The sequence below is a fragment of the Pseudorca crassidens genome, chromosome 11 (genome assembly GCF_039906515.1).
Source record: "Pseudorca crassidens isolate mPseCra1 chromosome 11, mPseCra1.hap1, whole genome shotgun sequence".
NCBI classification, from domain to species: domain Eukaryota; kingdom Metazoa; phylum Chordata; class Mammalia; order Artiodactyla; family Delphinidae; genus Pseudorca; species Pseudorca crassidens.
Genome location: NC_090306.1, coordinates 85328967 through 85457676, shown reverse-complemented (window position 1 = coordinate 85457676; position 128710 = coordinate 85328967). Strand labels below are relative to the sequence as shown.

Here is a 128710-nt window from a genome sequence, read left to right as displayed (position 1 = left end):
GGAAAGACTTGATGTGGTTTATTATGCTAAATCACATATAAAACAAGACAATGAAAAATATTTAGAAGACTGAAAAACCATCAAAAGAAGAGAAGAGCATGGGGTAAGCTAAATCATCCAAGTTTAGCTTTGGATTTCTTGGGGAACAAAAAGGAAACAAGATGGGCGGTTGCTTCTGGCTCTGCACCAGGGTCTAGTCTGGCTGGAAGGACTCCCAGGTGAGAAGGACAAATGGAGACAAGGAGTCGCTCAGTGGTAGCAGCTGGTGACGCCAAAACTAGAGGAGTAGCATTGTGAGGGCATGGTGAGAGGTCACACTCTAAAAGCCACCAGAGCGCTGTGAATGGGCTGCGCAAGCCAAGAGGCCCAGAGCAAGGACTGGAACACCAACGAGACTAGGAAAGAGCATTCCTGAAGAACAGCTGGGATTGTTCCCACGGTTTGGGAGGGAAAGCAGTGTTTTTAAGACCAGGGATGCAGAGGGCATAGATATATCTCTTCACCCCATAAAAGAAACCTATGTTCATCTTTCATATAAAGGGCGTTTGAGTCACATGGCGACTCTGGATTTTCTATAAATGGCACAGAAATGTTCTTCCATGAATGCTTCCCCTAATACTCCTCTACAAAAGATAGGACCCATGGTTTTGAAAAGGCTGGATAAGAGCTAAATACATTTTGTGAAAATTAATAGCATTTCTGCAAACCACTGAGAAGTTATTAAGAAATATAATGAGAAAGAGATTCCAGTTGCAGTCGCAAGAAAAAAACATACTTGGGAGTAACTTCTATGAGAAATGTGTATGACCTCTTTAAAGAAAATACAAAATTTTGCTTAAAGAGTTAAAATACTTGATTAATGGAAAGGTATACCATATTGGAAAACTAAATAGCACGTCAGTTCTTTGCAGATTCATTCATAGATAAATCCCAACAGAATCATTTTCGTGGGAAAAAAAGGAAAATATTTTAAAGTTCACGTGAAGCAGTAAACAAAGGTAAATATAGAATAACGTTCAAAAAGCAGTAGTAATGTCATTGGTGGTAAAAAGTCTTACATGGTAGAAGATTCTAAAGCAAAATTTGAAATAGTGTGGTGATCTTTCAACAACAGATCATTGGACTAGAATAAACAGAAGATGGAGATCCTATTACATATAAGAATTTAAATGATTTTTCACAAAGCCATCACCAAATAACGTAGAGGAGAGAATAATTCAACAAATGGTACTAGGATACGTGACTATCAATTTGGCAGAAAAATAATTATTCAGATTTTTATCTTACACATGTACCCCAGTAAGTTCCAAAAGGATTAAGCCTTTATATATAAAACTCAGACCATTTTTTTAAAAAGTAAAATTAAATTAAATTAAAGTTTATCAAACTTCTGGGGGCAGTGCAACTTTCCAAGCTTGGGCGTGACTGAAGATATCATGAGTGGGAGAGGTTTTACTGCACACAATTTTGAAACTTCTTCACATAAAAAATATAACCAAGGAAAAGACAGGTCAACTGGAAAAACTACCTATACAACAAGGACATAGGCAGCAGTTAATATTTTTTACCTTTATGTAATAACATTTATGCACATTAGCAAGAAGACCACCATGATTGCTGGGGATAAAAATGAGCAAAGGACATTAATAGGAGAAATTGTTCAGCCTCAGTAGTGTAGTCAAAGAAATAAGAAGGAAAAGAACCGCAAATTAGCATTTTTCATTAAGTGAAACTTTAGGGAAAAAAAGTTACTACCCAGAGTTGGGGAAGGGAGAGAAGTGATGTGGAAGGTGTGCTCTGATCCCTCTGGTGGCGTAGGAAACCGAGAAAAGTTGTTTGAAAAGCAGTTGGTGATATTTATCAATAAATATAAAAATCAATAAATATATAAAAAATAAATAAATATAAAAATTTATTTATCAATAAATATAAAAATCAGTTAACACTGATTAGTAATCCTAATAAAATTAATTTTATTTCTGACAAATAAAAATATTTTTAGATTAGTTGCACTAAAGTGTTTTTCTTTTGTTTGAAGCTACTAGCACATAATTAAAGTTGATGCACAAACTTTTTAGATATCAAGAAAAAATTCCCGCTGCCAGAACCACTCTTCCCTACAGCCCGACATCTTGGTTCTCCATTATGAATGCATCTGCGGAGTATCCTGAGCCTGATGTTAAGTTAGAGTAACTAGTAAATCTCAAGGTGGCTTAGGATTCTTTCTTCCCTCAGTAATGTGACCAGTCTTTCATCTAACAAGTACTTATCGAGCACAATCTGTATGCACACACTGGGGAGAGGTTACATAGATTAGTAAGACTCGATTCGTGCCCGCAGGAAGTTTGGAGGCTGGCAGAGGAGCGTATACGTCATTTCAGGAGCATCCAGGCAAAAATCCAAAGTAGAAAAGAAAAAAATCACTATGAAAAGTACCAAATGCTTTCCAACACTTCCGTTTTGAGCTATCTACCGTATGCACATCACACCATCTTCAATGCAGGTTTCAAGAATGGTACACAGTGCTGATCTCATATTACTTCATTAGTAAGTGAAAAAGCAACAGAAACTCAGTAGAGATAAGCATCCTGAGGTGACCATCCTCGTCAGAGGCTCAGAGGCGGTGAGCAAAGGGTGACCACACACACATGGACCACACACACTGACAGTTCCAGGAGAGAAGCAGGAGAGATGGGAGGATGTAGAGAAATACTGAACCTCTCCTTTCCCTCTGGGATTAGCTGTGTGATATCTATTCTGACCTGAGCAGGGATGTGTTTGGTGTTTTTAACACATGAATCCACTATCCACAAGAACCAGGACCTGCAAATACACTTTCACAGGCTTGCCAGCCCTTCCAAAGTGGAAGGGATTCTCATGGTAAATTCATCTTCATTCCCCACTCAGAAGTTTGCTACACTTCTTTCTTCAGTAAGGAGCCACATTCTGCTTTTACCCATGTATTTGTGTACGTTTTATGTATAAAAAGGTGTCTAGTATATAGTAAGCACTTAACAAAAAGGTTGTTTGGGTAAGGTTAATCCGGGCAGGCTGCACTGAAGAAGTGACTATCAAGGTGCTTTTTAAGGAAAGAAGCTCATATATAAGGCTATTTTATAAAACAGATTTTTGCCATAAGCTTAATGCTTCACCTTAGTGTTCATTTCTGATGCTATTTCTTTGAACCACTGCATACCTCGTATGCATTGACTTTATTTCTGCTCCTAGAGACTTTAAGCAGTGAATAGCGGTTAATTTGTTACCTGGTCCACTGATTTCTCTCCTAAGAGAATGGGTTTCATTTTCAGCATTTCCATCTATCAATTGCTACTCATACTTAAATGGATTCTCCTAGCTAAGTTCTGTTGATGTCTAATATATTTTATTTTTTTATATAATTTTTTTTGGGGCCGCGCCGCATGGCATGCGGGGTGATCTTAGCTCCCCGACCAGGGATCAAACCCATGGCCCCTGCAGTGGAAGCGCGGAGTCTTAACCAGTGGACTGCCAAGGAAGTCCCTAATATATTTTCTGAGTTGTGCAATATTCCTGTGGTTATTGTAGTATTTGGTCATGACTGTTTGCTCCCATACCTCATTCTTATTTCCAAACTCCCTAGGGTGTTGCAGATTATATGGGAGGTCTCCAATAAATAGTAACCCTATTTTTTGTCCAGGCTCTGAGCAAGATGAGAACTAAAATAATGAGTAAGGATAGAAGCCAAGATACCACTGTGATTCAAAATAGAAGCTAGATGGGAGGGTAGAGTTTAGGGTATTAACCAAATGGGCCTGTTGACTGGATTAGGCAAATTTAAGTACCAAATTCTGGGCAGAAATGAACTAGAAAATCTTCCCAACTCCCACCCACCGACCCATCTCCCCCATACCTCTTAGAATTGCAGAGTAGAGTAGATATTCTCTCTGGGCAGGCAAACTCCTTCACAAAAGGAATAAGGGGAGAATTCTTCCTAAATTTACCTATCAGGTAAATTACTACCTCCCCGGGCTGGAGTGAGGAAAGGGAGAGAGGTCAGGAGTTAAACTGATGGAGTGTCCTTCCTGGGAAGGATACATCAGGAGATGAGAAAAAGGGTTCCCCACTAACAAGATGCATGTTGAGAGGCAATAACAAGAAATGGGAAGAGCAAGGAAATAAAAAGCAAAATATTTGGCATTAATCCTGATTTTCATATTTTCTAGCCATGAAAACTTAAATAAGACCATCTCCCTGAGCCTCAGCTTTCTCATCTGTAAAATGGAGATAATATCTGTTCTTCTTACCCTCCACAGTTTTTACAAGATGACATAAAATAATGCAACATTAAAAACTGTTAAGCATGATGATACGGTATTAGCAGATAAAAACTTACACAAAATCCTAACCGAAAATCATAGGTCAAGAGTTTGACCTCTTTGTGGATGGTTTCTTTCTCTCAGCTCTCAAGCAGCGTATGGCTACTGTTATGTTTCTTAAAAGGCTTCTAAGTTCCTTCACCTTCCTTCTGTGCAGTTCTTACTGTCACTCTAAGGTGACAAGAAATCCCCTAGGGACCTCCTGGACACTTCTGCCTCAGGCCCCCATCCCACTCCCCATACTGTGTGGGCCCTCTGCTTTCCCCCAGAGCCCCTGCAGATGACAGCTCGGAACTGGTTCGTCTAAGGAAGCACACAACTAGTTCCTAAGAGGCTTGTTATACCTGGTCCCTCACAATAGCTTGATTCTCCCTAATATATGGGCAGGAAATCTGAGGCAAACTTGTTCCTCCTCCAAGGCCCTTACCTTCATGAGTAGCAGCAGCAACTTCTTGGTTGCTAAGCTGAAAATCTGATCTGGGCTTCATTGCTGGTTCCTCCAGTGTCCTATTTAACTCTATAAACATGTTTGATATATTTTTCTGCTTTATCTTTTCTTTCAATATTTGATTTTTAAGTCAAATAAATTGGTTTCCTGTCACAATAGAGAAGAGTACATGGAATTTTTTAATTCCAGCCCAGATACATTAAAATGATAGCTTATATAGTCTCAAATTTAAAAATCTATAGTCACAATTTTTTAAAAAGTTATTGTGGGGCTTCCCTGGTGGCGCAATGGTTGGGAGTCCGCCTGCCGATGCAGGGGACACGGGTTCGTGCCCCGGTCCGGGAAGATCCCACATGCCGCGTAGCGGCTGGGCCCGTGAGCCATGGCCGCTGATCCTGCGAGTCCAGAGCCTGTGCTCCGCAACGGGAGAGGCCACAACAGTGCGAGGCCCGCGTACTGCCAAAAAAAAAAAAAAAAGTCATCGTAGAACAGGAAGAGTCATCCAGAGTAATGAGCGAGGGATGAGGCCGCAAGTTTACAAACTCATGCAGTAATCCAAACCCAGGAAAGATACTAACAAACCAAACAAATAGGGAAGTTTATTAGCCAAAGAAATAGAAATATAGCAATCCCCAAAGGAGCTTGACTTACGTTAAAATCTTAAAAGAGATAAAGGATGGACGCTGTAATCAAGAGCAAAGAATTATGGAAAACTACTAATAAAATAGCAGAGTAAAAGAGCAGAGAGCGTCCAAATTACATCAGTAATCACAATAAATGTAGCTAGATTAAATTCACATCATAGACTTCTAGATTGAATGAAACGAGCAGAATATTTGCATGTGACACACCAAAGTGGAATCATTCCATTTCTTTGGAGCTGAGTGTGTATATATGCGTGTGTATATTATATGTGTGTTTTGCAAGGGAGAGGGGGTAGGTTAATTCAGTCTATACGCTCTTTGCAGAAGATTCTGATAGCACATAAAAGTTTTTGTTGGTCCCAGTAGCACAATTTTAACTTTTGCCTACATTCTTTTACAAGGCATAATTCAATTAATTGAAATTTGTTTCATTGAAAGTTCATCTGAAATGTGCAAAATACTAATATAAAGCAGACCCTAGTGGATATTCAGAAGGGTGGTGTCTATAAGAATGATTAATAGACACTCCAAAATATCAGCTGGTTTATTCACTGCATGAGAAATAGGTCAACATTACCATTTTATTCTAAATACAGCCATTAAAATCTTAAGAGAGAAAATTTCACATATCACTGATTATTCATTTGACAATTTTAGCTAGAAGCTCTTCATTCTTTCCTGGGGCCTCTATAAATCAATTGTAACAAACTGCGCAATTATCATTCTTGCAACTGACTGCTTGGGGCAGATTTAAATTCCATTTTGCAAGCAAGCCAAAAACTCTCCTTTGCTTCCTAAGCTCAAAAGCCAGAAAGCAGCTGAAAGATGGTCACTGCTTTGTTCTTGAAGGGGGCTAATTACAGAGTTGTCTGTCTGCCTAGAATGGGCTCTTGCAGCCAGTGTGTAAATAGGGACAATTAGAGCTCTTTTTTCAAGCAGACATTATTTCTAAATAAAGAAACAGAACTTCAGATTTTAATTACTCTCATAGGAATTGTAACATTGAACAGAACCTGACCATTTTTTTCCCCTGACAATTCAGTTCAATGAACATGACAATTCTGTCACAAGAATGTTCTAATTTTAACATTTCTACAGATGGTTTGGTAGGAACGTGAAGTTTAGTCCTCCCTTCTTTCCTCACTAGATTTATTTTAATCCTACATCACAGTCAGTTTAAAATAATTTGCATAGTATTGAAATATGTATGTGTTTTGTTCCTACACCTTCTTAGAATCATTATTTTTACATTTAAAAATATTCAAGTAATCCATCATTTATTAAACTCTACACAGATCTTCCAAGCATTGCCCTTAATGCTTAGCAAGCATTTTCTTGCTTAGTCCTCCTACCTACGTTAGGAGGGTTATTCTCAATTCATAGTTGAGGAAATTGAGGTGTGGTTACTTGACCCAGGTCACATAGCTAGTGAGTGGTAGAGCTGTGATTTACATCTAGCTGACTTCCAGAGCCCTTTCCTGCCAGCAGAATTTAGAAAGCAGTACCAAACCGTACCTCCTCCCATTAGGGAACTTGGCGAGGGAGACACGAGACATTATCAGGGGGCTTAGGAACCATGGTAGGAATTTTGGCTGTGTGTGTGTGTGTGTGTGTGTGTGTGTGTGTGTGTGTGTGTGTGTGTTTCTAGGGGAGGGAGCCCTGCAGTCTTGGAGTTTGGAAGGTTATCGAGACTGGGAAAGGATAGTGGTGAGAGTGGTCTTGGCAGATTTTAGGTTATGGTCCAAGATCAAATGACTGAACTTGCTCCTAGATCTGCTAGGCTTGTGGAAAGATGACTGCTTTGAGACGCTCCTTCTTTTTCTCATTTGTTTTTATTCTGTAACCGTGTTCTGAACCTCATCCCATTGCTTTACCTCACTGACTTGCCCCTCCTCTCTGTTCTGAGAGGATTTATTTATCCACACGACACAAGTCAGTGGCTCATTATGTATTGTTTTAGACTCTGTTTATTTTTTTTTCAGAGTCATACACCTCTGCTCAGATGGAATCACCCAATCCCTCTCAATGACTCATTTGGTGGGAACAGCAAAAACAGGTGCTAGAATGTTCTCTAACCCACAAAACCCCTCTGTGGGAAATAAAAATTATATCATTTTGTTATTGTCCATTAAAAAATAATCAGTGTTTCTCTGCTTCTTTTCTACATCCAGACCTAGAATTCTGTGTAGTATATAAGCTTGAGATTTAAAAATTAACTGGGATACAAGGTGGAGTAGGCAAGTGCTAAAGAAAAAAAGAGGCAAGGGAGTCATTTCACAATTTGTGATCTCAGTGTCTCTCCCTCTCTCTTTCGCTTTTTCTTGGAAGGACAGTGTCACAGGTCAAGTTCTCCTGGAGAAAAGACTCTGAGATGGAGATCTGCATGCATCCTGTCTACCGGGGAGTACTCTCAGGTCAACATCTGGAAGGGAAGGGAAGGAGGCGAGACTGGGCAGAAGAAGGTGGGCTGTGATGCCATCACAACAGACACTTCAGCTGACCCTGCAGGGAGCTCTGAAGCCTGGGTGGCCCTTCAGAAGGGTCCCGAATTGAGGAACGAGGAATGAGCCTTTACACCCATGTATCAAGCAGTCATTGACTGCAGGCTGCCCCCAGAAATGAAGTGTATCCATTCAAACAAAGCCAGTTAGGAATGGGGGAAGTTCAAAACTCAGGTGAGAGTAAGAGGATGAACCTGCCAGCACTCCAGGCAGCTGAAGGAGTGAGTGCTTCAGTCCTGAAAGCTGGGGGTGCGTCCATTATAGGAGGTTTGCGGGGGGGGGGGGGGTTGTTTCTTAATTACGAAATATTTAAGATGTACAAATGGAGAATAATATAACAAATACCCGCATACCCATGATCCAGTTTATGAAACAGAACATTACAAATTCAACTGAATTATACTCAGCGTAGCTTTACGCAATCCCATTTCCTTCCCTTCCTGAAGAAGTCACCCCCACTCTAAGCCGGATGTTTCTCTTCTTCAGGTAAGGCAACCAATGGTCTTGGTGCGCCTGAAAAATGGAGGGTTTCCAGGATATGGAACTTTCAGCAGTAAAACAAATTTCTAGGCAAACTGTGATGGTTGGTCACCTTAACAGGCATATTTTATACTTTTACTACGTTTATATCAATTCACACATAATATATTGTATTATATTCTATGTTTAAACTTTATGTAAAGAGGATCCTTATGCATTATTATTCTACACCTTGATTTTTTAAAAAATTCAATATAACATTTGTGAGATTGAGTCATGTGGACAGTTATAGCTCAAGCTCATTCATGTCACAGCTCCAGAAGATTCCACCACCGGGATGCAACCACAATTTATTTACCCATTCTGCTGCTGGTGAGACATTTTGGTTGTTTCTAGCTGTTTGTTTCAAACTGTGCTACCATTTAGCACTATCGTTTCTGTCTCCAAGCACATGTCTGAGAACTTTCCTGTGTAGGAGTAGAATTACTGGACTGTCTTGTACACCCATCTTCACTTTTACTAGATAACTGGAAAACTGCCCACCAACATGATTGGACTAATTTTCCTCCCCATTAGCTGTGTTTGAGGGTGGCTATTTCTCCACATCTTTACCAAAGTTTGGTATTATCAGACTTTGAAAATAAGTCTTTGAAAACAAAACTTTGAAATCTAAGGGACATGAAATTCTGTGGGGTTTTTTAACAAAAATTGTTTGTGCTGTTCCCTACTGATGTTTATGTGTGCTAAAATGTAAATATTCATCAGATTCTGATCTGTAGGATAATGACTTTGTTCTCACTGTGGACTCCAGGTGTAATTTTTTTTTTTTTTTTTTTTTTTTTTTTGCGCTACGCGGGCCTCTCACTGTTGTGGCCTCTCCCGTTGTAGAGCACAGGCTCCGGACGCGCAGGCTCAGCGGCCATGGCTCACGGGCCCAGCCGCTCTGCGGCATGTGGGATCTTCCCGGACTGGGGCACGAACCCGTGTCCCCTGCATCGGCAGGCAGACTCGCAACCACTGCGCCACCAGGGAAGCCCGTAATTACTTTCTGAATACACAGAAACCATCACAATGCTTGTCACAGAGCAATCACTCAGTATATGCTGGTTGACTTAGTGATCAGATCCATCAAATGTTCTATTTCTTGAGAATGTTTTCTTTCTTAAATATTTATGGAGGACCGAATAATCATTCATTCATTCAGCAAATGTTTATCAAATACCTACCATGTTCCAGGCACTGTTCCCAAGCGTGGGAATGTAGCAGTGAAATAAACAAAATCCCTGCCCTTGTGAGGCTCATATTCTAGTCTTACGTACTTAGCTCCAAACTGCAGTAGATGAAGATACAGCGGATCAGTGAGGCATGAAGTGGTCAGAGAAGGCCATATGAGGGCGATGAAGCTAGGCTAGACTTGGAGGATGGTGTGCTTAAGGTATCCAGAAGGAAGATACAGGGACAGCGAGACGGAAGAGAAAGGAATGTCTTTGCAGCAATGGAAAGAGGAGCGTTCTGGTGAGCAGAAGGATTTAAAGTTGGAACCAGAGAGTAGACCCAACAAAGGGCCTTGGAAGGAAGCTCAGAAATTCGTATTTGTGGAGTGAGAAATCCTGACTGAATGTTTTGTAACAAGGAAGCAACATGACAAAAGATCCATTCCAGGAAGATAGGTCTGGTTGTCACCTGCAGAATGCGTTTAGTGTGAAAAGTCTGGAGTCTGGGGGTCAAACAGAGGCTGCTGCAAAAAGCCAGAAGCCTGGGAGTCTCCTAGACGCCCCCCCGCATACCCTGTCACCTCCACACACACACCTGCATCCAGGGAGTGGCCAAGTTGCACTGATCCAGTCTCTCTAGTAGCTCCTGGAGTCACAATGTTGGTAGATGGTTTTCCTAAAAGGCAAACCTGATCATGTCACTTCTCTGTTTCACAACCATCAACCGCCTCCATACGCCTCACAATAAAATCCGAGTTCCAAGACATGGTTCACAAGGCCTCACATGGCCTAGCTTTGCCCCCGTCCCCACGCCCTCAGAGCTCTGCATTCCAAACCGTGCATGTTTCACATTCCCATGCCTCAGCATCCTGCCACTCGCTCTACTCAAAACATGTTTCCCGGGCTTCCCTGGTGGCGCAGTGGTTGAGAGTCCGCCTGCCGATGCAGGGGACACGTGTTCGTGCCCCGGTCCGGGAAGATCCCACATGCCGCGGAGCGGCTGGGCCCGTGAGCCATGGCCGCTGAGCCTGCGCGTCCGGAGCCTGCGCTCCGCAATGGGAGAGGCCACGACAGTGAGAGGCCCGCGTGCCACAAATCAATTAATTAATTTAAAAAAACATGTTTCCCCAAATGTCTGAAATCTCTCGTTTTTCTTTCAAGGTCCAGCTACTGCATTAGCTTCTTAGAGAAGCCTTCCCATGACACAGGGAGAGCTTACCGCTATTCCCAGTGAACACCTCCATACACTCATGACATTGTGTCTGCGGGTTGGCTTACCAGTTTGTCTTCCTGCTAAAGAGTGAGTTTTTGGACAGCACGATCTCTGTCAAACCGTGGGCGTAAACAGTACTTCTATTAGGGTCGACTCATATCTATTTTATTCACCATTACCCAAAGCCGAGCACATATGTGCCAGTAATAGATCTTTGTTGAAATCATGGAAGAGAGAAAGTACTTAATAAATGTTGAATGAATGCATGAGTGAACGGGTTGCAAGTGTAAGGTCATGGCAGGGAAGCTGAACTAAACTTTACAACCACCTAGGGATTCATATTTTTTGACTCACTGCCTATTGATTAAAATTTGTAAAGCTAGCCACCTTCAGGAACCCAGTTTATATAATATTTAGTGTCCCCTTTGTGACATGCCTAATGTTGTATGGCTCACAGCCAGACCTTTAGTTGGCGTATCTGTGCCGTTGAAGATGATGATGATATACATATTATTAAATAACAAGTATCCTCAGTTTGTGATTAAACAAATGGCAGTATCAAGGGGCTTAATCACTAACTCAGTCTCATCCCATAACTAAAGATTCCACACGCCACAATGAAGATCTCGCACGCGGCAATGAAGATCCCATGTGCCGCAACTAAGACCCAGCGCAGCCAAATAAATAAATTAAAAAAAAAAAAGATGTAAAATCTCCCAGTTTACTGCCCTCACCCAGAGGCATTTTCCTTCTCAGCTGACATTTCTTTTTTTGTGCACATTCCATTCATTTGCAAGTGAGGTCAAGCCATTTAACTTCAAATAAAGCCAGCCAGAGCATATGACCTTGAGATTTAAAACCACAAAATGAGAACAAAGTGAACAATCATTTTGTGTATTTTCTGGATACCACAGATCTCTTTTCAGATCAAACGTCATTACATGGGGTGTTCTCCTGCAACTTCAAAAGGAAAGGAAAACATAAGAAGAGCCCAACAAATTATTCATGTTGACATGCTCTAAAGCCTCGACTCAGAGCCCAGCTCATAGTAGGTCCTCACTTGACTGAATGAATGTTCATTCCTATTTGTTGTTATTAAGCTCTCGTATATGGCTACTTTTGACAATCATTTTATCTGTAAGATTCGTTATGTTGTTGTGTGTAGCAGCAGTTATTGCTGTTGTACTACTCAATTTTAAGAATATACCACAATTAATCCACTTGTTAAAAAGCTATCTCCCCTCCATTGGATTTCTTTTGCACTTTTGTCAAAAATTAATTGGGTGTATTTGCGTGGATCTATTTCTAAATTCTCTGCATTTGATCTACCATTACCACACTTTTTTTAAATTCATATTTTCCACAAATATTTATTGAGCATCTGTTAGGTGCTAAGTAGTTTGTTAGGTACTGCAAAGAGAGTGGAGACTCGTTTCCTTGTTCTTTTTTGTTTTTCATTTTTTTTTTAGCTTCCATATATGAGAGATCAGATGGTACTTGTCTGTCTGATTAATTTCACTTATCATAATGCCCTCAAGGTCCATCCATGTTGTTGCAAATGGCAACGTTTCCATCTATTTTATGGCTGAGTAATATCCCATAATTATAAATCATACGTTTATATGGCACTTCTTTATCCATTCGTCCACTGGGGGGCACCTAGGTTGCTTCCATATATGGGCTATTATAAATAATGCTGCTATGAAAGTTGGGGTGCATATATCTTTTCAAGTTAGCACTTTCATTTTTTTCAGTTATATAGCCAGAAATAGAATTGTTGGATCATATGGTAACTCTATTTTTAGTTTTTTGAGGAACCTCCATACTGTTTTCCATAGTGGCTACACCAATTTACATTCCTACCAACCATGTACAAGGGTTCCCTTTTCTCCACATCATGGCCAACACTTATTTCTTGTCTTTTGGATAATAGCCATTCTAACAGGTGTGTGGTGATATCTCATCTTGATCTTGATTTGCATTTCCCTGATGATTAGTGACGTTGAGCATCTTTTCATGTGTCTGTTGGCCATCCACATGTCTGCTTTCGAGAAACATCTATTCAGGTCTTCTGCCCATTTTTTAATTGGATTGTTCTTTTGCTATTGAGTTGTATGAGCGCTTCATATATTTTGCCTGTTAACCCCTTATCAAATACATGATTTGCAAATATTTTCTCCCATTCGATAGGTTGCCTTTTCATTTCGTTAATGGTTTCCTTTGCTGTGCAGTTTTTCCTTTGATGTAGTCCCACTTGTTTATTTTTGTTTTTGTTGCTTCTGATTTCCTAATTTCTATTACCAGTATCAAAGATGGCAACTATACAAAAATTAGGAAAAAAGCAACTCTTTATTATGTTTGTAATTTTTTTTTTTTTTTTTTTGGAGTACGCAGGCCTCTCACCATTGTGGCCTCTCACCGTTGTGGCCTCTCCCGTTGCGGAACACAGGCTCCGGACACGCAGGCTCAACGGTCATGGCTCACGGGCCCAGCTGCTCCGCGGCATGTGGGATCTTCCCAGACCGGGGCACGAACCCATGTCCCCTGCATCGGCAGGCGGACTCTCAACCACTGCGCCACCAGGGAAGCCCTATGCTTGTAATTTTTACTCTTGAGAATTATTTCACTTTGTATCTTGATTGTTTGAAGAGAGTCCAAGCATTTCCTTCCTCTCTCTGACATCGTTATAGCTATAAATAAATTACCTTGACTCTTGCCTCTGATAACTTTCCTTTCGCTTCCTGAACCAAGGCCGAATTCTTGAGCCAGGCCTTTAGATTTTACCTAGTATGGATCCTAGTCCCTGCTGTTCCTCTGCAAGCGCCTTACACTGTAGCTCAAAGGAACCCTCTGCTATTTCCATACGTGTTCCAGACTTTGCTACCTTTGCTCACACAGATGCCTCTGGCTGGAATACTCTTTTGTGCTGGCTGCAGCAGGAGTGGCAGGATTCAGAACTTCAGCTATGGCTCAAGACAGGCTCCACCACTTACCGTTGTGTGACTTTGAGCGAGGTACTTGTGCTGGTGACTCACCTGTTTGCTCTCAGACCCACCTCTTCCCTTTCCCCTTCAGGCTGTGTTTCCTAGACTCCAGCATCAGCCAATGGAAGGCAGCAGTGGGCCACTAGAGGACAGGAGAAGGGGGACGCCAGAGTGTCCCTCCTCTTCTAGTGCAGTGGGCAGCATCTCTGGCAGCAGCTCTCCTCTCCTCCTTGGCTGTGGCTCCCGCCAGACTGGCCTGCTGTGGTTTCAGCTTCCTGAGGTGGAAAGAGAGGGAAGGAGTCCCGAGGATCTATGCTGAGCCCCGCATCCTGCTATTCCTGAAGCAGTAAGACACACCCGCTGTAATTCTCATGTACGCGAGCCAAGATATTCTCTTTTAAAACTTAAGCCATTTTGGCTTGAGTTTTTCTACCATTAGCAACAAATAATATTTACTAATTTAATCCCTCAATTAATTTACCTTCTCACTCATAGAGTAAGTGAAGAAAACTATTCTTAAATCACTATAAAGCAGGGTAGAAAATGCCATTTGCTGTAGGAGACAGAAGAGAGAGGGTGACTCCCATTGGGGCCTGTGGGGGGAATAGAGCCAAGGCATTTGGCCTTTATTCAGGTTGGAATGGAAGCCCAGGAAGGTTTTTGAGCAGTGGTGTGTCAGGATTCAAGTTGAGTTGTAGGTAGATTACTGTGGGCTCAGTGTGGACCTGCAGGGCAACTGCACAACTCCAGAGGGAGCCATTGACCTAGAATACACCGTGAATGATGCTCCTAGAGCTGTACAATGTGCAGCCTTGAGCCATGCAGAGAGGCTGAAAGCGTGGTCAAGAGCTATTGGGAGGCTATTGTCTTCCCGGAGAGAGGTGAGAAGGCCGTGAACTTGGGAAGTACCACAGGGAGGGGGATGGATTTGAGACACATTCTAAAATTATTTGCAAGTTTCAATATGAGGAGAGAAGGGGATGTCAACAGAAATAGGGGAGTTGGGAGGAAGAGTAGATTTGGTGGAGATGGAAATTTTCTTTTTAGGTAAGAGATTTTGAGTTAGTAATGGGAGAAGGCTGATGGCTACTGACAGTGGAAGTGGGACTCAGGGAAACTGGGCTGAAAATAAAGATCTGGAAATCATTCACACAGAACTGGAAGGAAGGGTGGGAGGGAGGGAGGGGGGAGGGAGGAAGGGAAGAAGAAAGGAAGAAAGGAGGAAAGAGAAAGAAAGAAAGAAAGAAAGAAAGGGAGGGAGGGAGGGAGGGAGGGGAAAGAGAGAAAGAGAAAGAAAGAGAAAGAAAGAAAGAAAGAAAGAAAGAAAGGAAAGAAAGAAAGAAAGAAAGAAAGAAAGAAAGAAAGAAAGAAAGAAAGAAAGAAAGAAAAAGAAAGAGAAGGGAAGGGAGGGAGGGAGGAAGGAAGGAAGAAAAGAAAAAGGAAGGAAGGAAAGAAGGAAGGAAGAGAAGGAGGGAAATATTTTTTTGTTAGAAGAGGGCCAAGGAATAAATGGTCCTTAGGGAGTAGCTACATGAAAAGGGCAGAGACGGAACACAAGTCAGAACACAGGAGTGAGGGATCAGAGAATCATGAGAAAAATCAGAATCGCGTCACGAGGACCAAGGGAGGAATTTCAGAAAGGAGGGGCTGGCCATTCCCATGCCCCTCCTCCCTGCCACAGTAATCCCTTTAGTGTTTGTCAAGATGGAGCTTCCATCAACCTGGGTCCCCAAGCAACTAAGATGAGCAGAGCCCTAGATGTCCCTGATGGACATCTAGCATGTCTGAGGAGTAAAACCTTTGTTGCTATAAGCCATGAAAAGTGTTTTCTTTTTTGCAGCAAAGCCTAGCCCATCCTGACCAACATGTGGTGGCCACTTGGGGATGTGGGAGAAAAAGAAGAGAGAAAGTATGATTAGAGACTTGAGCATGTTTGTAGGATTAAGGGGGAAAGGCTGGGGAAAAGAGAAATTGGATGTAAGAGAAGGTATAGCTGGTTAGCCTCGGCTCTGGAGGAGGCCAAGGGCTGTGTTACTGCTGTGTACACCAGCATACCACAGATCAGACACACTGGATACACTGCCAACACACCTAACTAGGAGACACTTGTGACACGCAATTTGTGGCCAGCACACTTCTCTGCCCAGTGAATCACTTCTGGAGAAAGCTAAAGAGCTGATGATCAAGTATTTGCTGAGATGATTAAGTGTCAGGCCTTCTAATTTAACACACAGAAGAATGGAAGAAACATCTCCTCAGTGCCTCAGTTTTCTCATCTATAAAATGGGGATAGTAATAGAGTCTACCTCACAGAGTTGTAAAAATTAAATAAGTTACTACACATAAAGCATTTAGAACAGCATCTGGCACAAAGTGAGTTCTATTTAAGTATGATTTCAGAACCCCTTCAGGTTTTAGGATAAGCTCTAAATATGGTGGTGAAATCTACTAATAGTTTTTTTTTTTTTTTCCTGCAATCACTTAAACAGCAAAGAAGAATTGTAAGGAACAGCAAAGCTCTGGTTTCCAAGGAGGCAAACAGGCATTGATGAATACATTTAACATCTCTACCAGCTTCAAAACTAGTGTTAGTAAATAAAAATCAATCCTAATTTATCTTATGCAGCTGTGCCATTTCATCTAATAGGAATTTCTTAGGGAAAAAACAATCAGACTCAGCACAGGTAAAAGCCCTTGAATACTTTCAAGGAGTCATTGAAAATCATACTGGGACAGAATTTCAGGGTTAGAAATAATTCTGGCTGATAAAATACATTCTGGGCATCTCAGACGGTGTCTATAAAATACCAAAACCATCAACAGAAAAAGTCAAAAGATCCATTGTTTTATAACATGATTCCCAAGCACTGGTTTCACTGATGGTTTTAAAAAATTGATAAATCAATTGATTGTTTTGACACTGTAGTGTAAGGGTTGGAGAGGCTTCTTTAGAAATTGGGAAGCGAGGGTCTAGAACATTCTCTCTCCCACTCAGAAAAAGGCTTTGAAATATCCCAGAGTGGGCCAATTCAGGGAAAGCTGGTGAGTCTCCAAGATCCAGGGATAAAACAAACATTGCTGAACATTATTTATACTTGTCCTCAGTAACATCCATGTACTTGAGCATTTCCAGCCATCAAAAGTGCAGATTTGGATTTTGGAGGTCATATTGGCCTCAATAACCTTGAAAGAAAAGGTCAGTGCTGGAAATTGATGGCTCCTTGATGCAAAGAGACCTCCCTAGGTAGCTCAGGCCAAATTCAACCCAACTCTGGGCTTCTTTACCAAGAGAACTGGACAAATCAGTCATGCCTAGCCTTTTAAGGAAAACTGGCTGCAGCTTCTGCTAAGACAAGTGAACCAAGCTATTCCTTACATCAAGGTAGCCATGCTCTAGACCACGTGACCTATCTGTTCACCATGCTGGTTCATCAAAGGGGATGGGTATATGGAGGGCAGCCAACTCATTGGTTGACTAGTGACCTGTGCAGTGGCCTGGAGCAAAAAACTGCCCAAAATAGAACAATGGTAATTAACTAAACCAATCAAATTCTCTCTTGAGACTTTGAACGGGTAAATGGTATCAGGTAGGTTTTGTTTGGTTGGTTGGTTGGTTGGTTGGTTGGTTGGTTGGCTGGGTTTTTTCAAAGATGCAAGAAAACCCACAAAGAGGATCAGAAGGTTGGAGGCTGGCTAGAGTATGTTCCTGGCAGAGAACCACAGTGAAGGGGGGGAACTCGGGCTGCAGAAGGGAGATGAGATTACCTGTCTCTAGAGCTCCCCATTCTCAACGACTCCAGTTCCAATTTCTGTGAGGTTCACTGAACAGATATTTCTGGGTTGCTGCCGGATTCCTCTCGTCCTTTAGGTTCTGTGTATCCATAAAACAACACAGTACTAAAGAGAACTGAAATAAATCTATTTCTTGCAACCAAAAGAGCTGACCTAACACACCAGGTCTTCCCAGGACACCTATGGGTCCCTTGGGGCTACAGGCCAGCCAGGAAGATTCTGCAAAGGCCCAGAAGGTGCTGTTCTGTGAGTCACAGCAATGCATTTTACAGGACAATTTTCCTATCACCTGCTGAGGCAGTAGGAGGAGGCACTGAGATGTCAAATCACAGGGAGCATCTGCTCGAAGCTGTGTTCCTCCAGCATAACTGAGGCGGCTGGAGGGAGACCAGCCTTCCCACAGGCAGCTGGTTTGAGATCCCACCTCGGTCTGTGGCACACTTGTTAAGGCCAAGGTGGAGTTTGTGGATGGGTCAGGGTGGGAATCAATCCCCACTGTCACAGGAAACATTCTAGAGTTAGAAGAGCATCCTTGTATTAGAGATGTGTGCTTCTTGACGGCTTATCCAGAGAAAGCCCAGATTTCTTTGTTTCCCATCCCTTGTTTAGGACGTGATTCTTTCTGCTCTATTTTCTGAGAAACAGTTGGTGGTGAATGACTCTTGTTCTCAAGGCTCAGATACAAATACAAGTTTTTCACTTTTTTCTATGGGCTCCTGATCGGAAGCAATATGAGAAAAGACAGACGGTTTTCACCAAGGTATCTTATCCCAGAAAGAACTGAGTGGGCTACAGTCAAAAAGAACATCATACTTTTTTTTTTCTTTTTTTTTAACCACTTGAATGAAGACTGTCCTCTCCTGGAGAGCACTGACCGCTCTTACTACTGCATCCCTAGCATCTAGCTTAGTGTCTGCCACAGACACTCAGAAAAAATGTTTGCTAAATGAGCAAATGAGTGAGTTGGTGTTTCGGTGCCTTGTGGTTGAGTAGATTGCTTTGGAATAATCATCAATACAGGTAATACAAGGAATCTGCTGGGCTAGACCCCATGCATTTAGGACCCACTGAAGGGGCCAGCGCTCGGGGTAACTCACACAGCTCCCTGGGACCACTGCCTTGACTTCCGTCTGCTGCTCACAGGTTGGTGTGACTTCAGTAGTTAACACGCTCTGCTCTATCAACAGACTCCCTGGGCTGAGTTTGAATAAGGCAGTAGCAGGACCCTTGCTAATCTAAGTCTATACATGATGCGCTGAGTATCTTCTCAAACCCCAAAAATAAATATTTCAAAACAAAAACCTGGATAGTAAGATAGTAACATTTTTCTTCTGTAAAAGTGCAGCATTTTCTGTTATTTAATGTAATGGAAGAAATCCATAACTTCAAGGCCTCTCTTATTAGTGCCCTCTTCCCCTCTCCTGTCCATTCCCCTCCAGAAATAAGCAGGTCATATCTGCAGGCTTCTTCAAACTCTACCACAACATTTCCTCAGGAAAAAATCCTTTCACACACCATGCAATAAGTATTGTGCCTGGCAGAACACAGACAATTCAGAAATATTATATATTGTTTTATCATTGCCATCTCTCAAAACAAATCACTTCATCACCATACATACATCTTTTAAGATAAATCCCAAGTGTTTGCCGAGCATTTTTTTTTTTTTTTTTTTTTTGCATTTTTTAAATTAGTCAATTATCCTCACCAGTGGCTGTGACTAATCAAAAGTACTGTCATCATATTCAGATATGCAAACTGGCTATAGCCACAGCCAACTTCAAGAATATATCACTATACCTCATGAACTGATACAAACGTCTTGCTCAACCCAGAAAGGATTCCTGTGATATTTCTACACAATGTGAGAATTCAGGAATTTAGTTTTAAGTGACTACTGAAATAAACTTTGTTACGTAATCTACATGAAGATAAATAAACCAAAAGGTTTAAAAAAAAAAGGGAAAGGAAAAAAGAATCAACACCTACATCATTTTTTAATGTCTGTATCGTGTTCTATTTTATGGTCGTAACAATATTAATGATGTGTTATGACTAACATCCTTATAGCTAAATCTTTGCATGTATTATTTTTTCAAGATCGAGTCATATTGTGTTTTTCTACAGGAACAAAACAGTATATTTATAGGAAAATAGCTAATTGAATAAAATATGTGTCTTTATATTTTCAGATTTACTGGCAAGTGTTTCATTAATAGTTTCCTAATATTCCCCAAAATTTCATAAAATGAACTTGTTTAAAATTTTTACATTCACAAATGATTAGGAAAATATAATAAGAATTTTGATTTTGTCTAAGTGGTGTTTTTGTTTTCATTTGGAAACATCACAGAAAATACATATTTAATTAACTGCTTTTTATAATTGCTCTGATCATGAATATAGGATAAAATGAATATTTCAGGAATATTCTCACTGTATCAAAGTGTGAAATTAAAACAGAATTGCAGGAATTGGAAATTCCTACTGTCAGTAGCCTTCTGTGAACACAATACTTATGTGATCTATAGAATTCTGCTTTCATAACTTATAAATTATTTCTGTCATCAGAGATTATTAAATATGAGTCTAGCCTTACTGAGACAAACTTCTAGCAGATACAACAACTTGCGGAACAAATACCGTTATTAATGGCAAAACCTTGATAATCTCCTAGGAGCAGTGAAATAAATTCCACAGGTATCAGAAGGGCATTTTAAATAGCAATAAAATTAAAACGATCCTCAAATTATGAATGCTTCATATATGTAACTTCTGACATGAACCAAGTGATCAGAATGTATTCACAACACACAAAAATGTAAACTGAGGACTTGGTATATATGTTTAAACTTTAATACTTGAGAAAATATAAGTTAAAATCTGATACAAACACTGCTGGCACAAGAAAATATACACAAATTTGGATTCAAATGGAGTCAGTATGTAAACCTGGATATGACTGTATCATGACAACTTGTAACAAAGCCTTTTAAAGAAGTAACAGATTTTTGTATCAGATATATATTGCAGAAGGAACAGTAATTTCTTTTCTCAAAAAATTTCCCTTATCCATTAAGAATTGTTAACTCAGTGTGGAGAGGAAAGTTAGAGATCATCTAATTTATCAAAGCATTTTAAAGATATAAGCCTTAAACACCTAGTGTAAGCTCAAACAATGCAAAAATAATCAGCATTTCATTTTCCTCTGAAGATTTATTTGATATGTTAGTCACGTTAAATTATAGAAACGAAAAATTTAAATATTTCATTCTTTTTTAAAGTACACATTATTTCTTCTTCCAGGTACATCAGTAATTTAAGCTTAATATTCATTTTACTAAATATTAAACAAAAAGAAACTTTTAAAATCTTGCACTATTATTAAGAAGAAATAATTTCTTTCTAACTTCAACAATGTACTTTTAAAATTGTGAAAACAATTAGAAACACTAGGTCTTTAAGGGCATTTCAAAATATATTTGAAGAAAGTATCTTTCAGCCACTGCTTACTTTAAAAAAGAAATTTATTTTGGAAGAGTAAGCTATATATAAATAAAAATTCATCCAATGTGAATATAATTGGAGAAATTCCCTGATCATGAATCCTGGATAAAATGTGTATTTCAAGAATATTCTCACTGTACCAAGTGTGAAATTATAACAGAACTATAGGAGTTGGAACTTCCTACCATCAGTAGCCTGATGAAGATAGGGCTATTTATGAATTAACTTACAATTTTTCAAAAAAATAAAACCAGTTCTTGGAACTGCCAGATGATACTTTTATTCCAGAAGTTACTGATACAGAATTGTTTGGTCTTACAAAGGAATAAACTCCTTCTTAAAGGTAAAATTCTTCCTCTTTGAAGGATGCATTAAATATTTCTCATCACTAAAAATGTAAAGCTTCTGGTACTTCTTGGTTTTTGTTTTTTTTTAATGAATTTTACTTGGTTTTGCTTTCTTTTTTTAAAAATTAATTAATTAATTAAATTTTGGCTGTGTTGGGTCTTCGTTTCTGTGCGTGGGCTTTCTCTAGTTGTGGCAAGCAGGGGCCACTCCTCATTGTGGTGCGCGGGCCTCTCACTGTCGCGGCTTCTCCTGTTGCGGAGCACAAGCTCCAGACACACAGGCTCAGTAGTTGTGGCTCATGGGCCTAGTTGCTCCGCGGCATGTGGGATCTTCCCAGACCAGGGCCCGAACCCGTGTCCCCTGCATTGGCAGGAGGACTCTCAACCACTGCGCCACCAGGGAAGCCCCTTCTGGTACTTCTTGAACACTGACTTCACTTTCCAAAGATGTAAATATTATCTCCCTCAATGCCCAGATCAACAGTGGAACTCAACTAAATATTTGGTGACTGTCTCTTTTAAGAAGAGAAGCATCAATTATTTCAAAAACTAGCCTGCACGCAGCTTTGATTTTAACTGTATTTCTCAGACAAAAGATAGCTCACTTTTATACAAAAGTTTCTTGCTTTAAAATCTACAAACATCAGTAGTCAGCTTAAGATGCTTATTCTACGATTGCACATTTGTGTGAACCGTTATTTTTCTTTAGAAGACACATTTTAGTTTAAAATAGGGAAACACAGACCTCAATACTGAAAATAACCTGTGATAGCTGATAATACTGTAAAGTTATTAAACACACCCCTAAAACTTCTGAAAGTACATTAACAATTTTTTAAATAGTCACAATCTATTAAAAAACATATTATTTACAAATATCATCCCAGATCGACAGTCTATATAGCCACTACATGATCTGGGTAAGTTCCTTGGAGAATCTGCCTACAGAATAGAAAACGCTGCATACATACTGTCCATTTGCCATTGGAAAACTGAAGGCAGCATGACTTTATTGAAGAAAATTAACATAATTGGAAACCTCTAATTAAAACTTGTATTATTGTGCTAAAGAAAAATAGTAATCACATGACAGAATTTTTATGTAGCACCACTTTAATATTCTTTAATATCACCTTAATTTTAAGATTGTTAAAACATAATTCTGATGTTAAACATTATTTTAATGTAAAAATTGATATCTGTACTCACAGAAAATTACACTATTAAAAAATATTTCTAATATGCTAAAAGCTACTAAATCATTTCCCCTTTCACATTGCACAATGTCCATCTAAAATATAAGGTATAAGTTCTTATAAATAATATGTGAAAAAAATTTTTTCCAAGTTTCAAGTTATATTTCAATACCTTAATTTTATTTTTTTTACCAAAAATACTGGTAACAAAATATTACCAAGGTTAATAGAAGTCAGTTAAAAAAATCAGTTCCTTCTGATTTGGAAAGCTTAAAAAAATTTTAAATAATAGCAATTCTACCAAACCCAGAGTAACAGTAAGCTAATCAGCAGCAGCTACTGGTACTTAGTATTGTTCCATCAGGCAATCCTGAACAGGAAACAAAATAAGATGTCTTTTGTAAGACAAGTGCCAAACCGTTGCTTTTAAACTAAAATGCAGTAACTTATATTAAGAGCACCTCTGTTTCTATTAGCAGGTAATAACCTCCACATTTAACACATATTCAAAATACAGCAACTACAGTTATAAACCTAGTAGTGTTATTTGACTTTACATTTCCATTAATGGGCAGACATTAACGAAGATGTCATGGACTGAAAATCATATAAATGTCTATAACTAATAAGAATCTCCCGGTGATTTTACCACTGTTCACCTTAAAAGGGTACCTTCTGGTGAATTCAGGTGTGTGAATTCTGATGAGCCCCTCCTCGCCCCAACCTCTACCCCCATCTTATTGTACTTAATGTCTGAACCTATTTGGATAAACACAAATAGAAGAAACTTTTAAGGTGTGCAGCTAACACACTCACTTTCTTTCCTCTCTTCTCTTAGAATGACACATTATGTTTATTTTCTAGGTTTCTTACTTCCAGTCATAACAAAATAATGATCATTGTCTTCCTTCTTCTTTGCAGGTTTTTTATCTCCACTAACTGCCTCCTTGCCAGATGAGGGTGGCTTCCTGGTTGCAGCCGGGGCTTTGCCACTTTTGGGAAGCCCTTTGGCTAAGCACTGGCTCTTGGTGGCAGTCTGTGCTGACTTTGGTTCAGGTTGTGCTTTGGCAGAAGACTGGGGAAGACTCACAATGGACAGCGGGGTACGGCCCGGGGACCTGGAGGAGCTGGGTCCTGTCTTCTGGGATGTGATTTTACTCTGAGGCTGCTTTTTGGCAACTGAAACCATATTATCTTTCGACTTCTCTGCAGCTTTTGCAGGAGCAACTGAGGATACAGAAAGTGGCTGGTTTAAATTCAAGGCTGACTTAAGTTTCTGTGCTGGCATTGCCCCCGCTTGCGGAGCTCCAACACGTGGCTGAGACTGTGTTCTCAGACCCGTGGTTATCGTTTTGGAACTGGATGTTGTCACTTTTGCAGGAGACTGGAAAGAAGGAGAAGGGTTAGGCCTTACGTGCAGATTTGCCTTAGGTGGCTTTGGACACTTTGATGATGAATTTAAACGTGCAGCTGAGTGAGAGACTGCATAATCCCTGGAAGACACATGGTGGTGTTTCAAATGCTTTGGTTCAATTTTTCCAGAACACTTATTTGGCAAAAGTGTGGATTCAGGCACATCTCTTGACTTCTGGGCTGGAATAAGCTTGGCCTTAGGAGTACTGGGTGATGAGATACATTTTCTCAGCGACTCAGATACACAAGGTGCAGTTCTTAATAAAGCTGGTGAAAAAGTGCTTTTACCTACTGGATTTAAAGAAGCAGATGCAGATGATGCATCGTTTGAAGGAGGCTGCGGTTTCTTTGTTACGTCCTTTGAAGATCTGAGTTTGAGATGAGAGGACACTGCTGGAGAATTTGGAAATTTAGAACGGACTGACCCACAGGCCAGATTGCCTCCTTTCAGGGAAGATGCTGGTGGCGACACACCTGGCAGACGTACCTGCTTCTCTTTGCTCCTTGGAATACCAACTGGTGTGCCAGGTTTTGAATTTTGTTTCTGAAACATGCTAACTGCTGACAAAGGATTCATTTCAGGAGGCTGAGGTGCTCTGGCGGACGAATCAGGCACACTTTCATTAGAAACTCCTTTTTGAAATGCTAGAATTTTCTGTTCTAGTGTAGCAAACTGTAATATTCGACAGGGGTCATATTTAAGCAAAAATCCTTGAAGAGTATCCCAGCCTCCACCGACACGGACCATGACATGTTTTCCGTGAAGCATCTTTCCCCCAAAAGAAAGTAAAAAGTAAAGCTGTAAAACTGTAAGGTGCAGTTACGGTTCATTAGCAGTCACAGTCTGTGATGTCTGTGACTATGAAATTCAGTGTATTTGCCAACAGCTTCACTATAAATTGCTAGTCTCTTTCTTGTGTTACTAAAGTAACAAATTTAATTCATATTGAATCATGCAACTAACAATAGAGAATCCTCCAGTTTGTCAGGAAGATATTTACACATCCTAAAAATCCAAATTACTAATACGCAAAACTGCAAGGACTGAATATTGATGGAAGAAAGGAAAAGGGAGAGTAAAGGAGGGGAGGAGAGAAAAAAAGACTCATACTAAAGAAAAACATAATTACAGAAGAAAGATAAAAACTACCAAAACTTGTATGTTAGAATTTAACAAATTACTTTCATATGTATCATATCAATTTAATCTTTCAAAAACTTTGATATAATTTATTACTAGTTCTTCTTTGCAGATGAGAAAATTATGGCTCTGAGACATTAAGGAAACTGTCTCAAACCACACAGCTTGGCCTGGCCTCAAACGCACCAGGCTGCCCAACCCAAAAGGTGCTTTTGTGTTGATAAGATATATCCTGGGTCTGCCAGCACAGCCCGAGCTGGACGGACTCAGGCCCCTATTCATTCAGCAGGCAAATCTGCAAAGTTGTATGAGACTGCTCTGCAAATTTTCACTCTAAATCCCATGCTCTGTGCACTATCACTATATCATACTGCTTAAGAAAAGAAATCTAATTAAAAGACAAAATGCATATGCCTGTTTCTGTATGAGTTGAACAGGGTATGGGGAACTAATGATAATATATGAAATAAAAGAAAATATAGGTGGTAAAATTATATTTTTTACATACTTTTATATTACATTCCTAAATTGGGAATAAAACAGCTCTTGTATCAATAAGTGGACAGAATGATGAACAGGTAAACTTCAATCTCCTTATCAGCAAAGGGGACAATTAATCAATTGCAGATTGCAAATGGGACAAAGGAAGAAAATAAGCATGTATATTAGCATATTAGTATAGATGCTGATGCTGTGTCAGTGAAAAAAAGGCTTCATACTTAAGACCCAAAGTCTATATTATTATCAACTGCAATGTTTCTACTTCTTTTTCTTCTTACTGACATTTAATCTTATTAGATGTTCTGGTTTTGCTTTTTTCTTCTTCTTATGATAGAAAATTATTCCTCTTTAGGAAATCTAAAAAATGGAATAAGTTACCTGAGGTATTCAAAAATTTTTCCCCCAATTATATTCAATGTCCAAATAGTCTTAGCTTAATTAGTTGTTTGCTGTGTTAAGCGTATTTACCTAAACACATTATATACTCTTGAAAATATTCCATATATTTCCTCCTATACAGTGAAATTCTTCCATTAATAACATCCTCTATTGCAATTTTTTAAAAAGTAAAAGGGGAACAAAAGAAGGTTGGTAAAGCAATAAATTCAATTTCAAAACAAGATCTAAACAGGATGTAAACGGTGGACTTACTCTTATAAAAAGTATTTTATCTCCTAGTCGATACCGTCCTTCAGATAAGTACTCAATAGAAAATCGATGAGAACAACTACAAGGAGGGTCTTCAGCAATGTGTTTAACCTAAGATTAAAAATAAACAACAAGATTTAGTGCTTGTGACAAAAACTATTTTGTTTAATGTTAAAATGCAAGGTTATTTGATAGTTGGGAAAATCAAACTCAAAGAAAAAAATTTAAAGACAGTTCAACTATTTATTATCTCTTCCCTTTTACTTGTTGTCAAATATTGAGATTAGACATTAGCTAATCTAATAAAACCTAACAGTGAGGAAGTCTGGAGTCTCTCTCTCTCTCTCTGGCCAAGTGCAATCAGGCTCGTCGTGTACTCACTGATCACCGGAGAAGGTCTGTGAATGTGTACACAGTGAAGTCAATTCAAAACACATTCATTCAGTCATAGGAAACAGTTCGTTACTAAGTTTGAATTGTTTTAAGACTTGGATTAATATATCTGTCAAATCAAAGATGGACCCGTTAGATAAAGTTTAACCAGGAATTTTCACTTGTCCCTTACCACCATGTGAAAGTAATACTGTATGTATGGGGGAATATCCAGATTTGTTCCAAAGTTACTGTTAAAATAGGCAGAGATGCATTTATAGCTATTGGGCTGGGCAAAAAGTACATTCGGGTTTTTCCCTAACATCTTACGAAAAACCCAAGCAAACTTTTTGGCCAATCCAATATTCACCCAAGACTAGGTAAATTCTAAAAATTTCAACTCAAGAGGCATTTTTCTAAAAGCACTCACTTTCTTTCAATAGTCTGCTAAAGAGACGAGAACTGAGGAGAAAATCCTACCTCTACTCCTCGAGGGGCTTACAGAATTTTTAACTGCAGTAAATATCTTAAAAATGGTAAAAACTGGGCCTCCCTGGTGGCGCAGTGGTTGAGAGTCCGCCTGCCGATGCAGGGGACACGGCTTCGTGCCCCGGTCCGGGAAGATCCCACATGACACAGGGCGGCTGGGCCCGTGAGCCATGGCCGCTGAGCCTGCACGTCCGGAGCCTGTGCTCCGCAATGGGAGAGGCCACAACAGTGAGAGGCCCGCATACCGCAAAAAAAAAAAGAAAAAAAAAAAAAGGTAAAAACTGGAATAAAAATTAAAATTCAGGAATTCTTTATTTAAAACATGGCAATTAATATAAATTGATTAAATGAAAATATTTGCTGAGATATGTTTGATTTGAAAAAAAAAGTCACGTATCAGCCACTATGGAAACCATTTTGTTTTCCTAAAATTATATTTCTGAAAAAGTATATTCTTCTCAACTACTTGTCACACAGAGTATATCTAAACAAATACACTTAATTGCACTTAGGCATGATGTTAAAGAAAGTCTCTTCAGATATACCCAACTTACCTGAGCACTAACAGAAATTTATGAGTGTCTTAATTATCTACACAAAATGGACACATGTGGATTCACCCGGGCCTGATCAGAAGGATCCGGATTTATCTCCCTACATCATTCATTTAACAGAATAACATGATCATAAATAGAACTGATTTTCATAAGCGATTCAATGAAGTTTATCTTGTTTAGTTTGGTTATATGAGCACATAGGTACACACATGCATACACACACATACATACCACATGCATAAGATGGCTAAAAAATATTCTGAACTTGGGTAAAGAATTTACAATTATTTGAACCATTTACAAGTTAGATAACAAAGTAATTTGAAAGGAGGTAATTATTTCAGTCATTATTTTCTATCCATTAAGGTTTCTTAGGTACACAGAATTGCAGTTGTGTATTTCTTAACAGCACTCAAAATAATGAATCAGATAATTGTTCCTTAATTTTAAACATGACCATAAGATCTCAGCAGGTCACATATGTGTAGGTGGACTCTGAATATATTCATATAGCACATATATATTTAAAGAAATGTGTTCCTTTTAGTTTTCATAACAAGCTTGCAGGCATGAAAGGTCACTTATTTTCTTTGTTTAAAATATCCAAATACCACTTATATTCAGCAGTACAAATCAGCACTAACCCACAATCTAAGTAAGTTGGTGAGCCTAAAAGGAGTAAGTGCTGTGAATAAAAAATGTTCTCTTCTGGTTTTAGCTATTGTGTAATTAACATTTTAACATTAAAGGAAAAAGCTAAAGAAATTAAAATCATCTGTAAAGGTACTACCCTAATATCAATTATTTTCATTCTCCTTGTTCTGATACATACTTTTCACAAAGTAAACATTTTTCTTGTTGCTATATAGTCTTCATAATGATTACAAAAAATGATTATTCTGCTAAAATAGTAAATCCTAATTTACCTAGCCATTGCCCAATTTGAGAGTATTTACATTGCTTCCAATTTTTCACCCTTATAAGTAATACTGCAATAAATACTTTCATTCATGCTACTTTTTTTTCCCTCTTCAAGTATAATAAAAATGAAAGAGGAACACTTTTGGCGAACTATGAGATTCTGACGCATCATATTTGAAAGAAAGTGTGCAATTACTTACAGCTTCGTGCAGCTCTTCATGCTGACAGCATGATTTTGGAATGCTGATGGAATCTTCAGCCCCAGAAGTATTAAGTAAGGTCTCTTCTAGCTCAATTTCTTTCTCAAATTTTACTAATACTGGTGGCTCAACCCCATAGCTGAAAACCAATCATGAGATCTCATCAAACAAGTGAAGTCTGAGGCAAGTACTTCCATGTATATCACAATAGGTTTTCTTTTATTTTTAAATGAAGTCTGTATGAGTCTCTTCTACCAGTTGTTTCACTGGGACATCTGGAAATGCTTTATAATGTCCCACAGATTGCCAAAAATTCAGATTATCATCTTTACATCATAGTATATATATATTTGGGTTACTGGATGCTCCCAATATTCAATCAGGGATCCTAAACGTACCTTTAAAAATCAGCTTGTTAAAAAAAACAAAAAACAAGTCATCTCGTGAGTGAAGATGGGGTCGAGCTAGGTATGGAGGATACCAGGCCTCAGCCTTCTTATCAGACCCTCTTTGTGTCCAAAGGACTTGCTTCACCTTGAACTGCTTAAAGATTGCATGCTCTTACTCTACTTCTTTTTTTTTTTTTTCGGTACGCGGGCCTCTCACTGTTGTGGCCTCTCCCATTGCGGAGCACAGGCTCCGGACGCGCAGGCTCAGCGGCCATGGCTCACGGGTCCAGCCGCTCCGCGGCATGTGGGATCCTCCTGGACCGGGGCACGAACCCATGTCCGCTGCATCGGCAGGCGGACTCTCAACCACTGCGCCACCAGGGAAGCCCTCTTACTCTACTTTTGATCTGAAAAATGTAAGTATCCACTTTTACAGTTTAATACTAAATGAAGGCAAGCTACATGAGCAAGCAGATGTTGACACATGACATGGCTCATGTGAACAGAACAAAGTTAATAAAGAAACAAAAAGAAAGAGAAAACAGTAAATTAAGTTACCTTTATTCCAATCAAAAATTATTTTCATTTATAGAAAATAGTGTTCTCGATAAAATAAAGCAGCTTAAAAAATGTTTGTGACATTGAAATTCTGAAATATTGTGGAATACATACCTTGACACAATTCGACCAATTTCAAGAAGACAAAGATACACCTGTCTCGGATCTTTGTGCAAAACTGTGAAAAATAAGACCACATATTTTAGGGGGCAAATTAAATAGGCAAATATATTTACGGCATGAAAGAAGTAAAAGAAAAGACAGTAGCATTACTTATTTGGAGACTCAGAAAAGACTTTTATTTCTTCTACATATTATCATCTTCCTGAAATTAAAAAGAAAATGGTCAACCAGAAGATTAAAATTTACCATGGATGCTTACCTGTGTAGTATTTTAAGTCTAAAAAACTGAGCTTAGTAACATTAAATTATTAATATTTCAGATCTCTTAATAGGAGATATTATTGAAGAAACGTTATCACTTCAATTTTATTCTAAACTATCTTTAGCACAGGACTATGTGTTAACAGCCTTCTTCAACTCTTCCAAAAATAGAAGAGGAGAGAGCACTTCTCTACTCATTCTATGAGGCCTATATTACCCTGATATCAAAGTCAGAAAAAGACATCACAAGAAAACTAAAGACAAATATCCTTTATGAACACAGATGTAAAAAATTCTCAATGAAATACTGGCAAACTGAATCCAGCAGCAAGCAAGATTTATCCCAGAAATGCAAGGTTGGTTCAACGTATGAAAATCAATCAATATAATTCACCATATTGATAAAATAAAGGAAAAGAAACATACAGCTATCTCAGTAGAGACAGAAAATGCTTTTGACAAAATCAAACACCCTTTCATGACAAAAAAAGACTCAACAAAGTAGAAACAGAAGAGAACTTTATAAATATGAAAACAGACATCTCTGGAAAACCCATAGCTAACATCATTATTAATGGTGAAAGACTGAATGTCTTCCTCGAGGCTAAGACCAGGGAAAAGAAGGATGTCCACTCGTACCAATTCTATTCAACATTGTACTTGAGGTTCTAGTCAGGGCATTTGGGCAAGAAAAATAAATAAACGCCATCTAGATTGGAAAGGAAGACGGAAAACTATATTTACAGGTGATATGGTCCTTTGTTTAGAAAACCCTAAAGAATCTACAAAAAAACTAATAGAGCTAATAAGCAAGTTCAGCAAAGTTGCAGGATATGAGATCAATATATAAAAGTCATTGCATTTTATACATTAGCAATAAACAATCTGAAATGTAATTAAGGAAATGATTACATTCACAGTAGCTTCAAGAAGAATAAAGTACTTAGGAATAAATTTAACCAAAGAATTGTAAGACTTGTACACTGAAAACTATAAAATATTGTTGAAAGAAATTAAATAAGATATAAATAAATTGAAAGACATCCTATGTTCATGGATTGGAAGACATATATTGTTATTGTAATACTCTCCAAACTGACCTACAGATTCAGTGCAATCCCTATCAAAATTCCAAGAGCCTTTTTTTTTCCCAGAAATGGACAAGCTGATGATAAAATTCATAAAGAACTGTAAGAAATATAGAATAGCCAAAACAACTTTTAAAAAGCACAAAGTTGGAAGACTCATACTACCCAATTTCAAAACTACAGTAATCAGGACAGTGTTTACTGGCTTAAGGATAGACATACAGACCAGTGGAATGAAACAGTGTCCAGAAATAAACTCATATGTTTATGTTCAATTGATTTTCAACAAGGGTGCCAAGACAACTCAAAGGGGAAAAAACAGTCTTTTCAACAAATGGTGCTAAGACAACTCGATATCTACATGCAAAAGAATGAATTTAGACTCCTTCACACAGTATACAAAAAATAACTCAAAATGCATTACAGACCAAAATGTAAAAGCTAAACCTATAAAAATCCTAGGAGGAAGTATAGGTGAAAATCTGTGTGACCTTGGATTAGGCAATGGTTTTTTAAATATGACACCAAAAGCACAAGCAATCAAAGAAAAGATAAACTGAACTTCATCAAAATTAAAAACTTCTGTGCATCAAAGGACACTATCAAGAAAGTGAAAAGGCAACCCAAAGGCCAGAAGAACATATTGGCAAATCATATATCTAATAAGGGCCTAATATCCAGAATAAAGAAAGAACTCTTACAAGTCTACAAAAAAAAGACAATTGACTCCCCCAAAAATGAGGAGAAGATTTGAATGGACATTTCTGTAAAGAAGATATACAAATGGCCAATAAGCCCATGTAAAGATGCTCAACATCATTAGTCTTTAGGGAAATGCAAATCAAAACCACAATGAGTTACCACTTCACACCCACTAGGATGGTTATACAGTTGACCCTTGAACAACATGGTTTGAACTGTGTGGGTCCACTTACACATGGATTTTTTTCAATAAATACATACTACAGTACTATAAGATCTGTGGTTGGTTGAATCTGTGGATTCAGAACCGTGGATACAAAGGGCTGACTGTAAAGTTATATCCAGATTTTTGACTGCAGGGTTAGGGGACCACTGCCCCTAACTCCTGGATTGTTCAAGGGTCAGCTGTAATTTTAAAAAATAATAACAAGTGTTGACAACTATGTGAAGAAATTGGAACCTTTGTGCATTGCTAGTGGGAATGTAAAATGGTGTGGCCACTGTCAAAACAGTTTGGTAGTTCCCCAAACAGATAAACACAGAATTACCATATGACCCAATAATTCCACTCCCAGGTACATCCCTGAATTTAAAACATATGTTCACTCAAAAACTTACATACAAATGTTCATAGCAGGATTATTAATAATAACCCCAAAATAGAAACAATCAAAATGTCCATCAGCTGATAGTAGATTAAAAAATGTATATCCATACAACGAAATATCATTCAGCCATAAAAAGGAATGAAGTACTGTTAGATGCTACAACATAAATGACCCATAATGCTAATTGAAAATAGCCAGACACAAAAGCTACATATTGCATGATTTTATTTATATGAAAAGTCCAGAGTAGCAAATCTATAGAGAAAGAAAGTAGACTGATGGTTGCCAGAGGATGGAGATATGGAGTAACTGGGTCCAACTGCTAATAGGTATGGGTTTTCTTTTTGGAGTGATGGAAATGTTCTGGAATTAATAATGGTGATATCTGCACAAATCGTGAGTATACTAAAAACCACTGAAGTCTACATTTTGAAATGATACATTTTATGTTAGGTGAACATACCTCAATGTTTTTAAATGCTATGAATAAAAAGAAACCTAATACGCTTAATGATCAGCACACCTGGATTAAAGCAGGGTGCAAACTGGGGGGTAAAATAGCAATCCATTAGTTTTAATTCTACACTGGATAAGAATATCCAGAGGCATACTAAACAGGTAACAGTGGGGAACAGCTACCTGTCTGCAGGCAACAGGGTGTGCATGGTCAATAGAAATATTTACAACATTAATAACCTAAAACAATAATGAAACCAACTAAAAAGTTGGTTTGTTTTTTATTATCACCATGAACCGGCAAGTCTAAGCAATGTCAGTGACAAAATACTTCTCTCTACCAGGACCGAATACTATTCCCATGACCCCCGCCCTTGGTATGCTACTGCTCTTATCAAAACATTATCAATTCTGTGTGTGTGCGTGTGTGTGTGTCTGCGTGTGCACGCACACACACTCACACACATAAATACTTTGAGGAAATATATAGTCTAAAACTTAGATAGCTTTCACTTTGGTCACTGCACAGATGTTTCTGTTGACTTAAATGAAATGAAAAAATACATCAATAATTCTTCAATACAGCATGACTTTTTAAAAGCATTAGCCCATTTAGATAACCAAATTGGCACCTGCTGTTTACACCATGAACATACATCATTTGGCCTTCTGTTATTTCTGTAATTATCTAGTTAAAAATAAATTACTAGTAATTTAGACTTGATAGAGTAATTCTTGACGAAAACATTAATTAGTTCAGCCTTAATCCAGAACCTTCCCATAGCCAACTCATTTAGGAAGTAAAGTATGTCCAGGCCATTCTAGATATATAGGATCTAAAACATAAATGAAAAGCTTTTATCATACATTTGATCTGGAATCTGATTCTCCAATTGTTTACATATATCTAGAGTATAAATGTTTCTAGTAAAATGAAATGTGGCATTTGAGTCCTTACTTGGAAAGAAAAATTAGAAGTGAGGCATACAAAAATATCCTAATAAACATTAAACACAACAACAACACCTACCTAAACCTTCAGATTCAAAGAGGTAAGTCTCATCAACCCCGATGTGCCTGCACCAGTGAAGGAAGTTCGCAGTATTGTCTCTAGCAAAGAACGAACCTGATGCAGCATCTTTCTTACAGGGCACTTTTCTCATTGGAAAATTCTGAAAAAGACAAAAGGATAATTTCAAACATGCATCAAGGATATTTTCATTAAATATCCATTTTAATATTACTAAATAAGTGTTCAGTGCATTGAATGTAACTAAAAAGTGCATAGCACTAGAGGAAAAAGGCATCTTCAAATATCATTTTATTTTGCTTTTCATTAAGCATATTCTAGAAAATGATTCCTAGGAAAACAGGTCAAAATTAGCAGCAGGATCACGCATATCTAACCTCTCTTTTTAAAATGACATGAGAGTCTTAGTTAAGATAAAAAATGACAGTCTAATAATTCCAAAGCACATCTTTATAGTTTATCTCTCCAAACACAGTTCAATACAAACACAAAATTATTGCTATGTTAAAGGTTTACACAGTCTCAATTTTGCTAACTTCCTTATTTGCAGATTCATAAATATGGTTCTGAGTTTCTTGAGGAGACTTTCAAACAAGGAAGTAGTAGCCCATTCTTAATTAAAGTTCTTTAAAAACTGACAAGCTAAGTTTTACAGAATCCTAATTCATTTTAATTTCCTGGACCAAGAGTATTCAGATAATCCTGCTGAGGCTGAGGGTTTGGGTTTTTTTTAGAAATTATTCATCTCTTTTTTTTTTGGCTGCATTGGGTCTTCATTTCTGTGCACGGGCTTTCTCTAGTTGTGGCCAGCGGGGGCTACTCTTCGTTGTGGTGCGCGGGCTTCTCATTGCAGTGGCTTCTCTTGTTGCAGAGCACGGGCTCTAGGCGTGCAGGCTTCAGTACTTGTGGCACATGGGCTCAGTAGTTGTGGCTGCGGGCTCTAGAGCGCAGGCTCAGTAGTTGTGGCACACAGGCTTAGTTGCTCTGCGGCATGTGGGATCTTCCCGGACCAGGGCTCAAACCTGCGTCCCCTGCACTGGGGCAGGCACATTCTTAACAACTGCACCACCAGGGAAGCCCGGCTGAGGGGTTTTTAGTTTTGTTTCAAATTTTTACTTGAATAAGAAATTCACACATATGATTTTTTTTAAATGCAATGGGCACAGTAGAGTATAAGTCTTTCTCCTACCACTACCCCTCAGTTCCTTTCTCTCCTTGGAGAGAACCACACTATTACCAGTTCCTTATGTTTCCTTCCTGTTGCTATTATTTTCTAGGATTACAATAACCTTGTGAGTTTTTCTAGTTGTATATAGGAAAAAAAAATCAACACAGCCAAATACAAAGATGGTTAGTATCAATTGAAATCTTCTTATCCACATTTCAGTAAGACATCTCCATACACAAGTATATCTGTACCTACAGAATGCTACGTAAACAGGCTATTCTGCAATCTGATTTGTGTATGTGTGCATGCACACTTAATGATAGGTTGCAGGCATCTTTTGAGGTAAAAAAAAAAACACAAAAATTAAAATAGTCATTTCTAATGAATAGATAATATTCTACTCTGTTCAGGTACCATAATTAATTTTAAACAACTTCTCTACTGATGAGCATTTAGGTTGTTCTTAATTTTTTTTGCACAGTCGTTTTTGTGAATTTGTGGTTATTTTCTTAGAATAAATTCCTGGAATTAGAATTATGTTACGTATCAAAGGATGTGCTTTATTTTCAATGTGATATATGTTACCCATTGTCTCCCAAGAAAGATGGTACTACTTTATATTTCCACCAGCACTATGTTAATATCTAGAATACACACTCACAGACACCAGATCCCATGAGTGAAAATAACCATATTTGATGAAAAGAGAGGAAACCTTATCTACCTCAAATCCCAACTTCAGGGTCAACGGTAGAAAAGTATCTAAAAAAAGTATTATTCATTCAGCCAATATTTATGAATTTACCATGAAGACAATATATAAAGAATAAAAAGATGATGATAATACTCTTAACTGTGTGCCAGGAACCATCACAACCTCTTTTTTCACTTAACTCTCACAGGAATCCTATAAGGAAGGTGCTATTATTGTTCTCAAGAAGAACTAGCTATTTAGATATTTACTATGCACCAGGCATTATCTATATAAGCTAACCACTATCTATATATTATCTCATTTAATGTTGCTGAATCCTCGAAAATATATCCTACAAGGTAAAGGTTAATATCTCCATTTTACAAGTGAGAATATTTTTTCAGATGCTCAAAAAGATTAAGTAAATTATCCAAGATTTTACATATAGTTGCGTTGGAAGTTTACAACCTTGTAGAGATGATAAGAAATGTACATAAGCAAATCAATATGTACCAAGGTATTAAATCACTACTGTCAAACATTTTCTTACCACTGGTTCTTCAGAGTTGCATGTTTTCACCGTGTTTTGAAGAACATCAATCAGTTGGCATAACAGTACTCCATTATCAAGTTCTTCCAATAACCTTTCTGCCTTAACTTCAATACCTAAAAACATATTTCAAAGCTAAGAGCCTTCTAGAAACAGTAAATTCAAACAATATGGTTAAAGTTTAATTAAATGTAATCGGATTATAGCTGAAACACTAGGCAAATATTAGATCAGACTCCGAGCATTCACTCTTAGAAGGTACAGTTAAAACGGCAGATAATATCAAATTAAGAGAAAGTCAACTGAAACAAAAATATCTGTGGTGTAGAAGCACAGGAAAAATAAATGACATCTACTTTATTTCACTGAAAAACACCAAAGTGTCTTATATTTCAAGATCCACTATTAAGGTTAAGTTTTGATTCACTGCACATTACAACTGCTTGCACAAGAAAGATTCTCTATAAGTAAGATGGTCTTTGTTGCAATTTAAAAATTAAAGATAACAATGTAACAAGCACTCAGAAAATACCAACTTTTCACCTCTAAAATCCCTTATTTGGAAGCATTATTACATAATAAACTTTTAAGAAATTATCCAAATCTTCAAACTGATATAAGAGTGAGTGTTTAGTGCGTTTTTAATTCTCTTCAAAGACCATAGATGAGCTTTATACGTATATATTCCTCCTCATGAAAACCTTACAATGCTACATGAAATTCTGTTATTTAAAAGAGAATTTTTTTCTAGGGAGAAAGTTCAGAGCACTCATGTCCCTCTAACTGAGTAAAGAAATATGATGCCATGCATTCTCTAAGCTGACATTTCCTCCTAGGTTTCATATACCTCTGCCCCTAGAAGCCTCAGAAACAGGAATCATTTTAACGACAGCATATATTCCACCCAGAATCTCATGCCTTACACAAGTTTAAGGAGAAAAAAGAAATCAATAAAATACAGACTCCCAAATTAGACCTATTCACTTAAAATTTTTTTTAACATTAACAATTAAAATGTTGATTATTCACAGCTCTTACTACTGACCTCTTCCATGAAGCCTCAAACTTGCTTACTATTCAAGCCCCGAGAGTCAGGGTGAATCAGAATATCTTCCCAACCAGAATGTAAGCTTGGTGAGAAAAAGGACATCAAATATTTCCTTCACTAGAGGATCCCCAGCCTCTGGAACTATCATTCCTTGACAAAGAGTAAGATTCTCAATAAACATTTACTGAATAAGAGATTACAGTTTTGAGCATCTTTGCAAGCCTTACCTAATAAACCAGAGAGCCAGATCGACAGATCTTCCTGCATGGGCAACAGGGTAGCTTTGTGCCTCACAGCTATCCACTCATCATACTGACAAACGTCAGCCAAACCTGGCCCATGTCTGGGGGTCAGAGGACTCCGTGGACTTAGAGGCAGGTCTTCTCCAAACCACACCTAGAGAAAACACCAACCAACTGAATGGACGCAACCCTGTTAAAAGTCAGCATGCCTAACATTTATATTTAAATAATGAATTACAGACCATATTTAATATACAGAGCTGCAGCAGCTCACAGAAAGTTAATAAACTAGAAGCAAACTATTAGCCTGGATACTTGAGACACTTTCCGTATTCAATTCTGTGATAAATGTAAGTGAATCCCTAATTAATGAATGGGTTCTACCATCAAACTGAGGGGATGAAAGTCAACAAATATTTTTTTTCTTTCACTTCTTAGCTGCATAAGTTTAACAAGTTACTTGACCAGAGTATCAGCATCTTGGCTGTAAAATGAATTAATAATACCTGCCTTATAAGCTACATCTTTGTAGAATCTAGCATTGGGCCTAACAATATTTGTTGAATAATGGATAAATGAATGAATGCACAGTTGGCATTTTATAAACTTTAAATCATAATAACAGTGTTATCTAAAAAAAAATTCTAAATAATGTGGTCTGTCACTTGATTTTGCATGGCCCACAAGCTAAGAATGGTTTTTACATTTTAAAATGGTAGTTATGTAAGTACCTACATAATAGCTTTGATTCTGCCTACTTACTCACTAAGCTAAAAATGTTTACTACCTGGTCAATCCCTGGTTTAGAATAAAAACTGACAGAAATATGCTATCAAACCAACACTTGCAAAATTTTGAAATACAACTAGATATACTTTTAATATAAGATTAGTTAGAGAAAAGACTGTGTCAAATCTCAACTCAGGAAGGGGTATCAGAGCCCAAGTGAAGTGATAAAGGGGTCCTCACAGGAGGGCAGCTTGAAATGGAGAGTCAGAGCTTGAGTGAGGCGACAGGGCATCCACGCATGGCAACGGCCCTGTGCAGCATCAGACCCTGAGCAGGATAAAGAGGGTGTCCACTGGGGACAACGGGGGAACATCCCAGTGCAGAGTGTCAGAGCCCAACTGAGCTGAGAAGGGCATCAGCTCAGGGAGGGGTGGCAGCAACAAAGAGAGACGGGTTACATACACGGGGATTTATCAAATGGGAGCCAGGTTTCTCACTGCCAAAGAAAAGAGGTACAACTGTGGACTGAGAAAACTAGAATGAACCCCATGGTGTTGGAATCGAGTAAGTTTTACCAGAAAGCAAAGAAGCGCTCAAAGAATGATAGGGACATGCAAAAGGACACAGAAGTCAGCTTGAAGGGACTTCTGCTGGCTAAATCGAGAAGAATTTGAGCATCAAAATAATGATATAAGTGGATTATAACACACTGAATAAAATGGACAACTCTGAGTCCACATAGATATAAATAAATGAATAAACTGGAATTTTGATGAGGAATGAGATTTCCATATACTTTCAAAGTACTTCCCCAGAAATACCTACTACAAAGAGAAAAAAAGTAATTTCACAGTAGAGAAACTCATCAGGCAGCAACTTAACCCAGGCAGCAACTTAACCGAGTGACACAGGTGAACATGATCAACAACGGGCTAAATCAAAATCATATGCACCTGACAGGATAGGAGACAACACATCCCTCTGTAATAGTCCTGCCAAGATGCATAACCTGAATCTAATCATGAGAAAACATCAGGCAAATCTAAATTGAGGGACATTCTACAAAATAATTGGTCTGTAATACTCAAAAGTGTCAAGGTCATTAAAGAAAGCAAATACTAATAAAGACTGAGGGGCACGACAAGTAAACGCAACAGGTGATTCTGAACTGGACATTATTGGGACAACTGACAAATAGTTGAATGTGGTCTGAGTATTACATAGTAGTTCTGTACCAACGCTAATATCCTGATTCTGATGATTTCATTGTGGCTGTATAGGAGGGAGTCCTTGCACGCGATAAATGCACTGAAGTAACAGAGGTAACGGGACATTAGATTTGCAACCTACTCTCAAATGGTTCAGCAAACAAATATCTCTGCTCTACACTTAACAACCACTTTGCAAGTTTGTGATTGCTTTAAAATAAAATTTTAAAAAGTTTTTTAAAAAGAGGCATAAGTATAGGTAATACCAAGTGAATCTAGTTCTGTCTTGATTTTTCAATGTAGATAATTTCCCCCCCTTCAATATATTAAACTTACTGAGGTTTATTTGAGGCAAGTGTTACTATACCAAATCAAAAGCCATAACAACACCATTGTTAACCCAGACAAACATAGAGGGAAAAAAAAAGAGCTGCTTCCAATCTCCTATGATGAGAAATAAACACGTTCTTTAAAAATCTCACAGGCAAAGGAAGACAATGAATATATACCACACGAGGCAAGCAGGAGTAGCAAAACTTAATAAAAATACCCAAATACTAAGAGAAACATTGTTATTCGAGGGGCATTATTTCAGAAACTGAGGGTAGAGATTTGGGGAATGAACTCCTAAATACAGGAGGATCCCATAAAGTTTTTGGAAAAAAACAAGATGTTATTTCCCCAAATTCTCTTAGAATTACTTCAAAGGGAGTATAGCAAAGATATAATATCTACATCTTCCCTTCATAAGAATGTCTTGCTTCTGTAATCCCAGGACTCAGTATAAGACCTACCTCATGATAGGCAGTCAAAAATATTAGTTGAATACTTGAGGAACAGATACTAGCAAATGACTCTTTGTACCATCAAAATCAAGATGCATCTTACAATAAATTGTATTTTACAGTCAACAGAATGTTATTTGTCCTTTAACCATTTGGCTGAGCTGACAAAAGGCAGAGAAGATGCAAATGTTTGTCAAGGAAACATGTACATTATCTAGGAAGGTGGTTTTGAAAATATCATGTATGAAAATGGAGAAGCTAAAATTAACAAAAGTCATTCTAAGTTCTTGCCACATTAGGGAGAAGAGTACTTGGATTTTCCTATTATTACAAGCAGAAAACCTGGGCTAGTCAGTAGCATATTAATGTTGTTAAAAGCTAGATGTTAAGAACAAAACCTGCATGTATAAAGATTGTTCTCCATCATGCTGAAAGCTGTCACATTGCAGAGATTCCTAACCATAGGCAGTCTACAGAAGAACTTGAATCAGTATATAAACTTAACTTACATTTAGACAAAAATTTAGGTCTACGTACAAATGGGCCTTTTCTCAGAGAGAGAGAGTTCATAGTTTCTGTTAGATTCTGGAAAGGGTCTGTGACCCAAAAGAGATTAGGAACTATCTAGTTCATTGATTTTTAGACTGTAAGTTTATTTACTAATCAGAATCAGGGACATAAAAAAGGGGCAAGGAAGACCTTCATGGATTAAATGAATAAGAAACCAGCTATCTACTGGGTGTCTCCTCTCTGCAAGGCACTTATGAAAAACGAAGCCTAATTAGCAAAGAGATGAAAATCCGAGGAAGTTCTCACATTCACCAGGGAGAGAAGCAAAAACTTCTGTGAGGGATGTCAAGGGTACTCCTGGAGAAGAATCAATAGGGACAGGTCTGTGGAATCTAGGTCAGAGACGGGTTCGTGGAACTATAAGACAACACTATGAAAAAAAATCACCAATTTAAGAAAGTATTAATGGCCATTAGGAGAGAAATGAGAAAAACATGGTCAATGTGGCAATGATAAAAAGCACTTTATAAGGAATAGAGAAAATATAATCAACATGAAACTGATGACATTTCTGAGACTTGGATAAAAAGAGATGAATAGAAGTAATCAGATAAAAAGTGGTTTTGAGAAATAAGGAGTTCTGAGCATACTCAATGTGGATTAGAGAAGACCCCAAAGGGGAAGAGTAAGACCTTTTGGGAGACTGCCATGGACTCCCAAGTCCCCAAAGGAAAACAGTACAAAAGAACTCTTTATTAGTAGAGTAGGAGGATATAGCTGCACAGCGTAGGAGGGAAAAAGCAGCATCCCATTCAGAATTGTTCTTAACCATTTTATAAGTAAGTTATCTTCTCTAGGCTATCACACACTGCTATCTTGATAAGCCTTCTTTCTTAATTAAAAAAAAAAAATTTCACGACACAGTTATAATCTCCAGCTTTACATCCGGATAATTTCGTTGTACCAATGATACAACCAAAGTTCTGAAGTGCCTACTAGGTAACAACACATTCCAGGAGGCACTTGGCTCATGTTATCTCATTGATTCCTCACAACTACCCTGAAAAATACACGCTGTTATCCTCACCTCAGAGGCAAGGGAGCGGGGACTCAGAGAGGTAAAATAACTTGCCAGGATCTCACAAGCAGAGTGGCAGAACAAAAATCAGACACAAAATCGGACTGACTCTAAAATTCTCACTTTTAAAGGCAAATTTTATTATCAGCTGCTTACATCTTCCTAGGTAGACCTTCAAGGTGATTTTTATCTTTAAGTTAAAATTCAGTCATGTTCTATTTATGCCAAAAGAAAGAAAACTTTTAAAGGATCTAAGAATAAATACCAACTCTGGAAATCATTCAAATGTAAGATCATTCTGGTTTGTCTTATTACCTCCATCTTGCTTCCCCTCACCAAAAAACTAACCAAAAAAACCACTCTAAATTTTAAGTTTTAATGACACATTATTTACAGGCATTACAGGGCACATGTATAATTATCTAAAATTAAGAATTTATATTTGTTTTCACTGAAAGCTCTTTTAACTACAAACATATACTAAATTGTAATGAGAAGAAAATCACAAACTATTCCAATTCTTTTCCCAGAGTAGTACAAATACGATGAACCCACCAATCCTAAGATATTTTTGATTCTTACAAATATGCAGTATAAATGAAAGCTTAATATTAAAGTCTTTTCAGAACTGGAAAGTGAAAATATAGTATTCCTGTTATTAAATTTGATGCTTAAAAAAACAGTAAAATAGAAAATTTTTGTGATAATTTTAGTTTTTTTCTAACTATTGTAATCTTATTATATTAGTCTCATTAACTTAAATATATATTTTCCCAAGAAAACCACTTACTTGAATTGCAGGCAGCATGGTCATCTATGCTGAAATGATACTGCTGCTATGAAAATAAAACAAAACATTAATATGCAGACAATGGTTGCTTTCCTACTCCCCCAAACCCTCAAATTACAAGGAATCTGCTTTATTCTCCTATCTGACTGAAAACCTAATACTTTTCTATTTGGAATAATTTGACCACAGGAGAAGGCAATCATACTCCTCGTTTCTTACTTCATAAAAGTACTCCTCATTTGAAAGAGGAAAATCTGAAACACACTTTAATATGTAGTTTCTGGCACTAATATCAAAGTAATTCTTGAAGCATCTGACTAGTAAAATAAAACTAACAATAAAACTTAGCTTACCTTAAAACTGCCCCAGAATTTTCCCCTGTAAACACACTGTAAATGTAATGTAAATACAAATATCACAACAACTGATACTGAAAGTCAAGTATCTCCCATCTGATCTTTACAAAGAGATAAGTTCATCCAAACTTTGTATAAATTCTCAAGTTTAACCATAAGCTTCTTCCACCAGGTGACAAGGTAATAAAGAAAAATATCAATTTTAACTATGAAACAATACTCAATGCCTTTCCTTAATAATTTTCCATAAGGTATTTTCTCCATGAGGTGCTAAAGACCAAAAAAAAAAGCAATTTGAACTCTAAAGGACCATTCTTGAAACATACAAGAAAAAAAACCACAACTTTAAGTTAGATTAATACAATTCTTTAATGTATTTTCAGAAAGAAAGTGAAGAGTTTGAAAACACTCAGAATAACAGACTATATAAAACCTAGGATTTTATACTGCTTATAGCAGCATAACATACTAGTCTATTTTTTATTGTAAACCACCATTAAAATATTCTAAGAAAAAATACAAAATGGCTTATAAGGCTATCAATTTCCAAGGAAAAGTTACTTTCTCCCCTAAGTTATACCAAACATACCTCAGATGTGTAGATGTGCCAACTACACATCCCACTTTCCTCTCAGGAACACTTCTTCCAGTACCAAAGCTGAACTGGAGCTAAACCTAACTGAAAAGTCTGATGTTACACATCACATTGTCTTTGCAAGAAGGCAAAGGACAGCAGAATGTCCTTGATGTCATTTTTCCTTCTCTCTACCCTAGCAAAAGGCCAAAGTACAATTGGGCATTACTAATGAGTTTGTTATGCTTCCCACGAGCTAACTCAGTGGGGAATACGTTTTCCTTTAGCATAAATAATCCTTTGTCCCCAACAAAGATCCACAGTAAGAAGCTTCCGAGACCATTTTTAAAAAATACAGCAAAGAAGCTGCTCCCATTAAAATAAGGAGTCCCACATAATCAGACAAGAGCTTGAACAGCTGGAACTGCCAACCCCAAACAAAAGAAGGCCTGAATTATAAGGCGTGTGCAAATCAAGAACAGTGACACAGTCACAAAGAAGCTATCACAAGAATGTTTAGTAGTTGCAGTTTTTATGGAAAATTCAAAATTAGTTTTATGAAAGAAATGAAGAATTTGTGCACAACCTTCAATCACTGAACTTTAGCAGAGTCTAATATATATATATATATATATATATATATATATATATCTTCCCCCACATCATTCTTATGAAATAGAAAGAACTACTTTAAAGATAACAAAATTAACCATCTGGATTACCTTTAAAAAGAAGTTATTTAATAAATGGTACTCAGATAAGTTATAATATATCTTCATATGTGAAAAACTATCAGGTACACAAAGATATGCTTTTATTGGAAAACTTTTATAAACTGATGAGATTGTATCAGTGAATCATCATTAACTCCTGAGTATTTACTGTGTTCCAGATCCTAAGAGCCAGTTATTCATACCTTCTAGTCATTCACTATTCTCTTTCCAAATCATTTTTGTCTCATTCTTGTCTACCATTAGCCCAGTCCCCAATCTGCATCACAATCCCAATTCTTGCTTCTTACTCAGTTTATTACCTGCTTTCCTCTTATCTATCTTTCCCTAAAAGTCTCAGTCTCTACATTTTTTTTCCCCACATAAACCAATTATACCGAATCAGCAACTCTTCATTTCTGGATCTGCACCTTGATTAGCAATTTATTGGCTTTTTTTGGTTTCTGTTTTCATCTGTCTTTTTGGAGAAGACTACTTTAATTCTGTGCCATCGTGAGGAAGTCTTTTCCCTCGGATTTGGGCAAAAAAAAAAGAGCTCTCAAATGACCAAGTGCAAACTATTCGCTAACCCTGCCTTAACAAGACAAACAGCTTATGCAGAGATCACGAGTGAATACTATACTTAATTTTTTAAATCTGGAGAAAATGTTAGAAGCACAGAGTGCACTTATCCACCTGAAACTTAAACAGAATTTGGGCCTGGCCCACTTAGAAACAGTTTCAGCCATGAGGTCCTCAAGATTATTTATGGTAAGGCTCTTCATACCAGTTTGACTTCAGATCATGATAGGAAAAAAATGCCAGCCCGTGGAGCGGCTCCTTTGTTCCACAGCTGTAGGCTCTGAAACTGAGTATGTTTTAATTCCTCACTCACATTATAAAATGTGGTGGGGAGAGCACAAGGTGGTATGTCTCAATCCTGGTACAAATTGGGGGCCGACTTGGAAAAGAATGGCAAAAAAGCAAAGAAATAAAGTAAGTTTCCTCAGAAAAATAGTAACATTAACTGCCACTGCAACACATATACATTCGGCACCAGCCAACAGATTACTGCCAAGACACATAAGCTGCAGGGATGCGGTAAATGCCCAAGCTGGCGCAGTGGTTACTGCTGAGGAGGAGACGGAGATGAGATTAGGACGGAATGCACAGAGGCCTTTCAACTGTACCAGTAAGATTTCAGTTCAAGACAAGCAGTGAGAACACAGGTATTATTATACTGGTCTGTACGCCCTTCTGTGTGTCAAAAAAAACATTTCATCATTTTTAATGTTTCATTTAGAAAAACAGTTAAAGAAGATATCCTGATTTGTTCAGGGGAATAAAAAACAACTTTCTCAGCTTTAAAATTCTGAGTTAAATATTTCCTAAGTGCCTAGAAGAAAAAATAGAAATGCTGTATCCATACCAAACATATTTCATATTTTTTAATGTATACTAAAATAAATCACCATAAAGGCACCACCGGGGTAGTAGAAAGTAGCAGACCCATCTGCTAAATGGGGTACCACCACCTCTCGTGTATGCTTGCTGTAAAGATTAAATAAGGTGATACAAATAAAGTACCTGATATATAGCTAGCACTTAACAAATGAGTTGTTATGATGATACTATGATAGGGCATAATTATAGTTCATTTAACATAATTCATCAAATTAAAAAGAGGTAAGAAAACAAAGCTAATATGAGAAATCATTAAGTGTAATTTGGAAAGCTAATATGAGAAATCATTAAGTGTAATTTGGAAAGCTTCTTTTACTAACATAAAAATAAATACAGTTGTAAGTGAACATAAAAACTTTAATACCAACATCCATACTCAAATACGAATGTGTAACATAGAAGTCTCTTGCTAGAATAAGGCTTAAGGATTGTGTCACACATAGGCCCTTTGCTCCATTCAGGCTGTCTCCTCACCGTCCACTCTATTGGTTTCACTCATTTCTGTGGCTCTATCACTGTTCAAGCTATATGTTTGTCCAAGCAGTGTCCACTCCTTCATTTATTAAACAATCATTTATTCACACCCTTTATTAAACTGGGCACCGCAGGCAACAGACGCAGTGATGAACATAACAGACGTGATGCTCTCATGGAGCTACTACATTCATTTGTGTATGTAGTGAATACACAAGGTTAAATCATGGTAATTGTTTTGAAAGAAAAAACAGAGAGAGAGACAGCAGGGGCCTACTTTAAGACTTTGAATGAGTGATTTAGAAATGGTTTTGCTGGAGGAAAAACATGAACTTGAAGAATGGTGGCAATTAGCCAGGGAGAGAGACAGGGAAGAGTTCTGTGCATAGAGAATAATTTTTGCAAAGACTGTACAGAAGGAGAGAGAGTTTGGCGCATTCCGAGAACTGAAAGAAGCCAGTATGGCTGAAGCGTGGAGCACGTGCGGCTTAGGATAGGGTTGGAAAGTCAGGCAGTAGCCCCACCACGTGACGCCATACTGAGGAAAGTAGATTTTATTCTAATTGCAGTGGGAAGCCATGGAAGAGTTTTAACCAAGGGAGAGACATAATGTATTTCATAGTTTAACAGAGCTCCCTGTGGGGGAGAGAGAAACATGGGAGTGAAATACTGATGGGTTTAACAGAGAAAGGGGGAAGAAAACAGAAGGAGAGGTGGATAGAGATGTGGGGGAAAGAATTAGTGGAAACACTGAGAGAAGGAGAAGCATAGAGGGGTAGAAACAGTGAGAGCAAAGGAAACTGAGCACACAGGAAGTGAGTTGGAGAGCAGCCTGGAAGGGGAAGAGGAGGGGATCCACTGCAGCAGTTCAGTGACCAGTGATGGTGCCTGGGCAGGGATGCTGACAAAGTATCCACCGGAGAAAAGTGGATGGGTCTGACATCTATTTTGGAGTTAGAATCACGACTTGATAATGGTTAGAGATGGAGGGTGAAGGCGAGAGAGGTAAGGGCAGAGTGAAGCGTCAGGAACAACTCTTGGGTTTCTGGCTTAAGCAGTTGAGCAAATGGATAGTTGCAGCGTTTGCTGCGATGAAGATGATGGGAGTCTGAACAGACTGAAGCGGGGAACCCAGCAGAGACAGGGCAAAAGTGCTATGTTTTGGTCATGTCTAATTTGAGAAGGCTTCAAAGACATTCAAGCGGAAATGTCAGGTTGGCAGTTGGAAATACTAATCTAGAGCTAAGAAGAAAGTTCAGGAGGAGATAGAAATTGCCAGCAATCCTTGGGGGATAAAACCACTGGAAAGAATGAGATCATGCGAGAAAGAAATGGAGAAAGCAGTGACAAGGATCTAGGAACAAGTCCTGAAAAAAACCAACATTTAGACACGAGAGAAAGAGTCAGCAAAGGAGATAGAGTCCTTACCTCGACTAATCCAGGTTTACAACTCTTCTGATTTACCTCCTCCCAGGAGCCCTTCCTGATTGGCCTGAATTAATTCTGCCTATATCTGTAGCTCTTGAATTCACATAGCATTTCTCCCAACTACCTGTCCTTACAGTGCTTTATACTATTTTTTCGTTGTTTCTGTACATTGCTTGACCAAGTATATTTTAAGTTCCTGGATTGCTGTCGGAAGTAGTGTTGAGAGAAGTATTCAAGCTGAAAGTTTAGGAAACACTTCTGGTGGGAGATATGTGAACATCTCTAGGAAAAACCAGGTAGGTGAAATGTGACAGCAAAGCTTGGAAATAGCCATACAGTAGACACATGTCTGACAGGAGACTTTTTTTGGGTATTATTTATTATTTTTCACTTTTATTTATTACATGACCCAATAAATAATTTTACCTCTCACCAAACATGTCCAAGGTGAAATATGTGAAGTGGTTACTAGTCAAGGTACCAGCAGGTTAAGTGAGCTGCCTGATATACCAGAGGAATCACTATGAAAAAAATGACTAAAACTGGTGTATTTGGCAGAGGGTCCAAATGAACGGGACAGAACAGCTGTGCCAGTGCACAAGGACTCCGGGAGCAATGTGCTACTCAGGAATTCATGGGGTTGCCCTACTGGACGGGCACATTTTTATTACGGCTTTAAATAAATTCCATTGTGGTAGACCACATAATGGTCCCCAAAGATGTCTATGTACTAAACCCCAAAACCTGTGAATATACTGCCTTCGTGGGCAAAATGGATCTTGGCGATTGAGTAAATTAAGGGCCTAAGGAGATGGGAGATTATCCTGGTGAGCCCAATGTAATCACCAGAGACCTTATAAGAGGGATGCAGAAAGGTCACAGCCAGAGAAGGGGATGTGCCAAGAGAAGCAGAGAGAGAGAAAGAGATGTCATGACACAAGAGGCAGAGAAAGAGAGAGGCTGGAGCTGTTACACTGCCGGCTTGGAGAGGAAGCAGCCAGGAAACGCAGGTGCCTGCTAGAGGCTGGAAAAGGGGAAGAAAAGAGCTACCCCCCCACCCACAACCCTTAAAATGGATGCAGCCCTACTAACGTCTTTTTCTTTTTTTTAGCTCATTTCAGAATTTTGACCTCCCAACTGTAAAATACATTTATGTTGTTTTAAACGACCAAGTTTGTGGTTATTTGTTCTAGCAGTAATAGGAAACTAATACACATCTTAAGCGAAGAAAGGAAGATATTCCCAAAGGGTCAAGACATTTGACCTAGAGAAAGCGATACGTATCCAAACATGGTTAGAAGATGTAGCAAGGCCAATGCATTGAAGCAACGAGTAAAGGGCACCAGCTGTATATAGCACACTTAAAAAAAAAAAAAAAAGATGCAAAATTTACAGGTAAAAGCCATTGTGAGTGCTGTGTGTGTGCTATCGTCATCAACAATGGCCCTGCCTTTGTACATCGGAGATCATTCATTCACTCATTCATTTAAATATTTACAAAGGCTCCTAGCGTTTACTGTCTCAGGGAACAGCACCCACACTCACCAAGTTCCAGGTCATGCGGACTCCTTCCTCTCTCACAGCTCTGCCCCAGCTCCAAACCTACCTCAGCCAGAACAATCAGTGGCCGTATCTCGTTGTTTCTACCTTTACATTTTCTCTTCAATACCCAAGGCCACTCCTTTAGTTCAAGCCACCACCATCCTTTTCCAGGTTTACTGAAACAGCCTCCAACCAGTCGCTCTCTCTCTACTCTTTCATGCCTCCAACCTGTTCCTATACTGCAGCCAGAGTGAGCCTTCACAAACTCCCATATAAGGATGTTACTACTTCCCTGCTTAAAACCCTTAATGGGGGCTTCCCTGGTGGTGCAGTGGTTAAGAATCCGCCTGCCAATGCAGGGAACACAGGTTCAAGCCCTGGTCGGGCAAGATCCCACATGCCACGGAGCAACTAAGCCCGTGTGCCACAACTGCTGAGCCTGCACTCTAGAGCCTGTGAGCCACAACTACTGAAGCCCGCGTGCCTAGAGCCCGTGCTCCACAACAAGAGAAACCACCACAATGAGAAGCCCACGCACCCCAAAGAAGAGTAGCCCTGCTCATCGCAACTAGAGAAAGCCTGCGTACAGCAACGAAGACCCAACGCAGCCAGAAATAATAAACAAATAAAAACCCTTAATGGCTCTCCACTGCCTTCAGGAAAAAGCCTAAAGTCCTTAAGGAAGCCATCAAAGCCTTATAGGATCCCCTCGGCCACCTCTGACCCTTACACTCCAGCCATGTTGAACTTCTTTTGGCCCGTGGAGCACGCTGCTCTCTCATCTCTGCGATCCATCTACATGGAACGCTCCCCTTCCTCCCCTCTTTCAGACTCACTCCTACCTACCCTTCAGATTCAACTGCTCTAAAAAGCCTCCGTGAACCTCCTCCCCTGTTTAAGTTGTATAGCAATATAGGCTTCTATTTTGCTGTACTCTATACTTAAAAAAAATAAGATTCGTAAGGGGGTAACCTTCTCCATCTCTTCCACTTGTATGTAGAACTCAGTGCTAAATTTAGCCCTGGAATTACTCCTAAACAATAAGTGTTGTATTTATTACTAAAGGAAATATGAAACAATAATGAAATAAATCTGTGGTATATTCCTTTAAGGTAAAGGTAGCTTCCAAAGCAGATGAAGATTTTTAAGAGGAAGAAATAAGATTCTTACTCCGTAATAAAACATCACATGTTATCTGCAAAATATAAAGGCTCTTCATTTGTTGGGAGTCTTTACTTTTTTATTTGAAAATTTCCTTTTGCAATGTTTGGCAGAGATCCAACCTGAAGAATTTAATTTTGTATTAGATAGAATTATTAGTTTGTCATAAAATTTTGTGGGATACAAAAAATTTTTTAAAAACTTAAAATCCATTTGCCTTTATATATGATAGACTAAAAGACTCTGGAAAACATACATATACAGTAACAAAGAAATGTAAAAACAACATTAAAAAAAAGAAAAAGAGCTGCATGTACTGATATGAAAAGATGTCTATTATATGTCATGCAACCAAAAGCAATCTGCAGTACAGTATTTAAGTATTACCGGGATCACAGTGTTTTCTAAACTGTGTGTGTGTGTGTGTGTGTGTGTGTGAAAAAGAAAAACTCTTGAACAAAGTTAAATAATTTTTTTCAAGAGCCAATTTGTGTGTGTGTGTGTGTGTGGTACGCGGGCCTCTCACTGTTGTGGCCTCTCCTGTTGCGGAGCACAGGCTCCGGACGCGCAGGCTCAGCAGCCATGGCTCACGGGCCTAGCCGCTTCGCGGCATTTGGGATCTTCCCGGACTGGGGCACAAACCCGTGTCCCCTGCATCAGCAGGCGGACTCTCAACCACTGCGCCACCAGGGAAGCCCCAAGAGCCAATTTTATTTTGGGGATCAAAAATATTAACAAGTCATCCATCAAGGGAAAACACAAGTCATAATGTTTAAAATTCCATATAAAGTGAGTCCTTCACCATAGCTTATACTTTCTTACAAAAAAGTTTATGTTTTGTGAGAGTAGGCAGAAGTCTCTATCAGCACTTCAGCAATATCTAATATATGACTGATGGTTTTAATACTGTAAATCCCCATGACACTTTCAGCAGCAAAAACAAAACTGCATTTAATGTCTCTGCTACATTTCATACATTCTAGGTCTTTGTACATTAGTAATTCACTTATGAAATACATGGCAACATTCTGTTAAAACCACCTACTCTGTAACAACGTAATAACATGATAAAACTTTATGAGTTTTTAGAAGGAGAAACACTAAAGAGATACAATTATAATTATTGCCTGCATCGTATAAACATTACTTCTTAGGCATTTCTCTATGGCAGTTACATTTCAACTAAAATAGGGAAATTCAAAATGAGACAACAGACTGACAGACTCAAGTTTCCTAGTCTCTCAAATTCTATGTACACTGCATGGTTCATTAAGGATGTAAAGGTATATCTGATATCAAAGTATAGGAAGCAAAGAATAATAGGAAGAAAGTAAAACACACATACATAGACATACATACACAGCCATGTTACTGTAAGAAAGCAAAACATAACAATACACATTAATCTTAATCCCTTACTTTCCTCATCAACAGCCAGATTGAAAAAACTTATTGAAATAACTGCACTTTCATTCTTATCTCCAAACTTAAATTGAGATTGACAGGAAAGAAAAAAAAGAGTGCTGCTTAGTAAAAAGTACAGTAAATGAGCAAAAACTAAATGGGAAAATATAAATTAGGAAACATTACTTCTGAACTGACCAATCATCCAAACATCACTGGACTCATTTAGTTTTTTAGTATATTAGCAGGTATACTGTTGACATTATTCCCTTATCACACACTTTGATTTACCATCACAAGTTACTTCTATTTTTTAATGAAGTATTCAAAATAAACTGATACCCACAGCAGAAATGAACCTGGGCCATACAAACAACTCCGCAGAGAAGTTGCTTATAGCTGGGAATATAAATGCAAGAGTAGTGTGATTAAAAAAAAAAAGAGGCTGGACACTGGAGACAGTCTAGACTGAATTCTGGGTGGACCTTAGTAGCTTAATTCCTTTCTCTGAGCTTCAGTTTAATCTATGACATGGAGAAAACACCAAGGAGACTGCAGGATTATTAAGAGGTTTAACAATAATATAAGTAAAGCACCTAGAACAGTACCTGACACATTCTAGGTAATAATGCATTATAAGCAGTAGTGAGTGTTTAGTATGTGCCAGAAATAATTTTAAGTGCTTTACATGGACTAACTTAATCAACGAATGACAGCTACCATGACCTCTGGCACTGCCTTCACCTTCTGCTCCTCTCTGCCTGCCCTTTGGGGATAGCTTGAAACTTTTAATCCAAATTAAACAGCATAGAAATAATACAAGCTATGTGTCAGGCACTGTACTATGGATTATTTCACTTGATCTTCACAACAACCTTCACATCAATAAGGTAGGAACTATTTATTATCAACCTTCGTTTGCACAGTATGAAACTTAGACTTAGAAAGATTAAGTAACTTGCCTAAGGTCACACACACAGTAAAGTGTGATTTCAGAGCCCCCATGTTTAGAAACTCTGCTACATTAAAAGAAATATTACTTATAATTCATTAATATAAAAATAGCAGAGACACCCACTATTCAAAATCTGTGGGGTTTTTAATGAGTTTTTGAAAGAGATGAGTCAGACAGGTAACATGTATCAGGATTCTACACCAGATGACTATCACCAGTTTCCACTTTTTCATTCAAATCCATTCCAATCTCCTCCCAAAGGGAATCTGAGGTGGTGAGAATTCCAATTCCTAATTATTTAAGTCCCAAGTGAGGTAATCAGACAGCAGTTCACAAACTGCTTATCTTCTGAGAGAGTAGGTATGAGCACTCTCCACACAAACGAAGCAAAACCCAAACTCTGACCTAGACAGGGCCTGCAAAAAAAAAAAAAAAATCTCTTCACTTGATAGCGACTCAACTTCACCAGACGTACCACAAAGCACTCTAAATCCATAAGACTCAATCCCGTGGTTCGAAAAGTTAGGAACCAGGAATGACTGCATGGTCAAGCACTCCCTCCAAAACTTTCCTCCTACTTCCAAGGCAATCTACAAACCTGCCCGTAACGCAGCCTTTCAAACCGAGACGTGTGGGTGGGGAAAGCATCGAACAGAGCCTCCAGTTATTCGGCGACATGGGCCTTGCAACGACTGGAGGGAACAAATAGGGAAGAAACTGTAAACTCTGCCAGAGTGCAAAATGACTGTGTGTCATTCTCCTTCCAACGTCAGTGACTTCATCACTTCTTGCTGAGGGAGGCACTAAGGAATCAAGCGACCCTATATGTGCTAGGTGCTTGGAAATGAAGGTGCCCCTGGAGAGCCTAAACTAGCTTCAGGCTCTCATCCCTCCTTGGAGTCTAAAGCAGAGCGACAGCGGGTCGCTACCTCTCCCCTAAACTAGCACACCCACACCTGCCGTCCCCCGCCCCAGCACACCTGTGGCCCCTCGCACCGCACCCGGGTGGGCATGGGAAGGCAGGCATAACTTCACCTTGACGGCCCCGGGGACCAATCAGAGCACAGGACTCCCGCAGCGGGCCAATCGGACAGCGTCTTGGATCCCGCAGCTCGGGGCCCCAACCGAACCACCGCTTCCCCTGCGCGGAGCGCAGGGGGCTCCTCGAGCGCAAGCTGAGACGCGGCAGCCGAGAAGGCAAGTAAGAGTTCGCGAGGAAAGAGAAGGCAAACAGGGAAGTACTCACCCGCCCAGACGCAGGAGGGTCACTGCTCCCTGTGGGGCGACATTTCGCTCAATCTGTGCCTGGCCGGCACGCCCCTGCCCAACCGCCGCCGCAGCCGCCGCCTCTGCCTCGAGCTTCGCAGCGGTTCGCCGCCGCCTGTTTCGAAGGAACCAATCAGAAGGCGGAGAGGGGGCTCGGCTGGAGGCCCCGCCCCCAAGCCGCCGGGAAGCCGCAGACCCGCGGGCCTCTGAGTCGAGGGGCGCCTCGCCTTCCTCCGCCTGGCGTCTCACAACTCTGGGGGGCTAAGCTCCTCTTCTCACAGAAAATGGCTTGGTCACAGAGTACCTCCTCTCATCTGGCCCCTCAGCGACAGCAACAAACCCTTTTTGTCCCGATTAGCAGGAGAGGTGAATCAACTTCTCCAAGCATCCCGGAATAGTGCGCGGTAGAGTTGCTCTGAGTTTTATCCTGTTCTGTTAAGAGCCCCTCCCAATTCTAAATCCACCCGCGATCTGGCTGTACTGAGGGCGCTAGGTTTCCGGATACAAACTGTCACCCTGCAGGAGTGGGAGTCCTGTGAGGGGTGTGGGGAGAGGGATGGAGAGAAATCCTGTAGCTGCAGGCCACAACTGAAAGCGGAAAGAGGATGTTGGCTTTTCCTTGAGGAAACACCGGAGCAGGGTCTGGGGGAGGGGAGGAGAAGGAGTAACCTCAACGCAATGAGAGCTGCGTACTAGCTCCCAGAGTTGAAGTATGGAGACTGGTCTTGAATGTAACAAGAGGTAGGTCCGTGATCACTAATTGTGGCTTATTATGGGGGCAAAATCGGTGCCGAAAGCCTGGAAGGCCAGGCCTTTCCCCTCTTCTTAGTTTTATTTTGTCACATCATGTTGCCTTTCTGGGCCTCAGTTTCCCATCTGTAAAGAGTGGAATTGCCTGGAATGATGTTCCCCAGCATTTATTCCTTCATTCACCTATCAAAAACAATGAGGAGGTACTGTTGCTTGCTGAAGAGACAAAAGTGAAAACGACAGCCCCTGCCTTCAAGTGCCCAGCAGCGTGGTAATGACTCAGTGGAAACCAGTGGAAGTCTGCGAAAAGATGGAACACCTAACAATCTTGTAGGGTGATGGTCAGAGGTTTGAAAGGGCTTGCATTTTGAAGGACGAATAAGAATTGCCAAGAGAGAGGATAATTTGGAGTAAGGAGTGCTTTCTAGGCAGAGAGAAAAACAAGCCTCCAGGGATGTGAGAGCAGTTGTTCTGGGAATAGTAGTTCTGAATGATTAAAGTTTGGGATTCGGAGGTAGATCAGGCTGGAGGAGTAGGCACAGATGAAAACCCTCATAGGTACTAAGGAATTTAGATCCTTTCTTGCAGGCAATTGTGATTGATTTGTGTTTCAGGAAAAGAAAAAAAAATCATTTTTGAGGATTTTTGAAGAAAGGAGTAAGACTGGCAGCAATTCTAAAAATTAAAAGATGATAATTACATAAACTAGCTCAGAAGGGAGGGTGAGAAAGAGGTGTCTGGAGATATTCAAGAGGCTGATTTATCTGGACTTGGTATCATGTGACAGCGATGCTGCTCTAAGGAGCACAGGGAAAACAACTGTGGGGGAAGAATAATGCATTTTGGTGTGGGGTTGTGTTCACTTTGAAATGTGAGAGGAACGTGCAGGTTGAGGTGTTCAGAAGATGGTTGGAAAGTTAGGTCTGAAGCTGGTTAAATTAGTTTGTGAAAGAGATACAGATTTGAGAAGTCAATTCAACAAATACTGTTAAACACTTTCTCTGCACCAGACTCCATCCTAAGCACTGGGGTCCTGCTCTCACAGAGCTTACCTTCTGGGTTAAGCAGGTGAAGATGGTCATCCAAAAGTTGACATTTAAGTGGTCATTGAACCTGATACCCAAGAGTGGTTGCTCCATTTTTTACTGATGTCTATCCCAGAACCCTTTGCTGCCCATGACTGCTATAGATTCATTTTCACAGGACCTGTTGTTCAAATCAACCTATGTTTTATAGTGTTTCTATTTAAAACTAAAGGGCAGGACTTCCCTGGTGGTGCCGTGGTTAAGAATCCGCCTGCCAATGCAGGGGACATGGGTTCAAGCCCTGGTCCAGGAAGATCCCACATGCCGCGGAGCAACTAAGCCCGTGTGCCACAAGTACTGAGCCTGTGCTCTAGAGCCGGCGAGCCACAACTACTGAGCCCGCACACCTAGAGCCTGTGCTCTGCAACAAGAGAAGCCACCACAATGAGAAGCTCATGCACCGCAATGAAGAGTAGCCCCCACTCGCCACAACTAGAGAAAGCCCGCATAGCAACAAAGACCCAATGCAGCCAAAAATTATTAAAAAAAAAAAAAAGAAACAAAAACTAAAGGGCAATTTTCCATACCATTTCACTTAGCCAAATTTCAAGTGGAGTTCTGGTTTTAAATTGGATTTGTTGAGCCCTAATATCAAAATATGTACACTTTTCTACAGAACCTTAAGAATAAGTAAATTGTGTCACGGATCTTGTTTGATGAGCCAGTAGTTAACATGTCTTTTATTTTTTCTTACATACATACTATGTAACTAAACATTTGAATACCACTTATACGACTATTTGAAGTATGTACACATTCTCATTCAAATACACACACACACCACTTAATATTTCTCTAAGACATTTGCTGAAAGTTTGGCAGCAGGGTATCTTTATGGTTGCTTTCTTTTTATTTTCATTGTCTGTTCGGTTTGTCTTGGTAACTCCTCTAAAAGATACAGGACACTGTGATGGAAAGTGAATCCGAAGTCAGGAAATCTGTGCAAATCACTTCTCTAAGCCCATCTTCCTCACATTCAACTTCCACATTTAACTTCCTGGTTAAATGTGGGGATTGGGTAAAGAGTTCCCTTCTAGATTCTTTTGATTCTTGTTGCTTTTCCCTTATGTGTGAAAAAGAGAAAAGTTCCCCTTGTTGCTCCCTCAACCTCACTTTTACATGAATTCCCAGTTAGTACCCTGCCCCCTAAGCACACTCACCATCTTACCTACCTTGATTTTAACACTGCAATTAGTAATTGAGAGTTTCACCTAATGAGCTGCAATCTACTTTCATGTGTACATTTTCTAATTGGTGGTTAGGTTAATAGCAATGTTTTAGATGTCCTCACTTGAAATTGACATGGTTGTAACATGCAAGGCAAGACTCACCAGTTTGCTTCCATCGGATAATAAAGTATTTTCGTTCTGACTTTCCCGAGATTGTAATTATGTGCCCGCTTTAAGAAAGCACCATGCGTGGAGATCTAAAATTTTCAAGTGTTTACATTAGGGATATTTGTTCATCTGACTAAACATCTCTATCAAATACAGAAGAGTCTCTTATATAACCTTTGAATATTGAAATATGATTTTTTTTCCCCACAGCTCTTCAAGAATTCTCTATTGCTTGAAGTTTACTGTAGTTGTTGGAGAATTTTTTTTCTTTTTATTGGTTTATTAGTTGTTTCGTTCTGCATTTTGTAGTTTCTGCTGTTGTTTTTAACGCTTTGACATTATTGACTATCAATATAGAGATTGTGCCTTGTATGAACTGCTGTATGAAATTTTGGGACAATAGAGGTCTTGATTCATTCACAAACTACTCATTCAGCAGATGAGCTGAGAGCCAACTACATTAAAAACAAGACTAAGTTCTATTATAAAGGAATGTTATTGATTTACATTAACAAATATCTGTATTAATTCAATGATATAAAATTGTATGATAACAACAGTTGTGATCAATACTAAAATATTATATCTATATAGTGAGTTGAATAGAGTTCCCTCCAAATTTCATGTCCACCTGGAACCTCAGAATGTGCCCTTATTTGGAAATAAGATATTTGCAGATGATTCCCTCTTCAGGTTTGTTAATTTGCTAGTATGGCTCACAGAACTCAGGAAAGCAGTTCACTCACCATTACCAGTTTATTATAAAGGTTACATCTCAGGAACAATCAAATGGAAGAGACATAGGGCATAGAGAGGGGGGCATGGAGCTTCCATGCTCTGGCACACCACCCTCCTAGTACCTCGATGTGTTCACGAACCCAGAAGCTCTCCAAATCTCGTCATTTAGGGTTTTTTTTTTTTAAATTGGAAGTTCCATTACATAGACATGAATGATTAAATCATCCGCCGTTGCTAACTGACCTCCATCTCTGGGGTCCTCTCCCCTCTCTGGAGGTTGAGGAATGGGACTGAGAGTTCTAACCCTCTAATCACGTGGTTGGTTCCTCTGGCAGCCATACCCCATCCTGAAGCATCTAGGGGCCCACCAGGAGTCACTTTTTTTTTCTGGCCACGCTAAGTGGCATGTGGTATCTTAGTTCCCCAACCAGGGATCAAACCCATGCCCCCTGCAGTGGAAACGCAGAGCCCTAACCACTGGACCACCAGGGAATTCCCAAGAGTCACCTTATTAGCATAAACTCAGGTGGGGTTGAAAGGGTCTTGTTATGAATAATGAAAGATGCTCCTATTGCTCAGGAAATGCCAAGTGTTTTAGAAGCTCTCTGTCAGAAACTGGGGACAAAGACCAAATATATATTTCTCATTATATCACAATTCATTTTCCACATAAGAAGCATTATTACTTGCTATTACAAGGTCTTAACCACTTGCATAAATCCAGACCTAGAGGATTAACTCCTAGCTCTGTCTACAGTGCCCCCTTAGTTCCCACTCATTTCCCACCACCTTCCCCACAGATGCCTTATGATCTGGAAACCCCAAAATACACTCAATTCCCCAAACTGGACCTACTCCCTCAGGCATTCAGAAATTTACTTCTCTGTCTTAAATGTCCTTTCCTTACCCCCCTCTTCCCTGGTGGGTCTGCAATTTCCCATTTGCTCTTCATTCATCAGCTAAATCCCTTTAGTTGGTGGGTACTGAGATCTTCATTTTGCAGTGGTGAAACTGTGGCTTACAACGGTACTGTGCACCCTCCCTCTCTGGCCCAGGTTACTTGTGGTCTTTTAACATCTGCACAACTCCCTTTTCTCCCTTCTTTTGCTCCTGCCACCCCTTTCACCTTGAATCCCCTCCCTTCCTACCCTGACCCATGGAGTCCTGACTATCCTTCCAAGCCCAGGGGAAATGCCACCTCCTCCTTGAGGTTTTCCCAGGTGAGCCCACAGCACTTTGCTCTGTGTAAGCCCCTCCAGGCAGTTACTGCGTCTTAATCATCTTTGTATCTCCTATGGAGATTAGCAACAATATCTTACCTAGTGGGGACTCAAGTCTTTTTTTGTTGTAGCAAATGGAATCCAACTAATGTTAGCCCCAACTCACTCCATTTTCTACTGACTAGCCATTTTTAGGACTTCAGGGTTGCCCTAATATTTTAATACGAAAACCTCTTTGCTTGCTAAGCAAGCTCCGTTTTGGCTGATTTCAGGAGAAAGGGACATATAAGCCCATTACTTATAGGTGTTTTATTGTATTCACCAAAGGAAAATGGGGAGAAGAATGCAACAGTATAACAATGAAGGAAGGCAATGAACTAATTCCTGCCTTGGGGGAAGTATACAACAGCTGTGCACCCTGCTGAAGGAGTGTTTTCCAAAAACAAAACAAACAAACAAAAAATGATTAATTATATGCACTAAAGCCAATAGTGAGCACTTTTAAGAGACTAAATGGAATGTCCCATCACTGGAGTTATCTGCATACTCTGAATTTGTAAATGCTGCCTCAAGACCCTAAGTAAGGAAAGAGATTGCTTGAGGGAATGTTTCATGTGACAATAATTAACTTTTCTGTATGCTATTCTCTTTGAACTTCAAAGAATATGAAATGATCAGGGGGCTATGGAAAATGAATGAATATTCACCAGGGCTTCCAGGGATGAGAAAAGCACAATTTATGTCCTAAGAGTTTGCCTTTTTGGAAATTACCCCCTCAGATTCGATAGGATGCTATTCATCATTTAAAGAAATAAGTTGTATATTTTTCAAATTTTGTTCCCAAAGAAAAGCCTGTTGCCATTATGTTCAGTTTATTGCCCAAATTGAACACAGCCTTTTAATAAAATATATGCAGTAAGGTAAGATGAAGAGCAAAATGAGATTTTCCCTATTTCAACAGATAGACTTGAAGTAATGATTAATTTAATTAGGCAAACAGGGCATACCAATTTGAGTGAAAGATTCCCTGAAGCCTTGTAGAATACAAGTAGAGAAAGTATTTCAACCTAGCCCCACATTTACAATTGTGGAGCTTATATAACTACCACATAAATATTGATGAGAATTCTTGCATAAAACCAGGTACAAATGAAATAAAGGAAAGTTATATATAGGATTTATATTATGAGGAAAATGAAGAGCTAGACCCTGCCCCTGCAATGCCCATCACTGCACATCCCAGATTTCACAGAGAAGCGGGGTAAACTTGTGGTCATTCACTCTCCATGACATAAGCATCTCTGCGTGGTGATGGTTGAATGTCCGCAACTCAGTCAGGCGACCCAGAAGACAGGCAAAATGTTGAGGATTTTCAGGCTGATGAATCTTACACAACTTTTGTAGCACATCAAGCAGTGGTTCCTGAAGCTTCTCTACTGCCTCTCTGTCCTTTATGTATTGTCTGTCTGTTTAGAAGTTTAAAATAAAATGACAAAAAAAGTGGAAAAGTCATAATTTGGCATAATTACAGTAATGTTAACGTTTTTGAAGTGTAAGTTATAAATGTACACTTTAAATGTACAAATTAAGTATTCAAATTGATGAATTTTTACACACACGTATTTAGACTCATGTAATCACAACTAGATCAAGCTATAAGACCTTTACTGCCCCCCAGAGGCCTCCCTAAATTCTCCTTCCAATCAACGTGTACCAGAAAGACTCCATACTGAATCTATTCCTTTAGCTCTAACCCTTGTGCTCTGTTGCTTGTACTTAGTCATGCTGGCTCTGTGCCTTTTGTGAAAGTATGTTGCCTAGAGCCTGAAATATACGCGATATCCCATTCTCAAGGTTCTGACCTTTAAAGGTATAACACTTTTCCATTCATATAGAGATAAAAAGTTGCAGAACAGAGAATAACATTTATCTTGTTGGAGGGTTATAGGAACATTGTGACCGCACATACGTGGACAGCTGCAAGAACAAAGGATTCCAGCATCAAGAAGTTTGCAGCAACCAGCCATACCCTCTCCCCTTTTAGTAGAAAAGAAGCCTGAATTCTAACTCGGGTAAGGTGTTCTTTGGGACACTAGTCCACCATCTTCTTAGTCTGCTGGCTTTCCAAATAAAGTTGCTATTCCTTGTCCCAACACCTCGTCTCTTGATTTATTGGCCCATCATGCAGGGAGCAGTACGAGGTTGGACTAGGTAATAAACGCACTCAAGGCAAACTCTATGATGGGCATAAGTATCATTTCTGGTGGGTATATTCTGGAATTGCTGGGTTATAGGGTATAAATGTGTGTAACTTTAGTATGTACCGCTGAAAAGTTTTTCTTTTTCAAATTAAAATTTCTTATGGTAAAACTAACAACTAGCTTCTGCCTCAGTATCATGTATAAAAGTGGCTTAAGGGCTTCCCTGGTGGCGCAGTGGTTGAGAGTCCGCCTGCCGATGCAGGGGACGCGGGTTCGTGCCCCGGTCCGGGAAGATCCCACATGCCGCAGAGCGGCTGGGCCCGTGAGCCATGGCCGCTGAGCCTGCGCGTCCGGAGCCTGTGCTCCGCAACGGGAGAGGCCACAACAGTGAGAGGTCCGCGAACCGCAAAAAAAAAAAAAAAAGTGGTTTAAGGCTATCATTGTAATTAAGCTTTACAAATCATGAACATGGCATCACTTATTCCCAAATAATTAATCAAAAATATAGACAAATTTTATGTACAAAGGTATTCATTTCAACGTTGTTTAAAACAACAGCAACAACAAATCTGGAAACATCCTGAATATCAAAACACGGTAAAACTGAGTAAATGACTGTACATCATACAATAGAATATGATGTACATATTATAACAAATTTTTACCAATATAATTATTTAATGACATGGGAAAAGTACACTTACAGACAGTATGTTCTTTATTATGTTAAAAGTATATAATTTATGTCCTTGCTCAAACTTCAACCCCTTAAAAAAGCCTTCCCTGACCACTGATTAAAACAGCATTTTGCTGCCACTTTCTTTCCTTATACCCACATCTTTATATTTTTTGTAGTATTACCACCTCCTGAAAATTATTTGTATTCATTTCTTTATTTACTGTCTTTCTCACCCTACTAGAATGTAAGCTCCATGTAGCTGTATCCTGCCTGTTTCTTTGCTGCTATATCCCACAATGTCTAGAAACATGTTTAGTGCATATAAGGTGTTCAGAATGAAATTACTGAATGAGTATGATGTTTAGAAAAAGGCTGAGAACAACTACACTGAAATGTTAACAATGGTTCCATTTGACTGGTGGAATTATATGCCATTTTACTTTCTCTTTATGTTTTTTATCCAAGATTTTCTTTAATATCACTACTATACTTGAGGGGAAAACCAACAAATGGCATAAAAATAAAAATGTAACATTGAAATTACCTGGAGAGAGAATAACAATTGCTGTAAGCAGAGCATACTCTTCTTGAGTCATTTTCAATTCTGCAACACTTTTATAAAAGCTAAACATAGGTGTTATATATTCATCAGAGATACCTATGGGGGAAAGGTGAAAAATTGCAGAGGCATAGTAAAATTTTTGAATGACTGAAAAGTGTAAAATTACAAACATTATATATATATATATATATATACATACATGTTAATATACCCATATGCAGATATTTGATAAACGTCCCAGCCACATTTAAATAATGACTATATATTAAATGTCCCAGCCAAAGGTGAAGCATTGCAAAGAAGATCAGTTAAAATCCTCAAAATATAACCTAATCAGCGATTTGTATGTCTTTGATTTTGGCAGTGCCTTTGTTTTAGTCACTACTGTGTAACAATAAATGATAATGTTCTCGAATTGCCAAAAGAATCTCTGAACTTCACCATGCTCTCGATGGGCTTTAGTTAATCTTTTTAACATTACTATCTATAATCAAGACATAGACAGCATCTTAACCAACAAAAAATTATTGTTCTTCAGTGCAGAAATATAAACTCTACTTAATACATTGGCTAGAATTCTTATCAGAGTTCTGATCTCTCTCTGAAGTACCAAAGCTGTTTATCCATTGCCTAGTAGGCAATGGTACTTGGCCCTTCTCTTCAAACTCAGTGTGTCCAAAATCAAAGACACCATGTATAGAACTAAATTCCCCATCTTCCTCCAAATCCACTCCTTTCCTGATGTTCCCATTTTCAGTGATTGGTATCCTCACCCATCCAATTGTCGCCACCTGACAACCAAGATTCAGCCTTCCTCTAACTCAGTCCAGTGCCTGGATTGAGTCAAGTCCTGCGTATTTGACCAGCTAACTCTCACTTGGTGCTCTCTCCCCTCTTCACTGCATCTGGTTGACCTAGTTTAAGTCTTTCTTTCTTTTCATCTGGATCACTCCAATTGCCTCCTTACTGGTCTTCCTGTCTTCAGTGTGGTCCTCTTTAAACCATTCTAGAATCACCTTTCTAAAATTCAAACCACACTCTGTCTCCCCAGTTCTTACAAACCTTCAAAAACTCTCCATGGCTTTTGGCATAAATGTTCTTCCTTTTTACATAGGAAACTCCTGGACCCGTCCCCTGCCTCTCCCACCACCCAATACTCACCCACATGATAGCAATAGGAGTTCGCATTTACTGAGTACTCATTATGTACTAGGCACTGTTCTAAGCACTTCTTATGCTAGAACTCATTTAATCTTTCTAACACCCCATGAGATAGGTACAGAGAGGTTATGTAACTTGACCAAAGACACACAGCTGGTGAGAAGTGGAACCAGGATTCAAACCAAAGCTAGTAGGCTTCAGAGTCCTGGCTCTTAGTTGTGACTAAAGGGTACTATCTTTCTATCACACAGCCTATACTCCAGCCATGTTCAGGCACTCGGAGTTCCCTAAACAATTCTTATTGCCCAGTTTTGTACATGTTCTCTCTACTTGGAATATCTTCCTTCTCCTTTATAACTTACTCCTCTTCATAATTTAAGATTCCTTTGTGCCACTTCCTCCAATCATTCAACAGCTATTAGTTTGGTGCCTGTTCTGTGCATGGCTCCACTCCAGAAAAGCTCTGACTGGGGAATTGTGCAGACAGGAAAAAAAAAAAAAAAAAAAGGTGTGTTGTGACTTATGGATGAATTAAGATGAGTTTCCCAGAATTGGTCCACACTAGAATAGACTATTCTATTCCATCCCAAACCCGACCTAAAAGCCTTAGAGCTTCAGTTGAAACACACCAGAATAAAGTTGGATTCCAGATGCTAAAGAGTATAATTATCATCTAATATTATACTTCACAGGATCAGAAAGCCTGAATCCTCACCTTTAGATGAATCTAAAGAATCTTCACAAACAGAATCCTTGGCCTTTCTGTCTTTAGTCAAAGTAGCACACTTTCTTCTCCTTTGACGTTTAATCAACCCCAGTTGGCTCTCTTAACGACAGTGTCTTTGTTGAGCAACTTGGGGATGACACCATGTGGAAGATTGCCCTCTATCCAGCTGTTACAGACTGAACTGAATACCCATGACCAAACTAGATACAACTTAAAATGCAGAGGGTTGGAGTATGCGAGGCTGGGACTACTAGTCCCGGTTTCCAACAAACATAGTGGTTAAGAGGTAGTAAGCCTGAGTTTAAAAGCTGACCTATGACTTGATCTCGGGCACATTACTTAAACTCTTTAAGCCTCAGTTTCCTCATCTGTGAAATGTGAGTTATATCAATAGTATTATATGAGATAATATATGTAGAGTTCTTAGCACCAAGCCTGGCTCATAGTAAACCCTCAATAAATGTTAGAGCAAATAATCATAAAAAGAACTATTAATGTTGTTATTCAGGAGAATTGGGTCAACACATTAGTTCCATCTTAACCTTCGATTAAGCTCATGTACTTTTGTGTTTACAAAGCTACATTTTTGTTTTTGTTTTGTTTTTGCATTCTGCAGTTTGCTAGGGATGAATACAAATTGGCTGATCAGTGATTTGCCCTAGTATTTTTCTAAGTATTAAAGCTAAGCTAAGATCTGTATTTGTTAATACAGCTATTCTTTTTCATCTTCAAAAGATGTCAGTCTTCAATAGTTGGGTATTACACCCGTTAATTGTGGTTACCTAAAATAATAATTCACGACTGTGTCATTATTTTAAATAGTATATAAGGGTTTGGAGATAAGATTAAAGGCAACAGATTTGAAAATATTTATGAAATCATCTTTGACTACCTAATTTTCTATCTTATTTGTTTTTCTAAATCCTCTCTCACCCTCCAAAGATGATACCTCCATTAGCTATCTAATTGCAACTGATAATTTTTGGAAAAAAAACCAAAAACAGGTTAAAATGTTTATTACAACTGTTTGTTTTGTGCACCTTGTAAAGAACAACAGTGAATATAGAGAAAATGTAGAAAATAAATAATAGAAGAGTTTAAAAAATTTTTTCCTACAGGATAGATAAAATATAAACCTGCTTTTGGAATTAGAGTCAATAATCAGAATTAATCACACCAACATAAACAAAGGGTGTTTTAAGTGTTTATGAGCCAGCAATTTCTAACATAAGAAATGTAACAATAGCATCGTCCTGAAGGGGCAGTCTTTTCCTGTTTTCCTGTTGACTCCTCCTTTCTGAAACTTACTCAAGTCCAATTAGTTGATTTTTGGTCACAAGAGGGGGCTATTTTCTAACTTAATCACAAAGACTACCATGGAAATGTTCAGTTGTAAAAAAACATTGTTTTTGCTCCTGTTTCTTGTTTGCCTTAAAAAAAAAAAAGAGGTCTGTGATTGATAAATTAATTGTCCAGTGATAAGAAATATTCCCTGAGAGAATAACCATGTGATAGAATTAACACTATGCTCTTTTAAGTTATTTTCATTGGGGACAAAAATAAAGCCAAGGTGTGTATGTGTGTGTATTATACACAAGTGCACATATACAAGGCATCCTTGTTCGGCTAGGATACCCTACCCATGTTTCAGGGCCAAGTTCAAATTTTGCTATCTCTGTGGAGCTTTACCTGTCACGGTGAAGCAGAATTAGTTGCTCCCTTCTCTATGTTCAATTCTATTGCACCTCTCACAATTCATATCTCTCCCTCCCATTAGAGTGTGAAATACCATATACAGTTTATGAGAGCAGGAGTCAACTGCGGTATTCCCAATGCCTGGCAGACTGCCTAACCAATAAAGATGTTTCTTATTCCTCTCTGTATCCTTAGTAACTAGGGTCCTGCTGGAGACAGAGTAGGAGATTAATAAATGCTTGTTAAATTAGGCAATGTTATGTTTTGTTTGTGCCTAGCAATGAAGGTTACATAGCTGTGAGATGTGCTAGGGGAAAGGATGCCACTCAGACAATGGAAACATTCTCTTGGTGCTAAGAGATTGGACCTTGGCCTCTGTTTCAATTGCTAACCTCCACTCAGTGAGTCATTTGTACCATACAGTTGGCCTTGAGTAAAAAGCTGCCGTCACATTAGCAATTCAAAAAATAACTGCTTTCAATGTAAAATATTTAAGATATTTAATAAATAACATACTTTCCAGTAGTACTACTGGCTAAAATTTATCTTAGGATGACGATGCTTAAGAGTTGCCAGGATTTGGACTGTCAAGTTTCAGATTCATCTCAACCAAATTCACCAATTTTTGTGTGCCTCATCTGTGCCAGGCACTGTGATGGTGCTGGGAATAGTCGTCAAACAGTTTACAGATTAATGGAGAAGGCAGATACATAAATAAATACATAATGTCCTAAACTGTGCAAGTACAGAAGGCTTGGGGAATACTGCTGAGGGGCAATGGAAATACTGACGCTTTTATTAATTTAATAATCTCTTTTACTTTGAAGAGGTTTCTTCCTATAATTTGACTCCCAAATTTGTCCATGCCAAAATTACTGTGTGACAACTTTAAAAAGCAACATGAGAGTTGGTAAGAATTCTAATTCTTAAATTAAACTTTCTCATAAATATTGTCATTTGTTTCTGTACATTTCCAACCTTTCTTTCCAAGACTGTCTGTGAACTGATAATCAGCTTATATGGGCTTCATCAGAGAATTTAGTTCTTATTGTTTTCATCTTGCACAAGTTGCCAAGGTTAAAGCAGCAAAATCATATATATTTAAAGAGCAGAAAAAATAAGCACAATATACTATGTACAGTATATTTTACTATCTACTACAACTTCATCACTCTTATAAGCATCTCTCCTTCCTCTGACCTCATTGTCTTTATTCATTTTATCATTTGCTTAAAAGCAATTTCAAATTACTAGCTGCTGCTTATGCTTTCTCACTCAACCAAAAGGCAGGAACCATGTCTTACTGGGTCTTAATATTCCCTACCAGCTGACAGTTGGGCAAATATTGTATCTTAGCGAGTGACAGGTGCAATGTGCAGAAATGGTACTGGGCTTTGAGTAGAACACCTGTGTTCACCTCCTGGTAGTCTACTGATTAGCTGTATGACCTTGGGCAGGTCACCTAGCCTATCTAAGCCTGTTTCCCCATCTATAAAATAGGAACACAGCACTCACATTTAGGGGCCATTGGAAATACTAAGGAGATGATGCATGTAAAAGCAAACCATTGTAAGATCACAAGGTATACTTTCATCCTGATAAACACTTACTGAATTGAATATTTCACTCATGTCTGTTGCGGGGAATCAAAAAAGGCCGAAAAATCCTATAAATTTCAGAGGTTATTTGTATTTGAAGTGAACATAGAACAAGTTGTTCTGTTAAGTCTGTGAGAAGTTATTGCTAACTTCCTTAATGCTAAAATGTAAACTCATTCAGTGTTAGAAAGCCCTTTCCAGTTCTATCATATTTTATGTTTTCATATGATTATTCCTATATTTATTAAAACTTCCAGCTTATAAATGAATTTTGCATAATACCACATTAGGAATAAAGGAATTGATGCACTAGAATTATGTAGAGACAACTCAGCCACCGGTTGTATCAGATATGTGTTCTGAAGCCTCAATTAATATAAATAAACCCTGTAACCCTCACTAAGTAAATGTGCCTCAGGAGACAGTATCTTTGTATATATGATGGGATTTGAAAAAAGCAAACAAAAGAGTATGAATTTGAAGAACAAGAAAAGAAATTTCACATGATGTTCTTTAAAGAGTTCTATAGGCTTAAACAGGGTAACTTTGAAATGTTATGTTATTCTGGAATTAAATGTACAGTAGAAATAAGAATGTGTTATATAAAAATAAAAAGTTATTCTGAAAGGTCATCTTGCAAGATCAGGTTTTTCTGTGGTGTGGGGAAGAGGCAATGTTCTGAAAGTCCACTGGGAGAAGCAAATTCATAAATATTAATAAATGGAAGCATCATTATAGATAATAAAATACGAAGCAGCATGTAACTTTGGATGGTTTTTATTGTCACAATATGTGGTTGATGTTTGGGTAAAGTATCTTATTATGAGCTGGAGGCATGCATTTTATTCATACAGATTGTGTTCTGGAAAACTTCATTCTTGAACTCATCTGAAACTTGCAGTATCACAAGTTCTGAAACTTATGTTCTCAAGCAAGGTTTTTTCTTTTTGATCACTACATATTTTTAACCTGCAAGACCCTCATGTGTTCTCACCTAGTTATTGCATTGGTCTCTTTATAGAGACGTGCCTCTTGTCTCAATTCCTCCAAACCTTCCTTCAAATTACTACTAGAAAGGTCTTCCACAGTACTGCTATGGTCGTATCATAGTTGCTCAGAATATTACCAAGAATCCTCATTATATAAGAACTAAAGCTCCTTTTGTGGTATTTGCCATCTTTAATAATCTAGTACTCACTACATTTTCAGCTCCACAAATATTATTTTCCAGCAATATCAAGGTATTTGTGAGTCCTATACACAGATGCTCTCTCATTTCTCCACATCTTTGTAACTGCAATTTCTATATTATTATGTTATAATGGCTATATCTCTTGGAATGCCTTTCTCAGACTTTTGTGGCTTGACAAGTTCTTAACTTGTTCTTGACAAGTTCCATGGTTCAATCGTCAACTTTGTATGCCTTTTGTGACTCACCAAGTAGATTCACAGGAAGGCAGGCACATCTTTACGCTTCATTTTATATACACATTCCTTATAATCCCTATTACACTGCACATTGATTTAGAATCACTTGCTTGTACACCTTCCCCACTAGTCTGTGAGTTCCTGGAGGACAAAGACCATACATTGTCATCTCCATACCCTCCCTGTCACAGTATTCCTCCATAATAAGTTAAATTGTGTTATTCATTCATTATTTCATTTTTATCTCTTGAGAGGCAGTAGAGTATAGTGGTTAATATACATGGCTTCTGAAGTCAGGCTTCATGTCTGCCTCTGGAAAAGTTATTTAACCACGCTCTGTCTCAGTCTTCTCATCTATAAAATGGGAATAATACCAGAACTTATAGGATTTTTATGGGGATTTGATGAACTAATACATATAAAGTATTCAGAACAGTGTCTGAAACCTAATAAATTATGTGTAAGTATTGCTATTAGTATTATTTCTTATTTTGCTTTGCATCGAGATGGATAATAGTTTGATACATAGTCATTCATACCTGAAGATTTTGAATAAATGAACCTTTTTCTAGACTGAATAATCCCAGCTCCTTTAGGCTATTTTAAAAATCAGACTAATATTCCAATCTTTAAAAAATTTCTCCTTTGGTCCTTCAAAATAGCAAAATATTTTTGGTATTTTGCTATTACAACAAGAATTTTTGAACCAAGTCACTAAATTCTCATCTATTCTTTTTAGTATCGTTCTCTATGCTAGTCACAATGGTCATATAACTGCATAAGACAGTGTCATTTTTAGTGCCATTGCTAGTCACAGTGGGCATATAACTGCATAAGATAGGCAAGAGGCCTGCCTTCATGGGATGTACAAATTCTTACTTGCAGGAATAGACTTTTTACCATTAGCCAAATTACTTACCGCTCTTTCGAATTCTCTCTTCCAATAGGTCAGCATGTCCAGCTGGAAGTTTCTTACTGAAAATCTCAGCTGAACGGAGAAACATAGCTTCAACTGCAGACCCTTTCAGCAAAGCAATCTGATCTTCATGGTCCAATGTCTGAAACCCTGAGTGAAGATGATAATCAAATCAGTATCAAAAATTGTGAATGTTGTATAACAATATTTCATCATCACCATCATCCCCATTGATAAAACCTTTCCATAAAGTGATTTTGTAATTGTTTTAAGATTGAACAGCTAAACTGAGTCAATAAGTATCTATTGTACTCCCCCAAATAGAAGCTGACTTTTATCTTCATCGAGCAGGATTTATTTAACAAGTCCAGACTAAAGAGGATATCAAGTCCATACCAAATATGTACACTTATATACTATGGAAGAGACAGGCTGATTCAGATGAAATATTGGAGATAAAGTAGATTCTCTTTGAGCCATTATTTTAGTCATATCTTGTCACATCAGAGAGGGTCAGAGAGGGTCAACTCTGCAGAATGGAAGCATCCACAGGCCAGAAAACATTTTACATGTATTCAGAGTTTAAATGAATATTTGGCCAACTCGTTGAGTCTTTAATCAATGTGAAGAATGGGTAGCATTCCACCCCGCCTGCCAAAAAACCAATCAGGGCCATGCTGAGGTATCTGCTCTGAGCTCAGCACTGCACATGTGGGGTAGGGAAAATCAGAGACATATAGGAAAAAACTGATGACCTGAAGAAATGTAACACTGCCCAGAAAATCCAAAGTCCTTATGCAGGCTTATATGCTATAGTCCCCAGTGGCCTCTCTGACCTCACTTTCTCCTTCATCACCTCCTCCTCAGTTATTGTGCTCCAGCCACACAGACCTCTGGCTCTGTGGTGAACACACAAGTCTGATTTTGCCTCAGGGTGTATGCTCTTCCCCAGCTATCCCCATGCCCCACTCCCTCATTGTATGCAGGCTCTGCTTCAAGGTGACCCTACCTAAAATAGCACTCCCCAGCACTCACTAGTCCCTACCTGCTTTATTTTCATTCATAAAACTTACTACTGCCTGACATGATATTATAAGTTTATTTGCTTATTTGTTAATTATCTGCCACCTCTCCTGGAGTATAAACTTCTTGGGGACAGAGACTTTGCCTGTTTTATTCACTTCTGTATCCCAAGTGCCTGGCATATAATAGGTATCCAAGAATTAAATAACAATGGAGTTTAGAGAAGAGAGTAATGCTAAGGATTAAAAGTCACTACCTTGATGGTAGGCATTCAAAAATACTTGCTCAATGAATAAATGAATGAATTGAAGAACTGAAAACATAGCAGGAGTCCATTCATGGTGATTACTTAAATAAATTATGGTAGATCCATAGGAGGGCAGTATAAAATAAGGTCTCTAAAATCAGATTGCCTAGAAGAAAATTCTGTCTCTGACACTTACTATCTTTGTGGTCTTGGGAAACGTACTCAATCTCTTAGTGTCTCAGTTTCCTCACCTCCAAAATAGGGATTATAAAAGCACCCACCCCTTAGGATTGGCAGAAGTATTAATGAGGCAATCATATTAAATGCTTAGTACGGTTCTTGACATACAGCAAATACTTAAATAATGTTAACTATTATTATTACAATGGAATACTATGCAACTGTTAAAAGCATGAGGCTGGTATACATATATGGGAAGATGTTAAAGAAAGAACGATACCCCAAAACAAATATGTACTATATAATCTCACTTACATGTTTAAAAACAACAATCTATGTATGTGTATGTGTGTATAGATTAAAATATATGAAAGAAATCAAACCAGACTTCTGTCAATAGTTGCCTATAATAAAGATGATACGGATGGCTGTGAAGGGGACTTTAACTTTCTGGTCCATAAATTTCTGCATTGTTTGAATTGCATGATTGAATTACTTACAATGGGTACCAATCTATTTGGAGTTTTTGTATACAAAACTTTAAAAATGGGGTGAAAATGTCCTTCTTTTCCTGCCTGCTGAGCCTGCCTTCCGAGATGGTCCAGCTCTCTGAGGCATGATTTTAAGGATGTTTGGAAAGGTCTCCGGTAGGACTTTTTTTTTTTTTTTAATTCAAACAGAAAGTCACAAAAATTATAATCATCCTCATCAGTTCAGTCAGTCCCATGTAATTAATTTTTTATCTTGATCTTTTGTTAGCACTTTTATGAATTCATCAGTTTTTCATTAGAGTTCTGAAAATGCTTATTCATTCAGTTCAGCAGTATCTGGTAGGACTTTTTATCAAAGTCCATTGATCTTCTAAATTCAACCCCTATGTTGATAAGCAAATATTTAAGTCCCTTTCTATAATTTGCATTTTTCCCCAAGTGTAAAATCAGATTGTGAGAGTAAAGAACAGGCTTTTTCAATCTATACTCCCTGTCTCCCTCTACCCAAGATTCTGAATCACTCTCTTAGAAGGTATGCCCATTTGTTTCTCTTCCTAAAATATAACCTAGAAACTTAAATCAGTCCTAAGTCTCATTTTCACCTCAGTGTCACAAATGCCTGATCAATGAGAGCAGCAGAACATCTTCTCTAAGTATCAGCTCTGCATTGACCATCTCTTTTCCTGTTGATAATGAATAACCTTCCCCTGTTCTGAGAACTTGAGTCTTTTTTTATGACTCTTCAAAAAGTCACTACCTTAGAGAACCTAAGAGCTCCTTTGAGGGTAGGAGCCATGCTGAGTCTCCAGCACCCTGGACAGTGCCTGGCACAGGTTATGCTCAATGAACTGCTGAAAGGAGTGACTCAGCTGGGTCTTTCACAAAACACCCTTTCCTATTGGTATTATATATCACTATTATCACTATATATAATAATGTTGTCATTTCTATAATTATTGTTAAAAGACATTTTTTTTCTTTCTCAAGGTTTTCTTGCCTTTTATTTCCTGCTGCATTTAAATTTTTTTCCTTCTACTTTGCTCGTTAAACATGCATTAATTGCACTCTTTCTCTCCCTCAGGAAATAGGTTAGGCACTGGAAATGAAGAAGTGTGTAAGATATTGCCATTGCTTTCAGATAAGTTACCTTCTTATGAATAAGATACTTTTTCGCCTTCAATTATTTCCTGATTCAATACCAACTGACCATTTGAACTGAAAAACCTTTTCCCATAAACAACCAAGAACATCATATTCTCCCTTTCCCAGTTCTCTCCCCACAGTTATCACTCTCATGTAATCTTTTTTTAATCATGATTGCCTTCAGCCAAATTAGCATATAACAATTAAGTTTCTCTTTCATTGTTAATAAATAAATGAGAGAATATTAATGTTTCAATGATAACAAGAACTTTCTCCCCACATCTTATGACTTTTATATAAGCTTATGTCTATCCATGACACATTTAATAAAATAATAGCATAATGCTGACAAAAGAAAGCAAATTAAACTGTCTAATTAAAATCCTACATCAGAAGTCACCTTCTGTAATTTAATATTACAGTGTTATGCTGCTATGCAAGATATTTATTATACTCTACTAGACCATGGATTCTAATGTACTAAAATATTTTAAAAACACTGAAACAACTTAAACCTATTGGCTTATAGAGCGTTGATAATGTGGCTGAAAGAATGGGGGAGGAGTGGCACTGGGAGACAAGAACCTTGAATTCCACATTCTGTACTGGCACCATCTAAATGACTATGGATAAGTCCCTCTCCCTCATCCCATTCATACACTTGTTCATCAAGCCCTACCAATCTTTGAGTCTCTCTTCATTTTGTTTCCTCTTCTCTCTCTCACTGCTATTGCTTTATTTCAAGCCCTCTACCTGGACTGGTGCAGTAGCATACTAACTGATCCTCCCTGCCTGCAGTCCGTCCTCATTCAAATCCATCTTACACAAACCCAATAAAGCCATATATCTATAACACAAATCTCATTATGTTCCTCTCAAAAAGAAAAAAAAAAAGCCACCAAAAACTTCTTACCATCCAGGGCATCCTTATCAGTCTGGTACCAACTTGCCTTATGTCTAGCCAAGGAGCCCACCACAGACATTATTCTATAGCTACACTGAATCTTCTCTTCCATTTCTAATAATCCTATTCTTGTTCATGCCTCATTACCTTTTCACAAGCAGATCTCTCGACTTGGAATGCCCCTTCTCTTTCATACCACCGGGAAAAACCATTTTTTCTTTTACACTCAAATATAATTCTTTCTGAATCCTCCCTGTCTTTCTCAGATACAATTAGGAATCATTTTCTCTCTGTTCAACAGCACTTTGTATACATGGTTTTCTGGGGTTCTTTAAAATTTTAGCCTTTAATCTCTCTCCTTGATGGTAATTGCTAGGTATTTAGCATAGAGTACATTTCAAAAAATGCTTATTAAATGAATAAATGAATGACAACTTTGGAAAGTCTCAATTTTTTAATCTATCAATTTGAAGAATTATTATAATTTAAAATATCCCATCTGGCTCTAATATTTCTTGTCTATAGTAATTAGACACATTAATTTAAAGCAGATGTGGGGGACTTCCCTGGTGGCACAGTGGTTAAGAATCTGCCTGCCAATGCAGGGGACACAGGTTCAAGGGTTCCTGGTCCGGGAAGATCCCACATGCCACGGAGCAACTAAACCTGTGCGCCACAACTACTGAGCCCGCGAACCACAACTACTGAAGCCCACGTGCCTAGAGCCCTTGCTCCGTAACAAAAGAAGCCACTGCAATGAGAAGCCCGTGCACCGCACGGAAGAGTAGCCCAGGACCACCACAGCTAGAGAAAGCCCGCGCACGGTAACGAAGACCCAACGCAGCCAAAAATTAAACAAATAGAATTTTAAAAATAAGTAAATAAATAAAAAGTTATAAAGCAGATGTGGCATTATTCCCTTTTTACGATGAACAGACCTGCCTCTCAATGTCACAAGAATATTGTAGAATATTGTAGTGTAGTAGAAAAGTAACTACATGTAAAAATACCTGGAAGTTTTTTTGTGAATTCTACGAGAATCTGTACATGACTGGTAGCCATTTCAGTTAAAATGAGAAAATTTTCTTCTGCACTGAATTCTTCTTTTAACTAAATTTTAAGAAAAAAGCAAATGATAAGTAGATAGAAGGAGAAATCAATATAATATTGTTACACTATAGAACCATATTTAGGTAATAAATTTTAAGACCCAGCTCAAATTTTTCAGATCCTTGGAGAACAATTACTATTACCAAGCTAGGTATGAGACTTCTTACTCTTCGTTTAATGCTGCAAAAAGTTTAAATGTACAACTTAAACTCTAAGCCCTAATCATTTTAACTAACATATTCATATATAAATTTGACCCCCAAGGTAGTAAAAGCCCCAGAAAATATTAACTTTAAACCCATGTATCCTCAGATATTGTACATACAATTTTATTTGTTATTTCCTGAGGCATCCTCTGCTTGCTGTATGAATCCATAATATAATGAAGAAGATTCTGTTGATCTGGGGTGAGTTCAGTTTTCTCCTACACTGGCAAAAAAATGAAAGGTGTCAGGGAAGCTGGTTATAAGGCATGTTTCCCATGTGTACTCTCATCTGGAGTAAACCACTAGCAGAAATTGTTGAAAAAAGCCCTAAATCTGGCAGAAACTGTGCATGCACTCTGTTATAATGTGTAATTGCTTTCTCTAGTTCCTTGGGCAAGCCACATCACATTTCACTAAATTTGTCCCAAGTGGGTAATTTTCCTATCTATGAAACAGGGATAACAAAATATTCCTTTCATGTATTTCTTGTGAATAAATAATAAGCAGGATATGAAGCCTATCAAGCCTACTACCATAGCAGAGTTGAGTAGTTCTCATAGAGACCATGTGGCCAGGCCTAAAACATCTGGCCCTTTACAGAACTGTTGCCAACCCCCAAAGTAGTAAGTCATCCATCTGGACAATTCAGTCCACAAACACCTCTTTCCCCCTGATTAGCATCTTTTGATGAGTGTGAATAATAGTGTCGACTTGTTGCTTCCTTTACCAAAGTGTTATTGGTGAAGCACTATGACAAAGTAATACAGCTGACCCTTGAACAACACAAGGTTTGAACTGCATGGGTCCACTTATACACAGATTTCTTTTACTACACATGTTCTACTGCACTACAGAATCTGTGGTTGGTTGAATTCACAGGGGCAGAACTGAGGTTACGGGAGGGCCAGACTGTGAAATTATATGTGGATTTTCGACTGCCCGAGGGTGGACATCCCTAAATACCCCCCCAAGTTGTTCAAAGGTCAACTGTACTTTTTACATAAGATTATTTTTTCTGAAATGAACACAAAATAACATATTTGCAAAACTAAACTTGGGTGAAATTTTCTTTGTCAGTAGTATAATAAATATTGAGAAGAGTGTGACTTAATCAATCATGGATTATAGGTTTTGCAACTAATGGCAAATTAAAATTCCTCCAAATGTTCTGTGAACTATCACAGCATGTTTGGCTAAGCATCCAAGATGCTGTTCCTCTATTTTGTCCTGAGTCACGCAAAGGATTTCTTGAGTAATTTGTGACCTCAGGGAGAAGGGCCTTTCTCTATTGACCCACAGATGTGTATTCACCCTGTTTTACCCCTCGATAAGGACTAATCCACAGACCCCTATTGAGTCCACATCCTTTCCAGTCTCAGCCTCCCTTCTCACTGACAGGGGAAGAAATGTCATCGACACTCGTTTTAAAGCCCGAACCATTCCCACCGGTTACCTCTGGGAAGCAGGAGGAGAATAGGATCAGGGAGATGGAGAAATTTCACTGATTTTACTTCATCCTTGTTTACGTAACTGCTATCCTTTGAATTTTTACATGGAAGCATGTATTACTCTCTTGACTAAAAAGCTCTTGATGCACACTTGAAATGAAATTCTGCTTGTGGCTGTGGCCCTGGTGTGAAAGCTCCCCGCCCAAGTCACAACATCCTAGAAGCTCAGTGGCCGCCGGCTATGGTGGACACGCTGGCCCGTCATTACCCTGCATGACTTAGTTGTCGAGGTCACTTGCCGCAAGTCACGTCCTTCACCGTCTTCATTAATGGTCTGATCTGCGTGCTGCTTCACGTTTTTCCTCAGTCTTTTAGATTTACACTGAATGTCAGTTAACAAGCCTGAAAACATAAACAGAGAGTCTTCGCCATCCAAGGAAAGTCCTGTTGGGTTTGTGGTCCCAAGGCAGCTGAGGTGTGGTCAGCTCAAAAGGTCTCCTTCGCCATTTAGCACAGAGCTAATTCTGGCCCTACTGACAGTTTAAGACTTGGTCTTGAACAAGAAATGTATCTCCTGTGAGCCTGAGTTTCTTCCTTGGTAAAATGAGAATAATATTTAACCCACAGAGTTATCTGTAGATTAAATATCATTAGGTCATTTTTTTTTTTTTTTTTTTTTGGTCATTTTTTAAAATGAGCTTTCTGCAAAGAATTTGTAACACCAGAGCATTGTACAAATGTAAGGTACTCAATAAAAAAGGTGAATGACACTCACCCTCTTCCTGGCCTAGGGGGCCTTGAAAGCTAGTGTTTCAAAACATAGGATTAATATTGTTTTCCATCGATGTTTACATAACTGTACTGTAAGAAGTAGATCCAATTTCACATTAAACACAAAAGTAAATGTGTTGAGGAAAATGATGTCAACATCCTTTAGGGAAAAATTTTAAAGTCCTGTTAATTTTCAGAACTGTATAAATTATTAAGAATATAGTTACAGATGAAAATATCTCCAGGGGACTTTGAAATTTTCTTTTGAATAATCATACAATATCACCATAAATTTACACTTAAACAGAACTAGTAAAATAATGAAGAACAACCTCCCATGTTCCTATTTAACTTCCTTATTCTCTCAATGTTAACGAAATGAAGTTCCAAGAGTTTCTTTGTCCAGGGCATTTACTTTATAGGATCATACAAAAGCTCTTATATCTGTTACTAGATAAGTTTGTGTTTTCACAAATAACATTATAGACTCTTGTAGGTAGAGTCATGAAAAATGTCCTCAGGACTTTGCTGGAACAGGTTCATATTTAAGTGATGAGGAACATGAACCACCCAGGATCGAAGTAAGTGTTTCCACTGCAAGACTGGATTCCAGCCACAGCCCCTACCGCAGTCTCTTGTTTCATATACGCTAAGAAGAGATTGTGATCGGGCACTATAAAATTTTCATCCATCCAGAGCTGGATTATTTACACTGACCTATTTTTACCCCCCTCCTGCACGCGTTATTTCTTTGGGTCCATCCCAGTTGCCTGCAGTTGGGGAACAATAGAACTGGAGTCACCTTCCAAAGGCTTTTATTTCATGTGGCATTCCCTCTCTGAGTGTTATCATCCCCTTGGTGATGTTTGTTTGTTTATTTGTGTTTTGAGCAGGAATAGGACATATCTCAGAATCTGAGTGGTCTGTAGAATTTGCAGAATGAAAAATTAATATGTTATGTACGAGCATGCATTCCAAATTTTGATGAAGATTATGGTTTCTCACAAAGCCAGCAGTTAATACAGTGTCTCTTTATCTGATTGAAGGACAGAATTATATTAAAACTCGGAGTAATTTCCTGTGTAAACCTATACAAATTGGTTCAAAGCTGCACTAAGAGAAAAAGGAGTCTTAATAAAATGACTAGGTTTAAAACTCTATTTAGACAATTCAGAGGCAGTTACACCTTATAGAACATTCTTAATTTTTCCCACAACTGTGAATTTTTATGCTGATTAAACAATAAATAAGAAGGATATTAAATCATATTTGGAGGAAACATTTAGACTGTCATTCTTTGTAGCTTATTAAAACATGTTACTTTGACTGTATGTTAATGCCATTTCACTTCACGTATAATTCATGGCAACAATGGACACCAAAACACAGCTGTTTCTTTCAGGTGCATAAGATGCTCTTTAAATGACAGTTTCGACAATTTCAGTGGTTCATTACCCTTTTCAAGAACTTAGACGGCTTAGTAAGTCTCTGCTTTAATATGTGACGTACAATTCCAATCATGTGAGTTACCTGACATCTGCCTCCTTAAGAGATTTTTAGTGGAATTTAATTGCTTGTTGCGAATACCTGTATACATACATTCAGCCAACATTCCCATCTCTTTGCATTTCCTTAGTCGACACTCTTGGCACTTCCTTCGCATGTACATGTCCATCACACAGTTGCCCCCGTTTTTACACTTGTACACGGCATTTTTGGTAATGCTTCTCCTGAAGAAACCTGGGGAAGAAACAGAAAGAAGTAAGAGGCTCCAAACAACACACCTGGATTGAGAGATGCCACAGCATTTTTCTCATGAACCCCTGTGGGGCACCCAGGCCATCCTTGACCATATCGGTGACAAATGTACTTTTGGCTGTGCTGCACGGTCCAGATGGCTGCTGTTGTTAATGATTTATTTCTCAAAAATAAAGACACGTTTGAATTATAGCCTCTCTTTGGAAAAATCTTGGTTTGTTTTAAAAGATAGATTACTTTCATTAGTGTATCTTTACTGGGAGACCATTATGTACTAATGAGCTCTAGGTGCTGGTGGTACAGGGGTGAATAAGTTATCACTGCCCTCTTACAGTTTACAGGTTGGTTGAGAACAAAGAGAGGCAAACAACCAAACTAGCGAAATTCCGTGTTCCTGGGCTGTGCTGAGGCAGAGAGGCTGACTGAATGATCAGTTCTGGATACACAGGTCAGACTCGGAAGTGAGCACTGAGGTTTCAATTCAGTACTTAATATACGCAGCTTGGTATAATAATAAACATGCCAACCTTGCTTTAAAATAAACATCTCCCCGGAGAGCATGCAGCCACAGCTACAGCCGCTACAGTTCAGGTGCCTGGAGGTGGGGAGGGGACTGACTGGCCTCCTTTCTGCTTCTCCTCTTCCTCCTCCACCCATAGACCTGGATGACCACGGTTCCTGACACTTCTGGAGTCGAGGTGGAGTGGTGAATAAGGATTGGGCTGGGGGAGGCAGGGGAAGAAGTGACAGGAAAGAGCTTACTTGCCTGGTGTTGTTAGAAGCTGGTTGGTATCTAGCAAGTTTTGGAAACTGACTCTTTCTCCCTTGGTTTGGGTTCTTTTGAGAACTCCTCCCATCACTGGGATACTTTCCTCTGCAGTTCCTTGTTGAGGGCAAATATGTCTCTCTTCTAGCCCATGGCTTGCATCTCATTCTTCAGCCTCTTGGAATTCGGCAATTCACCTGCATCCTCTTTCTTCTGACGTCCCTCCACTCCATGGACTCAACCCCATGCCAGTTTTCTCTGCTCCAACAAACTCAGAGAAAATTGCTTCCACCTACCTATGAGCAGTCAGCCGCCCACCCTCTTGCCCTTTCAACTTCTCAGGTGAAAGTCAGACGCCAATCTTCAGTGTCCCTCAGCTGCAGGGAATACATGTCAATCTCCTTGAGTGATCCTGTTGAAGACCCTTCCATTGGGCCTGGGGCAGCAGGGCCTCCTTAGTGTACAGATTTTATCTGGAGAAGGGGGACACCTTTTTCTAATTCTCACAAAAGTCCCATACTTTCCAGCGGTGGCCCCCAGGGGCAGACAGCCACACCCCACCCCACCCCTTTGCAATGGGAATGTGGGATTCCTAGCACACTAATCACATGTTCCAAAAGCTTTAAAGATCACTCTCTAACTTCCAACTCCTGCTCACTTCATACCCTCAGAGTAAGCGAGGTATTTAACTAGTTCTTAACTACCCACTGCAAGATGGGCTCACTTTGGAATGTAGCATCTATTGTCTTCACGCCTTTGCCAAGATTGAGACAGCAGTGTCCTTCCTATTTTAGCAGCCTGTTGGAATAATAGCTGACATTTACTAAGCACCCACTCTCTGTTGTTCTAACCACTTCACCTGCATTTAGTTATTTAATCTCCATATCAATTTTATGATGAAGATAATATTATGTGTCCCCATGTTACAGATGGAAAAAACAGTACAGAGAGGTTAAGTATTTTGGCCATGATAACATGGTTAATAATTGGACTAAAAAGATTTGAATCCAGGCAGTCATGCACCAAAGCCCACGCTCTTAACCACTATGTTATAATTGCCCCCCTTGCATCACAAGAGAGTAGAATAACTTAATCTTAAATACCTACTATCTGAAAGCTGCATCAGAGAATGCAAGGGAGATACCAAGATGAAGAAAACATTCCTTGTCCCTCAGAGCTTCCAACTTAGGGGGAAGACAAAGCAGTAAAATCACAACACAATAAAAATGCAGAGTGACAGGATAGCCAATTAAGTAATACATTATTGGAAGGTAGATGAAAAAGTGATCATTTCATGGCCACACTAAATGCTTGTGAAGGACGTGCCACATTAAAGGGAGGCAGCAATTCCATCACAGACTTGGAGATTTGCACATTTGTTATGATAATTTTCCAAGCAGAAGGCAATAAAAATTGTCCTAGTAAAATAAGTATAATATGACAATTTCCCATCAGCTAAAAGTCTAGTGTCTCGAGGAAAAGGCATTATATGGGCTGGGAATGGCCCTGATTAATTCCAAGTAGGGGGAATCACAGAAGACCTCATGAAGGAAGTAGAATTTGAGCTGGACCTCAGAGAATAAGTAGGATTTTGAAACATGGACTTTGAGGGAGGAAGGACAGTCTGGGAAATGAGCAAGTGCACGGAGTTATGGAAATTCCAAGGAAGGGTAGATAATCCATCTTGATGGGAGGGTAGAGTGTGGGGAGAATTAGTGGGAGCTGGATGAGGGCATGTAGTGGGACAGAATATGGTTAAATGCCGTTGAATTCCAAGCAAAGAAGTTGATATCAAGTAGAGAGAGAGAGAAGCCTTTAAAGGGTTTTGGCAGGGGAGGGTCTAACCTAACCTGCGTGTTGGGAAGACTCCTTGGGGCAAGGTCAAGAAAGGTGGGACAGGGAGATCGGAGACTGGAGGCAAGAGGCTGTTATGGCCAGAGGGTGACTGATGCCTGACCTATATGGGGCGGGGAGTGGGGGGGCAGGAAACAGAGGAACATTCAGGACTTGATAACTAACTCAATATGAAAACAAGCTGAAGAAAAAGTTAGAGATGTCAAGGTTAAAAAAGTCATAGACTTGCTTTTGAATTTGTGAGCTGGTATAACTTTCAGTAGGAATGGTATTACCATTTTCCTAAATGTCAAATCCAACCACATAGAGTCTAAAAAAAGACTGTGCTTCAGATCAGTGTTGATATTGGGAGTGCAAACACCACATCGTGCAATTCAAAAGAAACTACAGACAAAAAAAGAAAGAAAGAAAAGAAAAGAAAAAAAGAACTTTTTCCTGATACCAAATGATTGATCTCAATGACCACTTTAGCTTACTTGAGTCAATCTTCCCACTAATTTTCAGCCCCTCCCAGGCACAATTCCCTCTAAAACCATGATAGATATTGATAGCTCAATAATGAATTGAAATAAAATTCCTTATTCCAGGATGAGTCAAAGGAACAGTGCTAGGACAATTCTGCAGGGTTTTTTTGCTCTGGTATTAACTGAGAAAGGAATCATTATCATCTCAATAGCTGAATTAATTAGCTTTCACTCTGAGGTGGCAACACAATGTTATCATTCTATCATTTAAATAAGGCTACATCTACTGTATTTATACTTATGCAAATCAATCCGTACACATACCTCTGCCTCTCTCTTGTGCATATTCAACAATGCCCACATCAGAAAAGTCTTATGAAAATGAATGGAAAGGAAATTCACTGAGGAACAGAGGCTCCCCGGTAAACGAAGATGAATAGACAGGGCTGGCATTGCCCTCAGCGGAGTGTGTAGCGCTAGGGGGCTTCCTGGGGTGGCAGGCGAATAAGCTATAGGATGGTAAAATGGATCCCTCAGTTACGCAGAATATTGGACATCCTGCTTTTCTGCTTCTTTATACAGATAGAACCCATACCATACCCTACTCCCAACTCATACATACATGCCCACACAGACACACATGCACATACTGGACTCCAGGGACTGACAGTAGGCCACACATTACTTTGAAATCAATAAGATGTTGGTTGATGTTTCAACCTCTAAGGGTCTCCTGACTTTTTAAACAGCAACAGACACATAGGACTGAGGAATTAGTTATGTTAACATCCAATACGGCCTAAAGAAAGTCAGCTTTTAGTTCTGCCTCAGCAGACCATAGAATAAAAAGGACTCCACCACCGACTTGTACAGGACTTATTCTGTAGCAGGCACTTTTAAACACTTTGCCTATGGCGTTTCACTTAACACTAATAACAATCCTATGAGGTAGACCTAGTCTTATCTCTCTCTTATAGGTAAGGAGACCGAGTTACACAGAAATTAAGTCATTTGCTCAAGGTCCTACAGATAGTAAATGGTAGAGCTCAGATTTGAACGCTGATAGGCTCAGTTCCGTACTCTATGCTCTTAACCACTATATTATGCTGTCCTTCTAGTTAGGAGATTACATTCTTAAAAATTGTCTTTTGACATGAATCTCCCCAAATCCCATTTTGCAGGTGAAGTGCTCCACAGTTTCATCCCTATCTCCAAAGCTTCTTCAGAAACATCCTGTTCTCCCTCCCCACTCCAGATGTCTGCTCCACCTCTGTCTCACTGGTAGAAAACTGCAAAGTAGCACAAACTAGACAGAAGAGCTGCCAATACTGAACCAGGTAAGCTTTGGTCTCCATCACACAGTTTCTTAGGCTTTAGGATCTCAATTCCTCTCTTTGAGTTGTTTGCTGATTTTTTTAGAACTCAGTAATAGACTCCTGATCGCCTGGCAGGAGCTGTTTTAGGTCGTTGTTTTTGAAAAAGCAAACTCTCAAACTTTTGAGATGCAGTCGATAAAAATTATTCTTGACTATTTAGTTCTTGTTAATGTTGCTTTTAAGGTTTTTTTTCCCCCTTTATCTGTTAGGGAGCCACAAAAAAATGTCTCCCTGATTTTCCAACACTTACTTTTATCACTATAATTTCTAATTTTTTTTTCCTAAATAGGTTTAAAAAGAACTGACTTTGAATTACTTTTGGAAGTTGCCTAATGTCACTCCAAAGTAGGCAAATCAACAAACAACCTAGTAGTCAAAGGGCATTCGTAAAACTTCTATACTCCCTCTGGAAAAAAAAAAAAAATACTGTGAAATAAAAGTTCATTAAAATAACATAGTCTGGGCTTCCCTGGTGGCGCAGTGGTAGAGAGCCCGCCTGCCGATGCAGGGGACACAGGTTCGTGCCCCGGTCCGGGAAGATTCCACGTGCCGCAGAGCGGCTGTGCCCGTGAGCCATGGCCGCTGAACCTGCGCGTCCAGAGCCTGTTGCTCTGCAACGGGAGAGGCCACAACAGTGAGAGGCCCACGTACCGCAAAACAAACAAACAAACAAAAGAGTCCTGCAGATTTGAGTACCAGTTCTACTGCATTCTTTCATAGCTGTGAGATCCGGGCGAATTTCTGAGTGTTGGTATTTTTATTTGGAAAAAGGAGATGATAATACTATCTCAAGGAGCCACTATAAGGATAAATGAAATAAAGAGTCTCCAGTGGAAACTGTCCAGCCCATAACTGAGAATCATTATTTTCCCCAGTTTGTCTGAGTCCATAAATGTGTATTTTTCAACAATTTTAGGAATTTTAATGTAAAGGATGATTTATCAAGTGACTCATGTGTGATTTATACTTGGTCCTATTGTTTTGGGGTTTGGGGGTGCTGTTTTGTTGTCTTTTGCTTTTCTATCCCATCCCAAGAGGGTAGCCATCTTTTTATGCTCACTTGCTAAGACAAAAGCTGAAGTTGTTTACCTCTAGATAAAGATAACTCTCGGATAGGGCTTTTGTTTTCAACCCCTCATTGAAAGGGTTACACTGCATCATATCAAAGATGATGGAGGCGGAGGTCAATGCTTTTAGAGTTGGGGGAGCAGAGGCAGCTTAGCTGGAAAAAGGTTTGGGGAACTTCACCAGAGCCTGAGAATGGGATGAGTCTCACAGGTTCTCTGAGTATTGGACCAGCACCCATAAAGAGCCTCTAGAGAGGTGACAAATCTCTAATGGGATAGCTCTGAGATGAGAACAGGAAGATACTAATAACATGACCTTGGAAACCCTGAGATAAAATACCCATGTCAAAAGGTGGCTGAGTTGTCCACTCTCAAGGGATCAATTCAAAGGTGAACAAGGAGCATATCAACTAATACCAAAATATTCCCCCCTGTGTAAGACCCCTGAGATTTGTGCATGTTCCTGGGGAAAAGAGCATCCCCAAATATATCCCAAGTGGAATTTCTCATCAGCCAGGGGGATTATGAGCCTGGGAAAGATTAAGTTTGATTACAGAAATATAGAAATATGATATGTCTTACACTTAGTCCTACCTGTTTCAGTAACAAAGTGTTTCTGAAATGCTACACATAAAGTACATCTAAAATATGGAGGTGGCTATCAAAGGAAAAACGTAGAAATGAACTAAATGAAAATGAAAATACAACTCATCAAAATTTGTGGGATATAGCAAAAGCAGTACTTGGAGGAAAAATTCATAGCATTAACTGAATACATTAGAAAAGAAATACATAAAATCCAATAATCTAAACTTCCACCTTAGGAAACTAGAAAAGAGAGCAAATTAAATCCAAAGTAAGCTGAAGAGGAGAAGTAATAAAAGTTAGAGCAGGATCAGTGAAATTGAAAATAGGAATACAGGGCTTCCCTGGTGGCGCAGTGGTTGAGAGTCCAACTGCCGATGCAGGGGACACGGGTTCGTGCCCCAGTCCGGGAAGATCCCACATGCCGCGGAGCGGCTGGGCCCGTGAGCCATGGCCGCTGAGCCTGCGCATCCGGAGCCTGTGCTCCGCAACGGGAGAGGCCACGACAGTGAGAGGCCCACGTACCACAAAAAAAAAAAAAAAAGAAAATAGGAATACAACAGAGAAAATCAATGAAACCAAAGCTGGTTCTCCGAAAAGATCAATAAAATTGAAAAATATCTAGCAAGGCTAACCAAGAAAAAGAGAGAAGACACAAATTACTAGTATCAGAAATAAAAGAGAGCCATTACTACTAATTCCATGGATATGAAAAGCATAATAAAGGAATATTATTTTAAAAATTGTATGCCTTCTCTATATCTTTAATTCTGTGTTTGTAAGGAGGGGAGATGGTTCTGTGGAAATAAAGCCTATCCAAATGATCAAATAACAAAATGCAAAACACAAAAACACAAAACCACTAGTGGTTATCAGTGGTTGCCTCTGGGGAACAGGACTTGGGGCAGAAATGGTTGTGCAGGGGATTTTCTACCGTTTGACTTTTGAATGACATGTACTCATTGCTTTGACAAAATGTTCAAGTGACGAAGTTGTCTAAAGGAGTTGAAAGCAAAAATCCGTGGACACCCTCACCCCTACTGGGTATCCTTGGGAGACTGAGGGCAAGGGTAACATCTGCAGGGGTTGGGCTTTTCAGGCCCTTAACAGCTGTTTAAACTCCCAGGTAGGCAAACTCCCAGGAGCTGGAGGCTTATACTGACTAGTGGCCTCTAGTCACTACTTTCCTATTTATATATTGCTTATATATTTAGTTTAAATATTTTTTCTTATTTAAATCTAATTTCTATTGTCTTCAGTTTGTCTTATATCATTGCTCTGTATTTATTTGATATATCAACTTTTATTCATTGGAAATCACCCTTCTATCGTTTCCTTTTTCTATTTGTTCTTTTAGATACCATTTTATTGCTTTTGTATTTTTAATCTTTTTTGTTTGTTTGTTTTACTGGTTTCTCTTTTTTTCTATTTTAGCTCAATTATGTAAACTGTTTTCCTACTTTGCTTTAAAATGGTGAAAGTGAGAGCAGGAATTTTGTTTTGTTCACCACTGTATCGCGTAGGCTTAGAATAGCGGCTGGCATATAGTTGGTACTTAATAATATTTACTGAAAAAAATTGAATTAATTAATTCAAACTCCCAGCAGCTAGAGGCTTAATTAGTTAACTAATAGGAAGAGAGAGAGTTTTGAAAATAGTGTATGATCCAAATTAAGGGGGCTGGATGAAGAGAAGAATAACGATGATAAAATAATAGGAATTCATCAACAAAACAACAATAGCGAATGTTTTATGAGCACTCAAGGTGTGCCAGGTACAGAGCTGGAGGTTTTAAAAACAATGTCTCTATTCACAAATGAATCAACGGACAAAGGATTAATCTCCAAAATATACAAACAGCTCATGCAGCTCAATATTAAAGAAACAAACAACCCAATCCAAAAATGGGCAGAAGACCTAAATAGACATTTCTCCAAAGAAGACATACAGATGGCCAAGAGGCACATGAAAAGCTGCTCAACATCACTAATTATTAGAGAAATGCTACAATGAGGTATCACCTCACTCCAGTCAGAATGGCCATCACCACAAAATCTGCAAACAACAAATGCTGGAGAGGGTGTGGAGAAAAGGGATCCCTCTTGCACTGTTGGTGGGAATGTAAATTGATACAGCCACTATGGAGAACAGTATGGAGGTTCCTTAAAAAACTAAAAATAGAATTACCATATGATCCAGCAATCCCACTACTGGGCATATACCCAGAGAAAACCATAATTCAAAAAGACACATGCACCCCAATGTTCATTGCAGCACTATTTATAATAGCCAGGTCATGGAAGCAACCTAAATGCCCATTGACAGACGAATGGATAAAGAAGAGGTGGTACATATATACAATGGAATATTACTCAGCCATAAAAAGGAACGAAATTGAGTCATTTGTTGAGACGTGGATGGATATAGAGACTGTCATACAGAGTGAAGTAAATCAGAAAGAGAAAAACAAATATCGTATATTAAGGCATGTATGTGGAACCTAGAAAAATGGTACAGATGAACTGGTTTGCAGGGCAGAAGTTGAGACACAGATGTAGAGAACAAACGTATGGACACCAAGAGAGGAAAACCACAGTGGGGTGGGGATGGTGGTATGCTGAATTGGGCGATTGGGACAGACATGTATACACTGATGTGTATAAAATTGATGACTAATAAGAACCTTCAGTATAAAAAAACAAACAAACAAACAAAAAACAACTAATACTAAACTTTCTTTGGGTTATTTATATGGAAATATGTTAATATAAATGTTTCAGATATCACATGAAATTTCTAAAAATCTTATATGTTCTGGTATAATATTATAAGTCATAATTCTAGTTATTACTTTAAAATGTATATCTCAGAAATAACTAAATTTCCTTGTCAATTGCATTATTATGAACTTTCATCAAATCTTTAACCGTGGTCATTTTTAAGTCGTTTGTCATTTAGAGACAGTTCTGGGTGTACTCTGACGCTTTCACAAAAATGTTCCTACAAAAGGGTTTCATCTTCAAGGAATTCATGGAAAAGACTCTGACAAGTACAGGTTTCTGGTAACCGACTATACTGCTGAAGTGAACGAATAAGCATTTTCAGAACTCTAATGGAAAACTGATGAATTCGTAAAAGTGCTAACAAAAGATCAAGATGAAAAAAAAATTAATTACATGGGACTGAGTGAACTGTTGAGGATGATTATAATTTTTGTGACTTTCTGTTTGAATAAAAAAAAAATCCCACAAGGACTCAGAGGCAAAAATATACAAATCAATTTTCACTGCAAAGTAAAGAAGCTGTTACAGTGGTGGATTACTGGACTGAATGTCAATATTATGACATAGCGTGAGTGTGTTTCGTGTTTGGTAATTGCAATCATCATTGCTTTTGTTGTGGTCATCCATTTACAATGCTTGGTGTCAGTTTATTTATCTCTTGTAAAAATAAAATACAGTGTGTGTGTGTGAGTTGTGAAAAAACAAAAGGAAATTTAAAAAAAATAAAAGAACCACAACAACAAAAAACCCCCACAAATGTCTCATTTTTTCTTCATGACAACCCAATCATAATAGTAATAATAGCAGACATTTATTGAGGGTTTCCTACTGGCAAAGACTATGATAATCGCTTTACACACATTACCTTATTTAAATCTACCTCAAAGGGTTTTCTTGAAGATGAAATGAGTTAGTACACGTAAAGTCTCCTGATAAAGCCTGCACAAAATAATCACTTGATGTATGCTATTTCTCTGTCTATCATCATCACATTGCCATCATCTCACCTTCCTCCTCCTCATCTTTATTATTATCCTCATTTTACAGGTACGAAGTCTGAAGCCCAGAGACATTAAGTAACTTGGAAGAGAATCAGCTGGGGTTGGAATCCAGGTTATCTGCCTTCAGAGTCCTACTCTTCCCAAGACTTTTATAACAAAAGTCTTCCAATGCAGTGAAATCGTTTAATCCCCACCCCTTGAATCGCACTCTAAGATAATTTGACCTATAGAGTTCATTGGGATCATTATTAAATTTTATAAAATCAGACCTCAAAATCAAATAGGATTTCAGTAAGTTTATAAGTAAGTCAGGGCTCCTCAGCTCTAACCCATAAACCAAAGGCCTGTTGGAAACTCGCTACATCTATCTTACATGTCACAATTGTTTCAATAATTCTAGAATCTTTTCTAAAACTTCAGAACTAAGTCTAATGCTGGTTCATATGTTCCAAAGGATGAAAAGTCCCCCATTTGCTCATATAAAATGCCTTTTAAACGTTCTACCATTCTTTCCTGGCATGGAGATGGTTGTGAGTGGCATTGACATTGACCTATTTGGGAATGCAGCCATTTGAAATATCCAGTCAGATGCAGATCAGTTTTTCAGTTGAGGTTTGAGATTTGAGTCAAAATTCATCCAGACCTTAGCATATTTCCATATGCTCCACACTGATAACCGAGGGGGAGGGACAGCTCTCGATTTAATCTAGTGCCGAGCAAATGGCTCTCATTGTCACTTGGCATTATGCTTATGTTCTGCAGTTGTTGTTTTTTTAAAAAATCAAAATTTATCTCATTGATGCCATGAATACCTGTAACAAATAAAACCTTAAAAAAAATTAAAGTATTTCTAACAGAAACAGAGACCAGTGAAATCAGGAAGTTTAACCGTGGTCTTTGTTTTATTTTTAAGTTTTAAAAAATTGGGACTTCCCTGGTGGCACAGTGGTTAAGAATCCGCCTCCCAAAGCAGGGGACACGGGTTCAATCCCTGGTCAGGGAGCTAGATACCACATGCACGCCTCAAGTAAGAGTTTGCATGCCACAACTAAGGAACCTGCCAGCCGCAACTAAGGAGACTGCCTGCCGCAACTAAGACACAGAGCAACCAAAAAAAGAAAAAAATTCTCGTGGGTATGTATGAGTGTGTCTGTGTGTGTTTAAAGTATTACATTCATGAAAGATCTGCAGTGAAGTCCTAAGGCAAGAGAGCTACCAGGATCTTTACATAAAAAAATCTAATTTAATCCTCACAAGAACCCTGTAAAAAATAGATATTATTCCTAATTCACAGATTGGAGGCTCAGAGAAGTTACGTATTCTGTCAACTGAGGTTGGCTAGTTGGATTCGTGCGTCCTCTACTGTGAAGGCAGGACAGTTGAACACAATCTCTCCCAGACTCCCTTGCCACTAAATGTGGATACAATTTAAGCTCTGCCAAACAGATGCCCTTGTAAGATATTTGAAAAGTGGAAGTGAAGAAAGAGCTGTGCTTCTGTTGTTTCTGCTGGCAAGCAGGATCATGGTTTTGCTGTGGCAGCATCTTGTTTTCCAGTTGCTAGCTTCCAGGGCATTGAGAGACTAGACACAGGGTATTCATCTTCTGTATGTACAGATTTAGCAGGTGCACCATGGCTCTGGAGCCAGTAATTGCAGTGAAGGCAACTTCCTGATCCCTAAAGGTCAACTAAGGTACCGTCTTCCTGGAGTCAATAATTCTTATGTTAGCTTCCTGACCCCCCATCTTCTTGAATAACAACTGCCCCGGCAAACCAGTTCTGCAGTGTGGCTTGGAGACTCAGCATAGAACCTGTTCCTCTGCCCTTCCAAGTTCTCCTGTACTGATTCTTCTCTGCTTGAAATTTGGTTTCTGCTTTACTTTGTTGAACTTTGACTAATCAATATATTAAGGAACTTGCTTAGTCAGCCAAGAGGTATAGAGCCTAGATTCAATTCATGCCTGTCAAATCCCAGAGCTCATACTCCCTCTGATGGAAAGTTATGGCGTGAAATTCATTTTGTATCTGGTAGGCGCAGATATCCAAGGGGTGTGGGGCGGGGGGATGAAGGTGGCCAAGCTTTTAGCCTGCCTGGCCCAGAGGCACTGGTTCTTTGGCTTGAACTCTACCCTATTCTGTGCACTTCCTCCCCATTTACTAAGCCAGAATGATTTTCATTTGTTTTCTCGAGAGAACATCTAAAAAGCACAAAGGGGGCTTCCCTGGTGGCGCAGTGGTTGAGAGTCCGCCTGCCGATGCAGGGGATGAGGGTTCGTGCCCCGGTCCGGGAAGATCCCACATGCCACGGAGCGGCTGGGCCCATGAGCCATGGCCGCTGAGCCTGCACATCTGGAGTCTGTGCTCCGCAACGCGGGAGGCCACAACAGTGAGAGGCCCGCGTACCGCAAAAAAATAAAATAAAAATAAAAATAAATGAATAAAAAGCACAAAGGAGCCAATTATTGGCTTTTCAGTCACCAAAGCCTAAGCCCCAAGATCCCAGACACTAACAAAATTTCCCCAAATTGGGAGAGGCAGACGACCAAAGAGTTAAGACATGTTAAGTACACGAGAAGGTCCTGAACTCTGTCCCTCCCACCCCCTAATCCTCACACACCAGACCCCTCCTGGGACTGGGTGTGCAGAAAGTTTATGGGAACTCCACATCATTGAGAAATCCTAGAAGAGAGGGATTCTTGTGCTCTTTCCTGGGGAGAGTCAGGGGAGGCCCTTGGGGTTCCCTGCACCCCACAGGGCACAGGAACAGATAACGTGGCCATGTGGTTTCCCTGGGCAGCCAGGCGTTCCAGGTGACAGTGCGGCAGCATCAGGAGCCCACCCATTTGAGCAGCAGGGAAGCAGGTGGGGCCAGATGGGAAGCAGGGGTGTGCTCAGGATGCCAGGATAGCACCTCAGAGACCTTTCCTACTGGTGAGCGAAGACCAGAGAGAACAGCCCTCAACAGACGCTGGACTATGTTAACAGCACCAAGAACAAGAGCCCCACCTCCAGGACCCAGAAAACTCAGTAGATTCATTCTGAATTGATGAAATAAAGTTTCCACCAGGGCTTGAAATTGGATTAAATCCAATTATACAAAAAAGGTTATTTTTCTTGCACATATACCCTGAGTGCTGTGCTCTCTCACTGCATAGTTTCCAGTTAATTCTGAGAGTTATTGGTCTAGAACAGGGGTCAGCAAATTACAGCTAGGCCCTGGGCCCAATTTGGCCCACTGCCTGTTTTTTATTGTCCTGCCTATTTTTGTAGGCTAAGTAAAGCCACTCTTACGTGGCTGAGTTTGCAGAGTTGCGTAATCGCAACAAGGCCGCTATGGTGCAAAGCCTACAATATTTACTATCCGTCTCTTTACAGAAAACAATTGCCAAACCCTGATGTAGAACATGGGCCCTGCCTGGCTGTATCCCATCTGCTCTTGCACTCTTGTCCTTCTGCTGTCATCATGGGGGCAAAGTCTCAAATCATAATCAAAGAAAAAGCCCTACCTTTCTCTGCTTTTAAAAATATACCTACGTTCAGATCCAGCTTTTCCTCCCTGAGCTCCCCAGAGGACCGGTTCTCCTTAGACCAGTTTTCTGTCCCCTGGTCTCCTGACCCTGCACTTGCCTAGTAGCTTCCTAGCTTTGACTTCTCTTTTCTATCCTTTATGGGCTTCTCATCCTCTGCCTGTCTTTGAGTCGCTGTTTCTTAGGGTTGTCCATGGCACTCTGGTCTCCCTCTACTCACCTGGCCACGCCCCAGAATTCTCAGGAGGACCAGGTTTCACTCCAGCATTCACCTGTAAGGAGGTGAGCTGGCCCAGGTTACTAACTTTAAGGTTTTATCCCCTTGGCTTGGATAATACCGATACCTCGACACCTAAATGGAGCACTTGATTCTCTTCCTTTGGCCACCAAGTTAGTCAATGTTACCCTTGAACAATAGCTCAGAGAGCAGAATGATCACTTGGTGGTTAATAATAGAGTCTCTGGGGTTAGATTTAGAAGCAAGAGATTTGAAGCTACACCCCTTCTTAGCTAGGAAGCGATGAGCATGGATTTCCATTATGGCATTCCAAGTTTACTACGCTTTTATTTATTTACACATCTACTATGTACCAGACACTGCGTTAGATGCTATGAGGAGTAACAGAGCTGAAGAAGACACAATCTATGTCTTCAAAGAACTTATATGTAACTTTTACCCATATAGACTTGGCTCTTCACAAAAAGGATAAGAGTATTTTAAAGGCCATAAATGAGATCTTTGAAATTTTCTTTATAGATCTGTTTTAATTTTTTAATTTGGGGCATAAATACTACTTTGTTTTTTAAAAATCTAATGAAATCACACCAAGTTTTAAAGAGCTGACTAATATAATTTTAGACAATCTGATCACTTGAACTTTCAAAGGTCTGAAATGTCCTAGAGCCATTCTTACGTGGCTGGGTCCTCTGTTTATTTTTATGGCAATCATTGGCATCTGGGAATACCAAACTGGCTCACCATTCAACAGATTCTGCTCCAGGGACAGTTCTTTATCAGCTTTCAAAGTCCTGGAAGCTAACAGAGTGCCTAATACATGGTAGGCATCCCATGAATATTTGTTGAAAGAACAAATGCAAAAATAAATAGATGAACCTACTAGTCCATTATGTTCTTTCCTCTCAAATTTTACAAACTTATCATCTGTGTCCTTATCGGGAGAATGATCACATAGGGCTTTATATTGAGTCATTTTCATGTTTCATGTGTTATACCTTATCCATCCTAAATGGATTACAATTTCATTGATTTCCCCTACAGAATTGCTCACAGATCTATTTTCCTGCTAAGTGAAATATTTGTTGAATATAGGCTATCATTACTTCCTTTTTGTTTTCTTTTGTTTGCTTTTCTTCCTCTGTCTCTTTCTCAATTAACTAAAGTACACGAAAACGTATGTTAAAATATTTATTGAATAAAATCTTATTCTCCTTGAGCTTAATTTTAAAAGAGATGAGTTCAGCAATTTCTCTTTCTTTTCAAAAAACAACACAAACAAACAAAACCCACAATCATAAATTCCTTCTAACTATGTGTGAGGTTGTGAATAGGAAAAAGTTTACTTATATCCAAGCTAAATACTCTAATAAGATTTCCCTAGAAATCTATGACATCCCAATGAAGGAGAAGACGTAGGAAGAAGTAAGAGCAGAGGAGGAGAAAATGGGAAGTTATTTGGGAAAAGGGAAGAATCCAGTTTGAGGGATTTCAACAACCAGTAGAGAAAAACTTTAATAAGGAGAAAACTGCCAACCAAAAGAGGCTTACCTTTGCACCCCTCACAGGTCAGTGCATTATAGTGGTAACCGGATGCTCTGTCTCCACAAACAACACATAGCTCATCCCCTTTTATTCTCCCTGCTGATGCACCCAGTCGGGCCTTCTTTGTCACAGGAATCTCCACTACCTCAGTCTCTCCCTGGTAGAGAGTCTCAGCAGGCATTCGCCTGAGTTCATATATTCCAGGAGAGTACCACTCTTCAGGCTGCTGGGGATAGAAACCCAGGTTGGAATAATAGGAAGATGAGGAAATCTGTGGTTGAACTTGGGGAAACTGAATGTTGTTGTATTGTGAGTATGGTTCCACTTCTAGATTCTGTCCCAGAGGACCTGCTGCTTGTTCTGTTAGTACACCTGAACAAAAGCGATAACAAAACTGGAATTAATGTCATCATTCTATAAATAAGAGAGGCAGTTTAGCATATGGTTAGGAGTACAGGCTCTAAGGAAAGATTGAAATATTTGAATATTTACATTAAAATTTTAATATAAAATTAACTTTTTTACAGTAAAAGAACTATTAACAGATTAAATGACAATATTAAAAGCTCAGAAAGATATCTGCAACATAGAGGACAGACAAAAACACTCATCATTCATATGTAAAGAGCTTTTGCAAACCAATAAGAAGACATTCAACATGGAGAAAAGGAAAACAAACAAGAATGTTTAAAAGAAAAAGAAAAAAGGAAAGTTAAAAAAACTATTCAACATGGAAAACATTCAACAATCCACAGAAAACAAAGATAAAGGACAGGCATATACACAAATGCTATCTTTTGTCATTTCTGTCTTACAAAATCCTATAAAGTGGGTTAACAGTATTATCCCCACTTAAAATTGAGTAGTCAGAGGCACAGAGTAATTATGCAACTTTATTCCTACACACCTAAGTAGCTGAGATTTGGACTTTGAGTCTGACTTCAAAGCCCACGTGCTGAATTGCTCCTCTCTGCAATAATTTCAAATGTGTGATGCTTTAAAGCTTGTCTCTTCCTCCCTCTGTACTTGAGTTTGTTAGTCCCTTCAATGCCTCCGCTTTCAGGTAACCTATAGCTAGGCCTGCAAGACTCTGCATGATCTTACCCTTTCTTTCTTTTCCAGCCATTTCCCATGTTCCGCCTTCCATATTCCTTAAATATGCCTTGCTGCTTCCAGACTCAGGACCTTTCCCACATGCTGCTTCCTGAGCCTGGAACTTTCCTCAACAGCCATCCCCTCCAAGAACGTTATCTCACTATTCTCCACTTACCTCTAAATTTCCCTTTAAGTATAGCTTCTCTTGGGAAGTCTTCCCTAAACCTAGGTCCCTGGGTGTCTGAACTCAGTTGTATAGTACTTACCTACCCTTCATGGGCCTCCCTTTACTTATCTGTAAAGAGAAGACTCCATGCTGCATGATGTTATAGTTCTTCTTTATGTCTAAAACCTCTATAAGTGTATGACCAACAGTTTATGGGCATTAGAATTCAGGGCCTTTCTACAACGCAAAGTGGAAAATATGTGTGTTAAATGTTTGTTTAAAATAAAATGCTTTCTGCATTGAGACAGGAAATCACTGATGGAACACAAAGGATACAATATCTGTGCAAAATCAATTTTGTTACTTTCATGCCCAACTTATCCATATAAAACCAGCACTGAGTCAGTATATCTGACAGTCAAAAAATTTTGGTCATGGGGATTTGTCTTATGACTGCAAAATGGAAAAATATAAAAATATGGAATTATTACAGAAAAAAGAGAAGCTAAAATATGAGCAAAATCTTGATCTATTTAATAACTAAATATGGTTAAAATTTCTGGAGTGAATACAACTGAAAAGAGCTAAAAGCATTAAAATCATTCGTTTCATCTAGGTTTTATCCTCCGACCCATCTTACCCTCACTCATCTTCCCATCCCCACCCCCAGCCCCAGTTTCTCTCCATCTACAGGTCTAGTAAAGTTAAGCAATTTGCCTGAAGTCACATAATCAATTAATGTCAGAATCTGGATTCTGTAGAATCTAAGGAAATGTGTAGTTGTTTTCTCCTCATAAGACAATTCCAAGATCTCTGAGCATTATTTCAACAAATCTTTTAATAGTCAAGAGACACAATGGAGTCCCAACTCAAGTCAAATCATGTTATCAATATCTGGAATCATCTCAGTTAAAATGGAACACTTTCACAAAGACATCAATGCTACTATATGAAAACAACACAAAACAGGGTAAGAATATGAGATCAGTACACAATATTATTAAATAATGCCTCTATTCCCAAAACACATCCACTTCTAGTATTTCACGGTGTTCCCACCAAATTTCCACAGAGTAGAGACAATAAATATACAGGCAACTTACAATAAAAAACCCCAGCATGGACAACATCCTCCAAAATGGTGAGACAAGAATAACTTCCATGAACTGACTGTGAGACCTTGAACAACTGCCTAACATTTTTCTGTTTCTTCTGTAAAATGGGGCTACTAACACCCAGGCTCGCTATCTCATAAGGTAATTCTGAGTATAAGATACAGTTTCTGAGAAAAAGTTTTGATAAGTGGAGTGCCATAAAAAGACATGTTTGTTTCCTAAAGAACCTAGCAAAATCTTGATTGTATGATAATTAGTAAATATTAATACACATCAGTCTGTTTTGATGCTATAAGTTATAGGATACTTCTTTCACTCATAAATATATTGAACACTTACAATTTGCCTGACGCTGTCCTAGGTTCCGAGGACACAACAGTGACAGACAGACAGAAAACAGATAGAAGAGGCCCCAGACTTTCTCTCGTTTGTGTATTTGGGGTGGGGAGAGGTGGGAGTATGTCAAGGGCTGGGATAAAACCAAGTAAGCAAATACAGAATTTTCTGACAGAGCATAAGATGTGGAGAGGGCAAAGGTAAGTCAACTTTAGAGTGTACTTTCGGAAAAGGTAAATTCATTTCTATTTTAATGCAATTTATGAGTGATTTTTTAAAGAATCAGTTTATCAAGAAAGAGGAGATTTTGGATTTCTTTATAACACAAATTCTCCATGGGAGTTTAGGGAAGAGTTCTTAAATGCGAACACTTGAATGGACTCCAGGAGAGGCTGACACCCCCTGTAAAGGGAAGCAACATTTTTCTGGGTAGAGGGTCATTTGGTAGCATTTAACAATTTCTCTAAAGGAGTACCATCAAAGGGAAACTTCTGAGATGCAAGCATTCTATACCTTTCAACATGGTAGCCGCTAACCATATGAATATTGAACATTTGAAACACGGCTACTAATGATGAGGAAATGAATTTTTCATTTTATGTAACTTTAAATAATTAAAACTTAAAATTAAATAGCTGCATGTGGCTAATGACTGCCATATCTGACAGCACAGTTCTAAGGAGTTTGTGACCAGAACCACTGTGAACCCAAATGGGAGAATCAGGTTCACGTACAAAGGATAACCCTTCTTCATAAACCCACAGTTAGTTTCTGATGAGCCCGATAAAGGGTTCAGATTATGTCCAGTTTTTCATCCCTGGCACAACGCTGCTTCTAGTAAACGTTTCATGAATGTTTGTCGAAATGTTTCATGAATGGGAAAATTGCCTTCTCGGCCTTCCTTTATTTCCCAATCCATGGTTTCTTAACAGATGATATGATTTGGTTTATGAAGTTGTGTGCCATTCCTGGTGCCAGGCCTTTGTGATGTTGGTGCCTTTCCCCACCTGGTTTGTCAACCCACCACCTCCTCTGTGAGGCCTGTCCCAGTTTTCCTAGGTAGAATTAATCTCTCCTACCCTCTGTACACACTCTACTGCAGCACTCAGAAGCATGTACCATCATTTTTGTTGGTTTACAGGCTTATCTTTCATGCTATATCATTTGAGGTGGTAGGACGTACTCGTTACAAGCGCTTCTGTGTAGACAAACCTGGATTCAGTTCGCCTGCAACTTGCTAGATGTATGAACTTGGGAAAGACATTGAACTTCTTTAAGCTTCTGTTCCTTCCTCTATAAAGCCGGGATCATATAATACACTACTATGTATAAAACAGATAACTAATGAGAACCTACTGTACAGCACAGGGAACTCTACTCAGTGCTCTGTGGTGACCTAAATGGGAAGGAAATCCAAAAAAGAGGGGCTATATGCACACCTATAGCTGATTCACTGCTGTACAGCAGAAACTAACACAACATTGTAAAGCAGCTATACTTCAATAAAATTTTTTTAAAGAAAAGCTGGGATAATATAGTAATTGAAACAAAATATAGTACCTAGGTGAAAGGTTGCAATAAAGATAAACTAAGACAAAGAACGTAAACTGCATAGTGCCTAAGCATAAACATTCAATACAACTTTTTTTTTTTTTTTTTTTTTTTTGCTGTACACGGGCCTCTCACTGCTATGGCCTCTCCCGTTGCGGAGTACAGGTTCCAGACGCACAGGCTCAGTGGCCATGGCTCACAGGCCCAGCCGCTCCGCAGCATGTGGGATCTTCCCGGCCCGGGGCACGAACCCATGTCCCCTGCATCGGCAGGCGGACTCTCAACCACTGTGCCACCAGGGAAGCCCCTCAATACATTTTTGTTGTTGTGGTTAGTCTGTGAACTCCTGGGGAATACATTAGATTACTATATATTACATTCCCTTTTCTCCTTCATTCCTGGCACCTTACAAAAAGCCTGACACAGTGTAAATCTTTAATAAATACTTATTAAATTGAAACGATGGAAAATTTACTTCCGCAGCCTTCCAACTAATTTCCATCTCTAAATACAGTGTCAGGGGCTTCCCTGGTGGCACAGTGGTTAAGAATCCACCTGCCAATGCAAGGTACATGGGTTCGAATATCAGTCCAGGAAGATCCCACATGCCGTGCAGCGAATAAGCCCATGCACCACAACTACAGAGTCAGCGCTCTAGAGCCCGTGAGTCACAACTACTGAGCCTGCATGCCACAACTTCTGAAGCCCGCTCGTCTAGAGCCCGTGCTCTGCAACAAGAGAAGCCACCGCAATGAGAAGCCCATGCACCATAAGGAAAAGTAGCCCTGGCTCGCCACAACTAGAGAAAGCCCGCATGCAGCAACAAAGACCCAACGCAGCCAAAATAAATAAATAAGTTAATTAAAAAAAAAAAATACAGAGTCAGCCATTTTTAAACAACACATTTAAACAAAATAACGTGCTGCCAAGTCTACAACCAGAAATATGTTCAAAATTGTAATTATTATGAAAATGATTTGAGTTTCACTTTTAGCTGGAAATTCAAAAGGTAAGATTCTATTCTGAAAAATATATTAAAACAGACAACATTATATTATACTGTTTATGTTTTAATTATAATCTATATTTTACTTCAGAGAAAACAAAGAGGGCTTAAAGGTAAACTCTTTACTTATCTGATTTTCCATTGACTATTGGGAGAAATCTACTGTGAAACTAGTTCAGTAAATTAATGTTTTTTTATCTCTTTTTATTTTTCTCATCACAACGCATAGTTTGAAATAAACCTTATATCACTACTGCATACACACTTATACATATGTATAAATAATTGAAACAAAATTTCCGTGAAATAACACTTATCCTTACCTCTTGACGGGCACTCTGACATTTCTATTGTATTCCTATTCTATTCTATTCTAAATTTTTAATGCTGGTCACAAGTCACAAAATAGATATCATGACCCACTGGGATCTGAGACTTGCCATTTTAAAAACACTGCATGAAATCATGTACTTTAAAAGGTTTTTTCAAGTATCCAAGGCATTAATGCTAGAACTGCCTAGTGTTTAACTTGGAAGAATGGTGCTAATTTTACACACTATCCAGTGAAGAATTATAGGGAAAACACACTTAGATTTAGTCCCAATGAGATACACACCTGCCTAGAGCCCTATAGAAATCACACCACCCCAGCTTCTCACCCCAGTCTTCTGGTTCTGACTGAGCCATCTTTGACAGAGATCTGTTACTGGAATCTCAAGCAAAAGTGCCCCATGTTTCCTCAGTCCAGTGGCAGAAGCCCCACCGCCAGCATCTGAGAACCTCCGCCTACCTTTAGCAGGCTTCATGCTCATCATTTCCATGGCAAATCCCAACGACGTGCAGCTGTGACAAGGACTAATTTGACCTGGATTTTCTAACTCCGGAAACTGCATTACCATTCTTAGCTTACTCACAGCAACTGAAAATGAGACTAGGTAAGGAGTGACAGAGGCCAGAGGTTGTGGGGTTTACTGATTAACTTCATTACTGAGCAGAATATTTGTAAATGTTTATGAGAAAAGTCCTCGATGCCAAATTGCCTAGTAAGCTGGAAACCAGTCTCTTAGATAAATATTTTTGGGGAGCACGTTCCAATTTAGGAATTTTTAGAGGACAGATTTTTGTTCAGTGGCTCTAAAAGTCGATTTGGGGGTCAAATGCCATGTTCTACGTCTTGACATTCATTCCTCTCAAAAGGATACAGATTGGTATAATTTTGTAATGTCAGGAATCATTAAAGCATAATACTTAACGGCGTGAGGTAAACTAATCTGGGTTTCTATCCAGTGTTATGGGTGGAAGTGTGTCCCCTCCTAATCCCATAGGACCGGTGTCCTTATACAAATGGGAAATTTGTATTTCAGAGACAGAAACTCATAGAGAAAAGGCAATGTGAAGATACACAAGGAAAAGGTCATCTACAAGCCAGGAAGAGCGGCCAGGAACAGATCCTTCCCTCTCAGCCCTCAGAAAGAACCCACCCAGCTAACACCTTGATTTTGGACTTCTAGCCTCCAGAATGGTAAAACAATACATTTCTGCAATTTAAGCCACCCAGTCTGTGGTATTTTATTATAGCAGCCTTAGCAAACTAATACATGTAGGCTCCCTTGGCACTCACTAGTTCTGCAGACCATGGACAAACTCCTGAACCATTTTCTTTTCTTTTTTTTTTTTTTTTTTTTTTTTTGTGGTACGCGGGCATCTCACTGTTGTGGCCTCTCCCGTTGCGGAGCACAGGCTCTGGACGCGCAGGCTCAGCGGCCATGGCTCACGGGCCCAGCCGCTCCGCGGCATGTGGGATCTTCCCGGACCGGGGCACGAACCCGTGTCCCCTGCATCGGCAGGCGGACTCTCAACCACTGCGCCACCAGGGAAGCCCTTCTTTTCTTTTTTTAACATCTTTATTGGAGTATAATTGCTTTACACTGTTGTGTTCATTGCTGCTATATAACAAAGTGAATCAGCTATACATATACATATATCCGCATAACTCCTTCCTCTTGTGTCTCCGTCCCACCCTCCTTATCCCACCCCTCTAGGTGGTCACAAAGCACATGCTGATCTCCCTGTGCTATGCAGCTTCTTCCCACAAGCTGTCTATTTTACATTTGGTAGTGTATATATGTCCGTGCCACTCTCTCACTTTGTCTCAGCTTACCCTTCCCCCTCCACGTGTCCTCAAGTCCATTCTCTATGTCTGCGTCTTTATTGCTGTCCTGCCCCTAGCTGAACCCTTTTATGCCTCAATTTCCTCATCTGTAAAATGGGACTGATAATCATGCAACCTCATAGAGTTATTATGAGGATTAAATAAAATATTTATTAAATGCTTAGCAGAGTGTGTGGTTACCCACCATCATCATACTGATATTATAATTATTTAGCCTTGGACTCTTGCTTCCCGAGCAGGAATAATTTCTGCAGCATAACTTGTGGATACCAAGTTTGTGACTGTTGGGTATTTTTTGGAAGGGAGGGCTTCAGAATAGGACTCAGTAGGTCCAGGGTTGAGCTTAGGGATAATGCAACCAAATACACTGTGTCACCTTAGGACAGTCTCTCAGCTTCTGCAGACCTCATTTGTCTACATCAACAGATGGTAAAACAGAGATAATAATTCCTGCTCTACTTCCCTCATGGACCCGTTGTGAAGATAAAATCACATAATAAGTGTGAAAGCAGTTTTAAAAGGCAAATGTGATCTATATAAACGTGATAATCACTGCTAAGCCATTTCTACAGCCTTTACGGGTTTAAAAGGTGGTTCTACATGCATTATCTCATCTGATCCTTACTTGCACCCTTTGAGGAAGGTATAATTTATGATGCCCACTATCTCTTACCCTATTTTACAGACATGGAAGGTCAACTCAGTGAAGTTAAATGATTTGTCTAAAGTCACCCAGCTATTAAGGGATGAAGCAAAGGCTTTAACCAAGGTCTTCTCACTCAAAACCTTGTGGTGGAAAAACTAAAGCACGCTTGCCCTAATTGTCAAGAAAAAAGAAAGAGTGATGGTTCCTAGGTGTATTTCAGCTTTGATTGCTCAACCAAGAATCACCATTTGCAAAGCTGTTCTCAATCCTCAGTTTACTTCTGACCTCGTTCTCCCCTCCTCACAACCCAAGAGCTATACTTGCCTTGAGGGACTCTAAGTTGGAAGAGCTACCCAAAGGGTAAGAACCAGGACAAACCATCTCTGAATTTTATATTTCAAGAAGTCTCTACTGAGTTTTTCACTGGTCAGACAGATGAGCCTGTCTGTTGCCCTCAGAAACTTCAATACTAAAAAAGAAATGAGCAGGATAATTTACCTGATCCAGGAGACCCTTGTTGCTGAGTGAAATTCACACAGGATGTTCTCATAATAAGACTGATTGAATCCCTTTGCTTCTTTTGCAGTGAGGACCAACTGCTTCATGCTATTTTTTTTCCCAAGGTACATTTTTCCCCTACAAGTCTGTGCTGTTTGAAACAGTAGCCACTAACCATGTATGGCTACTTAAATTTAAGTTAATTTAAATTATGTAAAATTAGAATCAGTTCCTCAGTTGCACTAGTCCCATTTTAAGCGATCAGTAGCCACGTGTGATTAGTGGTTACTGCATTAGACAAAGTAAATCTGGAACATTTTTATCACCACAGAAAGTTCTATTGGACAGCACCGTTGTAGACGGTACTTGGGGCAAAGTGAATAAAATGTCAGTCACGGCAAGGAGGGGCGTTAGATATGATGCTATAAAAAACAGGGACGTCCCAGAGCAAATGCTGGCAATGCTTTTCTGAGAACTATCCCTGAGAATAGACTTGGCTAACAGACTTTGAGTGAAATAATCTCACTGGAAAGACCTTCTCCACTGAGAAGGTGAACAGGAGTGTTCTCTTAACCTGAATCCGTAATCATCCAATTCCGATTCCTTGTGCTGACCATAATTTGGTTGCCTACTTACTATCTATGGAAATTCAGCAGATTCTTTAACATCTTTAAATCTCCATTTTCTCAGCAGTAAAAGGGGAATAGTAATGGTATCTACCTTATAGGAGTGTTATGAGAATTAATATTAATGGCAAATAGTTACAGAGTACTTACAATGTGCCAGGCATTCTTCTGAGAATTCTATTAAATAAGACAAGTAACTTGCACAAAGTTAAAGAATTTGCCTACGACCACATACCAGTAAATGGCAGAGATGGGATCGAATGAGAGTCGACTAACAAATGGAAAACGTGCTTAGCGTGACGCCTGACATATAGAAAGCACTCAAGAAATGGTAGCTGTTATGATCCCAATTTTTTTTATCACTGTAAATGTATAAATTTGCAGTCTGTTTTCATAGTCAACCTTTCTCAGTTTGGTTATTCTGAGAGCCCCTGAGACCTGTTTCTTAGCCTGCAAGGTTGAGAGCCAGGCTCTGGATGGCAACGGATTTGCCCACTAGCTGGCCAACATGCACCTCATTGCATGCATTTTCCAAACTATTAATGCCCCATCTAAAAGAAGCAGTAATTTATGTTGTCATAAGGAAAGGCTCTTCTCATATTTCTTTTCCTTCTCCCATTTCTTAACCTCACTAACAAGAGCACCAGATCTGAGAATCCTGGGAGAGCAAAAACCAAAGCCACAGGGAATTAGTAAAAAATCTTAGAGGCTGCTTCAATCTGTGGAAGAGATATGGATAAGAAATGGTAGTGACAAAATATTTAAATTATGCTAAAGCAACGTTCCATTTTGTCTGAGACAGTGGTATCTTTCCATCTTCTGGAAACTTTTGGCTTTGATTGACCCATCAAGTCAGAACTACATTCACTTGTGTTAAACTCAGTGAGATGGAAAAAGACTTGAAATCAAATGTCAGAAATATTACACAACCCTGCATCTCAAGACCTTTCATTGTATTTTAAAACATCCAGCTGATTCTGTAACATCTGAAAGATTCTTTTAATTTAAGCAAAAGACATAGGCAAGAACCAGATTCCAATAAAAATAAAGCTACCCAGAGAAAATGAGTATCAACAGCTGAGAAAAGCATAACGTTATGAGAAGTAGCTAAAGGAAATGAAGCGCGAGTGAATAGGATTGTATAGAATCTGCCCTCCTGCCCCTTGCTAGGCCTTATTCAGAATGGGGCTTTGGAAAGACTACTAGAAACAAAAATAAAATTTATACAAAAACGTGGATTCCATAGCTGCTGTTAGCAATGCTGTAATACCAAGGTGAGATAGAACATGTGTTTTTTCCTTAGAGCACCCAGAAATTTAGTTCCATATTGTTGGTTTTTGTTGGCTCCTTGAAAATTCTTAGCACTCAACAATGATAAGATTAACAGAAATTCCTCTCTTTAATAAGTAGAGTGGTGTTTACTATTCTAACATCTTAAATAATAACAACTACATTTCAAACCCTGGAGTAACGATACTGCTTTATGATGCCTTGAGATTTACAGAACACTTTCCACACAGCCATTCAATCCTCCAACAAACTGTGAAGTGAATGTCATTATTATTCCCATTTTACAGAGGAGAAAACTGAAGTTCAGAGTCTCAGTTGCCTCTGAGACTTTATTTCTTTCAATTTCATTGTTTATTTCCACTCACATTCATTGAACGTTTCCCAGTTTCACCAATCTAAAGGAACTGGACCCATTGTACTGGAAACATTTGGTACGGGAACGTAAGATTATACTTTTCTTGCTTATTCTGTGCTATTATTAGAATGCTTTTCTACTTACTGAGTCTTTAAAATTCTGTGATTTTTTTTCTTTAGTTCTTAAACCACAATTTGCTAAAAGGATACACAGATTTTAATTAACATGCCACATTCTACCTATTCACTACGTTAAACCATGGGAAGCTGTGGACTTTGTCATTATTACCTTTTATTATGCACTAATTGCATAAGACCCTGCCTTCTTCATTCATCAGAGACGCCTTTATTAACCCACTAAATTAATCTTTGACCAAGTTTCCTGGCTCTCAGGATCTCCCAAAGGAAAGCAGACTTGTCTCTCTTAGGTCACCACGTCCTTCCACCCTGTGTTCTGCGTGTGGACTGAGTTACCAATGAGCTAGATTCCCATCTGGATTTGTTAGGGATGTGTGGCAGCAGAATAAGTTAAAGGACCTCCCAAGGTGACTCCAGCCCCATCTCTGTAATTCTATTCTAAGTTTCTTTACTTCTTTTCTACAAGGGCCAGCCTAAGAAAACAGAGCTATAGAGCAAATCTCCACCTTTTCCCCTCACCTACCACCTTAGCTTTCCTTTAAACATTCCAATTGATTTTGGGGGGAAATCACACTAATACTGTGTGGCAGCCCCGCTGGTGATGATGCACATCCTTGGACCCACCTCTCATTTCAGCTGCAGCTGTAGCAGGTAATCACGTGCAAGCTCAGACTCACTTCACATTGGCACTCTGCTGCACATCTCTTTGCTTTCTTCCCAGAGCTTCTCCAATGCCACAGGAGACCACCCGGCTTGATTCCATTGGGAGCAGCAGAAGCACAGCCCAGAAGTGCAGGGAAGTTAATGCCCCCAAGGGCAACCCTCAACCAACGGGAGCCAGAGGTCGGTTAATAACTGCCCCCATGCCCGGTGCCTCAGTGGACAATTCTTTCGGCTTCTCCCAGTGGAATCGCCCACAGCAGCGATCTTCATAATTCATCTCGTCTTGGTTTTCCCTCCTTCCCTGTCTCATCACCCCAGTCCTTTGCTTCTGCTCCCTGGGATGACCTCTCACATAAACTGTCTGCACACAATTCATTGCCTCAGACTCTGCTTCTCAGGGTAACCATTTATACGGGTAGAGATGCTTCCCCTTCTTGAGCAAAGCCTTTAGAGAGTGAGGGGTCCACAGCCCTCTCTAGAAGCAGCTGAAAGGCCTCACTCAAGAGGTCATTAGTGTCTCCACTGCCCATTAGTGAGTGCCCATCAGTATTTGTTGAGTAATCTTTATGTCACCTTCTCAATGTCTTAAATTAAATCCCAGTGTCTTGGGATTTAATTATGGCCTTTAGAGTAACCTGCAGGAAGGAGGACCATGCCCAGGACCACCTTGAAAGTCATGTCATGTCAGGTGAGTATCACTGGGTCCAAGTCACCACTTCCTGACATGAAAACTGTAGCAATTTGTGGACTCAAATGCTAATCCTAGGTTGTCCTAGAATTCCCAGCCTAATAATCTCCTTTTACCAGTGCTAATTAATGGAAATATGGGGTCCAGAGCCAGTTCTCTAGACTCTTTCGACTTGCCTAAATTAAAAACGAGAAGACAAGGCCCTTCCAAGTCATTCTAGACGTTGGGCCTTTGCATTTGCTATTTCTTCCAACTAGAATGTTCTCTTTGGCTCTGTCTTTCTCAGCTCAGTTGTCAACTCCCCAGAGGCCTCCCCTGACCACACCGGTTAGAGCAGCCTCATTCTTCCAGTCACTATGACATCACACTGTTTTGTTGTTTCCATAGCACTTACCACTACCTGATATTATTTCATTTACTCATTCCTTTGCCTGTTTCTTTTCCTGTCTTCTTCCCTGCTTTATTCTAACATCCAGCATATGGTCAGTGTTCAATGTTTGGTTAGAAGAAATTATAGGCATCCACATGCAATAGAGTAAACCTCACTTGCCCTTGTTATAACAAGATGATGGCTGTTTTTTTTTTTTTTTTTTTCCTTTTTCTGTACGCGGGCCTCTCACTGTTGTGGTCTCTCCCGTTGCGGAGCACAGGCTCCGGACGCGCAGGCTCAGCGGCCATGGTTCATGGGCCCAGCCGCTCCGCGGCATGTGGGATCTTCCCGGACCGGGGCACGAACCCGCGTCCCCTGCATCGGCAGGCGGACTCTCAACCACTGCGCCACCAGGGAAGCCCTGATAGCTGTTTTTGATTACAGTTAGACCAGTGGAAAAGAGTACAGCTCTCTGGCTAATTAAGCCCATGAGTTAACACTTCTGAATCTCGGGCACATCTCAAGATCTAGGAGTGGTGAGTTAGGCACTGTGGGCTACTCATCCATGAGCCACAGTCCTTTCCCTGGTGCTCTGTACCCTAAGCTCAGGGTGGGAGGTCCATAGAGTCCATCAGTGTCATCAGGACATAAAAGAAGATGGGCAGGAGGAATAAAGGGGTCAAAATACTCTTTGTCCTCCCCTTTAGCGCAGGTATGTTTTCCCCTGGGGGAAAGAGGCGTGGGGGAAAAAATGCTTCGACCTCGCTCTAGAACTTAATGGGGAAGAGGAAAAGGAGTCCCAATGGTCACATGGCTCTGATTAGTTTCCCAAGAGAGGTGGACCAGATGAAGATTTGAGGAAACTGCTCCAGCTGGGAATAACAGCTATGCATTGCAGCTTACGCATCTTGTGCTATATATTCTAAGAAGCCTTAAAAGAAGTGTTAGGAAACTGTAAAAGAATGTGGTCCAGCAAAGGAGGGATGAGGGAAGAGCACCACTGAAAGAAAGCATGAACCATGGTGCTTCCTTAGCAATCATTTTCTGATGCTTCTAACTTGACAGCTCCTTCACAATTTTTTCTCTATCTACTTACATCTTTTTCACCTCATGACAACTGAGGTCAACTTTCAACCTGATGGGCTTGCTTAAAGTGGGCTAGTTTGTAAGAAAGATCTTACCCTTTCCTCTTGATGTATATACAAATGAGAGCTGAATGGATTTGTTTAATAATGATGACACCAGAGTTTAGATTTGGAGATCTTAAGATGCAGTTGTAAAATTTCAGAGCAGGAAATGGAGTTTATATGTGAAAAAAATCATCTCAAGAGTAATTTTCTTTAGTCTGTGATATGCACCTACAGTCCTAATCATCCTGTGAGTTCTGATGGGTAGGGCACAAATTATAAAGATGTCCATACATTGATTTTTTTAAGGACCCATAGAAGGGTAGGCCAGGAGCAAATGGTCAAGTGTCCAGACATGGAGGTAGGTGTCCCACTGCCCTTGAAGAGAAGCCAACTGGAAGGAATAAGATGTAGCAAGTATGTCTGAGAACTAGCATTGCATAAATAATAACTGCTGCCTTTGATCTCTCTGAGAGTTACTGATGAACATCTCTTTTTCCCCAAACCTCTTTTCTCCTTCCTTCTATTATTTATTATTTGATTCTTATTTATCAAGTACATACTAGGATTAATCAAATACAGTCACTGTCCTTAGATACTCTTATACTGAATGGCGGCTGGTAGACATGTAAATAGATAATAAAATAATGACCCCTCCTTGGAAATGACCTGATAAATCATTGCACGCTAAAGCTAATGACTGGTAGGTAATCGTATAAGCTACTGATTAATGTCTCCCAGGGCTTTCTGCAACCAAATAGGGGATCGTGCCTTAACACATTGAATTTTGTGAATTTCAAGTGTTTGCATTTTCACTATCATCATCAATCATGGTTGATATATTAATATAGAGTGAAAAACTTGGAGCATCCAAACCTCCCAGCAGAGTTATAATGCAGAAGGGAATTATTTTAAGCGTGGCAGAAAGCTGCCCTGCCCCACCCAAAATATTGCCCCTGCTGGCATTTTGCTGATGTTCTCAATTCAGACTCTTTATAATGAGACGTTATTTTATAAATGCATAAAGTGGAGCAATAGATCATTTTATGGTATCATCTAGTTACAGATCTACTGAAAACAACTTAGTACAATTTGTCCTCAATCCATCTGAAATGACTAATCCTGACACGGTGCCGTATTTCCCCCAGCACCAGAAGAATGCTGGAAAGGAAACCTATCTCAGAGCTATAACCTAAGTAATTTCAGACTTTAATAGGTATAATATTAAACCGTAAGAATCATGATTTCATAATTTAGTACAGGCTATAATAATACTAGAATTAGCCCTAGAACAAGAATGCATTTCTACTCCCAGCTCTGTTAATTACCTAGCCTCATGGCCTTGGACAAGTCACAAAGCTCCCTGAGTCTTGCAGTCCTCATCTATAAAACAGAAGATCATTAGATTCAATGAATCCAAGGTCCAATTTACCTCTAACCTTGCGTAGTAGCTAACATCTATTGAGTACTTAGAAGGAACAAAAAAATGTTCTGGACTCTCTGTTGGACTTAGTCAGGTTTTTTTTCTTATGTATGTCCAAATTGCAGTTTGTTTTTACTAATATTCAAATGAACTTGACAACTTACCAAATAAATTGTCAGAAAGAGAAAATTCATCTGTGGCAGGTAAGTGGGAGTGTTCAATGAGATTCATTTTTGATCCCATCCAAACTTTTCTGTTTGAGAATGTATCTTCGTTATGGTAGTCTTCAAAAAAATCCCCTGAAAGGTAAATAAATACATAGAGTGTTTGGGAAGGGTAGGGAGGTGATTATGAAGGAGAGGGAGAGAGAGAGAGCAAGCTAATTTTAAAAAGCACATATGGTTCCCTTTGTAAACATTTTATCATAGCTTTTCTGTACATATCTTTCCTCAACATTTACCATTTTTACACCTCATTTGGACTTACAAATATCTAAGATATATGCTTTCAGAATAGATACTCTCTAATTTATCTGGGAAAACACCATATGTTTTCATTTGTTTCAGCACTTGGGAGATTTGGGCAAGATATGATGATATTTTAGTTATGTCTTTATTTCTTTTACATGTAGAAAAAACAAAAACAGATATAAAAGCCTTGATTAAAATGGGATGAATTGATGATTTATTATCTTAAATTTTATTCTAAAGTTGAACAGGTCTTTGCAAAGGCACAAAAGTGGTTCAAGACAACTTCCTTCCTTCCTTCTTTCTTAAGTCGAGTAGGCATCATATTAGCAGATAAAAAATTCAAAAAGTGTTCACCCAAGATCATCTTTAATTTAGCCTTTTAGAGAAAATTTCAGGGGCTTGCATTTTCACTCTCATGGTCTACCTTGGTCATATATTTAACTAGGGTAAAAGAAGTTATGGTAAAAAAAAAAAAAAAAGTGGTAAATCTCACCAAAATGTCTGAAGTTTCATCCTGAGGAGATGTCCAGAATGCATCCAAAACTCCAAGATATGCAGTGTTCACTTCTAGCTATATCTCTAGGTCTTGTTTTCTTCTTTCCTTCCTTCCTTCCTTCCTTCCTTCCTTTCTTCCTTCCTTCCAATGTCTCCTACCTCCCTGAAAAAGTAATGAGAAAAGTTGAATAATGAAAATGTATGCTATCAGAACTTTTCTCCAAGGCTGTTTTCTGAGCATGATTTTCTAAACCTTTCATCCTATCTCCACCAAGAAATCATTTCGTTTACAAATACCTACTTATACTTGCTACTCAGAAAGAGAATACAGGGTTTTTGTTGGACAAATATTTATTTCATTAGAACTTCCCTACTATTCATGTCTCTATTTCTTTCTCCCTCACTCAGCAAAATGTTCCAGCTCAAGCAGAAGTGACAGCTCAAGCAGACATCTGGCTGATGGTAAGGTAGTACACCAGACTACATTTGCTGCGTTCATTCATTTATTCATGTTTTCAACAAATATTTATTGAGGACTTACTCTGAACTAACCTATGTGTTGGATCTTTGGAAATAAAATGGTTAAAGGAAAAAAAAAATCATCCAAAATCTATGACATCAAGCTTAATGAGGAATAAAGACATTAAAAAACAATCACAGGAATACATAGATGATTACGTATTAACTTAAAAGCTGTTGATGAAGGCAAAGATGAGGATGCTCTGATGGGGAGAGGCTGGGTGTGAAAAGGAGTTGAGGTAGAGAAGTAGCTAGAGGAAAATGTGGTTTTGAGGGCAGTTTTTAAAGGTAGGCAATACTAGGTCACATCTGAATACACCAGAGAAGTTGAAGAAGTGAGAGAGAGAGCAGCTCCTGTGAAATGATACAAGCTGTATCCACTGTGGGAATGCAGACACATCTGGGTCCATCTGGTAACCAATGGCCTGGCCCTACCAAAGTCTACTGTCCAGTAAGCCAAGGGGCTTTTTAGGAGAAAACCCATCCTAAAGTCAGAAGGAACCAGGAACCATGATCTTCACCTCAAAGTAAAGCCTCAGTCCTTAGAGGAATGTGTAATTCTCAATGTGGCACGGTGTTTGACCAACCCAAACTAGATTCAAGAGGCCTTTTTGCCACCCTGAGGTGAGAAGGGAAAGGGTTATAAATAAATATGAGTCTGGAAGTACTGAAGTGTAGGATAGATCTTCCAAAAGAATGCAACAAGTAGGAGAGAGCTCATTTCAACTCCACCCTCACCCTCAAACAACTCTGCCATGTATCACAGTGGAGCTTTGACTCCAAGAGGACTCCAAGCCTTTCTGGGGCAATTGTGAAACAGCAGAACCACGCCAGGTATCACCATAACCTGTGGAGATGTGCCCAGCAGAGGAACCGTGACCACTGGTTGGGCACTGCTCTCCCCCATGGACACCAAAAGTAGTGGAAGAAGTGGCCAGAGTAGACTTGATTATGAAAAAACATGAAGAGAACTCAGGGCATTCCTGAAATACCTGCAGGGGGAGGAGGCCTCTGATAGGGAACTGGAGGCCCTGAGGAATAAGCCAGTAAAAGTTCAGTTGTCACTATTGATGGGACCTCATTCATACTCATAAGCTAGCTGAGAACTAGGGAAATGCAACTTTCACGATGTGCATATGAATTGTATAGGTATCTATTCAATGTGTATATTTAATATATATATGAATTACGTATAACAATTGTGTATGTGTCTGCATATCATATAATAAGTAGGTTGAAAACCTCCCCCCAAATTTAGGCAATTATTGTTTTAAATAGTTACCCTTATCTTTGGAGTAGAAAATTCAACAGTTTCCCATAATAATAATTTCCAGGAATCCACAAATGAGCAAAGTCAGGAATTTTTCCTAATATTCAATCCAAAGTTACCCTCTGTCATTTAAGACATATTTGCTCTGGTCTTTAAAAAACAATAGGATATTTCAGCTCTGTGACTCTTACTTTGGGTTTCCCTCTGTGCTTTTTCTCACGTTTGTCTTTTTTTTTTTTTTTTGCGGTACGCGGGCCTCTCACTGTTGTGGCCTCTCCCGTTGCGGAGCACAGGCTCCGGACGCGCAGGCTCAGCGGCCATGGCTCACGGGCCCAGCCGCTCCACGGCATGTGGGATCTTCCCGGACCGGAGCATGAACCCGTGTCCCCTGCATCGGCAGGCGGACTCTCAACCACTGCGCCACCAGGGAAGCCCACGTTTGTCTTTTTTAACTTTCCATCCTGGTCACCAAGCTCCTCCATACTTCCACAGCACATTACAACTCTCTAGTATTTTCCATGTATGCTCATTTTCATTCTGGATTCTTATATTTTCCTCTATATATTCATATAAACTTGGCATCTTTAATTCAAGTACCTGGCACACAATAGGCCCCTAAGAAATGTTGGCTCAATCAAATAATCTGTGTTAATTGTTTCTACTGCTTAGTTCTGCCAAACTCTCTGACACTCGGCATGCTCTTCCTGGAGAAATGGCACAAGACTAGGATTTCATTCTCCTATTGGCAAAAGGGACAAAATGTACCAGTTTCTCGCCTGAATGAAAGTCCAATTCTCCTAATTCTGCATCATTTGGGTTATTACCCCTGGCTGGAGATCCCCTGCGTGGGTGCCCCTGATTAGCCAATAACAAAAAGCCCTCCAGAATCCAGACAGTTGACCGAGTCTGCTCAAATCAGGTCTGTTGGTTTATGATTCCTGAAGGGGTTTAATAAATAGGAAACTCTTTCATTTTTGAAATGGTAACACAAGCACATGGTAAGCAATTCAAACAGTACACTGAAAAATAAGTCTTCCTTTTAGCTCTGTCATGCATTTCCCTTACCAACCGCCATAGCTGGTTTCTTGTGTATCCTTCTGATACTATGCCCTCTCTTAACATAAAGGGCCCCATACCTTAAGCTGGAGTCTGGCACACTATTGCCCGCAGGCCAAAGCTGGCCCGCCACCTGGTTTTGTAAAGCCTGTGAGCTAAGAATGGTTTTACATTTTCAAATAGTTGGGAAAAAATCAGAAGAAAAATATTTCATGACATGTGAAAATTACATGAAATTCACATTTAAGTGTTTATAAATAAAGTTTTATTGGCCCACAGCCACATCCATTTGTTTCTGGACTATCTATGGCTTCTTTCTCAGTGGCAGAGTTGAGTAGTTGCAACACACACTGTATGACCCATAAAGCCAAGATTTACCATCTAGCCTTTGCAGAAAAAGTTTAATTCCTGCCTTAAACAAATAACAGAAGAAATTTTAAAAAAAATCAAAGTAACATCATAGGTAAACTATGAATAACTGTAATGAGTACCTTGGAGATATAAATCAACTTAATTGTATACATCCCATGATAGTAGGGTCTTCTTTACCTCTTAACAGCTCCTTCCTGGGTTTGGCAGCTTTAGCCTTAATTGCCGTAAGTGATTTAAATGAGCACCTACTATGTCCCAAGCATTTGGCAAGCGTTTCCACTTATGTTATTTCTTTCATGAGGGTTACTTCTGTGTCCTTTCTCTAATACTCTTCACCCTCTTTTTAGGGGAAGAAATGCAATAGGAGAATAACGCCCTGCAAGTTCTAAGGAAGATCTTAGCTCTGGAGTCTTTTTTTCCCCTTTGAATCCTCCCTTTCATATAAGGAGTCATTTTATAGGTTCAGAATAAGCAATGGGTATTCTGTACTCTAGTGGCCTTTGAATTTTTTTTGTTTCCCCCCTAAACAAAGTTTTAAAAAACACTATGCTCCCTCAACACATTTTTGGGTTGACATCTAAAGTTTTTCACTGAAAAATAAAATAGTTGCAAAAAATGTAATTTCTGACATATTGCAAAAATTGGCATTTTTACATGTCATTACATTACTCAGATCTATTCAATTAAATCTAAATACCACAGCAACTTAATATCCTTCTTCATCCTTCTAAGAAATACAAGAAAATGTTCTTTAAAATTTGGAAAAATTTTTAACCATTCCTGTCCTTTTTTGAGTTCCCATTTCATTCCACTTCACTGCAGAATTTTACCCTAATGTAGCACATTTTAATGGTTGAATGTCTATTATTGATCATTCTATCATACTTTTCTATGACTAAATTTTGTATATAAATTTGGATTTTAAACATTTCTAATGACTTCAAGATTTTAAGTGTTTAGATAAAAATTTTTCTGGATTAAGTTTATTATTAGCTGTTATTATTAATGCTTATTAGACTTTCTCTGCAAATAGGGTGGTTCACTCTCTCCCATGCCACAGCACGAGTGGAGAAAGCAGTTTGGTATGGAGGAAAGAGCATGCAGACAGAAGACAGGATTGTTGGGCAACAGCCCTAGCCAGCACTGACAGAGCACACGCACTAGGGGAAGAACACCTTCTTAGAAATACGGGTAAAGGGTCTGATTAAATAATGAACTTTGAGCAACTGCAGACAGAGAGCCTAAGAATTCTCTGGAGTTAGTAATAAAAGCCCAGCTAGCAGGAAGCCATCATTTCTATTCAGGTGAATTCATGTATGTGTTAACACACAAAGAATTAAGTTTGGAATCGGAACAGATAAAGAAAAATACCTTCTCTAACTTCATGCACTGTTTTCCTGAAAATTTGTTAAAATTTATTTTCCAAATGAAAGTGTTTTTTAAATAAAAGGGTCATTGCAGAAAATTCAGACAATACAGAAAAGCATTTACAAAATGTCAGGTGGCATTCTGTAATTTCGTTCCAATTTACACTCCCACCAGCAGTGGATAAGACTGCCTGTCTCATCACAACTTCATTGGCATTACCTACTCCCACTTTCAACAATCTTTTCTAATTTGCCAGTGACAAATCCTATCTCACTGTATTAAATTGCATTTCCTTGAATATGAGTGAAATTGAAAAAAAAATTATATTGTCTAGATGTGATAGTTTCTTTCCATTTTTTATGTTCTTTGCCATTTTTCTATGGAAGTGTTCTTTTTTTTAAATTGACTTAGAGGAGTTCTTTGTATATTGAATGTATTAGCATTCTGGTATATTTACTACAAACATTTTCATTTGTCTTTTAATTATCTTTACTTGAAAAGATCTGCATTGTATGTAGTTAAATATATTAGATTTTTTTAAAGCTTTTATTGCTTTTTATTTTTAGTTTTTTTTTTTTTTTCCCGGTACGCGGGCCTCTCACTGCTGTGGCCTCTCCCGTTGCAGAGCGCAGGCTCAGCGGCCATGGCTCACGGGCTCACGGGCTCAGCCGCTCTGCGGCATGTGGGATCCTCCCAGACCGGGGCACGAACCCCTGTCCCCTGCATTGGCAGGCGGACTCTCAACCACTGCGCCACCAGGGAAGCCCCTTATTTTTAGTTTTTAGTACAGGGTGAATTTTGTCAGAATTGCTTGTTGAATACTTTTCCCCTTTCCCATTGATTTATAATTTTTCTTTTATTGAGACTGAATTTAGTTTTCCATTGATCATACAGTTACATCTGTTTCAACATCGTGTTTCCCTGTTATTGTTCATTCTTTTTCAACATGTTCTAAGGTATTCTCACCTTCTCATTCTCTGTGATAAACTATCACATCTTGTATCACATTAAAAAAAAAAAGTTTCTTTGGGAGTTTGATATGGTACCAAACCCCTATATATTTAGGTAGGAAGATTTATATCTTTATAACATTCAGTTTTGCCTTTCAGGGGCAAGGTATATCTCCATTTATTCAAATATATTTTTATAACTCTCAATTTTGTAGATTATTTTTCCATTTATTTCCCAACTTCTCCATGGATGCATCCCCTGTCATTTATCTTCCCCTTCCTCATGTGGTCATTAATGATTTAATTGCATCTGTTGTCTTCTCCACTATATTGTAAACTCCTAGAAGGCAGGAATCATAGCTTACATTACTTTTGTACCCCCCATCACAGCTAGCAGTGTTATGCATACACAGAAATAATAGCTGTGATCTAGTACAGATGTCAAGGGGGATGAAGCATGGGACTTCCCTGGTGGTCCAGTGGTTAAGACTCCTCATTTCCAATGCAGGAGGTGCAGGTTCAATCCCTGATCAGGGAACTAAGATCCCACATGTCACATGGCGCGGCCCAAAAAAATTCGGTGTGGGGAGGCAATGAGAAGATTAGAAAGGAGAGGGAAAGAATGGGAATTTGGGATTAGCAGAGGCAAACTATTTATATAGAATGGATTAACAACAAGGTCCTACTATACAGCACAGGGAACTATATTCAATATCCTGTGACAAACCATAATGGAAAAGAATATGAAAAAGAATATGTATGTGTGTGTGTGTGTGTGTGTATGTGTGTGTGTGTGTGTGTGTGTGTGTAACTGAGTCACTTTGCTGTACAGAAGAAATTAACACAACATTGTAAATCAACTATACTTCAATAAAATTTTTTTTAAACAAGGAACATTAGAATGGAGAACCAGTGTTGACCTTTCATAGCTTCACGTATGACCTGCAACTATTCACTTAACACCCTGCCCCCATACCACACCCTGAGCCTCAGCTGCATGTTTAAAAGTCTAAATAATAGGACTGCTGTAAAGATTAAAAGGTAACACTTCATAATTGTTCATATATATAGGGTGACATGTACAAAATTTTTACTGCATTGTTTCCAATAGTAAAAAGCTGGAAACATCATAAATGTCAATCAACAAGAAGTTGGGTACAATAAAGAAATAATACATGCATTATGCTGTAAGTATATTATATTCGTAAGTGCTATACAGCACTTAAAATGAATGAACTAAGTATTCATATGGATAAACTGAGAAACTTCATATTGAGCAAAAGAATCAGGTTGCAGAATAATACAGACAGTTTGATAAAATGTATATAAATGTAAAGATATGCAAAACAATGCTACATATTACTACTGATACCCTAATGCAAGGGTCAGCAAACTGTGATCCACAGGCCAAATCCAGCCCACCCAGAACCAGATTTGCCCTTTTGTTTACATATCGTCTATGGCTGTTTTCTCACAACAATGGCAGAGTTAGGTAGTTGCGACACAGTCCACGTGGTCTGCAAAGCCTAAAATGTTCACTCTGTGGCCTTTATAGAAAAAGCTTGTGGGACTTCCCTGGTGGTCCAGTGGTAAAGAATCCGCCTTCCAACGCAGGGGACGGGGGTTCGGTCCCTGGCCAGGGAACTAAGATCCCACATGCCGCGGGGCAACTAAGCCTGCGCACCGCAGCTACAGAGCCCATGCGCCCTGAAGCCTGTGCGCCACAACTAAAGAAAACCTGTGCGCCACAACTAGAGAGAAGCCCGCGCACCGCAACGAAAGATCCCGCATGCCTCAACCTAGATCCTGCGTGCAGCAACTAAATCCTGACACAGCCAAAAATAAATTAAATAAATAAATAAATAATAATTTTTTTTTAAAAAAAAGCTTGTGATCCCTGTCTAACCTATAGAGACATGCATGGAAGTGTTGAACCCACATTCAGAACACTGGTCCAGAATAACTGGGCAGGTACACAGGGAATTTCCATAGCATCTGTAATGCTCTCCTTAAACTAGGGGGTAATTACAATGAAGCTGATGATATTACTTAGTTTTGCATGTTGGAAATATTTCATAATAAAAAAGATTGGATGAAATTCTATATGTGAAAATGTTCCTCATCTATAAAGATATGCAAACTCCTACAGGGATTCTCTGTTTCTTCCATACTTTTACACACACACACACACACACACACTCTTAAGGCTTTGAAGAGGAAGTACTTCCTTCCCATAAAATGTCTGGGGACTCAAACTGTGGTCAGTGAGGTGCTGTTGGAAATTTTGAGTGGCACAATGAAATCTATGTTCAAGAAGATTACTCTTACGAGAAGGCAGGATGAGGAGGGCAAGCAGTGAAAGAGGAGGAAGATTCAGGAAATTCTCATTCAGGAAGTGAGATGATTAGGTGCATAGCAGGGTGGTTTCTGTAGAGATGGAAAGGAAGAGACCTGAGTACCGTATACAGAGAGGAGGAGGAAGGAGAGAAAGCAGGCTGATGATATGAAGTTTAAGCCTTGAGTATGCGTGGAAGCAGGGACAAAATGTTTATTTTACTTTTGTTTATTTGTACTATGGTGTAATGTAAGCCATAACTTAAGACCCAGGATTAATTTCAGAAGTGGTAAGCACTGTTTGTTTTTAATGTGATAAGACACAGAGTGACTGGAAGCCTGGACTCCTACTCTCTGGTTATCAATTTGTACTTGTTTAGATACTGTGTGTCACAGGGAGTTCATGGTGTATGGAGTTCCTCTGATTTAGCACAAACCATTTGCAAGAGACCTTGGAAAGACCCTGCTCCAATTAAATAGCCTTGACTCTGATTTTGAAGAATCTCAGCTCTCAGAAGATGAAGATAAAAACCAGTTACTTGTGCTGGTACCCTATGAACTCTCCACGCCCAAAGTCACCATCCTTGGTGACATTTTTCTCAGATGAACCCAGTTGTTGGTGGCAAAGCATACATTTTGTTGGATATCTATGTAGTCCATTCATAAAGGGCAGGAGAAAAGTAAACTTTTTCTAGCCATCGTAATTTCATGCCCAGGGGAAGCCCTGGATTCAGCCCAAGGCTGGAAGAATGCTCCTAAGGGAAAAGAGAAAGGAGCTCTAGAAAAAAAGGTTTTATCTTTCCAGGGATTTGGTCTTCCCAGAAGCAATCAAACTGAAGTATCGGGATGGCCCAAAAGTTCATTCGGGTTTTCTGTATGACGTTATGAAATTTTTGGCCAACCCAATAATTTTTTACAGGGCAAAAATACAGATTTAAGAAAATAGATGCTTTCTGAAGTGCAGAGAGATTTAAAGGACAACGTGTGGCCAGTAGTGACCACGTGTCAGACATGATGTCCTCCAAACAATATGGTCATTGTGATCACATTATTCTGAGGGTGGTGCCCTATAGGAACTAGATGGCCTTTACTGCTGTCATAGTAAACTTTACATTTTTTGTGGAGATAGATTAAAATAATATCTACCATTTTATGAGTGCTTACTATGCGGCAGCTTTCATGCTATGTTATCTCATTTAATCTATAATAAACTAAGCAGGTATTAATATACACACATTATAAATGAGAAAACTGAGGCTCAAAGAGATTAAGCAACTTTTCCAAGGTCACGCCACTAGTAAGAAGCAGAGTAGGGATGTAAACCCACCGTCTAACTCTAAATTCATGCTTTCTCACACAATGCTCCCACTGAGACTGTCACTAACTGCTCACCAACGCCTAGTGGGGGTGAATTGGCATTTCTGCAAGGTCACGTCTGCCTAAAGCATTTCAACATTAGCTGATCGCATGCACAATTAAGTAAGACTCTCCAGGGTTTGCCTGTTATGTTATTTTGTTTCTTTTCAAACTTCTTTTGCTGTTTCTGAAGTCTCCACTTAAAAGTATACTTCCTTCAGGTGATGTACCATAAAAATGCTTTTCACCCAACAGACCTCTACAGCTTTTTGCGTTTCTGTGCTCTGGAGGTTACACAATGGGGCACAAAGAGTGGCTGACCTTTACTTTTAACTAGATGTAAAAGAAGCACTTGCAGTAGAGGTCCCCAGGGCCACGAACCTGAAAGTAAGGGCTGCTTACATTTTGTACCCTAGGCAACTCATTTGTCTCACTCAAGTCCCCTTGCTTCTCAGCCTTCTTGGCTAGCGCCAGCAGTCAAGACTCCAGCAAGACTTTCATAGCACTGGGCACCTCTTCGAGTGTGTGTCCGGTTGTAATTCTCCCTTTGTTTTTTTGGTGATTTGGCTGTCTGTCTCCCCATTGGACCATCAGCTCCAGGAGAGCTCACTCTGGATCTCCAGTTCCTAGCCCACTGCCAAGTACATATTAGATACAGAGTTAATACTTATTGATTGAATGAATAAATGGATGAATGAATAACTAAATACATAAATGAATGAATGAATGAATAATATACCTTACTAGATACCCATTTTTAGAATCAGTCTTGTTTAGCCACAGGATCAATAGTAAATAGAGATGTAGAAGGACAGCACACCTAAGAGCTGAAGAAGGACTTATTATTTTTTTTAATCACAAAAAACCTGACAACTAAGGCTGCTTCCCCACAATGTAGCCCTAATTAGTGAACTAAATTTATTCTTGTTGGAAATCTCTTAAGCAGTGAGCCCCGCACATTTTATAAGTGAATTGACCACCCAGGAAATAGTTTTAATAATCCTCCCAAATCTCCTTTTGTTAATTTCTCTTCCTTGAGAACTACCAGGAATAGTTTTTTTATCTTCTTAACATTCATAGTCGGGAAAGTTTTTCCCCATTATCTGCTGTAGTCAAAATGGTCAAGAATTTGGAAAATGTTATACTTTCCCCATGACTGACCTGTCATCTTTTTTCAAATAATTCATTAGATCTTCTGAAATTTTATGACTGTTATTTACATAAATTATTTGTTATTTGCAAAAGCGGCCACCACAACTTCTTCCATTCCATGTGCCCTTTTGCAATGAGAGTTTGCCACTACCCATCGATAGGTGAAGGCTATTTCCCAAGCCCTTGAACAGGTCTGGTGACTTCCTTGACCAATAGAATGGTGGAAGTGATGTTGTGAGACTTCTGAGCTAGGCCTTAAGAGGCCTTGCAGCTTCTGTTCTCTCAGTCTAGGAATGCTGCCCTGAGACTGTCACGCTCATGACTGTCATGTCAGGGCAGCATGACAGTCTCAGGGCAGCATTTTTTTTTTTTTTTTGAAACTTCAAACTCATTCATGAGATATTTATTAAAATAACACATTTAGGGGAAAAAAATCAATACAACTAGAGGCCCCAGATAAAAAACCTAATGGAGAGAGAAGTCAGCTACCCAAACTGTCCCAGTTGACAGCCACACCAAGACTCCAGACATGAGTGAGTCCACCTTGGACCTTCTGTTCCATTTGTTCGTCCATCAGAAAGAGTCCCATGAGTGAGCCCAGGCAAAACCAGCAGAGCAGCTGATCTGCTGAAATATGAGAATTAATGAATCATTACTCTTTTAAGTCACTAAGCTTTGTGGTAGCTGTTACAAAGAAGTAAATAATTGCTACAGAAATTGGCACTTAGAAGGGGGATGCTGTTTAAAAAAAACAAAAAGGAAGCTAAAACATATGGCTTTGGCTTGGGGATTGGGAGGTGGGCAGAGCCTGGAAGGGCAGTGAGAACACGGATAATGAACATTGGAAGAGTGGTGAGGAAATCACTCTAGGAAGCTGGAAAAGGAATGGGTCATATTTTGCAGTCACAAAACAATTGGCAAAACTGTCCAACATGTGGTAACGTGGAAGATACAAAATTTCCTAATGAACCTGTGGGTTTTGTTTGTTTGTTTTTCTCTGGTTTGGTTTGGTTTCAGGAGTGGCAGAGCCTCTTTCCGACTGAACTCCAGGTACCTCTGTGGCTCAGTTTGAGATTAAGGAGCTTTCCAAGTAGTATGGTGAATGCGTCAGGTGGTATTTTTAGCAGTTCATGATAAGGTAATGAAGAGAGAGAGAGATTATGGAAGGAGCTGTTCATTTTGAAAGCAGAATTTGGAGTAAATATGAAAGGTTCAGGATGTGCTGGGTCAAAAAATAAGACTGTTTTGCATTTTTGGTCTCGCCATCTGGCATAAGAGTCTCAAAGTAAGAAATGACTCCATGGTAAATATCAAATCATGGGTGCGGCTGTAAGATCCTTTGCTAAGAGCTCACAAAAAGTAAGGAGGTACCTAGGAGACCCTCTCATCCAGGTAAAAGAACTTCTAAGAATGTCGGGGCATTATCTCACAGCATTGTTTCGCAGCAGTTTAACATGTCCAGAGTAGAAAGTATATCTCAAACAAACAAACAAAAATTATGGATATAAGTTTCCAGGCATGGAGTGAGTCCCAGAAGGACTCATAAGAAATCCACAAAGTGTTTGAGCAAATTGCTTTAGTGAGAGCAATGCCATCTCAAACTAAAAGCGGACTTTGCAATCCCTCTCATAAGTCAGTCAAGTCTATTTTCCCACCCTTGAACGAGCTGTTATGATGACTTGCTTTGACCAATAGAATTTTTCTCCTTCTGAGGGTAAACCTCAAGAGAATCTTGTGACATCTGCTTTCACCCTCTTGGAATGATGTCTTGAGACCACCATGCCAGGAAGAAGCCAGGAATGAAGTACTCTAGGAGAAAGAGACTGGGCCGTTCCCATTAGCCCCACTGACAGCCAGCATCAAGGCCCCAGTCATGAGTGTGAGACCTACTTGACCCTCCATTTGGCATCAGTTATGTGAATGAGCCCAGGAAAAACCAGGAAAGAGCCACCTAGCCAACCCACAGAATTATAAGAAATAATAAATCATTGTATTTTAAGCCATTAACTTTTGGGGTGGCTTGTTACATAGTACTAGATAACTGATACCATCTCCCAAAATGAACAGTATGGCATGTGGCCTTTTGTCCTATTGGGTCTCAAAAAGAGAGCACTTGCTTAAGAATACTACATTTACTCTTTAAAAAATGGCATTTCAATGTCAATTTCCAATATCAATGCCAAGTAAATTCATTCACTCACCTATTTATTCAGTCAATATACATTTATTGACTCTGTCAGGTACTGGACAGATAAAGGCAAAAAAAAAATCATGATCCTTCAAGAAGCTTAGTAGAAAAGTCAGGTAAGGGCAACCCAATTAAAACGGTATGGGAAGTGAGAGAGTGGCACGGACATATATACACTACCAAATGTAAAATAGATAGCTAGTGGGAAGCTGCTGCATAGCACAGGGAGATCAGCTCGGTGCTCTGTGACCACCTAGAGGGGTGGGCTAGGGAGGGTGGGAGGGAAACGCAAGAGGGAGAGGATATGGGGATATAAGTATACGTACAGCTGATTCACTTTGGCAGAAACTAACACAATAATGTAAAGCAATTATACTCCAGTAAAGATGTTTTAAAAAAATGGTATGGGGATTGCTATGACAGAGGTAAGCACAAGTCCCTTCAGGAGCACGAGCAAGGGCAGTCATTCATTGAACATGCATTAATTCTCCACTATGTATCAGGCTTTGATCTAGGTCTTGGAAATAGAGGGATGGATGAGACAGAAAAAAAAAAAGATCCTGTCTTCATGGGGATTACATTCTAATGAGGGAGATGGATAATTTGCACGTAAACAAGTAATATGACTTCCAGTGGTGCTAATAAGAAAATAAAGGAGATAAGGGATAAAGTGATGTGGCTGGATACTCTTTCAGAGAGGGTGATCCTAGAAGAGCTCTCTAAAGAGTGGACATTTGACCAGAGATGTGCAGGAGAAGGAGGAGTGAGCCATACAAGGGGGAAATAAGTCCAGGCAGAGTGGTCAGCAAGCACTAAGGGCCTGGGCTCGGGGCACGGGAGGAACAGCCAAAGCCTGATGAGGTTGGAGCTGAGCGAGCAAAGAGGCAGCGTAGGAGATGAGGTATGAGAGTAAGCGGCTCTCTAGGGCCTGTCAACTATGGCAAGGAGTTCTGGTGTGTTCTCAATGGGAATCACTGGTGGTTGTTAAGCATGGATGTGACTAAGAGAATAAGGGAAGTCTTCCTGAGGGTGGAGGGCTGGTTCTTGAATTTAATCTCAAAAGAGTAGGCATTAGACTAAGCAAAAGGCATGCAGTGGGGATGGTTATGGGAGGAAAATAACATGCTGTGTTCTGAGCGACCATACATTGTCCTCTGTGCTGTAGTGAGTGGATTTAGCTCAAATCAGTGGAGGAAGGATGGCCTATTCAAGAAACAGTGTCAAGAAAAATGACTATTCCTTTGGGGAAAAAACATTAAAGGGTCCTATCTTGTATCATTCTTGAAAAATAAGTCTCAAGTGGATCAAAGATTTTTAAAATGATAAAAATTATTGGGAGAAAATATAGGAAAACACCTTTATGATCTCTATGAATTTAGAGACTGAGAAAGACTCATTAAACAAGAAACAAATAGGAAAAGAATCAATTTGACTACACTAAAATCAAGAAGACAGAAATCAAGACACCATAAACAAAACTAAATATATGAAACAAACTGGGAGAAAATGTTTACAACATAAATAACAGCCAAAAATTAGTACAAACAATATATAAATAAGTCCTATAAATAAAAGCAGAAAAGATAAACAATCCAAGGGAGAAACTGGCAAAGGATATAAAGAGGAAATTCACCAAAAGGGAAATACAAGCGGCCAATCACAACAACCAGGGAGGACTCACCAAGTCTTTAAGATGCTGATAACTGAAGTCTCCAATCAGCTCTCCTAGACTGACCTTTGGGTTAGTGCTGAAAACTCTCCACTCCCTCTGCTCCCGGTATAGTTATTAGACAATACCCTAAGAGCTTTTGGGAGTCTTCACAATTGTGCTGGCTCTTAACAAATCGCCCCTGTCAAGCTGAGACATTTGTGGACTGGTTCACCTGTTCTCCCATCATTCTAGATTTCAAGTTCTCCTAGCCTCCAACAATATTGGGGTAGCAAGGAGAAGACTTTGGAGTCAGAAAGACCTGCCCTCATATTCAGGTCCTGCTACTTCCTAACTGTGTGACCGGAGACAGGTTACTTGCTTTCTTTGAGCCTCAGTTTCCTCATCTGTAAAATGAGTATAAGAACTTCCATTCAGGGTTATTGTGAGAAGGAAACAGGCTATTTAGGCAAAGCCTGTGACGTGTTGGTACACACTCTTGCACATACACAGTTCTTTTCTTTTCCTTCCAAGCACAACTATTGAGTATTCCATGAACATGTGGCCAGATTTTGGAGGTGTGGAAATAAGAGGAAGGACAGGGATTACATTACTTTCCTTCTCCAGCTTGGGGGAGAGGCAGAGGTGTGTGGTGGAAAACAATGCTGCAGGTCCTGACGAAGGGTCTCAGGACAAGAGAGTCTGGCCAGTACTTTATCAGCTAACTCGGAGTTGCATCAGCCATATTGCAACATTCTCAGCAAAACAGATAAGTTCACGGTGCAAATGGCACAAGTCCACCATTTGGAGGGTGGGGGAGATAAAGACGTCTATCATTTTATAAAATCACAGCTAAAAGCCCAGCGTTGGCTTTCTCTATCTCTCTTGTCGATACCACTGAGTGGTTCTAAGGCAGCATCAGTGGCATCATCCGATTTCTTTAAAGCTCAGGTGAGTTTCTCAGACAAAAAATCCAGCATGAGTCACTTGCATCCCCTTCCCCAGCCCCTTCCTTCTAAATAAAACTCAGTTAAGAGAAATGACCCAGGCTTCCTTAATAGTTGTCTACTTCCTTGGCAGTACGCAGACAAAGAGATGCCTTATCTGAATCTGACATTCAGACCTTGGACAATTTTAATAGTAAAGTTCCTCCTAACATTTTCCATCTTATTTTAATATTTCCATCTGATACTAATATAAGAAATGGAAAACAATAGAAACGTTTACAGTAGAAGTCAAAAGAGAAAGCTTTTTAAACCTACTCTCCTCCTAGGAAAGAATTTCATTTCAATAAAGCATAGCTTAAATGTCATCCTAGTCTTAGATCTGAAGTCATCTGCCATTAGTAATATTTCCCAACTCACATCAGGATTTGATAAATCACAGCACGCTACACAGGTGAAATTGCCTATGGAATCAGAACAGAGACATTTCCGAAATTTACGGTCTCCAGTGATTCTCCCGGGCAACCACAGTGTTAAAAAGATATTCCTAAGTAATTTTTCAATAAGGAAACCAGCTTATTTTTCAATTAATTTTGACCCATGAACTTCTGCTTCTTTGTTTTGAAGAGTTTCTTTTACTTTTAAAAAAATTATCAGGATTTACATCGAACTCTACCAACTTAGAATTCATTCATCGACCAAACTTCCTGATGCTAAAGAGAAGCTTCCAATGACAACTTCTCCTCTGCTGCCCTGAGATGGATACCGTAGCCCAGAGGAATTAGATACTCACTCGGATTGTCTTAGGTTGGCGATGAACTTTCAAAGCCCTGGGAGGATTCTGAGTCCAGTCTTCCTCTCCAAAACCCAGTGACTTTGCTACAAATCCTCAGAATCTGATTTTGCATTGGGGCGAGTCCAGGAGACAGTGGGGTGAGGAGGAGGGAGTTCCAGCAGGAGCTGTGGCCGATCACAGGCGGCCTTCCCACCCAGCAGCCGCATCTCTGCCTTGGCTCTGTTCCTCATGGACAGAGATTAGTCATTAACAATCCTTCCCCTGCTAAATGATATAAACATAGAAAGGAACCTTGGGACAGCCTCGAGATTCCCAGGACGAACTCCCAGAGCCCCTGGGTAGGGACTGTGACAAAGCAGGGGAGCCCTGAAGCTCACCTTTTAAAACACTTCTCCGTAGGCTGCTTTTTAGGGTCCTTAGCACCCAGATTTCTACAAACATCATCTAAAACTGAATCGTCATCTTCCCTCCCTCTCTCCAATTGCTTTTAATAGCTCCACCACCTCCCAGGGACTGAAGTTAGCAACTCTGAGCCTTTTTGACCCTTCCCTCTCCCGGGCTTTCTATAACAAGTAATAACAGATTCGTGTAGATTCTATCTTTGGACTGTCTCTTATTTCCAACCCACTGTGTTCCTCTGCTAATTTGGGCCTACTGCAGCTTCCTTTCTAAAGAACACTGTTGGTTGGCCCCATAACTCGTCTCTCCTTTTCTTTTTCTGTTTTCCAAACTACACAGCAGTGTAAAGCGTAGGGCTCTGGTCAGATACCTACCCATTTGTTGCAACCTTGGGAAAGACACTCAGCCTCTCTGAGACTTGGTTTCTTTGTCTATAAGATGGGAATAGTGCAACTATCTTACACGCTGTGGCGAAAATTACGTGCCTAGTTTAAAATACATAACATGTTTAGAAAAGTGCCTGGCATACAGCGAGCACCCAATAAATTTTAGGCACTATTGTTTATCAATTGAACAAATACTGGTTATCTGCACACTAGGTACCCAGCACCTTGGTAGACAGTCTCCTAATCAAAAATCTCCAATGGATTCCCGGTCTAAAAAATATACTCTAGGGCTTCCCTGGTGGCACAGTGGTTGAGAATCTGCCTGTCAATGCAGGGGACACAGGTTCCCCAGTCTGGGAATATCCCACATGCCTCAGACCAACTAGGCCCGTGAGCCACAACTACTGAGCCTGCGCGACTGGAGCCTGTGCTCTGCAACAACAGAGGCCGCGATAGTGAGAGGCCCGTGCACCGCGATGAAGAGTGGCCCCCGCTTGCCACAACTAGAGAAAGCCCTCGCACAGAAATGAAGACCCAACGCAGCCATAAATAAATAAATAAATTTTATATATATATATATATATATATATATATATATATATATATATACTCTAAATGCTATGGCCTGACGTATAGAACCCCCTCCACCCTGATAGCCCTAGTCTATCTATCTAGCATTTTCTCACATCCTGTCTCTTCAGAGACCCCAACCTCTTACCCACCTATGCCAAGCTCTCCTCCCTCCATGCCTTTGCATATGCTCTTCCCTTTACCTGAATAGCCTTCCTTTCATATCCACAGACCCATCTCAAATGCTGAGTCCCCCCTGAAGCCAACCCTGTTTCTCATCTGCCCCTATGGTGCCCACCAAACGGCCCTCATCCTTT

The 128710-nt window shown here is 39.3% G+C and overlaps 2 protein-coding genes across 9 annotated transcripts; both read right to left on the bottom strand.

Moving 5' to 3' along the window:
* Positions 1-20471: 20471 nt before the first annotated feature.
* Positions 20472-54361, bottom strand: GAS2L3 (growth arrest specific 2 like 3). Of its 5 annotated transcripts, none has more exons than XM_067697678.1 (10): positions 54255-54351; positions 43294-43329; positions 42941-42986; positions 37826-37994; positions 36551-36666; positions 34139-34280; positions 29985-30048; positions 28924-29062; positions 26388-26495; positions 20472-24863 (listed from the first exon to the last, which is right to left on the bottom strand). In XM_067697678.1, exons 3-10 carry the CDS (start codon positions 42962-42964, stop codon positions 23535-23537), a joined length of 2091 nt encoding a protein of 696 aa, XP_067553779.1. In that variant the 5' UTR covers positions 42965-42986; positions 43294-43329; positions 54255-54351; the 3' UTR covers positions 20472-23534. The 5 variants fall into 5 exon arrangements, with proteins under 5 accessions (XP_067553779.1, XP_067553780.1, XP_067553776.1 ...); XM_067697679.1 differs by lacking the exon at positions 54255-54351 and adding an exon at positions 43886-44505; XM_067697675.1 differs by lacking the exon at positions 43294-43329 and having other exon boundaries at positions 54255-54361.
* A 3832-nt stretch (positions 54362-58193) lies between these two features.
* On the bottom strand, positions 58194-127341 carry NR1H4 (nuclear receptor subfamily 1 group H member 4). Of its 4 annotated transcripts, none has more exons than XM_067697673.1 (11): positions 127036-127341; positions 111084-111248; positions 110285-110419; positions 94862-95227; positions 79482-79634; positions 77392-77525; positions 75795-75893; positions 75370-75469; positions 70375-70521; positions 62829-62942; positions 58194-60870 (listed from the first exon to the last, which is right to left on the bottom strand). In XM_067697673.1, the coding sequence occupies exons 3-11, from the start codon at positions 110361-110363 to the stop codon at positions 60632-60634; spliced, it is 1431 nt and encodes a 476-aa protein (XP_067553774.1). In that variant the 5' UTR covers positions 110364-110419; positions 111084-111248; positions 127036-127341; the 3' UTR covers positions 58194-60631. The 4 variants fall into 4 exon arrangements, with proteins under 4 accessions (XP_067553774.1, XP_067553775.1, XP_067553772.1 ...); XM_067697674.1 differs by having other exon boundaries at positions 79494-79634; XM_067697671.1 differs by lacking the exons at positions 110285-110419; positions 111084-111248; positions 127036-127341 and adding an exon at positions 100915-101025.
* Positions 127342-128710: the final 1369 nt, after the last annotated feature.

Coding starts and splice junctions, on each gene's coding strand:
- GAS2L3 (XM_067697675.1), bottom strand. CDS start 42,964: ATGACCATGCTGCCTGCAATTCAA. Junction 36,667..37,825: donor CTGGCTCTCTGGTTTATTAG/GTAAGGCTTGCA, acceptor ATATGTTTTTAG/GTATTGAAGTTAAGGCAGAA. Junction 24,864..26,387: donor ATAAAATACTTTTTATAAGA/GTAAGTCCACCG, acceptor TTTGGGGGAAAG/ATGCTTCACGGAAAACATGT.
- NR1H4 (XM_067697671.1), bottom strand. CDS start 101,023: ATGGTAATGCAGTTTCCGGAGTTAGAAAATCCAGGTCAAATTAGTCCT. Junction 70,522..75,369: donor ATTCACAAAAAAACTTCCAG/GTATTTTTACAT, acceptor ATCTTCACTCAG/GGTTTCAGACATTGGACCAT. Junction 62,943..70,374: donor AGAGAGAATTCGAAAGAGCG/GTAAGTAATTTG, acceptor TTTCCCCCATAG/GTATCTCTGATGAATATATA.